The sequence below is a fragment of the Taurulus bubalis genome (assembly GCF_910589615.1).
Source record: "Taurulus bubalis genome assembly, chromosome: 12".
Classification (NCBI taxonomy): domain Eukaryota; kingdom Metazoa; phylum Chordata; class Actinopteri; order Perciformes; family Cottidae; genus Taurulus; species Taurulus bubalis.
In genome coordinates, this window is record NC_136600.1 from 20350075 (window position 1) to 20494253 (window position 144179).

General features: G+C 40.3%; 6 protein-coding genes across 6 annotated transcripts; 5 read left to right on the top strand and 1 right to left on the bottom strand.

Moving 5' to 3' along the window:
• Window positions 1–642: 642 nt before the first annotated feature.
• On the top strand, window positions 643–6200 carry LOC306745183 (sodium-dependent neutral amino acid transporter B(0)AT3-like; the record flags this gene model as incomplete). The annotated part of the gene is made up of 12 exons (XM_079227935.1): window positions 643–814; window positions 1839–1979; window positions 3219–3356; window positions 3464–3645; window positions 3720–3830; window positions 3914–4026; window positions 4191–4319; window positions 4629–4785; window positions 4878–5082; window positions 5508–5667; window positions 5751–5913; window positions 6006–6200. The coding sequence occupies 12 exons, from the start codon at window positions 643–645 to the stop codon at window positions 6198–6200; spliced, it is 1866 nt and encodes a 621-aa protein (XP_079084061.1).
• A 1698-nt stretch (window positions 6201–7898) lies between these two features.
• On the top strand, window positions 7899–12283 carry LOC306745073 (ferroportin; the record flags this gene model as incomplete). The annotated part of the gene is made up of 8 exons (XM_079227807.1): window positions 7899–8001; window positions 8093–8160; window positions 8324–8483; window positions 8784–8899; window positions 9084–9210; window positions 9395–9649; window positions 10733–11419; window positions 12024–12283. The coding sequence occupies 8 exons, from the start codon at window positions 7899–7901 to the stop codon at window positions 12281–12283; spliced, it is 1776 nt and encodes a 591-aa protein (XP_079083933.1).
• Window positions 12284–18322: 6039 nt separating this feature from the next.
• On the top strand, window positions 18323–37207 carry rapgef5b (Rap guanine nucleotide exchange factor (GEF) 5b; the record flags this gene model as incomplete). The annotated part of the gene is made up of 18 exons (XM_079227928.1): window positions 18323–18508; window positions 22300–22439; window positions 23133–23233; window positions 27139–27217; window positions 27511–27655; window positions 27729–27826; window positions 30371–30401; window positions 30599–30677; window positions 31700–31849; window positions 32501–32598; window positions 32820–32942; window positions 33050–33228; window positions 33445–33535; window positions 33625–33675; window positions 33963–34050; window positions 34173–34237; window positions 34335–34389; window positions 34919–37207. 18 exons carry the CDS (start codon window positions 18323–18325, stop codon window positions 35035–35037), a joined length of 1878 nt encoding a protein of 625 aa, XP_079084054.1. The 3' UTR covers window positions 35038–37207.
• A 2764-nt stretch (window positions 37208–39971) lies between these two features.
• LOC306745331 (dynein axonemal heavy chain 11) lies at window positions 39972–77359 on the bottom strand (the record flags this gene model as incomplete). Its single annotated transcript, XM_079228095.1, has 82 exons — window positions 39972–40219; window positions 40354–40494; window positions 40609–40721; window positions 40951–41066; window positions 41164–41346; window positions 41430–41672; window positions 42396–42524; window positions 43492–43683; window positions 44001–44228; window positions 44580–44707; window positions 44787–44935; window positions 45013–45206; window positions 45339–45461; window positions 45890–46060; window positions 46352–46492; window positions 46689–46853; window positions 46990–47194; window positions 49397–49519; window positions 49733–49968; window positions 50132–50305; window positions 51698–51832; window positions 51938–52039; window positions 52172–52354; window positions 53225–53368; window positions 53452–53565; window positions 53667–53813; window positions 53993–54226; window positions 56022–56183; window positions 57324–57466; window positions 57646–57769; window positions 58083–58245; window positions 58591–58784; window positions 58897–59058; window positions 59141–59380; window positions 60082–60184; window positions 60324–60489; window positions 60784–60988; window positions 61551–61724; window positions 62127–62258; window positions 62358–62508; window positions 62711–62859; window positions 63172–63299; window positions 63433–63565; window positions 63658–63735; window positions 63819–64013; window positions 64090–64182; window positions 64362–64500; window positions 64592–64708; window positions 64786–64931; window positions 65051–65207; window positions 65328–65488; window positions 66857–66988; window positions 67667–67900; window positions 67993–68145; window positions 68258–68384; window positions 68469–68560; window positions 68643–68867; window positions 69393–69515; window positions 69775–69897; window positions 70003–70161; window positions 70290–70373; window positions 70577–70735; window positions 70831–70917; window positions 71035–71151; window positions 71285–71507; window positions 71585–71754; window positions 71843–72097; window positions 72215–72547; window positions 73077–73472; window positions 73608–73712; window positions 73919–74114; window positions 74244–74359; window positions 74456–74593; window positions 74695–74811; window positions 74949–75116; window positions 75209–75430; window positions 75645–75856; window positions 76009–76108; window positions 76186–76375; window positions 76463–76656; window positions 76763–76906; window positions 77144–77359. The coding sequence occupies 82 exons, from the start codon at window positions 77357–77359 to the stop codon at window positions 39972–39974; spliced, it is 13386 nt and encodes a 4461-aa protein (XP_079084221.1).
• Window positions 77360–123148: 45789 nt separating this feature from the next.
• On the top strand, window positions 123149–124974 carry sp8b (sp8 transcription factor b; the record flags this gene model as incomplete). Its single annotated transcript, XM_079226996.1, has 2 exons — window positions 123149–123169; window positions 123637–124974. The coding sequence occupies 2 exons, from the start codon at window positions 123149–123151 to the stop codon at window positions 124972–124974; spliced, it is 1359 nt and encodes a 452-aa protein (XP_079083122.1).
• An 8292-nt stretch (window positions 124975–133266) lies between these two features.
• macc1 (MET transcriptional regulator MACC1) lies at window positions 133267–137375 on the top strand (the record flags this gene model as incomplete). The annotated part of the gene is made up of 4 exons (XM_079227863.1): window positions 133267–133396; window positions 133486–135515; window positions 135696–135884; window positions 136049–137375. 4 exons carry the CDS (start codon window positions 133267–133269, stop codon window positions 136250–136252), a joined length of 2553 nt encoding a protein of 850 aa, XP_079083989.1. The 3' UTR covers window positions 136253–137375.
• Window positions 137376–144179: the final 6804 nt, after the last annotated feature.

Genomic DNA, 144179 nt, shown 5'->3' on the forward strand with positions numbered 1-144179 from the left:
AAGGTACATCTATCTGTCCACCTAAGGTCACTATTGTGACATGTTTGAAAAGTGAATGAAATATTGATTGAATAAGCTCCACATTTATGACTATAATATGTCTTTGCCAGGGAGGAATAATGGATGTGACTGATTGTAGTCTGTATGAATATGATACATGTTCAGTACAGGGTATTTTGAATAATGTTTTTGCTGATAAAGTTTCATAAAGTACACAATACATGTTTTCTGGAGTATGTGATGGTTGGTAATTACCGTAGACTGAACTAACTCAAACTAAGTTCAAATAACAGGTATGTAAACTGTATCACGTAATGATTTAAACAACATCAAAGTGTTCTCCTGGGCTCCTTGTTTTTGCTGTGTTGTATTAAAATCAAGTGTTATCATCTCTGTTATCAACATCATATCGTGCCGCGTTACACAAGGGCTTTTTATTAAACAAACAAACCACATTGCTCCCAAAGTCTCAAGGGCCAACACGATGCATGAGGCTGATAAAGCCAATGACGCCCCTTCGTCCCCTGATGCAAACAGGTAACAAGTCTCCAGTTTCTTCTCTTCTCTTCAGACAAAGTGGACAAGTCAGACAAAAACATTTGCCTCATTAAATAAACAGCAATAACGAGGGACAAAGAAGTGATGGATGGAGAAACTGGAAGTGCTGAGCAGACGCAGGTTCATGGACCAAAAGAAATGACCGAAAGACCAAAATGGGACAATCAAGTTCAATATTTGCTCACCTGCATTGGTTTTGCTGTGGGACTTGGGAATGTGTGGAGATTTCCATATCTGTGTCAAACCTATGGTGGAGGTAAGAGCCTTTCGCTTAAAGTTTATGTTAACACAAGAAAGTAAAGGAGACAGTCTGGCTAATACCCGGCTTTCCATTTGTTTTTTAATGACCAGAAACATTTTAAAGTCAATAATCCAAACACTCGCTCGACAAAATGAGAAATTGTTTAAACTGCTCATTAATGCTATTAATGAAACACTTAATTTATCTTGTATTATATAAAATACATTTCCTTAAGTAATGAAAATACCCCCAAAACATGTATTTCTAATATATTCCCACTATACAAAAAGATAAAGAGAGACATATAAACATACAGACTTGAGACAACAGTTCTTCTTCAATGTGGCACGATAACACAATAGTCACACATAATTTAAATAACAAGTTGTTGTCCCTTTAGCATTTAAATGACCATTACTTACTCTCTATATTAGCATGCTTGGCATGACTGAGACATGGCTTCAGATATGATGGAGAAATTATTTTGCTCTGATTTTCATGCTTAATTTTCACGCCATTTCTGACTTTGATTATACAACTTTTCAAAATGTCTGACCAAAAGGATTATATTATGTTACTTGGATTTCCCCACTGATAAAGGGAGATGTATCACTGCAGTGACTGTAGCACCTCCCTCTTGTTTTTCCTTGCTGTGTTTGACCTAAGACTTTGATAGGTCACTAATATACAAAATGTATACTTTATCAACCCATTGAAAACAATAGAACATGTTTTCATAACTCCATACAGTGGTGTGCAAAGTATACACTAGAAGATCAAATGATGAGTGTGTCACACCTGACACACTATGTACGTCAGTTGTTAAGATCTATTGCTGGGAATGAGTGAGTGTGATAAAGCTTGTTGATAATAAAATGTCCAGTCATGAGAAACTGAATGACCTTCAACTATGAATGCAATGGCGATGTTTATTTTTAAGTCGAGCGCTTACTGAAAACCTAAGGTGTATTGTTTATTTGTCCGCTTGCACAATAATCTTTGGCTATTTTTATCCCTTATAAATGTGCGTTATTTCAAGGGGCGTTTCTGATTCCTTATGCCATTGCCTTGGTGTTTGAGGGACTTCCTCTGCTGCACATGGAACTGGCCATCGGACAACGGCTCCGCATGGGAAGTGTTGGGGTGTGGAATTCAATCTCCCCTTATATAGGAGGTTTAGGTGAGACGGTTTGGTATCAACAGTAATCAGATGCTCTACTTAAGTAAAAGTATGTATACCACATTGTTAACATACTTTGTTGCAAATAAAAGTCCTGCAAAATGCTATTCAAGTAAAAGTATTATCAGGAACAGTTACCTATCCCCCATCCTACCAACATATTCAACATAAGAGGACTACTAACTATAGTGTCTCTGGGGGTGACCCCAAGAAAAAGAATTGTAAGAAACAACCACCATGGGAAAAATATTTTTTATTTTCTACTCAAAACATTATTAGTTATGAAAGATAGATCATTCTTCATTTGAGAAAGTTACAGTTAATTTGCATTCTGTGTGAAAATAAAATAGACAGCACTTGGGGAAATCTATAAGACTGAATGAATTTTAAAAAGGACTGATAAAACAATACAATGATATGTAGTCATTATTAAGCAAATGATTAACAAAGTCATGAGTAATGACACTGGAGGGATAGAATAAAGCACCAGTGAGATATGACAAAAAATAATACTGCAGGATGAGGGTTAAAACAGTCATTCTCAAAAAATGGGTTGGAGCCCATTGGTGGGATGCAGGAGATTTCATTAGATCATTTGCAGAATTCCTTAATCTTATATTTAACATTATTCATCTGCAGTATACATTTGAGCCACTTGAGGGAGCCTGAATGTTGAGATTGCTCTGATAATTGTAGCATAGTTATAACATAGAGTCTAATATTGAAGGCTAGCATGCATTATTTTTGTTTTACTGATGTAATAAAAACAAATGCATTTATTTGGTATACTTTATAAAGCACTTAACATGTGTACATGATTTCAACAATGACATTGTGATTCATCATAAGTATCTCTTTGAAATGGTTGGTTTGCCAAAGTAAAGTAGCAGTAAAAAAAAATCCCAAATGTTAATTTAAGCACAAATTCAACAAATTATAGATAAGGCCTATTGTGAATTGGGTCACGATGGTCTTTTTTTTTTAAATGGGTCCCCAGAAAAAAGGTCTGGCAAACACTGGGTTCAAGTATTGCAAGGCCCTAGAAGTAAAGTACAAGTATCTCACATGTGTACTCAAGAGAGTACTTACATTAAATACACTTAGGTCCATTACACCACTGGATATCGATAGACTTTCCTCAGCAAAGCAAGATGCCAAAGAAGAAATGTATTTAAAAACATAAAGCTGAGTATGATTACCACACATTTCTTGGTGAATAATGTCAACGTGCTTGCACAGGTGTGGCTTCCATGGTAGTATCCTACCTGGTTGGTCTGTTCTACAACATGATCTTGGCCTGGGTCCTCTGGTACTTATTCCACTCCTTTCAAAGTCCACTTCCCTGGAGGGACTGCCCGTTAAACTTGAATCGTACTGGTAATGTTTACATCATAACAATATTAATGGACAATAAATGCTGAATAATGATCACAGTAAAAATGAAGTAAATCATTAATCAATCATGATGACTAATTTTGATACAGGCTATGTAAGTGAATGTGAGAAGAGCTCTCCAGTGAACTACTTTTGGTATCGAGAAACACTGAACATTACACCCAACATCGAGACCAGTGGGTCCCTGCAGTGGTGGCTCGTGCTGTGTCTGGCGTCTGCTTGGTGCCTCGTGTACATCTGCTTCATACGTGGGATTGAGACTATTGGAAAGGTAATAACAGAAATCTCAAAGTCTGTTTGATGTGAATATGAAATATTGTATCAAAATCCACACTCTTTCAACAGGCTATTTATGTCACAGCCACCTTTCCCTATCTTGTTCTGACCATCTTCTTGGTCAGATCCTTGACTCTGGCTGGGGCCGCAGATGGCTTAATATATCTTTTCACACCAAATGTAAGTTTGTCATTCACTTCATACTACAATTATTTCATGGCAAAATCTAATGAGTAAAGTATGATTTTTTTTTTTTATTACAGTGGGAAACCCTGAAAAATCCTAAGGTCTGGTTGGACGCCGCTACTCAGATCTTTTTCTCTTTGTCTTTGGCTTTTGGGGGACTTATTGCTTTTTCCAGCTATAATGTTCAGAAGTAAGAACTTTATGAATACATTTTTATTCATGAAAAGTATAATGCACAGACTATATATACAGTATATATATATATATATATATATATATATATATATATATATATATATATATATATATATATATACAGTACATGTTAAATAATACAGTATAACATCTTTGCAGGAATAATTGTGAGAGAGATGCCCTAATTGTCGGCTGCGTGAACAGTTTTACGTCGATATATGCATCGATTCCTATTTTTGCCATTCTTGGATTTAAGGCAAATGAAAACTACAATGACTGCCAAAATTGGTATGTACCATATAGGTCATTATAATCTGCTCTAGTAATGTATATTCAGCATGCTGATTGTTATGTATTATTATGAGACGTGCAACTGCCAATTATTCAATTACAATTAATTGCCAGACCCCAAAGCAAAGAGTCTGCTGTGACTATACTATATATATACATACACAATATATCACTTAAATATTAATCAATATTTAAGAAGAAAATTGGTTTGTGATTGTTACGACCCTCTCGCAGTGGGAGGGTTGTTTCAGTGATACAAACCTCATCCCACTTTCAACACTACCAACATATTTTGTTCTATTTTAGGAACATACTGAGATTGACCAATTCTTTCAACATTGGGGATGAAAACATAACTGTTGAAAACTATGACGACTGGTTAAACTATCTCAACGGAACTGATCCCTCAGAGGTCAAAAGCCTCGACCTAAAGACCTGTGACCTGCAGACTTTCCTGGACCAGGTACGCACATCTGTTACTATTCAAATAGTTGTTCACAGTTTTTTCTATCATGTTTTGTGAATATCTATAAGATCACGTATCATATCCCGTAGAGTGTCTCTGGAACTGGACTGGCCTTCATTGTGTTTACCGAGGCGGTGATAAAAATGCCAGGTGCTCAGGTGTGGGCAGTGCTCTTCTTCGTCATGCTCTTCAGCCTCGGCCTGTCCTCCATGTTTGGAAACCTAGAGGGGGTCCTTACCCCTCTGCTGGACCTGCACATGATCCCATCCTGGATGCCGAAGGAAATCTTCACAGGTAAACCAACTAACTTCATACGATGTTTGCAATCAAGGCATTTGGGGCACTGACAACACACATTTGTCTTGTAAGACAGAAAAATCAAAATAAATCAATACTTTCTATACTTACCATTGATAATGAAACTTACAGAACAGTCATTTGTGAAAACCCACCTGTATGTAAACAGTAAATAGTTTTGATAGGCACCCTGTCGTTTCCTAAGTCTTATGTAGATTTCCTTTTCATGTGAAATGATGTCTTCAAGTGTGAAATAAATATTGTCAGCTTATGTCAGAGTGCACATACTTTTCGTTCAGATACAAAGGCTTTTAAATTACACATAGACTGCCTAAAAGGGTTCTGTTCGATTTAATTTAGCATATCAATCATCATAGCACGAAAAAGAAAGATTTTTCTATATTTCCCTCTTCTGCTTAAAGGGTTAATGTGCCTCAGCTCCTTTGGTGTGGCCCTCCTCTTCACTTTGGGCTCTGGAAACTACTGGTTGGAGATTTTCAACAGCTATGTGGGATCCATGCCTCTGCTCATCATAGCCTTCTTTGAGATCATCGGTGTGGTGTACATCTATGGAATAAACAGGTGATATTGTAATAAATGTCATTGTACTTGCAATATGAAAACATATTCGAATGATCTGACAAAGGGTTTCCATTGGCCCACAGATTTAATGACGACATTGAATGGATGACCGGTCGGAGACCGAACCTCTACTGGCAGGTCACTTGGCGCTTCATAAGTCCTCTCATGCTGCTGGTGGTTTTTGTGGCATACGTTGTCATCGAGGCTGAAAAACGACCAACATATAACACCTGGAACCCAGATTACGTAAGAAAGATTTTACGCTAGTGGCACTATGTAGAATTTGTTGAATAAAAAAAAAGAAAAGACATTGACTTTCCACTCCATCACCCCTACAGGTGCACTTCCCCCTCGCTGATGTTCAGCACTATCCTGAATGGGTTTTTGCTATCTGCGTGCTCTTATCTGTCCTTCCTGTTGTATCAATTCCTCTCGTGGCGCTCTACAAATTCATGGGTTTCCTGAAGAAGTACATCATGAAAAGGCACAACCCAAACCCATATGCAAATGAATTATCTCATGGAGAATTGTAAATTACACTTTTAATGACTTTTGAACCGTTTTTTCTGATTTGTGGTCAGGACTACAAGTGGTACATATTTGAGATATGTCGTCATGTAATAACCTTGTGTATTTTCAATTGAAAACAAAAAGGCGAACAAAAAGTTTTTACTGATTATTTTCATGTTGTTGTTTTTTAATCTTTTGTATAGTATGGTATAACCAACTTATCACTAGAATAGTAGTAGCTACAATTTCAGAACATTATCGAAAATAAAACCTTTCTTTAAAGATCTACAGTGTATTTCTATTGGTGAAGGAAATGCAAACATTGTCTGCTAGATCAAATCAACGGAGGACAATATCCCAGGGGAAATATATTACCAACATAATACCAAAGGCTACAACTTAATATCGGTTTCAATATTTGATTAAAAGGAAGAAAACAGTTAAATTCCTGTGTTGATGTTTTGACAAAAGGGGAGTGATGGGTAACTTTTCTGAATGGTTTTTGATTAGGGCATTATCAATTATTACAATTAGTAGTTGTAGCAATGCTGTGTCACTGTATAATCTGCCAACATCATCATCATCATTATGTTAATATTATGCATCATCTTGTAAATCACATTTCTGTCTACTACACAGCGTTTAATAGGTGATATAATATAATAGTCTGCTTCTACCCTGCTGTTATCTGCAAGAGTGAGCTAGTGTTGCATGTGTCCTTTATGTCACTTTTTTGCATGTCAACAGTGCATGTGGGTGTATGAGACGAGTAGACCGGTTCTTGTGTGTGTGAGGGTGCATGCATGTGCTCACTGACCATGCGCATGTGTGTATTTTGAGCCATACGAGTTACGCAGTTGTCCTTTTTGTGGTGTGGGTGGACAGTGATATTGTCCCCCTGGTGTCACGTGCTTTGGAATATGCTGGCTGCCTTTGTTGTCCCTCTGCCCGTTCTGCTTTTCTGGCACTTTCATACAATGGTGCACTTGAACAGTGTGATGTTATTAAGCCTTTCAAACTACTACAGTATGAATTCCAGCTCTCAGGAAAGACTAGCATCCCAATGTAGGATACATGGCACAAGATAAAACATCGAGGAATAACAGCAAGGATTGAGAGCAACATCAGAAGAAAGGTGATGATTGACCCTGCATTGACTTATGAGCGCTTTAATTATTGTCTGTTGTATGAAGCTATGCATGATGTCACACTAATGCTACTGCAAAATCATATTGTTTGAAACACTTTTTCTGTTTGATCTTATTCACAATCTGACTTGTTGACCCATGGCAGCAATTATCTATGCCTTATTCAAAGTGTGACAGATGTGAATGAATTTATGTAGCGTATTTATTATTATTAATAATAATAATACAACTTAAGAGGTTACAACTGTTTACTGACAATTTACGGTTCAAAAGGACATGGGCATTCCCACTTCTGTAATGTTTCTGGGTAGGAAAAATACATTTTGTATTTAATAAGTGTTGATTTTTGGTCTTGTCTATAGCATTTCTTCCAAGTATGTTAATTAGTAAGCAACCAATAATCCTATAAGTGGTCTAAACATTCTTGTGATCATCAACAACAAAGTGGAGTAGGCGTCTTTCCAAACATCCAAGTGATGCAGTGATCTACAGCACTGAAACTGTTCTATCAACAATGTGACGAGAGTGCGACAAGTTCAACAGTTTTTTTGACCTCTGATCCTCCACTAGGAAATGTCCCAGCGAGCAGGTGCCTCCCAGTGTGGGGGGGTTGTGGTCGAGTTTGAGTCTGACGACATCAGGGATGCGAGAGCAAATAGAAATAGGAGTATACCAGGTGAACTTAACTTTAAATCAAACTAGAATTTGTGCGATGTATTTATAGCAAATATGTGTGCTTATATCATTTTCATGCAATTCTTTGAAAGGTTCAGCTCTTATCTACCTCAAGGGTCCCAAGTTTCTCATCTATGTCAGTGGAGCATTGTCAATGTGGGTAAGAATCATTTCCTGAAGAAACAGATTCCTGGAAAAATAGATAAAACATAGAAACTTAAATAAATGCAAGGTAGCCTACGTACTGTACATCTTGTGTCTGCATACATACAGCACCTTGCAAAACAATACATAATGATGCCCTTTTATGTTGTGTTAAACAGGGTGACCGCATGTGGCACTTTGCAATTTCTGTGTTCCTGATTGAGCTCTATGGCCGTAACCTGCTGTTGACTGCAGTGTTTGGGTTGGTAGTGGCTGGGTCGGTGCTCCTTCTAGGGGCTTTGATTGGAGACTGGGTGGATCGCAATCCCAGGAATAAAGGTATGCAACAATTTCCCATCCATTTGAATATTTTAACATGCCATATATCATAGAACTGTCAGTGATATAGATTTGTGGATCTCAATCTTGGATGCAGAAGTCAGCTGGATTCCTTTCCGCCCAGTTTGTAAATTGCATTCACCGGATGTCTGAAGTGTAAATCAGTCCCTGATTTGATAGCTAGACTTAAAACCAACTCAAGCACAATGCCCACTTCTGTCAAGGCTAGGATTCAGTTTTTACAGAATATACCATGTATGTCGTGAAAGTCTAAAACTGTTTTTTTGTCCCCTATTTTAGTTGCACATGCATCTCTTTTCATTCAGAACATCTCAGTGACAGTATGTAGCATTGTGCTCATGTTGGTGTTCTCATATAAGCAAAGGATTGAACAGATCTGGGATGGATGGCTTACTGTGAGTATAGACTCTACATGTTTGACTAATAATTACATTTCATAACTGGATACCATGATTATTACACGGAGGAGTTATTGCTGCTGTTGTTCCCTCTGTCCTGTGTCCCTGTTGTCTCTGCTTCTGAGCTCGTGGCTACTCTGTGCTGTCATAGTAACATGTTGCATCGCAAAACTTACACAAGGTGGTTTGTTATACGGTGGTGATCGTCCTGGCAGATGTGGCAAACCTTGCAAGCACAGCACTGACCATTGCCATTCAGAGGGACTGGATTGTGGTTATCACAGGCTACAACCGAGGTCACCTAGCTGGTGAGGGGATTCATTCTCTATTAGTGCACGTGTCTGTTTGCATTCCATGCTCGTCACACATCACTGTTTGTGCACGATAAATATTTGGATTACAGAGAATATCAGGTATTGTTCCGTTTCTGCTCCTGCTGACCGTCCTCTAGTGGAAGCGCATTAATCTCTGTGTCTTTGATCCTAACAAAAGGAATGAATGCAACCATGAGGCGGATAGATCAGGTGACTAACATCCTGGCCCCACTAGCAGTGGGACAGGTCATGACCCTGGCCTCCAATGTAGTTGGCTGTGGCTTCATCCTGGGCTGGAACCTTGTGTCTCTCATCGTGGAGTTCTTCTTCTTGTCCCGGGTGTACCGCATCGTCCCCGCTCTTTCGGTCAAACCACCAGTGGTGGAGGTGGATCAGGTGTATCTGCAGAGGGTGGAGAGGAGAATGTCACAAGGTTTGGACTATGTTGTTGTTGTATAGTTTTTTTTAAAGATTTTTGACTTCCGCAGTATTCACAGATTTAACTTTAGAATTCTATGAGATTTACTGAAAATGTGCATAAAGATCAGTGAGCATTGAGGTCCTACACCTTCTTGTAGATATACAAAATAAAAATGAAGTTGTCAAAATAAGATTTAGAGCTGTGCATTAGTTAAAAATAAGTTAACAATGCTTACTTGTAGTTGCCAATGTATAGACGACATACAGCGTATTCTATTGACTGCAGGTGATTATGCAGTATACTAGTATGTAGTATACTACAGTGTACATTAAAGTCACTTTCTCCTCAGCCTCTGTCACCTCTTACGATGCTTTTCCTTTTTGAAAGGTCAGGTGAAAGTGCTAAAAGTACTTTGAAATGTTAAAATGTTGAAAACAAGGCTTCTATATCAGGATTGAGCAGTAGACGTCATTAAGGGTACTGATGGAGTGAAATGTGTGGCCAATAAATGTTAAGGAAATGTAAAAAAAAGAATACAAATTACATTAGAAAATATATACCATTTTATTTTTTTGACATTACGGTTGTACTAAAAGCAAAGTAGTTTTTTAATTCTAAAGTGCTTAATTGAACCAAGCGTTGATTGAAGTCAATCCTCGGTTTATGTGCAGGACCCAACTTCCTCAGTCTACATGGTTTAAATGTATATGTAGATAAGTGAAATGGTCTGTATAAGGGATGCACCGATACCGGATATCTGGCCAATACTGACTCAAATAGCAGGATCGGAGTAAGGAAAATATGGAAAGCAATATTTAAGTAAAGCCTGACGAAATAATTATTTCAGTCACTTCCAAACGGTGAGGTATACAGCGTATTAATTAAATACTGTTATCGGATCAGTACTCCGTATCGGCCAATACCCAAGCCCAGGTAACAGTATAAGGACTAAAAAAGTAAGATTGGTGCATCACTCGTCTGTATTTGACAGATGATGTGGATTCTAGCATGACATAGAGCAGAAAGGGTGCAGAACACCAAATGGACCTTTGAAATTGAACAGAATTGATAGATGACGTTCCTTTCTCTTATCAGGGGAAGATAATGTTGCACGACCTCAATCTCAACCTCTGACCGAAGGTAACTGCAACACAAGCCTGCACATAAAAGAAATCACCAACCTGCCGCTGTGTTTCCGGAGGTTTCGCTGGTTGGTGAGCACCTGCAAGGACGGCTGGAGGGCCTACTATCGCCAGCCTGTCTTCTTGGCAGGGATGGGTCTGGCGTTCCTCTACACCACAGTGCTGGGTTTCGACTGCATCACCACTGGCTATGCCTACACTCAGGGCATAAGCGGCTCTCTCCTTAGTCTGCTGATGGGTGTATCAGCTATAACAGGGCTGATGGGCACTGTGATGTTCACCAGACTCAGGAAGTCCTATGGCCTGGTTAACACAGGCATCATCTCAAGCTGCCTCCACCTGGGGTGCTTGCTGCTGTGTGTGTGCTCTGTGTTTGCCCCTGGCAGTCCTATGGATCTTAGCTTGCTGATGCCCTACATTACCTCCAACTTCTCCACTGAGCTCGGAGGGATGACAAGCCAAAGGCAAAAACACACGTACTCTTTGAGGGGAAGCAACAATCAGCCACTGCTACCTGACCGCTCCTCCATCCACTGGACCAATAACACTGTGCTCTTTGACAACGTTCCCTCTGACACGGCGCCAGAATCCTACATCTCCATTATCCTTCTGTTCTTGGGTGTCATCACAGCACGCATTGGTGAGTAGAAGGACATCCAAAGCTGACTGGTTTCAATGGACACCACAACTTAAATTGGTTTATATATTACATTGAAATAAAATACACGGGAATACTGTCAACTGTAGAGCTTCACCCATGCATTGGCATACAGATACTATCAGCCAAGATGAGCACATCATGAATATACTGCTATTTATGTTGGGCAATAAATAAAAATAAATAAAATGACAAAGATATGATTACGGTAATTTAGATCATGTTGTCATTACATAGTCTATCCACCAGAGAGCATTGTCAAACAACTGTAAAATGTCATGCTCGTACATTGGCGACAATTACAGTATTTATTTTGCGTCATTTGATCTTTTTATTGATAGTCAACAGTAGAGCAATGTCACTATACGATATGCAACTTAACCACTGGGCCACAGGATGCCCCAAAAGATCCATTTGCAAATGTAAATGTCTGTTTCAATCAATTAAGTATGGGTAAGGCTCTAGTTAACTATTCCCATACATTCAATTATTGTGTGAAGAGCTGAATAAATGCAGAGCCATTTTGAATATTGGCTAATTGAATGGCCAGGGCAACTTTTAAAACCCAATGATATCTGTGTTTTAGGTCTCTGGTCCTTCGACCTGACAGTGACCCAGCTCCTGCAGGAGAACATCTGTGAGTCAGAGAGGGGTGTAGTAAACGGGGTGCAGAGCTCTATGAATTACCTGATGGATCTGCTTCACTTCATCATGGTGATCTCTGCTCCACAGCCACAGCACTTTGGCATCCTAGTTATCATTTCTGTATTATTCATCACCACTGGGCACACAATGTACTTCCTGTATGCACACAAAGCCAAGAGGAAACGCCGTCACGACACTTAAGGAGCAGCCATGGCCCACACATCAAGGCATGAGATGCTTTCCAGCACTGACTCCACTCCGGACCTGTGAAATGAATGTCTCCCTCCTGTTCCTTCAGCAATCTTATTGCAACAACCCACTCCCGACTCAGCCATTCATTTCAGCACAACACAGCGAGTGCCTGTCCCACCTCGGTTGCTTTCTTCCTGCAGGGCCATGCGCCATAGCAGCAAACAAGAACTCAGGTGAAATAGAGTGGGAGACACGCTCTCCCTTCGTGTACATACGTTGAGGTGGCTACAATAAATGCAGCAATGGTACCTCCAGGGGAAATGTCCTAATCTAATGTACAACAGGACACAAAGATAGCAGCGAAGGCAGTTGCCTTTGCAAACCCTGTAGGAATACTGCATAACTTTCATCAAACAAGCCTGTTCACTTACTTAGCTTTTTGGATGGAAAGGTTGGATGGATGGAGAGCTTTTTCTAACCTTCACTCAGTAAAGAACTGGTGTTGTAAGGAAAACTTATTAACAGCGATACATGAAAATGCAAACAAGACGAGACAGTACTTCTACAAGTGGCATCAATGTTACTGATCCGTCCACTTGGAAATATTCCAGGATGTCCAAAAAGGAACATAAAGGGAACTCAATGTGAGATTGTTTGATTAGAAGAAAAAATATCTGAAAGGCAGCCCCCCCCCGCCCCCCCTTTTAATGGACTGAAGTGAAAGGACAAAGTATTTCCTTTCCCTGGTTTGTTTCTCTGTGGATGAATCAAGCTAATATTTGCCTTTCTTTTGTGCAGGTAAACCTGGTTAATGCATTAGAACAACAAAAATGATCAAATCACGCCATGTACTTTCGTCAAACTTTGAATACAAACTATTTTATTCTAACTGCTTGTGTACTTAGATAAATAAAAAAGTAGTTTCCAAACTTTCCTTCCCATATAAAGAGTGATATTAATAGTCTTATAGAAATTCAAGAGGAAAGCAATCTTCATTTTGTGACATGAAATCAGTGATATGTCAATAGCAAATGTTGATCACTGCTATTGGCAGTGTTGTATTACACATTGCTTCATTCTTTTTTAGTTCGGATGAACTAAACATGACCTTACCTCAACTAAGAACAAGAACACTGTTGGGAATATGCCTTGGGAATTACTCTCAGCTACTGTATGTTTTCATATATCCTTCTTGTACAGTGGAAATAACATCAAAGTTTAACCTTTTGTCATACAACCAGCAACACATCTCAATATATTTGTATAATTTCACTGTGGAATTTTTGTATTGTATGTTGTCCTTATTTTTCAGACTGAGGATTATGATAATAAAGATGACTGAAGATGATCTTTGACCTCAAGTATTCTGATCAAATAATCCACAAATAAATATAGGTCCTGTGTAATGTAAAATAAAGTGCTGCACATGTTTCACTAGATGAAGTTCTCCTAATTCATGTCAATAAACTGCAAGAAATTACACCACCTTGTGTAGTCTACATATTTGATGTAGGCATATTCATATATATATATATATATATATACGTATATATATATATATATATATATATATATATATATATATATATATATATATATATATATACGTATATATATACATACATATATATATATATATATATATATATATATATATGTATTATACACACACACACACACACACACACATTTACAGAAGGGTATAAGAGATTTGGCTGACAACTACTAGAAAGCTTATATAACCTGAGATATAGTACCACATGAAGAATTAATTCATTATCAATCAGAATAACCTGTAACAACCACAAGGCTATGCACATAGGCAGAAATAAACAGGTAGACTGTAAGAAGGAGAACAAATCTAACATTGACAGATAAATAAGGACCAGGGAACGTACAGTAGCCATATGCAAATGTATGTAGGGTCTTTGTGTCCAGTAGAGGTCAATGTAACGTTAAATGGTCAGCATCATGCCAGTATACAAGTGCACCATTCCTGTAAAAATGAGACACAATACATACACAGTATGTTTACAACCTATCTTAACTCTCAAATTTTCAATAAATAGTCAGCATCATTTAAGAGTGATTCTAATATTGAAAACTATTATCCACAGGAGGACATATGAGGGTGGATAGAATAATGAAACGAGAGGGAGAGCATTCAGAATTGAAGGACATGGAAATCCAGTCTTTTTTTTTTGTCCAGTTTGACATCACCATGATGTAAACTCTTTTTAATTATAGATGAGCATAAACAGGAAAGAACTAAATGGTATCCTTCAATATTGCCACCATTGAAAGAGTTCTGATTTACTGGTTTACCGCAAGTACTGAATAGTATCAGCAGCAGAAGTCATGTAGTCTCGTAAAGGCATCTTGCCAGGAAGAACTGTTGTTGGAGTGGGAGGCTATTTTACTGGAAGCTGTACACAACATTGCAGGCCTGATGAATATCGTTCTGGAAAATGAATCGATTTCAACAGTCAATTATTACTATGCAAGAGTCTAGGTTTCGTGTTGTGCAGCTATGCCAAGTTCAGGTGACTACTTGACATCATTCAGGTTTAGATGCGTAAAGGCGATAACTCTCTAAGCCTTGCTAATTACATTTTTTTAATGTAATGACATACTGTGAAGTCAAATCTATGCCTACCCTATATAAATTATATTTTAAAGTTGAACCCACCTAGCAATATAATAGGGCTTTTATTATTTTAAATATCATTAAAATGGTGGAGGAAATCCCAAAAGCAACATTGATGATATCACCGTAACCTGCTAAACGGCTCCCCCTCTATGCTAGAATCAGGAACACACAACAGAAATACAAACCAGGGACTAAAAAGCAATACAAACAGTAAGTGTGTATTGTATTGTACCAAGCAGCACATATTTCACCAAATGTACGGGTCGTTTATGTGTTTGTTGCTGAGGTGTACTACATGGTGCTGCCATGTATTAAGCTAGCTAACAGTTGTAGCTCACGTAACGTTAACGCTAACGTGCTAAACACCGTTTTGAGATTTAACGTGATTCATGTTACCAGCTAACGCTAACTAACAACATCAGTCACAGGGCTAATGATTTTCTGAAGAGAACAACTTTGAAAATAAAGTTGTTTGACAAGACTTAGCAATGTTTTGAATGGATGAACCGGTTCTTTTATCCACGATACAAATGTTACGCGCAGACTTTCTGGGTACTTCAGTGTTCACTGTCTGTTTCTGTTGTGTTGTCTGTCAGTCTCCTTGTCTCTCGTTCCAGACTCCTCCCTCCTCGTGTGCCGCCCTCCTGTGTGATTGCAATCCCCGCCCTCATTGTTTCCACCTGTGTCTCGTTCCCCTGTGTATTTAGTCTGTGTCAACTCCCTGTCCTGGGCTAGTTTGTCTTTTGACGTCCGTGAGTGTTTACCTGTACTAAAGCTTTTTTTTTTTATTTGTATAAAAAAAAAAAAAAAAACTACCTCGCCTTGTGTCTGCTTGTGGGTCCTGCTCACCGTGGTCCTGTTCCGTAACAAAAAACAATTATCCGTGGGTTGAACCCATGTTTTCACCTAATTGCTACTCTTGTTCAGTCAAGATGGGAACCGGAAGTGACAGATCTTCCTCTTTGGGTTTAATTGGTGGTCGGCACAACTTACCGTAGGTGCATTTAAGTGAATGCTCTCCAATGCATCATAAAGTTACCGTTGTTGATGGTGTTGGGTCTATGTTTTGGATACATTGTCATTATTAAAATATTATACCTGCTTTAAGTTTCAACAAAAACACAACATTCATGAAATAGGATTTATTTTAAAATTGTTGTATTAGACTGCAGTAGTTTCAGGTATTTCCCAATATAAAACAACTCCCAATATATAGAAACTAGGTGTTAAAAAAAAACTGTTGTGGGTAGAAGATGGGATATTTTATATTCTAGCTGTAGAGAAACATCTTTGAAGAATCTAGAAACCCGCAGTGTTTTTAAAGTATTGACATATTACCAGAAACACATATTACATGACATGCTGTATGGTTCTTCAATTTTCCTTAATGTTTATCAAACTGTCCCCACCATGGTCTGCTAAAACTAGCCTCCATGTCTGATAGAACCCAACCAGGGATCACATTCATTTCCCTTGTGTCTAATGTTGATTTGTGCTACACAAATACAGTACGGTAATAATGCAGAAAACATGGGATAGATTCATTCAATAAGGTGATGTTATTGTTCCTGCTGTTAAATATCTTTAATTTTTACGAGATTGTGCAGCTGTTGAATTTCTGTAACTGGATCTAACTGGATATTATTTTAGAAAGGGTTTACTGCAACAAGCTCAGTAGAGTTTCATCACTGTTTTATTCTTTTACAGTGCCGCAGGCCTACAGTAACAGTGAAGGGCCCATGGTTGTCATGGTAGTCCCTGGATGAAGACAACGGTTTTAGAGCAAGCTTGCTAACAAGTCTGACTTTAGGCATTCTCACTTTGCAATTCATCTACTTGAGAAACTGGGTCAGTGGTAGCATATTAAAGCTATAGTTGTCCTCCTGGCTTTGTCTATACTAGTTCTCTCAGAAGGAGCAGGAAGGAAGACAAGGTTGTTTTTAGACATTCAGGGCCAACAATTTCCTGAGTTTAATATAGAACAGTATAGGATAACCTACTTAGAAACAACAGTAACATATAGTACAGTGGCAGTTAACTATATATACATATTTAAATCAAGGATAAGGTAAAATAAAAAAAGGCTGTTTTGTAGAACCAATAAGCTGAGGACAATTTTTAACAACACCTACTTTTTTTAATTAAAATGATAAGGAAGCTTTATCAGCGCGTTCTGAATATAGAGACCCAAGGTAGAATTAAGTCCCATTAAAGAGTTGAGGGATGAAATTATTTAACTGAAGTTATGCAGAAATAGGCTGATATACACTTTTAAATACATATATTGTATTATGAGGGCAATGGACATCTTCCCAATCATTTACTTTGAAAGAACAAAAGGGCATTGTGAAATTATGTATCAATATCACATGCAAGAGAAACACCACCAAGAGATGGGGACCTTTTCTCATTCTGCAGTTTGCTGTATCAGCAGTTTGGAAGAGCAGCACAATTGAATGGCTTTGCAAGGACCCAGTGAAGCATCACACTGCTGACAGAGGGGAAAAATATATAACACTAATAGATAAAGTGTTCATGGGAAGGATTAATGTCCTTGCTTTACCTTGCTCAATACATGCAGGATCACGCTGGTGCTTCTGTAACCACGTTACGCAGCAAACAAGCTCCATTTAATTAGCAAGTGTTTGACAAGTCGGTGATCTTTAATACAAACAGACACTTTGTGATGGTAGAAGACAAGATACAACTGTACGTGGACAGCGCAACAAAGCTTTGCTCCACAGCATTGTTAGGGCCACAAAGGGCTTTGTTATCGGTCACCAATGTACATGTGTATGCTTTTTCTCTAGGAGCTGCTTGTAGGTGACACTAGTTTACTGGATTGCATTCATTCAGACTGAAAACAGTTCAGAGTTGTTTTCTGAGCTTGTGTCAGATTTTCCACCACACACATAATGCATCTACACCCTCACAAGTGTTTGACCCTCCAGTGTAATGTACCCTGCCCAATCCTGAATCTACACTCCTGCTTTCGGGAGATTTCGAAACTTCCTTTTTGGGGCTGTCCGGCTCACCAGATGTTTCCTGAAGCCACCATGTTCCGAACTCACTCCCCTCCCCAGTGGTAAAAAGCAAGCAAAGGACAGAGAGAGGGAATCTGTTATTCACTCTCAGTAAAGCCAAGCACGCACAGATACCTGGAGTCCATTTGATGAAGTCTTTGTTCCTGCTACTACAGCTATAGATGTGTGGGGACTGGGATTTAGTTTGGCTGCAGTGACAGAAGACTCTCCAACTCACCTGGAATGAAACACACACTATACATACACTCTTTCTTTATTTTTGCATTCATACACTCCTCACCTGCTCTTCCACTTTTTTAAAAGAGTAGTCCTGCTGTTTTGCCTGGTGGACAGCCAGTTGTTTGTGAGTCTGCGATGTCGTGGGACTGTGGCCTGAGGTACATGTTCACCGTGTCCCCTGCGCTGCAGCCGGGGAGCATGAGGATACACATGCAAGGAGACAAGGAGGACCTGTCCAGACTGGAGGTGGTCCAGAGACTGGCCAAGGACGGCTGCCGCTTCCTGCAGAACCACAACAAGGGCTCAGAGAGAACAAGCGAGGTGAGATGCACAACAACACTGCTGCAGACGGAACGTTCACTTTTATAATATGCTGTACATATATATGTAACTTAAGAAAAACTATTTTCATAAATATGCGGAACCACAGCTTTAGTGTGAAATGCGGCACTCTTTGATGCAGTTCCCTGAACATCACAGTGAAAAAATCTGTCAAGCCGCTTATCAGATAGTCCTCTTTATGTCATTATGATCCTCAAAAATTCAGTGATTAGTCCATTTGACTCTTGACTGGGGTTTTATGCTGCTTTTCGGTGAGCATTGTGCCATCGTTTTTCACACTCTATGTGGTGGTCTGCTTTAAATTGGTTGTTTTGTTGGCCTCCATACATTCTTTAGTGTCTCTGCTTTTTCTGAAGATGAATGTTGTCATTTAAATTCTGTCCAGACTACAAATAGCGTCTTAAGATTCAATATACCAAAAAGTCTCGAGACGGCTGCCAAAGAGATGTAAGAATAGAACAGAATATTGTAGAATGCATTACAGTCATTTGCATAAAAATGTCTCTCAGTATGGAAGCGTCCTTGAAAATCTAAATACAGGTACTAAATGTTCAGTTCAGCCTGCACACCATTTAAAAACATTACATCACCTGCCAGTTGGCTGCGTAGGAGACGTCTGATTGGCTGACCTTATAGTGGGCTCAGCTTCTCCCTTCCTGCCAGCTGTTTTCTGTGTGCTGAAATGAACAACAATGACAGGAAAAGTTGTGTCAAGTGGCCGGACCACCATGCCAAGACATTGTATGGTTTTAGGGTGGATTCCAGTGCATTGAGTCTTAGACCTTTTCTGCGAACACAAGGCTAGATCTCTTTATCAATGTCGTTATTCAATATAATGACCTTTCGTCTGCACTAAACTACCAATCTGCGTATTGGTGCCGCATAATACAACAATATGTTTTACCTTTGTTGTTTTAGTGACATGCATTGTGTCAAGTTTCTCATATAGAAAAATAGTATACCAATGACTAGTGACATGTTTTATTTATATAATCCTAGTGGTAATGGCCAGATCAGATGATGTGATGCATTTAATGCTTGGCATTAAGTAGAAATATTAAGATTATGTGAGATTATCTGTCAGTGTTTCTAGATTATAGAATGGTTTAAAGTAATCCAATGATGCTACAATGCATACTGTGTTACATGTGACTTGTATAAATATCTAAGCCCAGACATATAAGAGCATAGAAATCAGCTAAATCCCAGCTGGCAGAAACAGGGATGCTTTATGGTAGACTGCAAGTCTGTGAACATGTATCAGATATTCTGGTGCAGGGACTATTCAATATCCATTTTAATGTAAAAGCTCATTAGGTTTAAATATAATAGTTTACCGTTTTAATTTTGGGAATCATATGTTCTTTTGTTCGATTGCATACTCACTATTTTTAATTATTCTGGGGTATCAAATACATTAGTTGTATGATCATCAATTGCATTTGACAGTTTTCTTATACCTTACATAACATTTCATCAATAATCTTTATTTTTCCTTTGCTCCGACCATATAAATAGAACATAGAGCTGCTGTGCATGAAGAATAAAAAAAGATTATGTGCAAATAGTATGCATAATTTGCACATACTATTGTTTACATCATATTATCAGAGCTTAACCCAGGAATTTCAGCTAATTACTATTTGGAGATAATGAAATGCGTCTGCATCAAAGGGTTCTTTGAAAACAACACTGATGTATAAATCTTTGGTCTTATTCTTCCTCATCTCCCCGTTCTGTTTGATCCACACTCCTCCTTGAGTCCAATCTGCACCCTGTCAGGGCGGACACCTTCCAGGTCTCTTTAAGTGTCCCATACCATGCGTACCAGAGCTGCTGCAGCAGCTCAGAGACATGCAGACAGAAAGTGTCCAACCCGAGCCAGCAGAATGCAACCGGAACCCTGAAAGAGAAACAGTACACTTTTGGCGGGACTTGTCTTTGTGCAGAGGCCTGATAAGTAGTGTTTACTCGCCTGCTGATGGTGTCCATGTTGGGAGGACTTCGGTGCTGACTGTGAGTCCGCCGAGGTCCCCTCCAGGCAAGGGGAGAAACTGTGGCCCCTGTACTCTGTCTCATTACGAACTTCCACTCGAGAGGCCTGATTGTGCTTTTTTTAGGATGACACTGGTAACCACAAAGCCCAGGGCACACTGAGAAGTGGCCTGAAGCCACAGAGGCAGGATCAATAATTCATAGTGAGGAGAGGTTTGTTTGCTGTTGGACCCGTAAACAGTACACTGAGACGTTCTGTTAATTACAGTCAAGGATTCAACTTGCTTTGCTGTTGGGCTTAGTCAGTCAAAAACAATGTGTTTTGATAAAGATAAGAGCACACAGTGTACGTCACGTCTTGATAGAAATGTAACTATCAATGTTTTTCCCCCTAAGAACCAGAAAGCTAATCAGTGCAGCCTTCCTTTTATGGAAATTCTCTAGGTCTTTGCTTTTTGTCCCGCCTCTAACATTACGTCATAGGTCCTGCAGGACAATACAGTCTGTTATTACACAGGACACACCCGTAACACCATGAAAACGATTATTATATACACATGCGTGTATGTATGATTACGACGAAGAAGGAAACAAATTCAGAAGTTGTCACTTTAACAGACATGTAAACTTTGCTTCGAGTCATAAATCACAGCACTGAAGGAACTGCCAGCAAACATTGCCATGAATGTTTTTTTTCTGAGGCTTTGAAAGCATCTCTGCTGTTTATAGATGTCACTGTTGAACTGTTAAATGTTATTGCTAAAATGTGGCCCGCCAAGTGGTGGACACAATTATGTGTCAGTGTTGTATGAGATATTGTGCACATTTGCATGTTACGTTGATGCATTCATCAGTGTATGTGTTGTGCATCTACAGCATGTCTATTTGTGTATGTTTGTCCACAGATAAGTGTTAATGTGCCAGGAAGTCATGTAAGTCTCTGCAAAAGAGGCAATCAGGGCAGAAAAACTGCAACCGCTTCCAGTCTGTCTGCCTGGCTAATTGCATTCGCAGAGAGGCTTGTGTTGGATTGACTGATGGCTGAGGACTGTGTGTGTGTGTGTGTGTGTGTGTGTGTGTGTGTGTGTGTGTGTGTGTGTGTGTGAGTGTGTGTGTGTGTGTGTGCACAGTAGCTGATGCAGGATGTGTGCACCATACAATGAACTCCTCATTAAGACTATCTCTGTTCCAGACCCTCCATTGTCAAGCAGCTACCAGCCATCCATAGACTTAAGATATTTATAATCAAACAATTTTAAATTGTATTGGTCTGTAAGTGGGATAGAGGAGATTTTTTTAGTTTTTCACGGAGGCTTTGATTGAAAACATTGTGTGTGTGTGTGAGAGAGAGAGAGAGAGAGAGAGAGAGAGAGAGAGAATGAGGATGAATTTTGCATTAAAGTACCTCATGGTGATCATAAAACAAGGGTTTACCATTTTAGATGCAAGTCTAAACTTTTGGTATGGTGCAGAGTTTAACCCTTTGACATCTTAAAAACAGATTGTCTCTAGACACCACCCAGAATTAAATAGGCTCTACATAGGATTTGGTAATTAAAATCTGAGCGAGTCTTCTATGTTAATCCCTGAATGGGCTCCACCGATAAGCACTGAATAATGATATATGGAAATTCTCTTTCATTTACAGTGCTTGCTTTGACCGAGCATTATGATGGAAATCAGTGGTGATTTATGTGAGTGGGAGAAAATACAGGGGAATCTCCTTGGTGATAACACACTGCCTCCCTCCCTCCCTCCCTCCTCTCTCTGTCCAGCCCCAAAGTGACGAAGCAGTCCGCCTGTGTCTGAGGGAGAGGGGCCACGATGTGCTGGTTCTCCAGAGAATATCATCAGAGCAGCCAGCCCTCTCTGCAACAGCGAGGGGAGGAGGGAGAGTGGAGGCGAGGAGCAGGAGGTAAGCCTCTCCAGTCCCCTCCTTCCTAGATTCCCTCCCTCTCTCTGTTTCTCTCCCTCAGCACTCTCCCTCTCATCATTCTCGCTCTCTGTCTCTCTGGATCGCTCACTCGCACAGGCATGCATACATCACAACTCCCTACACATAAATGACTACATTAAATACATATAAGTGAGCAGCATGGGACTGCGAGGCTGCTAGCTGGCTTCCCATTCAAGTAATTCAGGAGCTTTTTTCAGCCGTGAACATAAAGTACCGGGAGACCTCAGGGTGCTTGAGGGATAGACAGCTGTGGACTCCGGGCTGTAGCAGCTGCAGGTGGATGGATGGATGGATGGATTGGTAAAAGGGGCATGCAGAAGTAACCACGGCAACATCGCCGGTGTGAGGGCACAGGGACTCTGCAAGGATGGGATCTCAGCCACAGCCCCCGAACCTGCTGCAGGAGGAGGGCAGGCTGCTGCATGCTGCCTTGGTGGAGCAGGAGGAGGACGAGGACGAGGAGGAGGGCTCCGTGGACAGCAGCAACGACAGCACCAGCCGGGCAGAGCCGCTGACGATGCCCACCTTTGACGTCCCCTACTTTCGCTACATAGACGATGAGGGAGCGGAAGGAGAGGAGGAGTGGAGCAGCAGCCGCTCTCTGTCCTCGATGGAGGAGGACTCGTCCACTGACTCTGTTGTGTCCGACAGGTACGTGGTGGTATCGGGGACGCCAGAGAAGATCCTGGAGCACTTGCTGAACGACCTGACACTGGATGACGACCAGGGGACAACACCCAGCAAAGAGTCAGGTCAGCACAAGTACCTTAAAGTCCTAAAACACCTTTCTCATCCATGTTGTCCCTACTGGGTTAAAATACAAAATAGGAGAATATTGAGTTAGTAGATGGCACCTAGACAACTTTATGACTACATTGTTAAGATGGTGTGCTGCTGATGCAGGTCTACAGATGTGTATGTGTGTGTGTTTGTGAAAGATATAGAGAGCGAAAGACAGAAATAACTCCCTTACTTTCTGTTTCAGTCTCTCTCCTCACCATCCTTCTCTCTCTCAGAGGAGCTGAGACAACAACCTCCCTCTGGGCAACATTACTTGGATAATCATGTGCTATCATTCCCAGAATGCCTCTAAGTTTGAGCCATTTAGAAGCCGTCGACAGAGATAAATGTTGCTCATATCTTTTGATTAATGCCGTGCTATGCAGTTCAGCCTCACAGCGACGACAAATGAGCACATTTCCTCTCATCCCAGCAGGTACATGATAATGTGACACTGTTGCCAAGGCAGAGGAGACTCAGTTGACTGATCTGGAAAGATGTTTTGAGGGGAGATGACGATGGAGAGCAGTAGCACAGTCAGACAAGCAAAGGAAGAACGCAAGCGAGAAAAGGGGAAACAGAAGGGAAGAAAAAGGAGATTTTCCCTTGGAGATGGTCACAGATGATCTCTCATCGGGATGGAGGCTGGCTATCCCCGTACCAGAGATCATTACTCATTCTGATGACAAAGTGAATGCAATTGATCTCAATGTCCTCTGGGGAGAAGTGCCTGCAGATGGAAAATGCTGCATAAAACATGAATGGGAGAGTTATGTTTTATGTTTAATCACATATGTCATTGCTATTTTTGAGTATTTGTTAATATGTGAAACATGGAGCTGAATTAGCAGACAAATGGGTGTATTTACAACTAACCCAAACCGTTTTAGCGAATGCCATTTGGGTTCAGTAAGCAGTGTGTTGCTGATGAATCACTCACCAATAGCTCATCTTGCAATGAGTGTATTGAAGGGAAGCCTCCACAGGGAGCTGTGGACCAGAGCAGGATGCATGCTGAGCGATATCCCAGGGTCAAAAAGCCAGAGACCTGAGCAGGAGAAGGAATGAACTGAGTCCTGATCAGCAATTAATCCACACTCAGTGATTTTTTAATAGTTTAATAGTCAGACTTTGTCTGGCCTTCGCTCTCTCTGTGCCGAGTGTGCCTTTGGAGGTTCAGCTCACCAGAGGCACGATAGCACAGGATCCTTGAAAAAAAAGAGATTTATTTGAACATCCACCACGCGGCCGAGTTTGCTCTTCCTTTCAACAGGATGGCTCAGAGAGACAACTTGACTGATGGTTGCAGCAAGTTATTGATGCTGAGTTTATGACTTCCATGCTGTACTGCACATTAGAAAGCCAATTTGAACTCATCATGGTGGCACGCGCTTGCATCTATACTCAGGACACAACATTAAGAATGCAGAGGAGCTTACTGCAGAAGATGGCACTTTTCTGGTAAAATCAAACATGAACTACTGCAGTAGTCTAGTGGTTAGCTCTTTAATGCTAACCTTTCCTTCTGTGGGCGAGCATTCACAAGAGTTCAGTGTTGCCTTCTCCTTGTGCCCAATCTCAGTGCAGCTATTGATTCTTGCTCTCTACAAATTCTGCACACTTCCAGCTCTAAAAAACATATAATGCGACATTTGTGTTTGTAATGAGAGGATGTTTCAGCTCTTTCACTGATGCACCATGTGCGGAGATGTTGATGCTTATCTGTAGGGAAGAAAGCATCACATTAAATGAGCGGATATAAGATTAAAAATGTCTAATTACCGACTATCGGAGTAGTTTAAGTCTTTTACACAAAGGGGATGTCTTCTGGTGCTTACTGAGCCAATAAGTGACACATTAACACGCTTATTTCAAAGGCTGCAGCGATCAATTTTATGAGCTCTTATTGAAATGCAGAAGTAATTGGCAGGTGGATTGACAGTTTGATTGATTTCACAGGAGATGGACGAGGTGACTCATTGAATCCATTCTGCATTTCCTCTGAAAAGGAAACAAAATTAATTTTTGGCTGCCAGAAAGCAGGATTCTGAGTACTAAACAGCAGTTTAGAATACTGGAAGGTTCAGATTTCTCCTACATTCACTTGTATGTGATGTGTAGGAGTCACAAATCAGCCAAACAGTTAGTTAAACGTGATTTATACAGCACAGTTCATACACAACTGTTTGTGGGTCAACACATCTCCTGCAAACTGTTTGGATTAAATCTACACTGCAGGACATTCCCTGTTTTTTTGTGCTGTGTTACCAAAAAAAAAGACCTTGAGAATATGACTTTAGGTCGTAAAATTAAATATTTATTCTGTTTTTCCAACTTCAAAAACCTAGCAGAGTGTGCAGCCTGGGGAGTGATGTATAAGCTGTTGAAAAAGTGTAGTGAAGATAGCTTGGAGAAAATACATAACAGAATGAGTGAGTAGTGCTTCGTGAATGTGTGTGTGTGTCTGTGTATGTATGTGTGTGTGTGGAGGTACAGTACAGTATCTGGGTGTGTGGGTAATCTTGTGTGTGTTGTTTTTCTGGCTGTGCGTTAAGGTGCGTTACTGTATTCTTTATGGGAACTACACAAGTTTGAGTGTGTGTCCTCTCATAAGCAGTGAGTGACGCATCCACAGCTGCTCTGCACGGATTACCATAATGATGTCGGGGAGTCCTGTGGACCAGAACGCACACAAAGGCCCTGGGAAGCCAGTTTGAAATTAAAAGGGAGAATTTACAATTCTTGGTATGAGGCACACTTACAGAGGGGCTGAGACGACGTTGGCTCTAAGAGGATTTGTAAAGCTTTTTGCTTGTGGCCAGACATCATGTCTTGGACTTATTGTCTGTCCTTCTCTTTTCTTTTTACACCTCAGAAATTTATTTTAACGGCTTGAATGTCAATTTATGCATTTTTACAGCTTGCTGTAATGTCAGGACAATAATGACTTTCCCTTTAATAAGAGATTCTGGGAAGGGCCTCTGAGTGTGATTTTGAAAAGAACTGACTTCTTTAGTCTTAACGTGGTAAATAATAAAGTGTTGTGATGATGTAGCCTGTAAGCACATTGGATGATACCTGGACTTATCAAAGTGAGCTGGTGATCCATTTGCTTTGATTGAATCCATTTACAGAAACACTTACCCAAGTGTAACCTTGGGGAAAAAATCACACAAGGATCCAGTGGTTGCTTGTAAACATATTAGGATGATGGCTAAGCAACATCAGATGGCTTTTTTGCTGTGAGATATTCACAATGAAAGCATAGACTTCATCAAAGGTCAGAGAGAGTCAACAGACACATTATTGACTTATCTTTACTGATACAGCCGGCAAAAGCAAATGTGTGAGATTGAAGATAAAGTCATGGGCTTGTTTGAACTTGTTGGAGCAAAATGTTCTTCCGTGGTTTCAGTACAAGCAATTATCTGAGACTGACTATGAAGAATAATGTGCCATTGAAAGGTTTCTCACACTATGCTTGCCTCAGAGAAATGCCTCTACTTAGTGCTTGTTGACTGGTATTTGCTGCAAAGAATGAGCTGGTATTTTTAAGATGGAATAGGAAAAGATTGAAGTCAATTCTCGGCAATGCCTTCTCAATTAAGAATTCAGGATACTGTATGTGCAGCTCAGCAAACATGAATCATACAGTTGCCCTCCAGCATCCGTAATATAAACCTAATGAGGCGGTGTACGTAGGACTTATGTATTCGATGGTCTGCATAGAATTTCAACTTGTTTTAAGTTTTTCTCGTCTTGTACATCTTGTATATTTAATAAATCAATGGAACAAGTAACGGTTGGATTGTTTCTAAAGTTATAGAGAAACTATACTGTCTTTTATTCATTGTCAATCATGTGTTTGTCTTTGCAGATACACTTCTGGATGATGTTCTGCTGACCTACCCAGTGTTCATGTCAACCAGTGATTTATGCCAAGCTCTGCTGGGGCAATATCCTTCAACACAGGGCTTTTCACAGGACCATTATTGCAAAGATTCAAACAATACAACCTCATTTTTTTTGTGAACACTACAGGCAGACATAGATGTTTCATACAAAAACATGACTGCTTTATTGTGTCAAAGCTGCTCCACTTCACTCAACTGTGTTCATCCAACAGTCTCTAGCTGCCTGTCCTTAAATCAACATCACACACTCGCTGGCTTTATTCATGCTTCATGCACTTGATGTCGGCAAATAGATCTCGCTCTCCATCTGTGCTGAAGCCTTAACTGAAACCCACCTATTGCACCAAGCGACACAGAGGGAAAGAGGACAGGAAAGAGACTCTGGAGAGGAAACGGAAAGTCCTGCACCTGGTGTCACAGTGGATGGCCCTTTGCAAAGACTTTCTGAGGGAAGACGAGCACGTCAAACTGTTCATGAAGGTAGGGAATGTAATGCACTAGGAAAAGGGTGGAATTTAATAGGGGAGATATGAAAATTGACATTTCCTTCCAGACTTTGTATCGTTACGTGTTGGATGATCTCTATGAGCACCCACTGCTGGAGAAGGATGTGAGGGAACTGCAGAAACTGTACCAGCTGCATCGCAGACAGTGAGTGACCACATAACTTATACATAACACTGGGAGACTGATGTATTTATTGATATCGAGTCCGAGTGTGTACAAGAGTGAGTATGACTATGGCTGTTGGAGTGCTGAAATGAAGCCGAGACACTAGCTGGTCTCTGAGTGCAAAGAAAGAGCTGCTTCTCTGCTTGCCTTTATTTAGTCTCATCAATGAACGCATTCAGAGACTGAAGAGTAATTGCAGTGTTCTGGATTGTTATGCGCGGAAATACGAAGGTCAAAGAGCTCTTTATTGCGAATCTCCAAAATTGAGGAAATACAGGACTCTTTATAATTAATGACAGTATCAGAAATGTACAGAAGACCCGACAGGCAAGTGAGAAAACTAATTCTGATGCTTTTGGAAATGTGATATCATTTGTTTTCTCTCCTGTGTTTATAATTTATAAAACACTTTTGCCTTGCTCAGTTCCTTAAATGTTTTTCATCTGTGAAACAGTTGGCCGGTGTTTTTTTATCAGGATAATTTTGGTGTGTTTGTTGTTGTAATACTAATTCTGCCCACAAAAAAAAGGATATTGACAAAAAGTTAATTACGAAAACGTTTAGGTTTTTCACCACTTTTTCATAAAACCTTTGTTCCTAAATCAGAAACAGAGGAGAACAAAATATTTAGATCAGACTTCACCAGAATTTTGTTTTTCTCACTTGCCTCTCAGGGCTTCTGTAGAATTGTCACTTTCTATGAGAAGACATTATGCGACACTAATGGTTTATTGGACACAATTTAGTATAATCCCACATCCATGCAGCATACAGACTAATTTGGCTTCTTACTTGCAATTATTATTCATTGATAATCTAAAAGAAAAGACACACAGAATGCACTGATACACATTGGTATCAGCAGCGATACTGACCTTTATAAGCACGATGCTTATAACTCATAACTTGACAAATCCACAATAATAATAAAATCCACATTTCCACTATATTAGATTTATTCAATCATGACGGGTTAACTTAGTTTTTAGTGCCAGCAAAACTTGGCTTCCAGTTGGATCGATGCTTCACTAACAAGCGTACAGTATGACCACATGAGCATTTCAGTGAACACATTTTGGCACAAATTCTGTCTTTGCAAGATGCAAATTGTATCTAAGTGCTTACACAGCCACAACACAATGAATCAATGTCAAAAAGAGATAGAAGCAATCACCAAAAAGGTGTAGGCTGAAGCCTCACAGTATTACATCCCTTCTCTCGGTCCAAAAGTTAGAAAATAAATTATGTGGATTGACCATTGGACAAGGGTCTTAGACTTTTAAATGATTCATGTATAGACAAGTGCTTCTTGAACATTATGTGTGCATAATTGATGCACTGTGCGTCAAACATACGTCTAACTTTAAATCAAACTGATTTCTTAATTGACATCCGACTGAGTGTTGAATATTGGCTCTGTTTTACATGTTATTAAAGTAGAACCGTTACTTCGCTACAATTTCTCTGTTTAATAAAAGTAAGCATGAGATTTCTCTCCGACATTACAACATAAACATCCCCCAGTCCCCAGACACATGGCCACGCCCGTGTCCTCCTTCCCCTCCCTCAACCACTGCCTCCCATCAGATCTTCTCCCTGGGGACGCTCCAACCTGCCACCCATTAGAAACCAGTGCGGATAATTCAAGATGACTCTGCTGCCATTACCGGGGCCTGCTTTATTCATGTTTATATCCAGGGAGGGAGAGCCACAACACCCAAAACTGTGGACTTTGTGAGGGTGTTACTAACTGACATACTCTACTATTTATGAGCTTATCACAATCAGTCTCCCCCCGGGGGAGGACAAGGTTGACTGCTTTGTGGCAATCTGCTGCCGAGTGAGGAGCCTAAAAGTCTAATTTCTTATTGAAGGAATACTGAATTAGTTCTTTGCTCTCATCAACTTCCATCTGGCCACAAATCTCAAGTCACTTGTTTCTGAAAGGTTAAGAATCAAATACCACTTGTTCTGTTGCACTCTCTCATCTTGTGGCGTTATATATATATATATATATATATATATATATATATATATATATATATATATATAAAATTTTAGGAGCAAGAGAGTAAATTAAATCACAGGCTCTGTTTTGACAATACAGTGGTAATCAGGTTTTTCATTAGTGCAGGACCTCTGCTAGCCATGAAGGGATCCCTCAGGGCAGGCTTTGTGCCAACACGCCTATTGTGATGCAGAGCCCAGTAAAAGCTGAGGGATGATAATGGACACGGGGCAATCCATCATGCTAGCCAGAGGTAACTGATGTGAATAAGGTGATTAAATGAAGGGATCCCATTGGAAGGTTTAAAATCTACAAAGCACTCCAATTTCGCCTTGACGCTGACCTTAAATAATGGAGTGAACACTGCGGAGGAGTATATATGTACATTCACTTTACCTTGATCATATAGACTGGTGAAGTTGTTTTTGTACTTGATGTAGCTGGAAAGGAAAATCAGCAGAGCAGTTTTTCAGGACAAAGTACAGTTACTGATTTACATCTTCTTCCTTTTCCAGTGCGGTGGATGAATATTCCCCTCAAAGAAAGGTGAGAGAAGTTATCGTGTTTGTTCTCTTTACGGCACTAAGACGGGGAGGATCTTGTTGAACAAAGCTTGACGTATACGAGATTGGGTGTTGCAACTTAATGTCCTCATATTTCCTGCAAAAGACATTGTTCTGTTGTTCTAGCGAAATGCCCGCAGTGTTCCAAGGAAATATGAATGTGCATTTTCCTTCTTTCAGGGCAAAGCACTTGTCCGCCAATTGAGTTTGAAAGAGAACGGGCTCCAGTCCAGAGGTCCACAGAGGGAGACCAAGGAAGGTAAGTCGTAAAACGTGGCATCCTTCACACATTCCTCCCAACATATGTTATTTCCAAAGCTGTTGATGGGAAACATTTAGTCTGACCAGTAGGACAATGGGAGTCTTTCCAGGGAAGAAATGAGAAGGTTTGGAAATGCAAATTTCTGAGTCATAACTTGTCTCAATATATTCAGTTTCTGCTGATTTTAAAGGGCGGGTTCACTTAACTTAAGCAAACAGTTACCTTTCATGCTATCTGGCCATAGACAGTCTTGACTTTATCTGCTGAGATTTGAAGATATCCACCGTCCTAAAAAAATGTCCCCACTGACTCTTTAACTTAATCAAGACAAATCTATTCAGTATATCCAACAGTAATGCCGTACTACACAGTTACACTAGACCGGTTTCGAGTCAGTTGCTTTCCCCAAGGTCACCTTTTCACTAAGAAGCAGCCCTGCTATACACTGTATTCTTTCACTCCTGCAGTTTGAGAAGTGGCATGAGGTGACCTGATTAATTGCTTTCTTCCTGACTGAAGGTGGTTGCTAAATGGTTAAATTCTCTGCTCGAGTCTGCGTCTGGAACGAAAACCTACATCAACATTTTACACCAGCTCTCAAAGCAAAACGGCAACTCCCAAGACTCCTATAAGGGCCTCAAAATCATAAAATTTGGATTATCTGAAAATGTTCAAAAAAATTTGCACCAATAAAACACAATATCTTTTAAGGCGGTTCCTGCATTATGAGCTATAAAATCTAGTTTCAATTTAGAAAACATGGCGCCATGTATGATGTATTACTTCAGCAACTGACAACTGACTTGTCTCTTGTTATATAATGCAACTTAGTCTGCTGTGTGCACTGGAAGCTTGCAGCTGGAGGGGTACGTACACTACGCACAGAGGGATTTGGGTCGAGATGTTTCTGCCAGGGCTCCATAACTCATAAATACGGCCATGGGCAGGGCTGCACTTCATGTACGCACTATGAATTCTACATTTAATCTTACTGAAATAATATTTTCTCTCCGTTACAGTGCTGTGTCACGTGTATATTACCATGGACTCGTTCCTGAGTATGAGGGCCCATGCCGGGATCGTAGCCCAGGAGCTGCTGCAGGCAGTGGCAGAGAGGATGGAAGTCCCACTGGGGAAACTGGTGCTAGTGGCTGTCACTTATAATGGAGGTCATTACCATTCTAACTAACCAGCTAGAGTACATATCAACAGCACTATACTACAGCACAATGGCAGCAACCTGAACAGAATACATATACATATGTAAAAGCATAAACAAGTGTGTATTTTCCTGGTGTTTGTAGATCTTGGGGGATTGAGAGACTTGTACTCAATGTGCCAACATTGTTTTTGATATTTATAGCCTCTATGACTTTCTGTTCAACACCATAATTCAGTACATAATAGATCAGAACATGCGATTCTGAAGTCTAAGAGGTTATAATATATATAGTATGCAGTCAACACTAGAAATTGAAAGTCAATATTTTTCATGAAAAACTCAACATTCTTTCATTTCTCACAATATTTCATACTTGAAGTTGTTTTTCCTGTATTGAGTTATGTATTGAGCACAGGCCTGAATGCAAGATTGTAATCAACACAGCTGACCCATATATCTCCCCAGTGACAACAGCTAAAGAGAGAAGCATTTACAGTCCAGTAATGTGAATCAGGGTCTGTTATCAGTGACTGAAGTGACACCTCAGAGTGGAGCCTGGCACAGCGAGTCTTATCTCGTGCTACTGATGGCTGCTTCGGTGCCTGGCAGATTTTTTTAATGGTATTCTGCTATTTGTGATGTGTCTTCTCCCCTGCAGGTAGGCTCCTCCTGCAGCCTCACGACCGAGTCTTCTCTGAGTCTTTACGACCAGTTGGGAGACTGCATGTGTGCAGGAAGGATTTGGGAGAAGTCCTGGTAAGAACATCACAAGCAATATGCCACTCCCACTTAATTAAACATACTGTACAAAACATACTTATGTCATACATCAGCTCAGAAGCAACGAATAAGACAACACGCAGCATTGCTATGTTGCGTTACATTTCTTCAAAACTCCACTGTCGGTATAAAATAACTTAAGGAGTCCATGATGTTGTCGTGTGTTTGATATAGATTTTCTTGTTTCACCTCTTCAGAACCCGTTCACAGACAACACAGAGCTGCAACAGGGAACGGTTCGCATGCTCAGTTTAGACACATGGGACGTGGCTGTTGCTCTCACCAACTTCGACTGGGCCATCTTTGAGTCAATTCACGAGGTTTATACCCCAGTGCTTTATACCACTAAAAAAAGGCTCAGGGTCAGACGTGACGCGTGTCCTGCTCTGCTAAACAAGAATGTCTTTTTTTTCTTCTTTTTCTACAGCAAGAACTCATCTATTTCACCTTCAGCCGCCACAGCAGCAGCAGCCACACTGTGGCCTTGGAGCTGCTGCTGCAGCGCTGCAATGAAGTGCAGCTGTGGGTGATGACCGAGGTGCTGCTGTGCCCAACGCTCTGCAAAAGAGTCCAGCTCATCAAGAAGTTCATCAAGATCGCTGCCCAGTTAGTAGCTTCACGCGCGCCATTTTTCATTTTGGTTAGAGATCTAATGATTGTGGTCGAGAATTTTTGCTCCATATTGAGGAGGAAATGTTCAGACTGTAGCGTGGGGATGCTGCCCCCTCCAGTGGCAGATCAATACAAATGCATCTGCTTTCACGCTGTTGCGCTGCGGCCCCTGCAACAGACTGAACCGTGTGCTCCCTTGATCTTTTATAGCTGTAAAGCACAGAGGAATCTCAACTGCTTCTTTGCCATTATAATGGGCCTGAACACTGCAGCTGTTAGCCGCCTCGGTCAGACATGGGAGGTAAGGATGTGCTTTTATCAGTACTCTACTCCTTTCATCTGTGCTACCTTTTTATATGGAAGCATATAGTATCTGTTTTGTTTCTGCAGAAAGTACCTGGGAAATTCAAAAGGCTGTTTTCAGAGCTGGAGACTGTTACAGTAAGTAGTTATTCCCAGGCACAGGGAGTGCATACTATACTGTATATATATGTCTTGAAATAATAATACAAATCAATGAAATGAATCAGCTGCAACAGGGAATACAAACATGTGCTTAGGCGCGTACGAAGTGAAACAAACAGATGTTTTTTCATTTCGAAACAGGTGTTTTAGTTGATCATTAGTCTCTTATGATGCCATAATTCCACGGACAAATCATGCATGCACAGGCACACACGTTCATCCCGAGAGGATTACACTCATTCGTTTTGAAAATGTCTTCACAGGATCCCTCGCTGAACCACAAGGCCTACAGGGACTCCTTCAAGAAGATGAAGACGCCAAAGATCCCCTTCCCCCCTCTGCTACTGAAAGGTGCATTCATTATTCTGTCATTTCAATACCACACACCTCCGACTATGGCAGGAGAGCACTGGGAACTATTTGACCTCTAATACTTGTTGTTGAAAACTAACAAAACGTTAAATCCGTTTTAGATATTACTTTTATTCACGAAGGCAACAAGACATTTCACGACAACCTGGTCAATTTCGAAAAGCTGGTGAGTCCATGGACCCATTATGCTTCTTCATGGAAACACATACAGTATTGCTGAATGTGTAATGTTTAGTGACGCATGTGTCCATCTATATCTCCAGCACATGATAGCGGACACGGTGCGTCTCATCCGGCAGTGTCAGAAAGATCACATGGGTCAGTACTCACTCTTTCCTCATTTCATGAGATAAAAAGTTGACTTTGTAATTCTACTCATAAGCATACGTCTTTGCAGGGAAAATAAACAAATATGTCGACAAAATCAGTTAACACTGTCTTCATATAGTTTCAATTAAATTAAATTACCTTTCCATGATGTCCAGAATCATAAACTTAAACTTTAAACTTACACTTAAAGTTTAAAGTTAACTCCACCGTCTTCACATAGTATAAATTAAATTACCTTTCCATGATGTCCACAATCCTTTCACTTTTTGTTATAAAAATGATTATGGCTCGGTTTATCCTCCACAAAATACAGGCATGTCCTATGTAGAAAGAAAAGTTTGTTTGAATGGCCATCCACAGGATTTGATATGATATTTTTCACCAGGTAATTAACAACATGATATGAATATGTTGAAAATGTACAGTGTACATTCATTTATGTGCATAGTACAGATACAGTAGTTGTGCTGGATGCTGCTGCCTTAGCTTAGAGGTAAACTATGTTCTTCCCCTGCAGGTAACAGCATCACCCAGAAGAGCAGCTTAGAAGTGCGAGCCTACATTGATTACCTGCATATCATCGACAATCAGCAGACTCTGTTTGAACTGTCACACCGGCTGGAGCCTCGTGCTTAGAGTGCAGCTCTCACTGCACTTCCCACTGTGTCAGCCATACTGTTGGCTTGCCAAGAAACAATCTATCGCTGTCTCATCTATCTCTCAGGACCCACTCAGCAATCAGAGGACGGTGCGTGATCCTGGCCGACCACAGGAGGGAGCCGCTCAATCAGGAAACTCTCACCATGGATGGGAATAAGCAGGAAAAAAGGTCAAATGCATAAATGTGTGTGTAGATCCACAACAGTGTCACTGATCCCTGTGCTGACTGGTGGTAAGAAAAAAATACAAGGATGTCTAGATCCGCAGGTCCCAATCTGCTGCTGCTACTACTATACTGTTCAACACATGGCAGAGGTTGGCAGGTGCAGAGCTGTTCCAATAACACAACAGCTCCCCCTTGTGGAGAATTTGTGGAGAGTTTGTTTGCAGGTGAAGTGCTTCCCACCTGATATAAAGCTACAGAAAATGATTGTTCTGGGCATGGAAGTTCATTCCCGACCTTGACAGCAGTATGTTTGAAATGAAAGTGCACCGACTAGCCTTTCCAGAGCTTTTGACCACATACATCACATCAGATGAAGTGATTGAGATGCAGATTAACTCATGATATTGTACAACTTTTTTTGTATGTGTGGTGTTTAAAGATCTGGCAGCTGGGGTTGTTTCATCAGAGTTAACCAAAGAGTACATCGGTCCTATATATTGTAAACACACTTCTGTTTTCTTCAGAGTGCGACCCCGATGTAAGACATGCACACATACTAAAACAGAACAGTGTATGCACAACAGCTGAATCACATGACAGAGAAGGTGAACATTATTGTTAAATATCTAACATTGTCACATTATTTTTTCATTTTCTATTTTTACATTGCAGAATTCTCCTATACCGTCCAGTTTTCTATTGTTTAACCATGAAGTCTGTTAGAAGAGGCGATCCATTAGAGCGGGACATGAAGTGAGAATAGAAGTATGCTGTATTTCTGTGGTGTGTGGCAACAGTGTTGTGTTTACGTGATTGTGTTTAAAATCACGTATGTTGGTGCCAAATATCATGAAAAGGAAACGTCCATTCAAACTGCTAATTGTTCATCTTTTTAAAAGCATATGGATCTCCATCTAGTTGAGCTGTGGACAATCAGTTGAAAGGAAGCAGAAGATAGTAGTGACACATCTGGATGGGTCTAAAGTTCAGGTTGAAATACAGTGCATTTTGCCAGACTGTTTCATGAGTTGAGGTTTGGAGATATTGGTTTTAACGGTGTGGTACTCACCAGAAATTAGCGTTTGAAAAAATGGGCAACTCAAAGACATAGTGACTCACAACAACCCACAATGCTACCGAGCTACAGCGCAACTATTTTATCCTTATTAAGTAAATGTATGGATAGATATTGAAGAGTTAAATTAAGTTTCATTGTGTTTTTGGGTGAACTGTCCCAAAAAGTAAAGAGCAATAGAAAAAACTAGTATTACAGCACCTTCTAGACAGAAAAAGTAGAGAAAGAAAAATAGAGCCATTTGCTTATGTACAGTGTGTATTAACAATACTGTATACAACTGTATAGTTTGTAGTTATAGAAGATACCGTACAATATTTATTCTCTAGATTTGTCAACTGAAAATAACCTTTGTCCTGAGGTTAGGCGTGAAGTCTTGTCAATGGAATTTTGCATTATGTTCTTGAAATTGTATTTCTATATTTTTGATTGAGAAAAATGCTTTAACAGTACGTATCTTATTTTAATTTTATTTGTATCAACAACAATGTACGGTTGATTCTATTTATACTATATTCAATATAAATTCAGGTTACGGATATTAATTTATTTCAGAATTATTTATTTGTTCTACAGATATTACTTTTATTTGTTTGATTTCATGTTTTTTTGTACGCACCATTGTCTGGTCTGCATGAAATGGCAAACCGTGGATTGACCAGCAGTGTCAACTGTGCATGCAATAAAAATATTTTTCATCGTCACAAGTTGGTTATTGTAAAACATATATTTACATGTCTGTGGTGGTGACATTAAAAATGTATTTAAACAGGCAAATTCAATGTAAACTCTTACACCTGACATTATAGCAAACATCAAAATTATAGCAGTACTGCTATCACACATCAGGAGTGTACCGTCCATGTGTGGTTTGTGGTTAGTACACAGTCGTGTACATCTAGGAAACACAACTGATTTAGTAGTAACACAAATGAAAAAGGGCCATTGAATGCAGAAGAGTGACAGTTTAAAATGCTCAATATGTGCAGAACCAGAACATAAAGTCTGCATCGCTACGTGTTTCAAGCCGTCAAGCATAATAAATGTTCTTACTTTTCTGCATTTAAGGGGTCCAATCTTCTTTTTTTTGTCAGAAAATAATATTCATAATCACCTTTCAACATTAAATGAGTGCATCTGCCCTATAATTAAATATCAGACACCTCGGCCCCCGAAGCTTCACTGCCTCTCTGTGGCGGCATGAGTATGACACCGTTTTTGTTAACCATTGAAATGTCTTTAATTATTTTGGTTTGTATTGTGCTTACATGGCATATTCTACGAAATAATATTGTGCTAAATCAAGTTACTGAGAAACAACTAATACATTCACCACGCATAACGTGTGGGGGCCATGAGGTGGTCGGTCCACAGCGCCCCCTAGTGGCCCAATCAGGCCCTGACAATCTAAAAGTGTCTTTCAGAAGAAAAAAAACACTTTTAAAATTGCAAACTGATTTTGGCTATAATTTCAATTAATTTATAGTATTGTCGGCAACTAGACTAGGTATTATATTCTCCTGTATTCAAAATGTGACAGCTGCTGGCCTGTACTGCCACTGCACAGTGTTCCCTTGATGAGAACCTGCTTCTCACATAATCAGGGGTTTACAAATGCTAAAAATGTGGGACCTCTGTCAAATATTTCGGATAACAAAACCATCGGTACACAATGTCGTTCTTGGATACTGCGAGTGTGAGGCGGAGGTACGACCCAGATGCCCTCCCTGACTTTAACCAGGTGTCCTGCTTGGCCTTTAACATGACTATCTGTGGCACGACTCCTGCTGCGCCGGGCCCTGTACCCTGCCATTTCCTCCCAAACACTGCCAGCACTGTATCATTTCCCTGTCACCAAATGACTGGCTGGCTGCTGTAGCGCGCTAATGAGAGGAAGAGAAGGCAGATGAAGAGAAACTACAGGAAGACTGGTTCTTCATTTCCCCCCGTGCGATACAATACACAGAATCAATCCTCCATCCTACATGACTGTCTGCAGCCACTTTGGCTGCAGGAAGAAATTAAGAGCAACACAGCAGCTATTAGCGTTGGAGAAAATCTCATTTGAGAAGATAAGAGTGCTGATTTCTATCCAAAAAGAAACACACAAAAACACAGAATGGCTGTAATTTGTACATCATATGTCACTTGTTTATCTTAGCAGATATATTGCACCTGCCTCGTCTCTTCCTGGGCAAATTTCCGCTAATATCCAAAGATCCCTGCTCTGACACATTGTGTTTACTGAGGTTAAGAATAATGAACACTCCAATGCAAAAAGAAGAAGCTTGTTTTGAATGAATAAATGTTAAATACAGGTTGTTATATCTCCTTTTTATAACGACACCAAATTCTCTCCAAGCGCCTTTTCTTTGATTTACTTTGCTTCCCCGTGTTGTTCTGTGTGATCCCAGCGTTTACGCTGGAGCTCCCCCAATATTTTACCATAGCTGTGACACACAAGGGACTTAACAGCACATGAATTATGCACAACTCCTTCAGTATACATACATTATCAGTCAAACTTTAATCTGAACATCTTCTCAGTTTCCATTAACCTCAATTGAATCTGTTAAAAAGAGATACCATTTTAGATAAAAACGACTGTGTTTCTTTCGACTCATTCAAAGTTAAAGGTTTTATTTGGTTTGTATCAAGTCAATCAGATGCTAACAGAGAGCGCGGACAGATAAAGGATGGGTCCTCTAATGTGTTGCTTTCTCATAGAAAGCTATCAGTGTCTTTGAATAGGTTTCTTCAACCGGCCCGGCTGAATGAATTACACTCGTCTGTTAGTATTCTGCCTCTGCCGTACAAAAGGTCAATGTCAAATGCACCTCATTTAAAAGTCAATAGCAAGCATGCACATCATCTCCTGGGAATTCTGTCCGGGAACCCTCCAGACGGCATTGTGTATCATTCAGTTAGAAGAGGGCAGCCAGAGAGCTTTTTTAATCTTGACCTTCCAATAAAATATGCTCCCTATCCAGAATTACATGGTCTAAAATAGAGACATAAGCTCCCAACAAATCATGACCAGACTGAAGCATCTCGAGGGAGAGGGAGGCTCAACAGTGTCAGACACAGACAACAGGTTCAGCACTGGCTGAACATGCATCTCCACTTCCTTATTTCCATTATCTCGATATCTAAAACACACACATTCATACACTACAATGTCAGTATTGTCACGTATGACCCAAATTAGATGCAGCAACATTACAACTGAATAATTTGGTCTGTTGTATTAGTAATAATAAGAAAAACATGATTAAAAAGCTAAATTAAAGTGATACATGATTAAATAATATCTCAATGGGAAAATACACATCCTCTAAAAAGGTTTTTTAACACTGTTTGCATAATACTTTCAGTAGATATTAGGGGTGTCGCCAAATACAGGTATTGACGATAACAGTGATATTAACACAATTATATATTATATATTGATATGTTAACAACACCGTATGATAATACAAATGATTAATTCACTTCTAAAGCACAATAAACAAAACATTTCGCTGATAGCGTTATTATAAATATCTCAAAATGTGTCCGTCGACATAGCAATACTATTGTTATTGTGAATTATTTTGGCCACGACAATAGTGTAGTGAAAATCGTCCCGAGTAGATATTACAAATACTTAACTCCTGCTCCTCCAATGTCTCACACAGACAGCAACAGTGCAACTCCAGCTACAATCCACTTGGCAGGAGGCTGTTTGGTTCGGAGGTGGAGGGTCCGAACATATGTGGACCCGCGCTGCTTAGTGCAGTACACCGGACACTCGTAAGTATTCTTGAGCTCCTGCTCATCAGCGGGCACGGCTCTCACATACAGCACCGGCATGGCGGGAGTCAGATCCCTCAAAACCGCCTCGGAGATCACTCCTGCCTGGGTGTCCCACCGTGCTCCTAAGAGACAACGGGTGGGTTTCATTGTCGATACTTATAGAGACGCATATTTTACCAACAAGGATTTCAAAGTACTGTCAAAAAATGTGTTAAACTTAAGTACAGCATTGGAGGTTAGATTAAATTATTCTGACCTTCCATGAAAAGTCCGTGAATATAGGCCCCCTCACGCGGTGGGTGTCCAAAGTCGTCTTTTGTCTTCTTTGTTACGTCCACAGTCAGAGTCATCTTATCCAGGGGCCACTGGTTCCTGCGAGCAATGCTCTGCATAACAGCTGGGGAGGGGAAAGTCAGCATGTTAATATATCTGCTGGCTCTGGTGCACATTAATGTTTCTGCACACGTCACCTAAATCATCTGTCTGTTTGGTTGAAGGCTTGTGATCTCACCAGTGAGGAAAGACTGTGGGTAGAAGAGTCCCGAGAGCCAAACTACTGCAGGAAGAACCAAGTCTTGAGTCCAGGTGTCCAACTCTCGACAGCTACACATTATATCATTAAACCTTGATAAAACAAATATTACACAATTAACAACAAGGTATGACATTACTTGAAGCCTTTACAATGAGTCTGCAAGGCTCATCCTTATATTGGCTTCATGTTTGAAAACATTTTTACAAATGGATTCACATCCTTTTTGCTCCAATATGACGGGGAAACCCGATAAGCATAATAAAAAGGAGATATTAAATTCCAAGTTGAGTCAAAGTACAATTAGAAAGGAGTAGTTACCATTGGGCCAGTGTTTTAGTTGAGGGATAAGCCAGTCTGACCCAGGAATCTGGAACGGAGTCATTGAACAGGGCTGACTGCAGAGTCTCCATACTGGAGGAAATAGTGAGTTCTCCCTGTGGGCAAAGAAACCCTTGTTAATTTTATAGGATCTTACTGTTGATAAAAAAAAGTCTGTTTTATTGATTTAGTATACATCATGGTAGACTGCACCTTCAGGCCAAGATCCAGCACATTAAGGGACTTCCTTATTTCTGCTAGCAGAAGATTCATGCGTTCACACTCCTGGAAACAGACTGAAATGTAGGGGCTTCGCTCCGTTGTCTTTGTGGCTATCTCTGCCATGTTGTACTCCTCAGGAAGCTTGTCAAGGATATCTTGAATGACAGACTTGACCTGACAAATATAATATACATAGTCAGGTTATTTATGTTGGTAGGTCAGTGTATTCCCAGTAATGATTCGTCCTGCCTCCACACCTTCTCCTCTGTGCTCTGAGCGGCCCCTTCCCCTCTGGAGGAGTCCTGTGGCTGCAGTTCCAGCAGAGTCCTGAAGAGGTTGTCTGACGTGACAGTGAGGCACTCAAGCTCTGCATTTAGATGTAGACCGTACAGAGTGGGGTTCTCCGATGGGACATGTTGGTCAATATAACTGTGGTAACCACTGTAGTCCATGAAAGGAGGCGATAGGAACCCAGGACACAGAAAGAGCTCCCCTTCAAACTATGAAATGAAATATTGGGAAAACAAAAGATAAGAATACATACAGCACACAATTTAAAACTAGTGACGACGACAAATACTAAACTTAAACGACCCTCACCCAATCTTGCAAGAAAAACTTAGCCTGTGTTTGAGTTTACAATATGATGGACAGTAACACATGCCTTTTGCTGCACCAACAGTGAAACACATTGACTGAAGTCTGATTGCCCAAATTTAATTTTGTAACAGTAGCTGTTAGTTTGGGAGTACAAGTTAACTGGCAGAGGGATGATCAGTCCTATTGGAGAGATAAACAAATACATTTGGATTGAAGAATATATCAATAACACATGCTGAAGGCTAAATACTTAATAATGCGTATATGCAGCAGCTGGCAGACACATATGCCACACAGAAAGATTACATCACCAAAGCGAGGAAATCCACAATACCAAACACTTTCAGTGCAATGCTGCAGTTTATGTTTACATCCCAAGAGGGCCCCCTTTACCTGAACAACACAGCTAATTCAAAACAAAAGTCTGTAGGTTTTCTTTACTATTTGACACAGTAAAATATAATGCAACCAGTAGTTGAGTGTACAGTATGCAACTTGACAAGTGGGGATTTTTCTGATCTTGAAAATTAAACAATGAAACCAGTTAAAATATTACTATCTACACAAAAAAAAAAGCAAAATGAATAGATTGCTCTTACATGGCCATATGAACACTGACTTACCATTTTTGGATGCATGAACTCTTGTAGATACGTCTTACACAGCCTTCTATCCCAGCCATCTGTAATGTGTCCTCCATACAGGATCTCCCCAAAAAGATAACACAGGTCCTCCCAGGGCACCTGCATGGACTAAAATAAACATATGCTGTAGACTGATATGACGATGCAAATATAAGAACAATGTAGTATTTAAATAATTAGGAGCATATATACTTTAAAGATTAATTATGTTAAATGTATTAGTTCTGTTATTTCATTCCTCTTTTGGAACTTCAAGCAACAACTATATGATCTCCTCCCAAATGAGCTCTATTATAATGATAACAGTTGGGAAATGTAACAAAAAAAATCATGTTTCTTTACACACACTGATCTCATGTATGACAGTAGAATTTTTTTCTCAGCAGGAGATTATGATCGCGAGGGTGAAGGAGGAAGAAAAGGACCTGTGATTCATAACAAATTACAAAAGCTGGAGGTTTACAATCATTTGTACCTGTATTGTTTTGCAAATTGCTTCCTTCATCAGCTCTAATTGCAGTGATCACTTATGTAGCGTTGTGAACTGTCACATTGGCTGCATGTAATTACATTTAGGATAACGCTTCATTGCCCTCCTAATGAATTCTCTGTATACGCACATACAGGTTACTGTTTGGTTAACATAATGAAGGACATTCGTTTTTGGAGGACAGAATACCTAGGAGACATAATTGGTTGTGACCGGAGTAATAGGAGTTCTAAGAGAAATGCATTAGGAGTTGTGAGCGGTGCAGCACCTCAACAATGGATTTTTTTGTCTTTGTGAAATAAAGCTAAATTATAGGTTGCGTGTTCATAGTTATAAGAGAAGAAATGTGAAAAAATAAGACTGAACATCTTTCACAAATAACATTGAAACAATGGATGACCTGTAATTCAACCTCGCAGTCATTAACATTAATGCCATCGCAAACCCCATAGTCATTATACATTTACACAGCTTAAGAAAGTAGTTTTTAAAACAAATAAAAAGTTGTACTTATAATATTATCAATATGAATCAAATATAAATAGAACATGTTGAAGTATCTTTCAAAATAGTGGTACAAATTACTTTAGTGTTGGCCTCTAAGTAGTTGTACAAGACACTGGCTGAGATGACGAGGTCTCCAGTGCTGAAGGGGTAGTTATGGTTCCACCCTTGGGGACCAAATTTCCGGCGCTCCGTAACACAAGCATGAAAGAAGCAGACGGAGAAGAACATCGAGTTGAACTCCTGTTCTCTGGAGCACATATCCAGAGTGTCCTGGAAAGAGAGAGAAAGAAAAAACACTTAATAACACTTCAATCACTTTAACTGGTGCAATATAAATACATTTTAAATACTTTTTATTCCTTCTGTATATATAATATTGCGATTGTGGATTATTTTTCTTCTTTACTGTTCATTTATATTACTTGTTTTTCTTATTACTATGTGTCGCTGGTGCAATTTCCCCACTGCGGGACTAATAAAGGATTATCTTATCTTAAGAAATACTGATTACAGTGAATGCTACATTCATTTTTTCTTTCAATCAAATATTACACATTTTGAGAAATTATTTGAAATATTCAACACACTTGAGTGAAGTTGTTGAGGGCTGCATGCAGACTGGCATTCATGCCAGTGGGGGGCTCATTGGTGATTTTGATGGCGTTCTCCAGCATGCCTCTGGGGATGACGTGCTGCTCGGGGCTTGGTGCTGGTTCCCCAGTGATGAACACCCTGTAGTTTAGGTGACTGTCAACCGCTGCCGTCTCGAGAAGAGCATCAAGACGGGGCAGCCATCGAGCCACCAGGTGTACATTCTAAACAATGACAATTTCATAAAGATTAGGCCGATTATGTCGTACATTGATACCTTTTAAATGTATAATTATATTTGTGTTCATTAGTGAAAGCTCCATGCTCAAAAAATGTCTTGCTATGTTCTGAATTAGTAAGAAAACCTCCAGTGACTCACTTGGCTGCAGGCTTCTTCCTTTAAAATGAGGCATTTATGGAACTGATTTAGCCAATTATGTTTTTTATTGAACCAAATTGAGTTCATTTCCTCGCTCAAGGGGTGAGATAATATCATTAGGTGCATTACAGGCTTGCTGGAAAAGCAGCCTGCAGGGACTACATGTACCTAGTCACTGAATAGTACTGCTTCCTACCTGCAGAATGACCCAATGTCCAAGCTTAGAGGCGTTACTCAGAACCCTTTCCGCTACTTCCTCCTGCCCCTGTCCCAGCGAGATGTTGTGTAAAGTGCCCTGCTCAATGGAGAATCCCAGCTTCAATCCTGCACAGAAAGACCATTTAGAATAATTATCCCGACCAAGTGATCAACATGTACAAATAACCAACAATATACACAGTACCTAGTTTTTCTACATCTTTCAGTGGATCCACTCCAGGTGAGAGGATGAAGAATACAGGGGTAGAGGGGCCACTATCCTCATACAACTGATTAAATTCCAGCCTGGCAGCGTCCACATATTTTGCTCCCATGCTCTCCTCCACAAAGTTCCTGCCAGGAAACATAGTCGAAAGTCTCAGTGATGTACAGCACTTAGAAATACAAATGTTCTTTGGTCATCGACTTACCTTAATGTATAGGTCATCCTATCAGGGCGAAGTGCTTTAAAGATAATAAGCTTCTGTAAAGAACTTTTATTCTTCCAGTCCTGGGGAAGTATTTCCTTTTCAGGACAACTGGACTCAACGATCTTTCTCCAGCGCTTTGGTGAGCTCTCCATGTCTTTGTCCAGTCCATTGAAGTTCTCCATTGTAGAAATGGTCTAGATCCAAATAACAAAGCTCATAAGACCTCTCTAAGTGGTGGAATATTGTGTGTAGTGATAGTCTGATGGTTAACAATAATCAATATATAACTCTTTAACATGTTGTATCACATATGTTGACAGCCTTACCTTAATGGATCCCCAGGCCTGCAGGGAGAGGAAGGACACAGGACTAACTTTGGAAGCTTCCACATGGAAACGCAGAAGGAAGTCAAATTCCTGAGCATCAATCAGGCCCCGCTTGAGCAGAATCTGAGGGGAAGGACCAGGAGCAGTTTGTAATGATCCATCTTGTATTGATCTGGTTTAAATAATTTCCACAAAAACAGAAAACTGCAAAAGAAAAACTCTGGCAAAAAGGATTGTGTAAACTCACAGGCTGAATAAGTGCTTCTCAATGTAAAATAGCCACATGAAGGACAGCCTTCAGAGCAGCACAATTTCTAAGATGAAAACAGTTGGCGCAATGAATGATAATTGCATTATGCCATCAGAACCAACCCCCTTGTCAGAACCAACTGTCTGAACAGCAGCCATGGAACATGGTGTGAGAGGTAATCAATAGCAGCGTATGGTCCTGCTGACTGCTTTTAATTGAAGTTAATGTGGGGGCAGAAAAGTACTTTGATTGATGAGGATGACAGGAGGCCCCACCTTTGAGGCGGCCCTGAGTCCCTCACCTGGAAGGCAGTATGTGACAAGAAGGTTAACTTGTCTCTCTCAAACAGGCCCTGGCTGCTGTACAGGAATACAGAATAGGTGATGGCCTCAGTGAGGGTGTGCACTCTGGTCCTCACATCCTCGTTCCATTCTGCACGCTCCATTGCTTTGTTAAACACAGAGTTAAAGGTCTGGAATACAACAAAAGGGAGGACAGTGATCTGATAAGTAATACATACATAGAGACAGGACCCGAAGCTCTGCATCTGATTGACAGCTTAACGCAATAAAAGGCTGAACATTTGCTATAGAAGCACAGGTTTAAGGTGACTGCGTTTAAAATATTAATTACCAAAAGAAACATTACAAGCTGCTCAAAAAAATAATAATAATCCAGCATATCATTGTTCAAATAGGACTCTGAGTATTGTTCATCCCTTGATGGGTGTCCCCCGAGAGTAATTTAGAGGTAACGGTTTCACCTTGAGAGAAAACTGGTACATGGGGTTAATCTTGCTGAGGTCATTGATGATGAAGAAGAGGAGTGACGCTCTCTCAGCTGCTGGGCGGTAAAGTTCTCGAGCCTCGTTGATCTCTGTCTCGTTCTCTCTGGCCTCCACCACCTGTGTGTTCCAATTGCACAAAATGAGCTATTAGGCTCTCAGTCATGCTCCAAAACCATCTCATTACAAATATTCCTAACTACACATCATTTGCAAAAACAAAAAAAGCAATAAAATGAGGTGCTGCCTGTTGTGTGAAAAATACTTGGATGGCAAAAAGACACGTGCACAACTGATAGGACCCTATAACCTTCACCTTGCACTGAATGTGAGCGGCTGTGCTCTTGGTGTTCTCCAGTTGCTCCACTAGAGAGATGTCACCCAGAAAATGACCATGGGCTGCAGAGAGGCGACTCAACAAGTCGTCCTCCAACCTCTTCAGCTCAATCTTGAAGTGGTTCTGCTGTGTGGTCAGCTCCATCTTGGGAAACGTCCACAAAACAATTCAGAATTTTCTATTTTAGTATTACGGACTGTTGTTTTGCATGGACAAATCATCAATAAAAATGCTTCACTGTAGTTTTAACGGGCTACGTTTCATGAAATTCCTAATTCACCTTTAGGGCCTCCAGGTCCGGCCTTTCTCGGGACACTACCTGTCCCAGCAGCTGCTCCTCCAGGCCCACTGGAGTCACTGTGAAGTTGATGAGGGTGGTCTGGGCCTGGAGCTCAGGAGGGAAATGGGGATTTGCCAACTTGGTGTGGAGGAGGAGTTGAAAGTTACTGTTGTATTCACACTCTTTGTCCCCAATTCGAATATACCTTGATAAAAAGAGAGTGTAAAACAAGTATTTACTGCACAGTATATCTATTTGACAAAACAATTCAAACTCAGGATCCACTTATTAGCTGTATGAATGTATTTGTGCCTAACCGAGCTGCATGGACAGGAGGTCCTTCAAGTATTAAGGAGAAAATCCCAACAGCTACTGAGCTTGTATTTCTACAGATCCATCTCCATGACCACTGAGTAAACCACTAAGCTTCAGAAAAAGTTAGCCAATAGGATTTGAGTTTGCATTGTTTTATCAAACTACTACTTAAAAAAGGTCAAGAGTGAACTTTTTTCCCCAAAATCACACACCACTTTGCTGAAAACATAGTCGTAAAAGTCTTTATCTCTGTCTGTCAAGAGCAAAACAAATCTAATTGCAAAAAAAAACGGCTGCTGAATGGGATTTGCTCTTGTTGGCTTTATCTTCCCATCAATACACTTTCACAGAGAGAAAGGGAAACATTAATGATGATTGGAAGTGGACTCTAGATTAGAAATATCACCAGTGCAGGTGATTTAGCTTATGATTGAATGATGATGTTCCTCTAGAGTACTTGAACTTGAATCTTGAAAGCTATTGTTGTCCTTCTGCATCTGAGCTCATCGACTTCTCACTTTCATGCATTTCAACCTCAACAGAGGAAAGAACTTCACGCCGGCTCCAAATGTCACTCATACTGCCGACAATCTAAAAAAATTATGAAAGATTATCACCACATCAGCCAGTATTTATCTGTTCCTGCATTTCAATTAAATTAGCGATGGCTTGACGAACCTGGTGGCTTTTCATTTTTCTCTAATTACCCCTAGGATGTCAGGCAAGGCCCCAATTTTTACGGCACAGGTTCCTCATGGCCTGGGTCTGGTTCAACTCTATATCTTCACAAGCCAGAATTAATGTACTATTGATAGAACCATTACTCCACCAAATTAAAGTCCTTGCTGATGGATTGGCTTGTAGTCTTCCGTCAGCCATGAAAGGAATAATTAGTATTCATTACTTCACACTCTACAACATTCCAATTATTAATGAACTTCAGCTGTGGATCCCCACCAAATCCATCATGGCTGCCCCAGCAGGTTGTATTAATCATCGACAGAAACAAGTGTGTGGGTCATCTACAAGGGATAAACTTATAATCAGATTTACTATGATGAATTGTTACGTTTGAACAGACAGGATTTCAGAGGAAGTTCAATGAACATGTGTTAAGATATTCAATATTCATGTTCATACATAGAGCAGAGCAAGGAAGATGTAGACATTTTTGAGAGGGAAGTCAAAGCAGAAAGTCAATATCAGGTATTTTCTATTTATACTGTCATGTTTGAAAAACAGTTTTGGCATCGGATAGATTCACTAAATGCAGGGTGTTTAAAACAAGTAAAACATGTTTAAGTCAAGTAGCATGAGTGTAAAGCCTGGTTCATAATTAAATTATACAAAATATCCTCATACGACCTCATGTTGCGATTTTAAATCATCAAGATGCAATGTTCCATCATAGAGAGTGTAAAGTTGATTCAGTAATGTTATTATTCTGTTTCCCAAAGAATGAATGCAGACAAATTCCAGCAAATCACAGATCAGCTTTGTGAAATGATTCACTTATTATTGGAGCTGAATCGGTTTGCTATAATAATGGAGGACCACAGAATTTAGTGTGATACAGGCCATCTCTTTATGCATAACCATGAATGGCCTTAATTCAGCTTTTACACTGAGGTTTGGCTGGTCAATATTCATCCCACCTCAAGAATATGAACACACGAATATACATCTATCACCCGTCTTGAGGGGCCAATCAATATGTTGGCCTCAGGGATTCAGAACACGTGCTGCAAATTCATTTATAATCTAAAGAGCGGGCAATAATAATGCATTCAGTCATGTCTTACTGGTGTTTCAATGCTCAGTGAGATTCAACCACCTGGCAAATCTGCTCCTATTTTCTAACACCACAGACCCACTAGGACACGTTGTGGGAATATCGACTTGTGTATCAGCAGGGATACAAAAACTGTACATTGATTAAAATGTTTTTGGTGTGCAACAGTCCCATGGTAAATAGATCCAACAAAACAAAGCATTTACTGTTGGAGAGCTGGTTTAATGCTTTGTATGTGTATTTGTTTGATCCTTAATCGTTCTAAGTACAACCCTGTTAATGTAATGTTTCAGGACTGACCTTCCTCTCTTAGTTGTGTTTCTACTCAGCAGAGGCTCCAAGACTGGGTCGACCTTTTCCGGCAGATTCTCTATCAGAACGGTTTCACCACAAACAAGGGCTTGTTCGATCACATCTAGATACCTATGGAATAAAAAAAGGAAACTGAATAAAACAGGTGAAACAAATTCCCATGTGTATGTATGCTACCATATCTTAGCAGTCCCTAATGGATGTTGGTAAAGGGAAAGGTTTCTGTCTCAGAAACGATACGGATTAACATAAACAACAACATACAATACAAACTAATTTATTAAAAGGCGATTTAACTGCAATCAGAATACAGCCTCTTCTCACCCTTTCTGTCCCAGCTGCACCACCCTCAGCTCTGGCCCTAGCCGGTTTCTGATCCACTTGATGCCCTGCTGCTGTGGGTCGACGATGAGCGGCCAACGCTCACTGGTGGTCAGGATGGAAGCATTCTCGGTGGACATCCTATCATTTGGCAGGCCCTGGTTATGCCAGGCAGCCACAGTGGCATCATCTGTAAGCATGAGGATTGGATCCAGGCCTTCTGTCAAGGGCACAGAGACCTGGAACAGAAACAGAGGAATGATGTCACTATAGTTGAAGCACCGGAGGCCGTTTGATGAGCTCCAGTTCACAGACGCTGTGGATGTTTGTAGAGAGAAAGGATTTGACTTTCTAAACAACTGCAGTTTAAACTACGCAAAACTGTTGCAACACTGGCCTTACCTTCTGAGACTGAAGGAACGGTATCCATGCATTGTGAAGGAGCTCCACACGATACTGTCTGGTAAAGTAACCCATGTAAGAGACGAATGCTGAGGTGATGAGGACATCACCACACAGGGTTTTCTGTTGCTTTTCATACTCAACAATTGCCCGGGACCAACGCTTCTTCTCCGACTGCAAGACAAAAGACTCATCTTTAATATCATTTTAAAAATACACAGGAAACACACAACAAACTCATCATTTTAGCCCATCTGAAGATGATTGCAATCTGAGAACTGAGGAAGAAATCTACACTGCAGGGACATGTCCATAGTGGGCAACTTCCCACTACATGTATTGTACAAATTAAGAAGATGTAGGCAGTAAAGCATACAACGACAATTCCCCTTAAAGTAGCTTTGAATGTTTGGCTGTAGATTCACTCTGCATCAATTTAGCATTCATTTAAACCTTCAATACTATGACTGTGACAGCACTACAACAATAAATCATGCATGGCATTTTCTTACAAGGGGCTGTGGATCTCGAATATGTCACATAATAAATTCTCAGACAGTAAAAAATCACTATAATTTTACTCTAATGCATTATGGATTGCCTGTAATATCACTCAGGCTGGGGTGAGACATTGTTAATTTTCAACAGCTGTTGAGGCTTTGAGGTAAGTTAATGATTAAATATAGACGGCCTGATTTATTAGTCTGAACACTATTGCTTCCAGGTCAATGCCATAAAGACAAAACATTTATCTTGATATGCTTAAAAGCCAAGCTGTTCCATGTAAACCACATTTATTTTCTGTAATAAGAAAACTTACAAAATGCCCACTGAAATGGCCATCTTTTATTCCATATTAGCATCCATAAAGATAACAGATACTGTAGCCTGGAAAAGTCATGCACAGGAGTGCTAAATAGTTGTATATCTATTCAACAAATTATATAAATATGCAACATTCAATATTTATATATTCCATATATTAATATTCCATAACTTCCCCTTACTTTTTCAATTTGTAAAAAAACCTGAGAATTAATTATTATTTCACTACAAACTAGAAATTGTGCAAGAACATGAGTACAGAAATACACACACACACACACACACACACACACACACACACACACACACACACACACACACACACACCACATGTATATAACCTACTTATACACTAAACACACACATACTGTACACACAACCTCTCTACTGCAACGCCTGAGAGCAGAATTCTTGCCATCTCTCTTCCTTTCTCTATTTGGATACCATTCAGCCCGCCAGTTGCCAAGTTCAGCCATGCGTTTTCTGTGGTCCAGCCCTCTCTACCTGTCTCACAAGTCCCTAGTATGCTGCTGGGCCAGGCTGGAAAAAATCTCCCTTTGCCTGATCTACTCACACAACTGTCAGGCTCGCTAGCCAGGACATAACAACTTTGAGTCCAGATTACTGATGCAATTCGATTACCAGCGCCTCTCCATGCATGCCTCCCGCAAATTGACAATTTACTCAATGCCAGGTCAGCCCCAATGATACCAACAAACCCCTTTATCTCTCTACGTTTACCTCTAAGCCCTTGACCAGTCGGTTGGCCAGCTCGATGGTCTGGTTGGTACGCATCACTTCCTCCTGACAACTGATTTTCTCAATTGTAGCCCTTTCAACCTGAGTTGTTAGAATCTGTAGGGTTGCATCAAGATCCTTGAGAAACAATTAAAAGGAAGTGTGGGAAATTAGACACCATTAAAAAAATCTAGCTTTTAGACAAAGTGACTTAATTAAGTATAATAATAAGTATGCACTCACTGCCAATTTCTTTTGAACCGCTAACATTTTGGCTGTTGCTGTGTCAAGATCTGCATTAGCTTGAGTGAGTGCATGCCTCTTTGGAATGACCTCACAATAAATCTGAAAAGAAAAGGAGGCATACTATGAAACAAAAGCTCCAGAGTAAAGAACAAACCTTCTAGTACAAAAAATGCAGAAAAACTTGTGTTAACATTTATCAAAACAACAACGTATCTGAAGGAATTGCCTGACCTCATAGTATCTGACAATGTTAATAGTCCAGGCACAGAGACCCGCTGCAGCTGTAGATTTGGTCCGGACTAGATCAGGGTGGAACTCTGGGTTTCTCAGATACTCTTGTTTTACCACAGTCAAACAGACCTCAGGGACATGCTCCTTGTCATATGACACCAGGGCTTGTAGGAAAGCATCCACCTGACAGAAGTAAACAAAGATAAGAAAATGAGACTGACAGAACACACAAATCAAAAGCGCTTAATGGTAATGTTTACAAGAGACAGTCCCCCACAACAAGACTTCTAATACAAATGATATAATATCTGGTGTTTTGTGAAATGTATGAATAGAATTGGTATGAACAATACTGGTTTAATCGTTGGCAATGATACTGGAAGAACTCTTAATTTTCATAATGAATGGATGAACTTATCTGAATGCATTTAGATTTGCATGAAAGATACATTTTGTACTTTTCATGCAAATCTAAATGCATTCAGATTTGCATGAAAAATACAAAATACAGATCATCTTGAATGTAAAGGGGTTTAAAAAAAAAAATCTTTAAAATCATTGTCATTTTCTACACTGAATGGCACTGGCCTTTCTTTTTTCACATGTCACCCCCCTACACCTAACATTAAGGGTCCCAGAGAAAAATAACAGTTTGAGCCTGATGTTGTTCTTTATATTGTTTTGTTTGAATAATCTATTAAAAATAGGATGTATCAGATGCATATACATTTTTTACACCTATTAAGATTAACCAATAAAAATACCTACAAGGTGCTTTTGGAAAAGAAAGAATAAACCTTCATTTCATGCTAAATTCCACAGGCGTTTTAAAAACCAAATACATCTTTTTATGGCCACACTTGCATTAATAGCGGCGAGAGGTTGAGAAGCAGGTTGACACATTTGCACCCCTACTGAGTGAGCATATTCATAGAGCCATCCAGATGTAATGTGAGCATTGGAGAGATGCTGGCCAGGGCCAGGGTCAAGGCCCACACACAAATTAGATTGGCATTAATCAGGCAGATGTGTTTGACATGATGACAGCTTAACCTTGCCCATGAAGGCTCGCGCCGCCTTCCAACTCCGATCCTTAGGCACGCGACCACGGGGTGCTAGCAGAACCATCACAGCTGCTGCTACGTTGATCACTGCCACTGGAGGGTTTGGAAAGGCCTTCAGCTCAGTAAGATTCATCTAAAAGAAAGAATAATAAACATCATATTGTCTTTAGAATGAGCTAAAGATTTAATAGTGTCTTGTTTGATAAAATGGAGCACTTTGTTGAGGGTGTCCAGTGCCGCTGTAGCAGCTGTCAGTGATGGCTCTGCCTTATCTAGGTCACGTTCACAGTCCTTCTGTTTGACAAAAACTTCTGCCTGGATGACGGCAACCTGCACAAAAGCAACAATAATGAAATAAATCACAAAAAAGTGCATCTAGTGAATGGTGTGATATGAGTGAATAAAAACCAAAATGTGATGGGACAGCTCACCTTTTGTGCTTCGACATCTGCAGCCTCTCTCTTGCTGCTAACCCTCTCAGTCTGCATTCCAGTCTTTGTGATTAAAGCCTCAATATTCTGATTTTTAAAGGTCAACTCAGCTTCTTGGGATGCCAATTTTGCTTTTAGATCTTCAACCTAAAATAGAGAAAAAAAATTACACATACTTCAAAGTGTAATATACTTACCGGTAATGTGAGGGGAAAACCCCACACTGTTTAAATTAAAGACTAGTGCTATTCCTAATTTTACTACCTAAACCTTATACCTCAAACCCTAATTCAAACCCTCACAGTATATAATAAAGACGTACCTACCTGAACGGCAGTGGTTTGGAGTTTTTGAAGGCCGCTGTCAAGCCGGTTCATCTTGTGCTGGAGCTGAGCCCGGCTCTTCTCCAGAAGGTTCCCGTACAGGGTGATTTGCTGGAGAAAGCTCTTGGGGGTGGTGTAATTGTACCTCTTCTCATTGCGCCGGTATTTTTCACTTGCCTGGTTGACACTGGTGTGAACGTAGGCCATGAAAAGACTGATGGATTCCTGGACGGCAGGCTGTAAAAATAAGCAGACAAGGGGGGAGAGGGGAGAACAGGGGGAGCTGAATTGAGTAGAGTTTAACATCCCCAACCTGATGGGGACTGAAATATTATCTTCATAAATTTTGAATTCATCTACAAGTTTTGCCATTTTACTTGGCCGGCCTTGACTTACTCAATCTGAAATTTAGGTGCAGCTAGCAGGAATGATTAGGCTTTGAAACCTCTGTGAAAATAATGTGTTTAGACTACTGACATGCAGCTTGGAAAACATGCACACTGTTTACATTATCTATGATGTCCTCCAACTTTCTAAACTGTCTACAGAGGCTGTTGTACTACATTATAGGTATTCATCATATGATGCGCAATGACACAGAGCCTCTATTAATCAAACAGTTAGCGATCAATTAAAGCAAAAACAAATGAGCAGACAATACAAGGATCAAACCTAACCATAACTCACAAAAAGCCATTGTTAATGATCATGGAGTCAGGAGGGAAAAAAAAATCATTATTAATTAAGATTTGACATAATGCTTTTTGACAAATCTTAGCATGCTATGTTCAGTTGAGATGCGAGAGAAGTTCTCATTGATTGGCCGTGGGTTGTACATTTTTTACTTTAAATAAATGATGATTTCTTGTTTCCCAGCCTCCAAGAAGATAAACAATCATTAATGACTAAAAATATACAGTAATGTGTGACATGTTGTTTTGTTTTAACTTTTCAAAATATTGTATTATTAATGCCCATGAACTGAAAGTTATTTTTGAATCCACAAAAAAAGGAAATGATTAACTGCTGAATAGCATTCTATTACTACAACTCCACCACTACCAGGGATGCAACTAATGATTATTTTCTTTATGGATTCATCTGCTGATTATTGTCTCGATTAATCGCTTAGTCTAACATGTCAGAAAATTGTGCAAAGAGTCGTTTCTTCATACATCTTATCTTGGTCTGTCTTTACAATCATAGATGAAAGCGAATGCATTTTTGCTTTAAAAATTACAAACGCAATTATTTGATTATTACAAATAGTTGCATTTTAATTTTCTCTCAATCGACTACTCGTTGCAGTTCTAATTACGATCCCCATGTTGGAATACTGGTCTACTACAGCTGCTGCTACAACCATTACTCAACTCCACCTCCTACCTCTAATAATATTAGTGCTGAAGTTGCCTCCACAACTCTTACTGAAGTACTAATACGCTAATAATACCACAGCAGTACTACACCCACACACCATCCACACGTGGTAAAATGTACACACAAAAACAGTGGAAAGTAATATTCTGGCACATGTTCACACATGTGATGACACTTCCTGGTTGTGACAGCTGTGCCTCCTTAGAGGGTCATTATGTGCTTAATCACTCTTATCTCATTAACATAAATGATCCTGGGTTGTGATCGTTGCACTGCTATGATGGAAAACAATGATATGCCTGCACTCACTGTGAGTCTCCAGGCATGTGTTCAGCAATTTGTCACTACCTCAACAGAGAACTAACGATGAGGGATCTATGGAAAAGTTAATCCAGCTGCACTGTAGTAATTAGAGGGTGTTCCTTAAAATCTAACTCAGTTTGATATAAGGGGGCACAAAGCAAACCTACCTAGGAAGATACTGTATGGCACACCTATGGATGCATCTCTGACAGCTGACACTGTTATTTGGTTAAAGTTTGCACATGTGTGGTGGAAAAGCAGAGAGCCACAAAATAACCATTTCATTCAGAATTTCAAAACTAGAATGAGAGACATAGTGAGATAAAGCAATTGGGTTCAAAGGCCTGACCTCAATGTCTTGAATCTCTTGGATGAACCTGAAGCTGACCGACTGCAGAGCTTCTGAGGTCCAAGGATGGAACCAGTCCACAGTGGTGCATTGTACGAGAGCGGGGAATCGACGGGCACGAACACGAAGAGTACTGCCTACGGGAGACAAGCACAGTACCACCTACAAAGAAGGCAGCGGGGAGACAAAGAGTCACCCACGCAGACATACACAAACAGGTCTGTACAAACATGCCTCCTCATACTTAAGCATGATTACTAGCCAAGTGCACATAGGAAAATCAACACATAACTAGCAGCCTTCTGTGCCCCCACTTTCATCGCCTCGGCATGTTGACAGGCAGCCACATTCCCAGTTGGCTGGAGCAGACGGTGGCACTACCAGAGGCCCTGGCGCAAAGATTCGCTGGATGGCATACATGTGTTCCGAGACAAGAATTTCCTTCCTTTTAACCCCCCAGTTTGTCTGGCTCTGTTAATAACGCCTGTCAAACATATTTAATAACACTTCACAGCAGCTGTGCTTTTAATTTTGTGGCTCAAATAATATACAGATTATGTGTAAGATTTTCTCATTCATTTCTGGTTGTGCATATTGGCAATGAAGGCACATTCAAGTACTATCAAAATCCTCTTGGACAACATTAATCTGATTTGTGTTTCCAAATTGTATTAGTCATGTTCTGTGTCCTCCACTTCTTTAGCAAACAGACAATTATTCTTGGTTAGTAGTTCTAGGCTAGTAAAATACATAGCAGCCAACAGGTTGGCTGTGTTAAGGATAGCTAGATGTTGCTCCAATACGTATATAAAAACACATTATATTATTCACTTAGTATATGTAATATTCATGTAAATTCAAAAAGTATCATATCTTTAATTAAGAGGTCCACCAAATAGGGGGTCTACGGCAGGCTATAGAAGTAACATGTAATAGTTATATATAAATTAACTGTGTGGACTCAGAAACCCGTGTAAGTCCACTTTAGCCAAACTCCATAATGACAATGATCAAACTGAAGAGAACTATTGTTTTTTATAAAACTGAGACATTTTGTAGCTGCAAGGTTCTTTCCTAAAAGTGACAGCATCTCCAGAAGAAACAATAAGATGTTAACAGAAGGCAACTCCCGTAGACATCATCCCAAAACAGTGGTGACACATAATCAAAGACATTGTCAAGAAAAAATCTGCCTAAGTGAAATAGCAATTATACATCATTAAATATCATTCTTTAGACCAATAAGTCCAGAAGCACTGGTGAATAATAATTTCTTTAGATGGAATATTTGAAAAACTAGACCGTGAGCTGTAGTCGAACTCGGTCAGTGAAGAATCTCCAGCAGTTCTCCCTGTTGTCCAGCAGTCCGAGGGCTCGGACATCAGCTCTCACTCCAGACACAATACCTTCAATCTCCTCCTCACTGAAGAGCTCGGGAATTTCTCCTAGAGGGAAAGGCACAATCATAGTCACAGTCTGACAAGCTGTCGTGATCAATATTCACTCATCATAAGTTATAATGTCAGAATGATTTCGAAGACCGAACAAGTTTGATAATTGATGACGTTCTCTCACGCAGAAAAAGGTAAAACACCGAATGATTACTGTATAGTTTAGGTCTAACCTGATGCCAGTAAATCATTAATAATGACCAGAAATCGCTCATCAGGTATCTGTGAATCAGTCAGGAGCAGAGCCACACGCTGGTTCTTCACTCCAGTCTTTAGGAACAAGTCGGCCAGATCCATCTAAATAAAACAACACATGTCATGAATGGACGGCAGCTATACTGTATATAATTCACTTATATATGTAGAGTCCACTAGAGAAATTAAAATCAACAATATTCAATGAAATAACACAAGTCCCATGATTCCGCCTTGATTCTTTAAGAGGTTATTAAAAGATTAAATTGACAAACTTGCTTCAATGATGAGATAGAAAAACATTTCTCAGTGGTAATAAATAGTAACCTCACTCACTTAAAAAATACACATTTTCATAAACGCAAATTTAATGAAGTGATACTGCACTTGATGTTCTGTTTGGCTCAATATTTACCTTGAGGTCCTGGATGCCATAACCCTTACTCAGAGTGATTTGGAAGACTTCCACAGAGGATATGTAGGCGGCCAGACGAGTCAGGCTCTGCTTCCCGCTGCCCCCGACCCCAACCAGTAAGCCGTGAGCCCTTGGAGACTCCAGGATACGACTGATGCGACAGCTGGTAACAACACAATCTTTGTTATGCCATTAAACACCTCTATCCAACCAAATATCTGGACAAACTGTCCTAATATGTTATCTCCACATCCGCTGCATGGATGTTTTTAACATATAATAACACATTATATTAGCTTCCCTTTCTGCATTAAACAGCCAAGTTGCTTATGTCCTTTTACTACTTCCTTTATGTTGTTTATAAGATTCTCTCTTCCTTTAGTTGATGTGTGTTTTGTGTCTAAGGTGTAATTTTGGGGGCAAAACATTCCAATAACATTTTCAAAGGATATCATTTAATTAAGTTCAATATGATCATTGTAATAACATGCAAACTAGCTATACTTACACATGTTGCATGGCATCTTCAAACAGTACCAGATTCATGGCTGCATTGAGCTCATTGTAGCTCTCCAGGGCATCTTTGAGGACGGACCTGAGCACAGCCCAGTCTGTGACTGGAGCATAGGAGGCTTCATTGCCCATTTTGGCAAAGTGGCAATAGAGGAGCGGCAGTCTTGTCACCTTTTTTTCCTCCAGTTCCTGGAAGAGGACAAGTATATTAAATCATTGATGTACGTTTGTATCTGAAGGGGAAGAACAGCAATTTATACTATGCGTTTTTTATTTTGTTTGATCAGAATCTGCATTGCACCTCAAAGCATTCATGCACAGTCTCCATCTGGAGCTTCCGGAAGAGCTGCAGGTCCTTGACATCTACCAGCCTGTCTGAGTACACTCTGCAGGACTCGTGGAGCCACAACAGTGCCAGGTCAGTGCTGTCTTCTACACTGTCAGGCCCAGCGAACAGAATGCCCTGAATAACACACATACTTGTATGAATATTTCACTTTTCTTTTAAATGTCCAATTGCAAACAATGCTCACTATCAGTACTACCTGAAAGACGTTAGACAAATCTCGTAGATTAAATATGTAGTGAAATTTGATGGCCGTGGGCAGAAAGCTGTGAACCATCTTGTGATGAAGAGTTATGGCAGCTTGAACAACAGCTACAGCACTCCTCTGAACCAGTGGACTGAAAAGCTGCTGCTTCAGGTGGCCACAAAGGATCTGACTGAAGATTGACATCTGAGCCTCAGACGAAGGAAAGTTCACCGCGAACACTGAGAAATGTCTCTGTGGAGTAAAATGCAGAAAATGTAGAACAGGTCATCATTTTGATTATTAAAAGATGCTAGTTTAGGAATGACTTCAGGCTCACCCCAAAATTGTACAGTATATAATTGGTAAGCCTTTTTAATTCTAATTAATTTATCTAGAAATATGTTTTCAAAGTACAGGTTACAGCATTCATTGTATGTAGTAGCAGTATTAATAACAGCAGTAGTAGAAGTAGTAGTAATAGTAGCAGTAGCATGCGTAGTTAAATACATCCTCACTATGCTGCCACTTGATTATAAAAAAGTAGATAAATATGTTTTGTTTATGGTCCAAACCACACACCAGATTTAAGAAGAGTTTTTCCTCGTGGCATTGTAATTGCTGCTCATTTTCCATGCTAATCCTTTTCTCCACAAACAAGTAACTGAAATGGATTTCTGAGAACTTTCTGCAGATTAAGATCTACCATAACATCACATTGACTCAAGACTATTGACAACAATTTGAAAGGATAAACTGTGCTTCTGTCAAAGGGAGCTTTAAAATAACAATTTGTATACGAATTCAAACAGGCATTAATCAATCCTTACTGAAAACTACACTGTACCTAAAATGTTGAACATTTGTATTGAAGAATACATTATGCTTGTACAATATGCTTCTTTTAATCCAACATCAGAAAATAAGATTGAAGGCCATATAAATTGGAAACGTACTTGTAGTCTGGGGTTGATGGTGAAGCTCCCAGCAGTTGGATTCATACAGGCAACATACTGGGTATTGTGTATTTCTTTTAGGCTCAGTTTCTGCCTGTCATACCTATAGAGAGCAAGAAAAGATGGCTTGGGGTAATAAACAGAACACACCATAGTAAAATATAAATATAAATAAATATATTTCATGTGGTGGCATCACACACAACTAAAAGATTGGCACAAAGTGTAAGAGTTCTTCTCACCAGTGCCCATAATCCAGATGCTGACGTATAAGTGTGTGTGGTTGCACTGTTCCATAACTGTCGACAGCGGGCATGTTGATGTCATCTATGAAGTAGAGCATCCTTCTGTTGCCTACAGGGGAGTAGCTTCTGCCTGCTCTTTTCTCTAGTTGTTGCTCAAGAATCCCTACAAGAGAAAGCAAAGTGATTTGTCACAAATCTACAGCAACAAAAAAAACTAAACTGCAGTTTATACAACACAAACAATATTGTTTTAAAGAGCTAGAATAATCTTACACTTGTCAAACCAACTTTAGAAATGTGAGGATGTCATATGACTAGTAATGATTGCACAAATTACCTGAGTGTGAAGTTTTTGCCCCCTCCACAGTTTTTGAATCTGAGCATTACCAGCAGATGGTGCCACAGTTTACTTGAAGTTCTAGTCAGTACTTAGGAACAATCAGAAAGCCTCACTCACCCTGCAGCATGAGGGAGGTAGTGTAGTAGTTGAAGGGTACTTTTGTTGTCATGGAGCTCTCTGGCAGACAGTCAAACTTGTTCTTGACAAGTGCAGTCTTTCCCACTCCAGCATTCCCTACAAGCATTACTGGCTGTCTCCTCTCCAGCAACAAGTCCATGAAGTACCGAAGACGCACAGTCTCTGCTGTGTGTACCAGAACAGCCTGCAATCATAGAAACAGCAGGAGACAGAGCAGAAACATACATAGTTATTATGGCTTTCTTTGAGTGTGATTTATTGACAGACATGTGTTCAGTGAATTGTATGTGATTTATAATGTCTTGTATTTCCCTAGTACACCACAACTATTCTGTCATAATAGCATCATTTGTTCAGAACAAAACCCCACTAATTATGGCTCAGCAAGAGCCTTTGGAGCATTCACAGCTGTACGCAGGAGCATAAAGAAAGATAATAGAGTGTGGGTGATAGCTCAAGCCTTGTTGCTCATGCCTTCACCCCCACACAGTCTGGTATGGGGTGTAGTACATGGTAATCAGACACAGTGGAAAGCCTACCATCCATTCGAGCCCCCCTGCCATAACCTTATGATTGGACTTTACCCTCTCTTATTATGTTCATTGAGGCAGACATGCATTTTTAATATGCCTGTATTGTTCATTTTTGGTTAATTTCTTTTAAGAAGGCTGCTTGTGAAAGTCTCGTTATAGTTACATGAAGGTTGCTAATCTCCCCTTTTTTAATATAATCATATATGTTCTTACCTGTAATGGTGTATACGTTTCCATTTCAAAAGGAGGCACAGTGTCGCTCCAGGGCAGGAACCGTTTGGTTTGAGGGTCAAGGTAGTAGTCAAACACTGTTCCCTGTGCTGGCAGCTTCACTGTCTTCATTTCTTTGGTCCACCATTGACTGAACTCCACCCGGTAATCATAGAGCTGGACAAATCATTGAAGATATAATATCATGCATTAATTCATATAATTTCAATGAAAACCCCCACCATTAGTTTAAATTGTTGACAGTTAAGCTTATATTATTCTTGGTCACTTGTCTGTCAGAAAGAGGCACTTTGTTGCACATCACCCTATATTTATACCTTCCAAACAGAAGTATAAAGACAAATTAAGGAGTAAATACAGTGAAACATGTTCTATGAAAAATGCATCATTTCTGTCGAGGGACAACTGTTGAGTTTTGAGCACCAATGAAAAAAACAAAGCTTTCTTAGCTTTATGAGGACAATTATTGTCATATAGTTGCTGCATGCAAGTAATTACCAAGTTAAAAGGAAAATACTATGTATAATGTCATCCACTTGAATTAAATGAAAGTAATACCTGATCTTGAAATAGGGCCCCACCAAAAGCCCAGATGCAAGCAAAGGTGAAGTATGTCTCATAGAGCTCACGTGGAGAGTCAGATGGAATACTTTCTGGTGTTAGAAGGCAGTCGAGCAAAGTGCAGAGGGTCTAAATAAGAAAAAATAATATATTTCACTCTGATTTGCTGGCTGTTTAGGCATACAAAGGAAGTAATACATTCACTGCATGTGCTTGTGTATTGTGTACCTGCACCATAGAGTTTTCTGGGATAGGAGTGATGGTCTTGAAGCTGTTTCTCATCTGTTCTAGACAACGAGGAACATATTTTTCAAACATTATGGTGAGATGGGCCTTTTCTGTCTGGCGTTCTCGTTGGTCAATCCAGCTGGCAACGTACCTGAGCAGGAAGGAATCATTTTATATTGATGAGCTGATTTGATCGGGATCTAAATGAGTGTCCTTAGTCTTTGGAATATAATAGATTTACATGACATAGTCACTTTGGTGCAACAAGCACAACACATGAAACAGAAGGTAATACAAAAACAGCATTACAATGAAAACCTTTGATATTATGTGAATACAAAACTATCACTCACGGGTTCCAGCCCAGGTCCTGTTGGTTAACGTAAAGAATTCCTGCTCTAGACACAGTAGCAGGAGTGGCCGTCCTGAGGTGACTGATTTCAAACACCAGTCTCATGGACGAAGTGAGTGGCACGCGTTCATTACTGGCCAGAGTCAGAACCTGAAATACGTTACGAAGCATTACGGTTTCCTCATATCATAATATTTGCATGGTCAATATGACGGACAAGACTCTACCCAAACGATAAGGAAAACACCTTCATATCTCATCAGGTGTGATGGAGATGCTTTAGAATATTTCAAAGCAAGATCACTGTGACTGTGATTCATTGCTCTGGAAAAAGACTTCCATGTACTCACACTCCAGGAAGTGATTGCTGAAGGAGGGGGAAAGAAGCATTTTTTTTCTATCTATACCACCTTGGTTGCTATGTGTTGTACAATAGCAAATGAGTGAACAGGAGGGAGGTACCTTGTTGTCATCCATCACTGTGTTGAGTGATTCAATCCACATCGGATCAATGTCTCCATCCAACACAATCCACTTAGGTCCTATGTGGGAGATGTTTGCTTGCTCTCGCATCAGTGATGAAAGCAAACCTTACAGAGATGAAGAACACAAACCACAGCTGAGATTACAAGGCATTAGCACTGTAAGATAGATCTAGAACGACTTAGCACTGGTTCACGTCTTTTACATTTTGTTATCTCATCTAAAACCAGCTTTGTTTACCGTCTTTCCATTCCCGAGTTGCGTGGTGGATGAAGCCAAACAATTCATCTCTGTCTACTGCCTTTGGATTGAGGTCATTCCATACAGGCTTCCTCTTCAAGTTTACATAGGTTTGATGGAGAACTCTCAATATCTATTGAAAAGATAAACACCTGATATTTCATGTGCACTACCAAAATAAATTAAGCATTTACTTTCACAATCTGTAATGCAATACAATATAACCTGGCTTTTCCCAGTCCCAGCATTTCCAACAACAAAGACAGAATGACGCACTGCCATGAGTTCCTCCAACTGCACCACCTGACAAAATAAATGTAGAAATAGATTATTTCATTATTTTGTATAGCATTGACCAGCTAGCTATACACCATATCATCTCAAACCTTAAGGATGAATGTCTCCTCAGGCTGGAGCCGGAGCTCCAGCGTGGTCTTTCGGATAGCCTTTTCAAATTCACAGTCTCTCTCTCGCTCCACCTCCAAGCCTGGGAACAGATCTCCCAGCAGTCCCAAGAAGATAGTCACATCTTCAGTGACAATTTTAGGCATGTTGAAGTCCCTCAGCGCACGCATCAGCACCTGGGAAGTAAAATGCACTTATAGATTATAGACTCTTCCTCTTGTCTCAGTGAAATGACATGCACATGTAAGTCACCTGGTCCTCTGGTCTACTCTTGTCTCTTCTTCTCAATGCCCCTGCCACAACCAGAACAGACTTGACAGCACGCAAACCCCAATCATAGTGGTCCTAAAAGACAAATGAGAATAGACAGTGAAGATGTGTACTTGCCATAAATCATATCATACAAAGCACAACGATGGTTTCATGTGGTCCTAATGTATAGCTGAACATGTTTATTATTGCTGCTCTCTGTTCTAATCCAACATTATGAAATATAACAGTGCTATTAAGTAATTTTCTCCTACCTGCTTAGAGAGCAGTTCCTTGCAGAGAGTGTACAGAGTGATGAACTTCCTGGCTAAAAGCTTAGCACCCCGGAAACCTTCAGCAACCAGCATTATCTCACAAATAAGCTCAGTGTCCGGCACCACCATGGCACAGGGTCTGCAGAAGCAGGACACAGACCATGCAGACAATAAACTGAGTAATGCTGAGTAAAGACACACTATAAACAACGTGACTGTATCATTCTCACCTGAAAAGAGCCTTGAGGTTCTCGGGTAGCTCAGTCCTGCCTGCGTAGCCAGGGTTCATGGTGATGAAAATCCCCACAGAGGGCTTTAAGACAATGTCTTTATCTAAGAACAGGAACCTATGAGGTTGCATAAAGGGTTAACTGACTGACTCTTACAGTGTAAAGGCTTCATGCATTCAGCTTCAGCTGGTTACCTTTTCTTTTTTGAGCGGATGGCGTCATGTATAGTTTTGACCTGCACTGCGACAACTGACAGAACATCCACAGCGATGCGATTGAACTCATCAAAGCAGCCCCATGCTCCAGTCTGGGCCAGACCCTTGTAGATATTACCAATTGACTGAAAATGATGTAAGAAAAAAGAAAAAAGTTGCATTAATCATACATTACTGAAACATTTAATCAAAATATGAACGGACCAACGGTAATAATTATGAATTGTCTGCTTAATGGCTTCACCTTGTAGTCCATTTGCTCAGAACAGTTGAAGATGTACACCATGACGCCCATGGCTCTGCCAAGGTCCTTAGTGGTCTCAGTCTTCCCTGTTCCAGCGGGGCCAGCTGGGGCTCCGCTCATGGACAGGTGCAGTGACTGAGTTAAGGTGATGTAGCACCTGAACATGGCAACAGCACACAGGGAAACACAAACATGTTTTTGGGAAATGCTGATTGTAGCGAATGTATGTATTGAAACGTTACATGATAGACTGAAAACTAAAAGGCAGCAGAGTTACCGGTCTGTGAGGGGAGTGATGACTAGACGTGGCGTATTTCCAAGATACTCATATGAGTAAAGGAACTGGGCATCACAGATCTTGACAAAACAGTGACGCTGCTCCTCATACCAGCAATGCCGGAGCTGGGAAAGCCACTGGAAGGCCTGAGAGGTGGTGACCTGTGAACGCATGTGGCTGCTATTAAACTATGTCAAAGAGATCATATGTCACAAGAGGTAAGGACAGCAGGTAATATGATAAGCATAACTAGTTCAAAAAAAGTGTTTTGTTTTAGTTTAGGCCAGGGGTCGGCAACCCGCGGCTCTTCAGCCTGCGGCTCCCTGACAATCTTTCAAAGGGAACACCTCTTATCTTGAAATATGAGGTTATATTGTGTCAGTGAAAATAAAAATAATATTTTTTAACTAACATGTGCATCAGATCCTATTACGCTGTCAAACACCTTTCCCTGCAGGTGGCTAATCATGATTTTCAGACCTCCGCCCTCGGCAAATTATGAATGGATGAATCTAAAATTAGAAAAGTCATGGAGAAAAATAGAGTTTATTTCTGTGTGGACGTATTCATTTGCTTTCACTGCCAACGATGCTGGTTTACCTGTATGCTTGATATGTGGCAAGAAATGTAATGTTGAAAGACACTTCCAGAACAAGCACACCGTATTTGCTGAAAAGTATCAAGCTGCAGATGAGCGAAGAAGAGCGATTTCTCAACTGCCGCAGCAAACTGAGCAAAATAAATATACAAACAACTACTGCTGCTAGTTCTGTGGCAGCTCGTGATATACGGGCATCCTTTAGTAAAACGTATATAAAATATAAATGCGTTTTAAAATGGAAACGTAGTGTGGACATGGCCTTTATTTCTAAATTATTTTCCACCAATATTGGGAGGACTCAAGACCCTCAAAGTTCTGTGTTTAATTGAATTCAATGTAGCCGACACATAACAGTGTATTTTATTTCTCCTAATTTTTCACAAGTGTTAGAGGTAAAATAGATATACAATGTGCAGATTTGTCTTTATTTTTGTTCCATAATTTCATAAGTAGAACAAACTATAGTTTTTGTACAAATACTATGACTATATATACAACTTTATAAGCTGTGATATCAAATATCTTCAGACAAATTATATTTGGTGGAATAGGGATAGTAAAGGTTGCCGAACCCTGGTTTAGGCCAATAGTTTATAATATAGTCTAAACATTTGGTGAAATGAAGGCTGTGTTTATCTCATTCCATAAAAATTTACAAAATCAAAAACTGTACTATTCCTATTCAGTTTTGTCATGTAATTTTTACCTCAAATTTTATAAAAGCTTTTTGTTTTTACTGCATATAGGTTGCAAATGACTGCTACCATATGGATTGTGATCTTCAGCAAACTATAATCTCACTTTAGAAAAGCTAAACACTGTAATATGGTCTTTTACACAACTTTATGATGAGAATGACATGTATAATGCCAAAGTCAGCTTAATCAGAATAAAAATAATTATTATGGGATGATTCCATTGTGATTACCTTTTTGGCAATGAGGCTGGCAACAATGTCTCTAGCATGAACATCAATAGTGCACAAAGTCATGACCTTCTGTCTGTCGCCTGAGCTCAGCTCTCCCAGCAGCATGCCGATCAACAAGTTCAGCTGAGAAATCTGGAGGGGGGAAGAAAAGCATATTCAAAGCAATGCTAGACTGATAATAGAAGTTACGGTCAGTGTGCCGATATAAATGTGCACCTGTATTGTTAAGTATTCAACAGTAAGTCATTCAAACTTAAATCATGCAGAATAACAAACAGTCGGTATAAAATGTGTATCATATGGATAATTTTAGAGAAAACATCTTTGATGTCTTGCATTTCTAACTGGTCTTGTGCGACAGCAGATCCAATCAGTCCAGTGTGTTGAAGGGAGGGAGAGATTATTCAAACGGAAACCAAGGACATGGTAACCTTAAATATTGCTGATGAAACTGACAAGAGTGATAATACTGTGTGAGCGTAGCCAATACAAGGCCTCACACACCCATCTCAGGTCACTGACCGAAGTAATTATGACGGCATTATGGAAAACGTGTCCAACGTCTTTAGCAGTTGCCACGTCACTCAGAGATGACTATTTCTAAACTGTCAATTACATGAACTGATGTTGTAACAAAATGTATAATAATGCAAATAGATGTTGATTCATTTGAGTTTTTGAGGCCATGATTTGTGGTGGTGTTTTACTGAATCATAGTTTTTTAAGCAGTTTTTCGCTGTTCAAAATATTGTGTTCACCTTACAAGGTAATACTTTTAATGGTGGTGTGTTTCCTCATGATACAATGTACCTGTTTCTTGTTATATTCTTTTAGTGCAGTCTCAAATCCTTCCTCCAGTCTTTTAAACACAAGCTCCATATCATTGCTCCACCAGATCTGGGATCCAATGAGAGCCACTTGGGCAGGAAAGTCCAGAATCCACTGCTCTCTGGGCTTGTCCTCGTACACAGACACAGCCTCAGACAAGTGACCCCTCACACATTCCTTCATAGACTCTTCCAGACAAGAAAGCCATGCCTCCACCTAATGTAAAGTGTTTGTACCATTAGTTTAGTTCTTTATCTGATGAAATGCAATAGCTAAATCAGATTATTTGATACTGAACATAATCTTACCGGCCCGAAACAGCAACATTCTGTCTGGAATGGGACATATTCTCTCTCTTTGCTGTACATGCCCAATGCAAGTTTAGGATTATCCAACTGTTCGTTTTTGGCAAACTCAAGATCTGAGATGTTGTCAAATAATTTTGAGAGGTGAACAGTTACCTGCAAAAGACATTGAGTCATTCAACTTTTCATTATAGACACAGAAGTGAAGTAGTGACACTCGACAAATACTAAGAAAAAACAAAACAAGGGAAATGTCACATAAATATACCTCTCTGGGCCGACTCCCTTTGGAAAGGATGTCCAACAAGTCTGCAGATGAAATAAAGTAGAATCGTGGAAAGGCAAGTCTCTTTGTCTCCAGGTATTCGGCAAGAGCTTTTTCACACAATGTCAGCCTGTTAAAAGAGAGAGTATGGGAGTAGTGGACACATCAAAACAGACTGAGTAGTATAATGAAAGTGTAATGAAATGAAAGTTACCTTATTTGAAGATCCTCTAACTTCTCAAACAGATGAGGTTTGTTGGTGGCCTCAATGACATTTATAGTCTTAGCACTGTCCAACATTAACTCCTGAAAGAACCAAAATTACCATGTTTAGAATGATGAAAAACAGCATAACTATATGATATATATTAGACACATATGTGCAGACCTGGAATTCTGCATCGATAGCTTGAAACCTGTGAGCATCTGCAGGAAGCTGTTCAGAGATGTCGTCACAGCTTTTGAAGATGCTTTTCAGGTATGCCCATGTCCTTTGGACCTCAATCCAGACCATCAGCACAGAGTCAGCTACAGTCAGCTGTTTCTGTAGTTCAACTACCTGGGACAGGAAGTGATGCAGATGCTTGCTCTGAAAGATGCCCTGGAGTTGAACCTTGAGAATGAAGACAAGGGGACATGTGTATAGCCTACAAAAATGATTGGATCCAATGTATAACTCAAATACATCACACTACTGAAGTACTAGCCTCATAACCTTAACCTCATAACATGAGTCAGTTTAATTACAATGCATATTCAACCTAATTTGCATACCATGCCATAAAAAATGGGGGAGGGAAACAGTCTGTTTCCACAAAGATCTAGGCATTCAAGTGGCAAGCCTTCTAATTGCTGGCTATAACCCCCCCAATACATCTGGTGGACATGTACAAAGACCGCCACAGTGCAACAATGTCCTGTGTTCTACAGCAGCTATAAATCTAAGGACTCAATAGGGACCTCTCCACTCTCAGCTGTGCTGTTAGACAGTCAGACAGGGCGGCCCCTTTCTGCACTCTCATCTCTATTCAGCACTTAACTATCAGTGCCTCTCACAGACAACTGGTCTTAAGAACTTTCAGAGCAATAAAGTCACACATAAAATCTTAGTAACAATATCAGAAGCTTATATATTTACCTGATGATCCTCAAGAGTTTCAATAAGTTCCTCATCACATTTAAGTAGTGGCACTGAGGTTTGGTAATGATCTTCATATGAAAGCTCCATTGATTCCCAAGTTTTACCTATTTCTGTCACAACCTGAAATAAAAAAATAGTGGCAATAGTGTTAATGATAACACCTAAAGCAAATATGGTAACTAAAGCTGCCCATTGAAGACCATGTATATATGATTTTATTTTGATTTACTTAAAATGAAGTGTTTATTTATTACTTAAGAAAAAGATAATTCTTCTTCAGCTAAAAAAAAAAAACATTCAAAGAAAATCTATTGGATTATCTGAAAAACACACACAAAGTCACAAAGCTGAAACCAGACTCATGAAGAATGTTTTGAACCTTCTCTATGGCCATTTCTTTGACTGCCTTATCCACAATGTCGCGAACTTCATCTTCCAACAAATGGAGCTGCAGAGCCAAGAGGTCTTCCAAGGTGGTACTGTCAGTCACAGTGAAGTCCATCTAAATTAAAAATAATTATTGTCATGAGGCAACGTTTCAGATTCCTATCATGCAGGAAATAAATACTGCCCTATAGTATGAGTTCTGCTGTGGGTATTTATGCACCTGTTTTGTTCTAATTAGCTTCACCCAGTGGCGCTCTCGTATTGCAGGGTTCTGTAGCTGACTCACGGCCTGAAGTGACGTCAACAGGTTCTTTACATAAAGGTCTAACCCAGAATACACATCCCACACGCGAGCCTCTTTGTCGAGCTTCCGTATGTCCTACCCAAACAGAAGGTAGGTAAACATAATTAGTTATTACAGGCATCTGTTACAAATAGCAATGGTGCATGACAGCAAGACAGCAGGAGAGATATGCTGGTGTGATGTAGCACTGTTGGTGACCTCACCTTGGCAAACCTCCTCAATTCTGCATCCATCTGGTCCACGTTTATCTGCCTCCATTTGGTCATTGTCCAGTTTTCCACACTGCTCTGTATAGATAAAGACACATGTAGAGGGGTCAATGGGTTAAGGGTACTTAATGGGGACATTTAGAGGCTAAGGGGTGTTCAAAGAATAAATGACAGCCTCCAAGAGGAAAGGCTGGTCAAGTTATTGAGTTATTGGGGCATTGTAGTGTGGCGATGAGGCATTCAGCTGTATTTCCCTTGACACTATGTAATAAGCTTCTTACCTGCACATATACAACAATGTCCCACAGTTCTTTGAGGACAGTGGTCTCTCGTCTGCAGAGCTTGATGTCTCTGTAGTCAGGAATAGTAACATCAAAAAGATTTGTTGACTCCTGTAGCTCTGCTACTTCTTTCTCCATGTCTCGCACAGATTTTTCAGACTAGAAAACAACACACAACACATGGTGATTGTTATCCAAAGTGTACAGGATAATACACTGTTATTTAAATGATATAGCAATGGTTAAACTCATACTTTCTCCAGACTGATGTATGGACACACTGCATTGTAATTAAAGGGAGTTGTCGCTCTGAACATCTCTCTGAATTTGCTTTGCTTCTCCTGAAAAAGGAGAAATACCACTTTAATAGCCTTCACTTTGGTTCAAAACACAATTTCTTCAACACTTTATATATAAAATATATCTGTAAATAATAAGAGCTTAAAGCGACTTGTCACCTCAAAAGTCATGCATCGTCTCCGTATAACCATCACTTCTGCATTCTGCATGGGTGCCACATCATGCCTCACTTTGAGGGACAATTTCTTAGCCCCACTCCATTTCTCTGGAAGTTCCTGTCACGAGAATTTGTTTGATTTCTCAAAGGTTGAATGGCAACAGAATGCATTTGTGAATTCATTATAATTTGTTTGTATATCATCTTATTTAGTACTTGAAAGTGGCCATGAAATATGTTCCTTTCCTTACCTCCAGCTGGGAATAGACCTGGTCTGGTATGGTCACTCCATACTGTTCCAGTAGGATTATTGTTTCCCTGAAAGGCTCAAACATCTTGTCTGTGGCTGCTTGTCTATCCCTGACAGCCAACAAGTGACTCATCACTTCCACCAAGCCACGGTGGTTTCCTTTAGCCACAGGCTGGCCTAGCCCTTGAACAGTGGCTCTTACGAACTTCTGCAGCTCATCAAGACTGAGTGGGAAAGCATGCACAGTGAGAAGTGATGTTACAGTTTGGTCTGCTTTTAATAACTATGCAGACATTTTTACCTGTTTGTGACGTATGTCAAGAGGTGTTCTTTAAAAAGCCAGCTCCACTTCTTTATAGTGTTCAGGAGGCTCACTTTAAAGAACTTGATATCCACTCGAAACCATCCATTGAACACTGTGAAGTCTTCAAGCTTGGAAATTTCAGCATACAGATCCTCATAATAATCTATCTGTAAAAATGACACCAAATCAGCGATTGCAATTTAGACACCTGTCATGTATTGGAAATGTGATTCATGATTTAAAAAAGCATTTGACCTGTTCTTTGAAGTTATCGATTGTGGGCGGGCTCTCAAGGAGTGCATTTGCTCCACAAGCCTCCATCTCTTCAGGCGCGAGTACACTTCCATACAGAAGAAACTGGCTGAGAAACTCAGTCCTGTCATCTTGCCAGAGATGAGTGTAGCAGTCAAACTTTCTCTGGTAATGTATTGCTTTCTTGAGAACGTTCTCCACTCGCTCCATTATTTCTTGTCTCAGGTCCAACAAATCTAGCATTTCATCCATTACATCCTGTAAGCGTAAGAGTTATATTACATGACATATAACATGAGGATAATCTACTATAGACTACTTTAGAAAGACAGAGTGGACTTTTTCTGCTTTACATTGAAATCTACAGCATAGTACCTGGTAACTCTCGATGCTAAGATGAGCAGCCACTCTGTTGATATTCACTGAAGTCTTGAATATGTCTCCAACCAGTCCTTCTATGAGCTCATAGAGTCCGTCCGCTGCATCTTGCTCCAATGAGGGGAGGTTAACCATTCCTGAGCTACTCAGCATTAACTGAGCCTCAAACAGAGGTGTCTGGTTTGGCCATGATTCCATGTTGTCCGCAAGGAACTGAAGAGAGTGGCGGATGTAGCAAAAGAGCCCCTCCACCACCATCTCATCCACATACTCAAGGTAGGACTGCCATGCTCGCGACCCAGCGTCAGCGTGGAAAAGGGCCATATTCTCCTGATGAAATTGTTACAACATTGGAGAGGTGGTGAGCACAAAAATGTTTGGTTCTGTACTTGTATCACTTCTGATATCGGGGCATGGTGCAGGTTGACACATTCGATTTGAGGGGTTTGATCTATTTCAGAATAACTAGCGCATGTACATTTGTGTAAAACCTATCAGGTAAAAACATTTTTCAGTCTAGTCAGTCAAATTTGACCAGAATCAAACCGCATCAAAAGCCTTAGGACTGTTAATGGTACAAGACAGATTATGGCTAGATTTGTATTTCTTAGAATATTTGTATTATTTTACTGTAAGAAACTGACTGCAAAGCCAAATATAAGTACAAATTATGAAAATTAATAAAGAATTATGGTTTTAATTCATCTGTGAACATTTCACAATCTTGACATAACACTAAAAGGTTTTGGACCCATGCCAAGAATGTAATGTTGTTTTACTGTTTATTGTTTAATTACAGTAGAGAAATACATCTATAATGTACAAAAATGAATATTATCATACATTTAGCCACACACACCTGTACCAGCTTATGTATAGAGTCTCCATCCTTCTTCACGGAGCTGTACTTCTTGTTGACACGGTCTCCCCTGTCTTCCAGCTGTATTAGCGAGCCTCTCTTGTTGTCCTTTCTGCTAAACATGGGCTTTTTGCTCCATCCCGTCATTATCGACTGGATGGCTTCGCAGTTTTCTTTGGCTCTACTGACTCGACATACAAGGTCGTGGACCAGGTCTTTGGTGGTGCTGATGAAGCTCCAGCTGTCCGGATTCTGCCATGTCAGGTCAGACTCTGCTCTTGTCAACAGCACATCTATGGACTCCTGCTCAACTCTGATGAGAGGAAGTTCCACCTCTAGCACTGTCTGCTTTAGCTTGTTGTACCATTGTACTAATAGCTGCAGACTGCTGACATACTGGAAAATGCAAGTGTGGAGAAAAGATATATTCTGAGGTACAGACTATGTAAAGAACAATAGGAAATACATAATGCGTATTGCAGGTGTACATGTGTGTAAGTGAGCCCATGAAGTAACAGGTTTGTTTCTTACCTTTGTAAACATGTCCCGCTTCTCAAAAACTGTCATTGCAGCTGCAGGGATCTTGATCTGACTGAGAGACTGAATATACTTCACATCTTTCAAGACTTCAGTCAGCTGAGGAGTGACATGAAATTAAGTATTATACATAGTCACAGTGGGTAGATGGTGAAATGTTTAGTCTCAACAAACAGAAACCTTTGGAGAATATAAATAAGTCAAATTAAATGACTGTAAAAATAATTGATAATTGACCCAAATTAATTGGTGCTCTGCATCTGTGCAGTGTGCAGTCTAGTTTGCGGGGACAATACACCAAATACCTTTGGATTGAAGTTGAGTGAGATCAGGTCAGATGAGGTATTTCGGAAGATAAGGGGCTGGTTCAGGTTGATCAGGCAGACCTGTTCCAAACCGCTACACCAGTCAGAGTAAATGTCCTTCTCATATTGGTCCAGGAGACACAACATCTCCTTGTACATGTGGTATTCCTTCATCATCTCTACACCTCCTGCAGGCCTGAAAATATTGCACATTTGTCATATGAAAAATGGTCATCTCCTAGATGTACTGTACCTATAAATCTGTCTGACTAGCTATTGTTTGTAACTAATAGATTCACTGAAAATAGTTGGTGTTTCTACTAACATATTCAACAGTAATCTGATTTTTTCCCATGGCGTTTGAATACGTTGTCTGAGCATTTTTGCCCACTTCAAAGCTCCAGATGTGTGAGCCATGTTCTTAGTCAGACCACTTTCCATCTGTAAACAAATGAAGAATTGAACAAAGTTGTTGCAAGGACAATACCTATTGTGCCTTGAATGCATATTGCTAATTTTCCTTTTTGCTTCCGTTACCTGAGTGAGCTGGGACCTAAACAGATATTTACATCTCTCCAGCTCTTCTCTCAAATGTTGCTGTAGTAGAAAGAAGTTGGGACTGAATATCTGTCTGATTTGTCTTCTCTCCAGGAAAGGTCCAACAATAGTCAGCAGCTAAACACAAAAATACAAAAACGTTGGTGTCCCACTTGTCGCTCTCTATTCACTTTATCAATACTGTCATCAGTATCATCTTAACATCCAGTCTTGCTTACTTTTAATGCAGATTCCAGACCTGAGCAATCCTTGAAGGCCAAGCATAGAAGACTGGCAAGGCGGCACTCAAAGTCCACAATCCTCACTTTCAAATCATTATACTCATTTTCAAAACCCTGATGAGTTGATAAAAGTTAACAATTCAAAAGCAATTAATGATGGACGCCACTGTAAAACAGTGCATTACGAATATGCTGGAGCTGTTCATGGAAATCTGAATTAGCAATATATATGGCAATAAACTTAATTTCACCTGAGAGCTGAAATCAAGTGGGCTGTTTTCACTGTGCTTAAACACTTGGCAGTGGTTAGTGAACTCTTTGTACATCGCACATGCATGCTCACTGTAGAGTTTGCCATTAAGTCCACCAAACTCCAGTTTTTCCATCCTCTGAAAGTCCAGCATCACCTCAAACAAGTCCTGCAAAGATCAAATAAGATAGTAGGAAATAAAACCACATAGAAATATTACCTTGCTGTGACACCTGAGTACAAACAAAAAATCTGTCTCACCTCCAGCTGTAGCATTCGGTTAAGGAAATGATTGAAACGTGCAAAAATCATGGCAGATGGGAAATCCCAGGGTGCATGTTCCACATGGTTGGCCAACCTCTCCCTCTGGGTCTGGTAACTGTCTCTGAAACATCTAAAGACTTTTATCACCGTCTTTACCATTTGTTGACTTTCCTCTGGATCCTCTCGGAGCAGCAGATCCACAGAGAGGTATGCAGAAGCCTGAAGAGGGTAAGATTTGACATCTGTGAATTTGTTCACACAGACAGCCAATAGCTGAAGTCAGAGTAATAGCACCAGCCTAGACTAGCATCAGCAAAGCATCATTTAAAAAAAAAACCTGTACATTGTGTTTAACTATATTCCCAACAATTTCACATGTATGTGTCACTCAATGTATTCCATCAATACAGCTGTTTGAAATGAAGATTTCTACCTGCTCAATGAACAGATTGCATAGCTCCTGCAGTAACACCACGATGCGTGCTGGTCTTTGATAAGATTGGCAGTTGCTCCAGATAAGGAAAAGTGTGTGTAATAGAGCAGGGATGAATGTTTCAAAGTGAGGAAATCCTCCCTTTTCCAGTTGAGACAGTTGTGCGTGCAGTGGCTGTAGATGGATGTCAATATCCTTGGCTTCTTGAAGTGCTTTTGATTGAGAAAAATAGGATTTGAATTAAAACATCATAATCAAAGATAACACATTTTGTAAATAGCATTATGCTGTGCATCACACATTTGACAAGGTATAAACTAAAGCATGTCTCCTTGGGTTTTAAAAAGGGGCCAACTAATCTTACCATCAAATACATTTCCAATCAGAGTCATGATTGTTGGATGATAGCTGCTATCCATCATCTCCAACATCTTTGCCATCTTCTGAACAATGGCACTCTGAAGCTACAAGGGAAAGTACCATACATGTGTCAGGAGATGATATTTATTTTAGTGAAGATCAGGAGAAAAGGGCAGCATACCTGGTGATAAATGTTCTCTATATTGCTCTTCCTGGAAGCCCAAAACGTCAGCTCTGCATTGGGCCCTGGATTGCAGCCTGTCATAAGTAGGTCTGATGAATCCTCCTTTAAAATGTTCTGGATCAGATTGGTCCAGTTGATGACCTGGGTCTCTATGGCATGGGCCAGTGCCCTGTCATAGTTATTGTACCTGAGTGTGAAATACATGTTGAGCGTTTCATTTTTTTTAAATGAAGATCCTAGGCTCAGAAGCAAAACAAGATGTGTGTTTTCTTACATTTTGACGGTGCTGTATGAATTTTCAATCCAATCTATCTCCGTTGGAATAGGGAGGACGCTTTTCCCTAAAATCTGTCCCCTGACAACGGATGTCTTACTGCACATGTTCTCAACATGTAGAATCATGTCTTCAGACATCAGATTTGGCCACATTTGATGGTTTTTGTTGTTTGACAGCAGTGGAACACATACCTTTCAAAAAGACAGAAATAATTTACACAGTACTAATAACGGCACAGCACATACAACAAAATGTGTGTTTATGAGACTGGTGTAAAATGGAGAGTATGACAATCACCTGCTCAACTGTACTTGATAGCTGTAACAGTGGTGATGGAGACTGGAGGCCAAAAAGCAGAAGTTCCCTGTAGTTTTCCGAGGTGACGGGAACTACTCTCTTCTTGAGGATGTAGATTTGCTTATGTTGAGTCACAGGTGGGACCTACATTTGCAATAATATCCCAAGAGTTGACTACACACTGAAATGACACTTCCAAGTAATTCAATAAAATATGTCGCACTAAATTCACCCATTGCAATATATTGTAAATGCCCTAATCTTAGCTGGCTTGCTAGTCAGGTGTATACAGGCCAACTAAGCTAGCTGACGTTATAGTCATCAACCACAGTGACGTAGCTTACTAGCTCAACGCTGCTGAAGAAGCATGAAGTTAGTTACCTCTTTAGAAGCAACCAGACAGGATTTTTTTGATGAAGAGAAAAATATAACAGACTCTTTTTCGAAGAAGTTGTTCAAAGCCGTGTGAAATTCTTCGGTGACAGCACTCCTGTCCCATGTCTGGCGGTGCAGGCGCAGGAGCCCACACACTTTTCCCTCGACAAACTTTACTCGGTCGTCTTCGAGGAAACACGGCGCACTTTCTTCGTCGGACATGACTGCTCTACGACCGGGACATGACTGCTCTACAACCGGGACATGACTGCTCTACGACGGGAACGTCCTGCTCTACGACCGCATCCCGTTGCTTAGAAACGGCCAGTGCCGTCAATCACTGCCAGAAGACTCTTTGGCAATTAAGAAACAATCTCTTCTGTTGACATTTTTTCCCAATTAAATACGTGATGTAACAATGGCGTATTTATTTTAGTAGCCAATTATATCTCCTAAACTATCATTTGACCTTATTTCTAGCATGAGGGTATAAAAAAATAAAAAAAATGCACAGTTGAAAATAAGTGCTCTAATTTGTATCCCACAACTCATTTTTACTTTTAATTTAACACAAGAGACATGAATGTATTTGAAGGTCCATGTACATATGTGACCTACAGTCATTTCATGAATACAGTAGTCTGTATCGTACAGTCATTCAACATTCCTGGTTTAAACACATGCAAATCTGTGGCCCCTTTTATGACACATATGTGACAGCACTTAGAATGAAGGAGCCTATACGTGTATGAGACACAGACTGTAAAATATAGGCTTTTGTGATATATATACATGTGAGTTTGAGACTAGTTTGGCTGTTGTCTTAGCAGCCCAGCAACCGCCATTTACAAGGCGCTTTACTGCACCTCATTCCAGAGCAGCCTCTGGGTCTGACTGCCATAAATCAATAACAAAATACTTTTTTAGGAGTAGGTTAAAGATTCAAGTGGTACTCTGATCTACTGCTTAAAGTTCAGTTTGTTTCAAACAAACATATTGAAGAAAGGGATGCGATGCAGGATTTTGCCAAAGAATTATTGTTACAAATTCTTAATACTTATTTTTCCTACTTGTTTCACATTGAGAAACTGATCCTCATGGAAAAGGAGGGGAGCGTGAGACCAACTCCTCATGTTTACAGGTGGCACGGCCGTTTTGGACCTCATCACTAACAATGACAAGACCACCTACGGGGAAGAGATTGCCTGCCAGTTGCCATGGTGCTAATAACAAGTTGGAGGCCATGCAATCAAACAGTTTAGCTGAAGATAGCTCATGAAAATGAGCATGTGGATTAGTCAGTGCAGATATTAACATGGTTGAGAACATGAGTCATTCAATTAGCTAAAAACCAGAAAACACTTACAGCATCAAATGGGGTGAGATCATTATAGAACTATCACCACAATATATGATGAAAAGAAAAGGCCAACGTCTCGCAATCCTCTCCGTGTACAATTACAGCTCTGCATGTATCTTTCTGTTCCTTCATCTGAGTTTGGCCTTCCTCTGCAATAAAAGGAAAAAAATAAAGAAGATAAATTTTCTGCCAGCTGTTTCAGATCCCGGACTGCAACATCACTAAAGTGTGCAAGACAGATTCCACCTCCCAAGCAATCAAAAACTGTTTCTTAGGAAACAATGCTGTGCGAAGCTGGCACTATACCTACCGCCTCAACCATTTTCCTGCCAAGGCTTGTTTCACTGCTGAGCTAGTCTTCCTAATACCTGCATCGCTGCTTGTTGTGCACTATGACATCACAAATAATGTGCTGCAATCTGACTGAAAATATTTAAGTTCATTAATCACTTGCAGTCATTGGTATTCAAAGAAGTGTTCTGTTATAATGCATGGCTTGGCTTAATGCAGTTTAGACAGTTTAGAGTAGGTTGAAAGTGTGTATGTATAACGGTCTGTATTATTGTTCATGGTGCACTTTATCTTTGGGCCTTCAAAATGCCACATAGCTACATTTGTAATCTGAAGCAGCTCATCAATGACTGGCAGTGTCAACAGACTGTTGTTGATGATGCTGTATTGATTCCCAAACTGAATCACAAAACAGCACTCCATCATGACAGCCCAGTCAATCCAACAAGCTGCGGCAAGCAAGCAAATGTCCTATTTGAGATTAAAATCTGTTATGCTTGTCTCTAATCCTGAACCAAGCTGTCTCTGTATACTGAAACCATAAAGATGAACGGTGTATAAATGTCTGTGCCTTACAAGCTGAGTGATCTTCCCCTGTGTTGTTTCTAATTATAAGAGAGGTAAGATAAGGTTTTTGTTTAATTATTGCTATATGTCTATCTTTATCAGCAGGCAAGCAATTAGGTTCCACTCCACAATTACACGATTATTACATTTAAGAACAACACACCGGTTTTCCTAACTTACTTTGGAAGTTGATAGAGATACATACTTAATTGATCCCAATTGAGAAATGTGTGGTGACACAACAGTGATCATGTGCACCTGCTTCAACTAAGGGCATCATACAGAAACAACATTAAGAATTCAAAATTCATGATTTTATTGGTAAACCTTATTTTAGCTATTTACTACCCCAATGTTTATATATATTTTTGACATTTGAAAATATCAATGACATCAAGTATTTATTTTTTTCATTAAAGAAATATAGTAATACAACTGACAAAATAAAAAGGATTCAAATGAAATCTGTAGTTTACATCAGGAATCATCAAGTCAGTCAGACTCATTAACTAAATCACATCAAACTTCATCCAGAGTAGTTTCACAGGGAGCCGTTTCAGCAATGACGTATTTCACAATTATATTAAAGGCATTGATGTGATCCAATCCTGTGGTAGCATATATACCACCTATATAGGGTCAATTTAAGTAGTTACAGCAGCAGCCACCTGCTCTGTGCATATATATAACATCTCTGACCACAGGTAGATGGAAAGTACACGACAAGGTCGCCCTCTACAGGACAAGGTTGAGCTGGGGCTATTCTCAATATAGATCATAATCTCTCAAAAAGGAGGGGCAGTTTTATTTATACAGCACATAATCACAGATTCTTGTCAGATGGCTTTACAGCATGAACAACATAAGTACATCTGTCCTCAGATGCTGATATGGAAGGGCATATCATGATTTGCTTTCCAAATTTGTACTCTTCCTCTGCTGTTTGATAAAGATTCAATCAACTTTGAAGTTTTGAGTATGCTAAAGTCATTGGATTAAGACTTGGGAAAAAGTGGTTTAAGTGAAATTATAATGTAGACTGTGCGTCTCTTAATGTGCGCACCGTCACCGTCAGTGGAGCCCTGCAGAGGGCACTGGCTTTTCTCTTTTGACAGATCCTCATGCTGCTCCAGGGGACACGGAGGTCCAGCGAGGAAGCGAGATAGTTTGAGGCGAAATGAATCAAGTTGAACCCGCTGTTTATTTCATAAAACAGAGAGAGAGAGAGAGAGAGAGAGAGAGAGAGAGAGAGAGAGAGAGAGAGAGAGAGAGAGAGAGACAGCAGCTGATTTAAAAGTCCCCCAAAAAATCAATTTATAAGCCATATTTAAAAACACAGACACGTCCGGAAGAGGAGCACATGCGCGCTGCGTGCGTCTGTTTCGGGACCTCCCGTCCGTACACTAGTTGATCACACTGACTACAAAAATGATCTATTGTCAATTATTCCGTCAAGTGATTGCGCCACATGTCTCAGCATAAATTATACAGGATACACATCTGATACACGCGATGAGCTAGTTTCGCTGCGTTGATGGCAAATAATAGCCCCTACATGTGGGAGATTTGACCCCTCAGTGAATTAACGCCCCTGTAATGAAATATTTAAAAAAACAAAACACAGGACTGCTGCATGTGCCCTCAACCTGACAGTGAGATCTCTGTTGGCAGATCACAAAGACTCCGACCAGATAGTGCTAAAGCTCTTGGGGTGTTATGTAAGCCCCAGGTTGAACAAATTTGTTAGCTAAACACCCGAGGGTATCTGGTGATGGATATGTGGTCCTGGGGGACCGGGGAAGGCGCAGTACAACAGCCGGCCGCTTATCTTGAAAGGCTTGTTTTAAGTGCTCCTCTGCTGAGAAACAAAAGCTTTAAGGGCACCTATTACCCTACAATTGTTGTACAATTCCCATTGTTTAGTTAGTTCACACACATAGGTATTAAGGCATATGCCATGCATTAGGCTTATATTTAAACCTGGTTTAAGTGTTTTCTGTGGATGGAATAATGAGAGTATAAATAGCCAGATGAATCTGAGCTTCTGGTGTGAGACTCTAGAAATGTGTAGCTTTGACGCCTAAAGTGCATTTAATTAATTGCCACATCATTTAATGGCACATAAAGTCATCTTACATTTTTGTGGTGACTGTGTCTGTGAGTGTCTACAAGGCTGGGGGGTGAGTACGTTGGAAGCTGGGTCCAGGCGGTTAGGTCGGACTCCCCTGAGGACAGCCAGGCCACTTGTGTCTGAGGGGCTGGTTTATCCCACTTAATCAGCATCCTGAGAGAGAGACTGGCACTGCCCCCATGGCCATAATGCCTGGGGTCACTGCAGGCTCCTCAAAATAAAGAGAAGCCCCACCAGACAATGCTGCTGTCAATCAGCCTTAACCTGAGCTGGGCCCTTTATTCCTCATATAGTGTACTTGTGTAATCATTCACTCCATAAATGCAAATTATCTCATCATTGTTTTGACTAACACAGGGCACACATAGAGAATGCTTTTGCATTTCAAATACTTGGATTTCTCACAGTACAGTTTCCCTTTCCGGAGACTTCAAAATGGATTATACAGAAGGGCAAATCATGGATGTCCTCGAGCCAACACAGACACCTGCTAAAATGAGAGTAGCCTCTTTTTATATGACAAGCCAATACATATCCAGATTCTCTCAAATATATTTGCATATATCGTGTGAAGTAAATTCTGCTGGTCTCTCTGCTTAAGAAATTACTTTTCTCAGGCTGATCATCGCAGCAGATGCTGCTGGAAATACATTTATCTAAAAAACTAACAAGATAATGAAGACACAGAAAAACGCTTCCTGCAATTTGCAGTAGCTTTTCCGCTTTGTTTAGACCATAATTTACTTGTTGGGATGACACATGCAGTCAGTGGTTTGGGGTTAGTAGCAGTAATGTCCCAAGGGCTTCTGTCAGTCCGGCAGCGTTATAAATGACAGAGCTGAGTGAGCCTCCTTGGCTGTTTCTCAACATGTTGGCTTCCTTGGGGCCTTGTGTAGCATTTGCAGAGCGTGTGCCCTTTTGATTTCCTAATCCCAGCACGAGCAGTGGAATGCTGGCTCTCCATGAGATATTCCCCTCACAAGCCGTGATTTATGTTCCTGTGGTGCGAGGCTCAATGGGGAGAGGATCGCAGGTGTTGTGGAGCCTCAGTAAAAACTTTTAATATGCACGCCTCGTGGTCTCTGGCAGGGCCCTGCACAAGGATTACTGCCAGTCAAGGGGGGGATGGTTCAATAATGTTTAAAATTCATCTGAGGCCTTACAGTCTGATAGCTATTATACAAACATCCATGTATGTTTTATTCCAGCAGAGGTACAGTATTACACTGGTACATGCTATGTTATCTGATTTACTTTAGTTTTGTCAGTTTCAATTAAACAGATAAAAAGGGAAATTGTTGGATTTAAATTGAGACATGTTTTTCTGGTTTCATAATATTCACTATTTATAAAATACAGAAAAGGAAATATTATATTGAGTGCATATTTAAAATAAACCAGCAAAGGATTTGGCAGCAGTTACACTGGCTGTTAATTACTGCATTGTGGACTGTGCAGTTAAGTTAATGCCCACTTTAAAGTGAAGAGGTCGACCTTTGCCCATGTCACAGTAAAAGTCTCAGCATTAAATTAGAAGGGCAAACATTCAAAGCTCAAGTGTTTGTCCTCTAGTTGCCACATCATTGTGTATCTTCTTGATATTTTAATTAAATAGTTGTGGAGATAATTCTTTTATCATGCAAAGTGCATTGAAATCAAGGGTTGTATTTAAGTTACTATTCCATAATTTTTAGAAATAAAAATAAATAAAACTGATTTACTCCCCACTGGCTTTGCTGTCAGACTAATGATTGTGTGACTGAATGTAACAATTTGCTCTGCAGTGGTCCAGATATGCTACATTTCATTCATATGTGTCTTTGATATTTTTGTCATGTGTTTTGAAAATAAACTTACAATCAGTGCCACTCTCCATATAGGCTCAGGCAACGATAATTTGACTATAACTATAATCTAGCATTTCTCTGAATAAGGTTATAATGCTGACAAGAAAAACAGACGTAGTTCATCATTAAATGTGATGACACTAATTATACTGCATCTTCCCATCAAAAATGTTTCCATTCAGAGATTTATATATCTTTCTGCCAGTGAGCCAGATTGTGTCATGACATGTCACAGACAACTTCACATGCACTAACAACCTTCCTGCATGATTTAATAACAGTGATCTGTGTTAATCACCTTCCCTCCCTTTTCCGCTTTCCATACTTTGCCAGAGGGTTGCTGTAAACTGCACCAACTTACCTGCATGCAACTATCTTGTCTTCTAATGGCTGCATTCGACCCCATCCCGCCTTTCTTTGGTTTGTTATCTAGGCGCAGAGGTCAGAAAGGCCTTTCAGTCATGTAGCCGGGTGTGCTGGAGGAGGAGGGACCTTTTCAACTCTCTTTTCTGTGAATCCCTGAAGCTGTTGTGGTTTGGGCCGTCTTGGTTTTCATACAGTATGTTGGATAATACTTTTGTTAAGATGGAAGGGACTGAGCATTCAAGTGAGTCATATGTATTCCAATTGGTGTTACAGACCGAAATTATAGGATTTCTCAATTTAATAATGTTTAGACTCTTTATGAGAAATATACAGACTTTGGTGTTGATGTATCACTCATTCGCGCTTGTCTAATTATGGGGAAGAAAAGATATTTGTTACAAAATCGAAATTACATTGAAATGGTGGCTACTTTGAATATCGTAAATATTAATAAAATGTAAATTCTGATGATGAATGTCAGTATTTTGTGGGTAAGTTACCCACATTATTACATCAACTCATTTGCCATAGCTTAGTAGATCAATGCAAATGTATAGAATATATGCAAGTCTGTGTTTTTTCTGTTGCCTTTTGATATTACTAACTAAACGTGTCCTTGTCATTTTGGCTTGTTAAACTGCTGCTAATATCTCAGCCTCTGAAATTTTGTGACACTGTCAGAATTTCACCTCTGAATATATGCTAAAATTGTGCCTCCCCAAGGTTACATAGCAGATTCATTTAGTTCTTACTGTGCCCACCCCCTCCCCCTCTTACCTCTTTCCCTCCTTCCCGTCCTCCTCCTCCTCTTCTTTCTTTCCCATGTCCATTAGACCTTGCAGACTAATCGAGCAGCACCAATTGCTCCCGTGGTGAGATCATTAAGTAAATTATTTTAAGATCAAACGGTCAGCAGCCACAATGAAGTCCTGTGTAATGGTAAAAGCCTCAGAAGCTGCCACCCACCCCTCTCTCAAATTAAGCCCAGTGGGGAGAGCTCTGCACCTCTCAGGTGGATGCCCCCACCATTAGGCCTTTTAGCTGCAGGCTAAGGTCGGACCCACTAATTGGCCCTTTGAACAAAACTAACCCACTGACAGGATCTGACTTGTATGCAGTTTAAGAGTGCAAAATTGTTCCAAAGACGGCAGTTTTAAACCACTGTAATAGTCTATAGAGAGCGTTATTATGTACAACATAATGTGTGATCATATTAAGAGAGATTTATAAAGGGGAGAGACTTTTCTTCCCGCTTGGTTCTTTTATTTGTCAATAATTGCAACAAGAACTCATATTGTAAGAATAGCAAGGACCTGTAGCGATGATTTCTGTAAAACCAATATTACGTAAGCCTCTGTGGAAATGGTACGACAGCGCGCTCAGGTAAGCTTGCTAGTTTAAAAATCTACATTTCAAGCCAAGTAAAATAATACAAAAATGCACATCGAGTGTCCCAACTAGATGGTTTTAAGTTGGAAAATTAGAAACTACAAAATATAGTACACAAAAGACAATAATATTGGATCAGCTAACTAACTGCAGAAATAGATAGGTCATATTACAGTATAAGTATCTCCATCGCTATATATTTAGATGTTTAACCAAATGTATTTATATATTTTTTAATATTATGCAGCATAAATCTGTGTATTTTCAACATGTGGAAAGAACCCACTAACCTTTCTTTTCATCTAATTAACATCAAAGACACTTCTGGTTGATTATTTACTGGGTCTTCATTTTGTCAGTTAGATTTGTACCAAGGTTGCTTTTGTTCATCTATGTAGGACAAAAAAAAGCAAAAGCAAAACTCTGATCAGGAAATAAGACACGTTGAACAGATCCAAACCTTCAGAAATGTGTGTGTAAGTAAATCCATGTAGGTTTGTGAATCATACACGGACTCAGTATAAAAGCCATTAGACGGTGATTACTCACAAAGTGCTGTCCCTGGATGGATAGGTTGACGGCTTCCCTTTTAATAGGTCAAAGTTCCACACAGCTAAACATAATGAAGAGCATGTACTGTGCGCTCAAATTCATATACATTAGATCCATGCACTGATGTTGGCCTTCACCAGTGACATTGTTTCCTCAAATTATTTCACATATGTGCCTAAGAAGCTAGAGTCTTAAAGACATAATGCACAACAAAACATTATAAACAAACCACAGCAACACAGCCGTGTTCTTGCAGTTGTTTATTCTCCTCAGCTGAGGAAGTGTTGAACTTACAGTAGCTTATGGTGTGGACACAGGAACCAATGCAGCAAAGTGACTGTGAGAGTGATTTATCCTCCTTTGGCATGAAGCGTCAGTGTCATCAATCACATGGTTTTAATTAGTGATGGCTTCCCTTTGTGGCTGAGAAATGTGCATGTAATTCAATTTGGGACTCACTGCTGCCTCAAGAACCCCACACAGAGATTTGTCAATCCACTGTAAGTTCAGGCCTGGAACAGTTGATACTGGTGAAGCTGGACACACAGATCCCAAATGATACTTCGCATCTGAAAAAAAAAAAAAAAAAAAAAAAAAAAAATTATATATTAAAACAAAACATTTAAAAACTCACCCATTCTAGTTTCTTTTTTTTATTACGGATTTTTTGATGGGTCAAATTTATTTGAACACCGTTACATTGTGAAAGAGTCATCGATGTCCAAGAGGAAGTTAAAGACATCATATTTTAAAAGGACATGACCATTTTCTACTGAGCAAAGTGATTGTACTCAACCACAAGAAAACGTGGACCGACAACGTCGTCATGTGAATTGACTGTATGAACCTTTGTTGTATAACCAAACATTTTGAAGTAAGACGAGAATGGAATGCACTCAAAAAAACGAGAAACAAAGTTATTTTGAATGGTTGTCCAAAAGGTCAATAAAGAAAATACTTTTTACCAATGATTCATATGTCTTTGTCTTAAATTTCCTTGAATGAAAAAAACAACACAGGCATTATCAAGTGTCAATCAACAAGGGACAGATAACAGTTATGCATAAACAAATGAAGATAGACAAGTCGTTTTATGTGAAAACAATATTCATTAGCTGCACAATAAGTGCTGTCACTATTACTTTGTTTTCCCTTGAAGCAATTCATTGAAATGGCAATACAGTGTTGCAAGATAAAAACACAGCTCCTCTCGGCACACAGAGGCCTCTTATCCTTCCTTTAAATGTTGGTTTCTTCATGATTTCCTTTTCAATGGGACACTTAACTGATACCAGCAGCAAAGGCCTGAGCCTTAAATAAAAACAATGACAGCTTTGAGAGTTAAGGTGGCCATTGAAATGCTAAAATATCAATAGCAGTTATTTAGTTCTCTAAAGACACTTGAAAGTCTCTTATCTGACACATGGTAATGCAAGTCACTGATGTTTATTTCACAGCAGTCATTCACTTTATTGTGAAATCAAAGACTGTTTTGCATCTGAAATCTCATGTCTTATTGTGAATTCAACCCTTGACCTCATCACAGTCAAAAAAGACAAGATTTTTGTTAATTGCGCTATTGATTTTTATGAATAAATTAGAATAAAAATATTATACGTTTGGTTTGAGAAAAAGCAAATTTACTGAAATAAATGACATGTAAAAAAATGTCTAGCTACGGAAATATATGGAATTCAGGGTTTATTATACGGAGACGTGGTGATGGCAACACATGCCAACGGCCACCTCATTACGGTTTCTACAGCCTTAGAAAATCACCGGTCTTTACCCTTCACATGACAGCCTAATTTGACCTGTTATCAAAATACATTTTGAACAGTCTGACACTGCTGAATGTATTATTCACGATTATATTATAGCTATGTAAAAAATGGGAAATGTGTGGCATGAGTTTCTTTGACTGATTTTTATGTTTTCAGCAACATTTGAAACCGTAATAATAACAGCAACCTTTTCGCGATACAAAGCCGTGTAATTATCTCACTTTTCCTTTCTGTTACCATGTTTTCAGCAAGCTTGCTGAGTTGAATGTGACTGAATTCCCTGTCGGCACTTGGCATAATCAAATGTGAATATGAACTTATCAATGTTTCAAATTCATACAATGATCCTCTGAATTGTTGCCTGATTGTGCTGCGCCACCAAATGTTTTTTGGGGCTGATTTGTTCTTGGGATATATTAGCTCCCTTACAACATCTTCTCCAATCAATTTCTTTGACTCTGGTGTTCTGTTTAACTTTTAGAGGTGCTGATTATATTCGGCCTTTCTCCTCTCTTTATCCCCTTTAACAACACCAAATCATCATCCCAATTCCACATGAACATGCCACTCACAATCAAGTTGTCATCTGGTCTCTGAAAATGTGGCTGTGCCATTAGCTGACGTGCCGAGGGGAGACATTCCAGACCTCTGTCTGTGTGGTTGTTTTGAAGGAAATGTTGGTTTCACCCCCTGCTGATTGACTCTAATCAGCCACACCATGCCAACATCACTCTGTCCTGAAGCCCATGTACACTGGTTGCTGATTAGGTGGGAAGACCAGGGAATTGAAAAAATACATAAATATTTAGCATCCCTTGATGCGCTATAAACACGAGGAAGGTTGTTTTGATGCATACGTGTGACAGTCATGTGTCGTCTGTCGGGACCATAGAGGCTTCCATTTAAGCAGTGCTTTGAATTATTTCCACTCTGTCACCAACACTTGATAATACAGCATAAACAGTCGGATGTTGGCGAAAGCAGCAGTGACTGGTGCTGTTGTCAAAAAGCTTGTAGTCCAAAAAAAGAAAAGAAAAAAAGAGCTTCCCGTCAAGTATTGGCTTGTGTTTCCATGTGCTGAACAGGTCTGACAAAGAAAACCTTGCTGACGCCAGGCTTACGCTGTGCTGTCTGGGCCCACAACAGGTTAAAACACCTCAGTGCCACAGCTGCAGGCTATTCTCATGCTTTATATTTTAACCCATTGGGGATTGTGAAATCCCATAGTCTTCTTTAATAAAGTTAGTCAAGGCACGTAGAAAGCATCATGTATATGCAGAAGGGTCTTGTACGTTAAAACATAAGTGCAACATTACACAAGCTGAGTTCAGGAGCAATGTCCAGGGGCTATGAGTGACAGGTACTTCCTATATCCTGTGGTTGATGGTGAGGGGCCTCACCTGGGCTGTAATCTGGGGGGACTGATCACAAAGAACCAGAGTGAAGTGAATTCCGCCTGTCCTACTTCAAACGCAGGAGGACAGTAAATCAGACGGTTAGACGACACTTGGCGGCTCACTTATGCCTTTTCTTCACTGCTTCTGTCTCTAGGGCACAGGAAACAAGTATGCCAACAATGTCACCTGACAACACCGTGGAGCCATTGCACTACAAAACTCATTTTACAGGGTTGCTGTAAAGGATGGGTGTTGAGTTATGTGCCTAAACAGAGTGAAATAATCCAAAACACACTGAAGGTTCCATTTTCAGACAAAAGATGCATGAGAAAAGGTCAAATCTGCATGAGACAGAATATGTAAATTTGTTAAGTTAATGTGCATTTCTCGTTACTATTCTACCTAGCATTTACTGGAAATGATACTTGGAAATTGTGATTAAGTTGTCAGCACTGGTAACTTCAGGTGAGGGATTTAGTTAATATTGTGTTTTTAAGATATTTACATATTTGCCACCAATATCTTAACATCAGTAAACAACTATAGATCTCATAATTCTGGTCTAACTTGGTCATCTTTAAACATGTTTGTACTATAAAAGACCTGCATTATCATTCATATCAGCAAACGTCAGCCGAGTCAATGTAGGATTCATTTTCAGATGATTGAAGAATAACGCAAATGCTCCAGTGAATAATAATTTCTTGGCCTTTCTAAAACATCCAGGTGAATAAAGATATTTCATAACAACAAAAAAACACTGGCTATATGCTGTGTGTAAAGCTTTAAATTATGTTATGTTATTCCATTAGGAATCACTGAATAAAAATCGGATTAATATTGTGTTTTCACTTCAACATAGTTGTGTTTTTGTGCAGAACAAATGCATTTCTAATTCTATATTTACGTAACACAGTAATACATTTTACTTATTTGTTTAAACAAGACAAAATAATATTGTGATACTGCACATCAACTTCATGGTATTTCCTTGCTGAATTATATTTCAAAAAATTACGGGAAGAGTTACAATGCAAGTATATCAGTCGGATGTCTAACTATTGAGAAATCCCATCTGACGATATAGCGTGTCAGGGAAAAATGAATCATAAAGGACCGCCAAGGTCAGTGTGATATTTCAAGGCTTCTACTTTACATGGCGGCATAGTAAATGAAGGCCTTCAATCAAGTCAGATTGGGTGGATGTACTATAGGTGCAACAACACACCGCACTGAGAGTAATGACAAAGGAATAAATCCATCAAATAAAAAAAAAAACTTTCAAGGTCAATACAATACTTTTTTCTAGAAAGACAATATAATACTGTGTGGCCAGTGAAACAAATATGCATGTCTTTGTTTCCAAACATCTCCCATTTAAAACACTTAAAGAGTTCCAGTATACGGTTACATTGTGTTACATATATGCATCTTTGTATAGACTCAAATGGCTACAATTAAAACTAAATAAGCAATAAATCCCTATTTGAACTAAGTGCTGCCGTGCACATACTTTCCCATTATTTCTCAGTAGATGCCTCACCCTAAATATCTTTCCTCACTTTTCTTGCATGTGCCTGGTCACGGATACATATCTGAGTAATAATGCCATATATTACCACCTTGTCATTAACTGCTATACACACTGTGTGTATAGCTCTTTTCTTTATGTAATCTATTTGAATTTACACAGAGGGGATTTTACAAATTACATGTATTAAGACCCCTGATGCCTCATATATTTCCTGCCAAAATGGAATATATCCAGGATATTAATAATATATGGGTTGATCCATCTCTCGAGAACCATTTATCTAAAGTTTGTGCTATCTAAATATGAGAAACCCAATGCACCAGTGCTTTAACGATCAATACATTATCTTATGTGCAAAGTCTAAATGTTGAGAGATTTTTTTCCCACAGTGTGTGGAACAAATTAAAAGCTCTGGCCAGTCAGTAAAAGACCAATTCATAAAGGTGAAAAAGTGAGGCTGCGGCTGTGACGGGGAGGACCAGTGAAAAATCTCTGCTGACCCTCTCATCCCTCTGCTCATCTATCTCTCACTACTGTCCACTGATAGATTTCCCCTCGCTGATTTATGGGAGAAAAAAAATGTCACAGTGGAATAGGCTTTTGATAAAATTGTTCAAGAGATTCTAGGCAATAAATCCTGATCTGTACATTCAAGTTGCTAGCTACTTTCACATTCTTGTGCCATCAATAAGAGCCGCCAAACATGACAACGAATCAATAACTTTACAATATTCGGGGCAGTTTGGGAAAACAGTAACATTTATATTTAACAGAAAAGAGCAAGTCACTCTTTTATACTCAACAAACTATGGATAACAGGAGCTTGACTGTAACTTAGGCTGAAAATAAGTCACAGTGTTTGCACCGCCTGTTTGAGAGAAATAGTTGTCCTTCAGAATAACTTAAATCTCCCTAAACCAACCAGAAATGCACAGATAAGCTATCCAGTTTTTCCGTGTGCATTTAAATTATGTGCACAGATCCACCAACTCCTGACAATCTGTTACATTCCCATTTACCAAAAAATATTCAATAAATAGATAAATCATTTGTATTTTGCCACATAACCCATTGAGTAATGAAAAAAATGGTAATTCCGCAATCATCAATCAAAGCGACGTTATATTGTAATGGCTCCCAAAGATGAGCTTATGTTCACTTTGTAGCACAACAGCATAATGTAATGGTACTAACAAGTTACAGGATCTCTAGTCCGACATCAGTGATGATGGAGTGTTTCTGACAGGAACTCTTCAGTCAGCCGAGTGGCGCCAGGAAGGATGAGTGATTCAGCAAACCTGCCCGGTGTTGTCTCGCCTGCTCGTTCAGTCTTTACGAAGCAACTGTGAAGAAAACAATGAGCCTGTTGCTCAGTACAGGTGTTTCTCAGAGGAGATGACTTGTAAAAACAGGTAGATTCCCACTGCAACGCAAATTGACTCACATAAAAGGTTTCTGCTGCAGCAATAACTCACAACTGAGTTCTGGCTGTCTGCCCAGAGACGCTGAAATCACAGCAGTGTTTAATTTGCTCAAATATCCTCACAGGAGGGAGTATAAAAAAAAAGTCCCTGTTTGACTGAAGGCATCTGACAATGTTTGTGGTAATGTAATCCATTGTTGACCGGGAGATAAACATCAGCACCGAAACCTCTGATTGACAAAGAGACAAACAGTGGGCCACTTAAAAGAACATATTTTAGAGGACCTTTGCTCACTAAATAAAGGGCAAGAAATACTGGAACATGAACTTAAGTAGCTCTTAAGACAAGGTTGTCACAAGAGATGTGAGAGGGAGAAGCCGAGAGACAAATAGAAAGCGGGGGAGCTGACTTTGTCTTTCAGATTAAAGCCGGAGCAACAAGCAGCAACAAAGACATCTCGACAGGAAGAGGAAATGAAATGTTTACAGTAAGGGGGCTGATAAGTGAAGCCAGATGAGCATTCGAGAGCACTTGTTTGGACTGTCACTTTTTGCTACAGATGAGGAGCGGCCATTCTTAAAACAGGTGTCATTACAAAGCAGTGAAAAATGGCAAGTTGTGCGCTCCCCCGTTTAATGTACCCCATCTGTATGTCAACCAGCCCCCTGCAATTTCAATTGAATACAGCACTCAGATCAGCAATTTGTTTTGTCTTTGCGATGAAATTGAAATACTTTCCAACAGCAGGCCAATGACTCTTTTCCCCACTACTAAAAGATTGGAAATACATTTGCTTTGCTCTAGAAATAACAAATGTATATACTGATTTAACTGGAGCCACATAAGATGCTGTATTGCCTCTATCATGCAAAGCTTCAAAACCTGACCGGGCAGAGGACTTTTGAATTATTTACATCAGTTGTCACAGAGACTGGCGTGATTTCAAGAGAACAAGCTCCCAGGGGCCCATTATCCTGCTCTTGTTTGCAGGGGGTGATGAGACATTTTCTCAGTGGTAGGCTGCTTTTCCTGATTCCTGCGGGGAGAAAAACACCATGTTAATATAATGTGTCCTGGCCCAAGGCGATACACCAGCAAAAGATACTTGTTCTTATCTTTGTAATCACATCGGCAGGAGCAAAGGGCACATGTCCCCCGTGCCTCATTTCAGGACTAGTCTTTCATTTCATAGCCCATCTCTCCATATCAAACAACACAAATGGCTCAATTTGCATGACAGGATTTGTAACATGGCGAATCAGGTGTCAGACTCGATTAAACATTACACCGGCACACTATCATAATCAGCCGTCTAATGAGTGTAGCCGCTGGTGTGAGAGGCTTGGATGGATCAGGGAGAGGGGCTTCTTCACGCTGCCCAGCGGGGGGTGCGTAGCTGAGGGATTAAATCTAGGTGCGGTCCCCCTGGCCCTGACAGAGGGGCCCCTCTGGGTGGCAAGCCTCGAGCCCTGTGATGCTGACGAGACAAGGCGACACAGGCCACACACACACACACACACACACACATCAGGAGGAGTGGAGGGGAGAGCTGCTCTTATGGCTGAAACACACAGACAGAAGCAAGAGGCAGCATCTGACGACTGCTTACTCCTGTGTATCCTCAGCTTTGAATACTAATGTGTGGGGCCATTACAGAGGATGGAAGCCCCGGCAGAGTGACCCCTCACATCAGGCTATCACCGAAATGAGGCAACGGCATCATTAAGATGCAACTGGACCAGACATCATTTGCGTTAGAGGGAGCTTTGACAATGCTTTCAGAAGGTGTATTTTTTTCTTCTTTTCAGTATACATTTACATGCAAATTGTCAGCTCATTACACTGGACTGTTTTGGAACGATTACTTTAATACAAACACGAAACAAAGCAAAAATGACACCTTTAGAGTACGAATATTTAAATAGTGACAGGGTTTGTACAAATTATTCTTTAGTGGTTGTTTCTACAGCATCTTGGAAGGAGCCTGAGTCGTAATTAAACTGACAATATTGGTTGTGCTTTTTTTTGGGTGTAAACATCAAATCCCAAGATGTGTTGACGTCCCGTAGCCTCTGCAGAGCCGCCCCCTCCTTGTGTACAGCTTGCCCCTCCCATTGTCCGGCCCATATTGTTATCTGCTGAATATACACTGATGCTAATTCTACTGTTGGCTGTGTTGATGTGCAGCTTTTGGTCTCCGGTCCACAGAGACTTCCCTATTGCCACCATCCTACCACCCTCTGCATCAAGGTCCCCCTCCCCCCTCACTCCTCCCCCCCACCCTCTGCCCTGCTCCCCATTTGGGGTGACCCGGGTGCTGTTCTGTGGGTTCCTCACACCCCAGAAGCTGTCAGTGGCCCCCTTCCTTCCCATGAGCGGTACACACAATAGAGAAAGGGCTCCGGCTGAGAGGTTCAGTAGCCATTAACCCCTACCAGCTGTTCCTGCCGAGGGTATTCTGTGCCACAATACGTGCCCCCGAGGGGGCCCTCACGTCCACTAATCTAGCCATTGTTGGCCAGGAATGCTGACAGAAGAAAAGAAATTTTTCTTGTGTCCATGCAAGCGTGTGTATCCATGTGTGAGAGCCGAGAAACGTAGGGCTAATTTCTATAGTTGCCCGTGAAGAAGGGAGACCATGAAGAATACCCTATTTAGCTGCTTGACAAAATTCTTTTGCTTAAAAATAGAAAAACAATGGCAATTGTTTTCAAGTGGACTCCTTTACACTGTCCAAGTCTCTGAATTTAAATAGAAATAAATTCTATTAATGTCGGCTGTGCGCAAAAAGTTAAAATAACTTTGTGAGACTCACATTATTTTGTTATCTGTGATTCATTTTTAATGCACGGCCAGACAAACATTCTGAAATCGCGATCAGTTCCAAAGCCATTTCTAAATGGATTACATTTTGGGAAAATTATTCCGTTTTGGTACTTTGCGCTCAGAATATATTAACAATTAGTCCATTTCAATTAACATGGAAATTAAAACGGCATTTTCCAGTCAATTTAACCTCGATGCAGCCATTAGGGGCTTCTGGTGTGCTGAGCATGTTTGTTACTCCGGTCTCAGTCTATAAATGAAACAAAAAGAGAGAGAGAGAGAGAAAGAGAGAGAGAGAGAGAGAGCTTCCTGCTGCATATTAGGAAAGCATTTTGATATTCCAGTAGAAGCACATGTTAGTTCTTTCATCCTTTACACAAAACATTACTACAATATCCAAATGTTCACACAATTTGATGCAAAATTGGGTCTGTACCGACAAATAACATTGTCTTATTCTATTCAAATACACTGTAATCTGGGTTGAATTAAATGCTAAAGAAAATGCTAGGATTTCTTAAAGTAGAGGTGGAGCACTCGACACACCCAAAAACAAGTTGTGATATCTGTTTTTCTCTTCCCACTGAGTAAAGTCAATAGACGGTGATATCAACAGTGTTGACAGCAACAGGAAGCTGTGCTCCATCGCTGTCGGCAAGCTGTGGGATGCAACATTTGCATGAAGGAAGTAAACACAACAGCACCTAAAGACAGGGGGAAGGGCTCCAATGTAAACTGTTAGGTGAGTTTCTGAAGAGGAAAGGTGTTTTTTCTGTATGTGCTCTGGTCTCACAGCCTGTGTTGTGTTGTGACAGGCGGGGGATCTGCATCAGTCAATTATATGTCCCAACAGACTTTTGTGCTAATGAGCTGGTCCAACCATCGGCAGACTTCCCCTGTCGTCCAGAAAAGATCACTTTCATTGCTTGCAGAACTAATTCAGGGCACAAAAGTGGGAGCTTCACCATTGCAGCCTCTTTTACTGCTCCTTTTGTGGAGGCTTTAGAAGTGCGCTGAAGAGAGGGCCTAGCGCTCAGGCCTCTTCATCTCCAGTCCATTGCCTGTCATTAACATACATATCCATATGAAAAGTGGGGTAAGGCCGGAACAGCTGTCCAGTTAAGAGGCAGTGATTCCCTCTCCCAAATGCTGACAGAAGCCTTTAGCCTTCCTTGGGCAATAATAAACCAAACCATTTAAACAGTCTTTCAGAGAGTGAGAAAGAGATTGGGCCATAATGCTACATTCACAGGCATCGGTGGCCCTCATTGGCTTGCAACAGTCTCTTGTAGATTCACAAAAGTGTAAGGGAAAAACCAGGGGAAGATTCACAAAACTAAGATAATGCCAGTTTTATAAAATGACCACAGCAATAGATTATCTTCTTGTTGCGAGAGTAAAAGACACACATTAACTTCAAAACATTGGTTCAGAAGTAAAAAAAAAAATTTGCCATATTTTTTTAAGTGGTTAAGAAGGATTAGAAGCAGCAATCGCTCCACACAAATGCTGCAATTGCAGCAGGGTTGTTTACATTAGCTTTAGATGTGACCTCTAAGTGTTGTCAAAGGTTGGAAATTACAATAAAAATGGTATAAATGTTTACTCTGAGAGCTCTGTGTTGAGGGCTTTTCACCCTGAGCAAAATGATTTGGTCTAAGGGGACTTGAGAAGTGTATGGGGATGGAACTGAGCAATCCTCTTGTTTAAACTTGGGTGGTGGGCATGAAGACAGAGGTTAAGTGACTTGCCCCAGGTCACATGGGAAGTCGTTTACTTAGGGTGGATTTTCTCATAAACCCTCATCCACTTAGGCCAAAAGAGTTTCTATAACATTCATTTAAATAGATCACATATTGAATTCTTACTTTGGTTCACATGCTTTTATCTAAAAGTGGATGTGTGGATGTAGAAAATAACAAAATAACATTTTGATGTTTTAAAAAAACATATCTTTTGGATAATTATGGGGATAATTATTGGCACCACTTTGGGATAACTTGGATTTGATTCACCTTAAACATGTGTAAACACTTATGGGACAGTAAACATAAAAAACATCAGGAGAAAAGGGTGACTATACTTGCTGCATGTATGCTGTATAAGCAGCTTGCAGAGTGAATTTAAATAAATATATATATATATATATATTTAAATTCTGAAGATACCCAATACTAAATTATGATGATGGAGAAGATTGTATGGTGGCAGTTGCCCAAGTGTTAGTGGAAGAGCTTACACAAAATATCTTCTAGATTAATGTTATTTTAAACACAACAGATTGATTTTTTTGAATGTCGAATGTTGGTCAAAATCTTTACAACAGAAAAGGGATTGAAAGCAAAACCATAATGAACAGGTTGTTTTCTGAAATATATTTTGTATAAAAGCTTTTTTACTACAGTGACAATTTATTTCTAAACACGAATGCCCAATTTGTGTAATTTATGTTATGAACAACAAGATGTTCACTGATTCAAAATAAAAACAATATTATTATAATAAACTTCAGTCCAGCTATCTTTTAGAATTGTGTTTCCTTCCACTGAGTGGTTTTCTATGCTTGAGATGCCTCGTTCTCTCGAGAGGGAGAAGCCAGAATCCGGATCTAATGAATAAGAAAAGCCTTTGGTTAAAAGGGGACTGGTTTGTCTCTTCATGGGTTGCTTTTTATTCAGCCATAGAAAGACGAGGAGTCCTGATTGATAAATCCCCTCCCTTGCCCCCCTGGCGCCTGTGACCCCGGAGTCATAAAGTACAATGCACGGCACCTTAAGTTTCTAAATATGCAATTGAAAAATAGAAGGAGCGAATTTGTGTCCATTGAGGGAGCTTTGACGTGCTTTTACAGAGATGATTATTCCGAGGCTGCGTGCCCAGCGGGCTACCAGCAGCTAGCTGCATGCAGGGTTTATTTTCCATCTGATCCTCTTACCCCCCACCTCCTGTGCATCAGCAGCATCCAACAACTACTGTAATGGGACTTGTTGCAGGCGCTTAAATCCAGCGGAAGTGCTATTTTCATAGATAACCAGCCAACACCTCAGGCCCTTACCTATCACACTCCCCCTTTGGTCTAGCCTTTGTTTATCACGGGTTGTGCTGTTTGTTGTCTCTGTAAAGTTCCACAATTCATTAAAAAAGGGAAAAGGGGGTGGGGAGCCGAAGAGAGCGACAGAGTATGGAGAAGTAAAGCTGGGGCTGTTGTGAGGGAGCAGGGGGTAAAGGGGAGGGATTAGGATGACTTCTTGAACACATTTTCTCCCTTTTGCTGCAATTAAACAAAGTAGGCCTGTGATTAGTGCAGCGCAGGGAGCAGAGAAAAAGACACCCTTGAATCCCAATGGAGGGACCTGACTGAGCATTATTGCCTGACAATGCCTGAGTTTATTGCTGAAACCTGCTTACCCTCCTGCATGGCAAACCATGGGAACTCCAGTCAGGTGGAAACTTTTTCTCCTTTTCTTTTTCCCGCTCCTTGTTTGTCTCCCCCCTCCGACCACGGAAGCCCTCCAGGAGCTCACAGTGTGGTTGAAGCCACACAACTCCCCCCTGTAACTGAGATGTTTAGGATAAGCTCTGCCTGGGTTTTGTGCATGAGCTCACACTTGTCTGCTGTTGTTCGAACACAGTTAATGATGAGCTTCCTCTGTTTTTTCCACACCCCTTCCCTCTCTCCTGTCCTCCTCCTCCACCTCCTCTCTACGCTCCTTTTCTCCTTTCTTATTTGAAGCTAAGCGGCTGTTTAAGTGGAGTGCCTCCTCCCTCTGGCTCTTGGGAATGCTCTCAAGGGGCCCTTGCCTGGCACTGTGTGCATGACACATAATGAAAACAATTTTACGCTGCAGAGGGAAGTATGAGGCAATTACGGATGTGACAGCCACCTGCAGACTCACCCCCCTACAGTCTCCAACTGCACACTTCTAACCACTGCACCATTGCCACACCGTCGTATAGTGTCACCGCACTGGTAACCCCCCAGCCACCCACCCATCCCTCGCAAACACACACTCCACCAACTCGCAGCTTCATGAATATGTGATGGCTTGATGATGTTGTGAATGGCTGGGGCAGGTGAGGAGGGGGTGAGAAAGACCGGGTCTGTAATAAGTTGCCCAGCTGGAGGTAGTGTTGTGGCCCTGTCTCCCTGTGGCAGTCCATAGAGGCATCTCTCCACGAGCACTGACCCTGGGATCGGCCTCCTGAGGGGAGCCAAGAGATGACGTGACAGGGGCGTGCAAAGCGCTCCCCCAAATCTCTTGTTGGCCAATTTTACACATGAAGCCAGGTCCAAAAGCCCAAGTGGCAGGCCTAACAGAGCCCTGATTTAATTTGATAACCTGCTTAGTGAATGTGAATTAAATGAGTATTTCACATACAAATTATCTCCTTTCACCACTCAGAATTACTCCTTTGGTTTAGAAAACACAGATGTCTCTGAACCTCTTGGGCATTTCTGAATTTGCTTTGTTTAACACGTCCAGATAAATCTGGTCAAGTTAGTCTTGCTCCTCTCAAGTGTTGTCAAGAGAGATATGAAACTCATAGCAAACACTACACATTGTCTGTCCACAAGGTCTTGTCTTTAAAAAAAAAAAAAAACACGGCCTGTAAAATGAAAAAGTGACCCACACATATGATGTGTGACTGTTTACGTCTTCAATCTGTCAGGTTTCTGTCCTAAAGCACTTGTATGGAAGCCCCCAGCTATACACAAAGCCCGTCTGACCTGAAGATTATTCAGAGTGAGGCCAAAGGCTGTATTTTATGCCTGCAAGTCCCCAAGAGCTGCCTCCTGATAGCTTAATGTGTCCTTAATGGCCCCACTGAACAGCAGAGACAGTGGGGTGATGAGTGGATCCTCAGCAACAACTGACACATTAGAGACCAGCTGATAAAAGTACTGCGTAGGTACGCGCACACACACACACACACACACACACACACACACACACACACACACACACACACACACGCTGCTCACGCATGCAGACAATGATGTCCTACATGACACAAAGCACAAGGGTATAAACAAAGACACCAACCGGTTATGTGAGCATGAAGCGAATCGTGAGCACTGATCAAATGAAATATAGGAGGGCACATGGTGAAAAATGGCCCACTGAAAGTTGATATTATGCAATGGTTTCTGTAACCATCAATCTAATAAGGCCATGAGGACTACATTCTCTCAGTGCTCGGAAGAAGTGTAATATAATAGATGAGAAGATCAAGGTGAAACAGGAATGAATAAGTGAAAACAGCATATCTAAGCATGAAAAATATCACAGGAGACATAGCAGACAGTAAACTGAGCAGCTAAGAGATGAGAAGTAGTAAATTAATCTTCCTGCAATATCTTGCAGAAGAGAAAAGTGCACCATTCTTTATTTCTTATAACAACTCAAGACAAATGACCACAGCCGGTACATTAGTTCTGATAAGGGACATGCAAGAAAGACAATGGCTTTCAATTCCTGATTTAATCAACCTCTGGCATGATGTACATCTGAAAATAACAAAATAGATTAATCAGGAATCAAGACACGGAGTGGGTGCAAGGGCAAGTGTCTGATTCCTCTGCATGAAATATACATAGTATAATAAAGGGCCTGAAGCTGCCAGCAAAGGCTGCCACGACGAGGCACCTGTGAGATTGAAGCTGTGGACACAACATTACTAAGATACCTGACTGCACAGAATTAATGAGAGCAAAGCTTGAGTGTGTCCACATCCAGCCCGATCTGGGGAGTCTTAATTTATTTTCTCTTTCCGACTCATCCTTTACAAAAATGACAGTGTCTTCTTATCGATTTTACACTCAGAGATCAATCAGCGTTGACCTGACTCAGAGAAAACGTACAGCCCCCTCCCCAACCTCCACATTCAGTGAGCTCTGATCTGCTAAAATGGCAGGAGGGGGATATATGACCCCCCTGTCCTCTCACTCACACACACACTAAACCCATCCTCTGTCTGTCTAAAAGCCTGACTGCAGTTAAAATAAGCTAATCTACAAGAAAGGAGAAGACCGCTTCCTTATTCAGACTGATTTGAGTCCTCTATCTCATCCCCCCCTGCCTGTACTATACTCCCTCACCTCAGGCAAAGACATGAGCACAAAAGAACTGAGGATGAGAGCTGTTTATATACGAGAGCGACATACACAGAGCTGCCATGACTGGACGAAAGTAAAGCCTGTCATAGCCTCAAAAGTGCTCGTTTTCTGTTTTAGATGATTGACTATAATAACTCAAAGACCCGTAAGAGTAGAATCAATCTGAGAAAAAAAAAAAGACAAACTGTTTGGCTTCATATACACAATGTTTTATAAGAGTGGGACGATACCTCTTGGACCAAATGAAGCGGGGAAAAAGTAATGTTCATGTGCTCCTAAAGGATGTTTTCCCATGTTTGTCAAAACGGAGACAAGGCCAGAGAGCAGCGCTCCGTATGATCCTAGCGGAAATGCATGGCTGAGTATTATCCCTGCCTGGCAGTGGCTCTCGGACGGCCAGCTGTACAGAGATGGCCATGCTGTTGTACTGCCCCTCAGATGGAGCAAACTGTGCCAGCGAGAGTCAATGGTACCTGGCATTGGGCACACACAGCCATTAGTTGAGGCCATTACTTTGCACTCTGGCCTGGAGGGTTAATCCAGGGTTAATTCTATTGGCCTGCCTGGCAGAGGAGATGTGAGCAGACTGACTGCACTTCAGTACGTTCAATACAGGAATACCAAGTTCGTCTGGGGATGAAGGCACTTTCCTATCATCATCATGCTTTTCAGACAGCAATGAATGAAAATGGGGTTTTGGAGCTGACCACTGGACGGATGAAAGATGTGTTGATTACAGCAGAATAAAAATGGATTTCTCAGTATTCAGAAGATGATGAAGGTCCTGAATGAGGCAGTGACTTTTCCTGGACAGTGTTTTCTAAACCATCAGATTGCATGGGTAGAAATAATTAGTGTGAGTTAAGGAACAGCATTAGGAACCCTAGGTGAAATTATGTTTGTTGTCAAATGTTATGAAGCTCCACAGCCGATATTTCCCAAAACCGCCACACATGTTCAAATCTAAATGGCCACATCCAAAGCTTTATAAAGCCTAAGCAGTAGGTAGATGCTCATGATTGATAGTGTGACCAAATATTTCTATATTTAACAAGTCTCTCACATGGACAATGTTATTATAGGCTTATTACTGTCACACATTGACAGGGTATAACTAAAACAGTCCATCATTTTAGCAGTGCTTTCTACGAAAAAAAAAGAAGCACGCTCAACAACATCATATCAAACCAACGACACTTTATTCCCTGAAACCAGAAAGTTAATTTACAAAGGACTAGCTGTTGCAATCACAGCTCTAATGTAGTAGTGACGAGAAAAAAGGGTAATTGGTTTGGTAAAGATTGTTTTCCGTCGCACCATAAAGCACTACACAATAGGAAAGGTCGTCAATTAAGCAATCATGAATACCAAGTACCATAGCTGATGAAAATAGGCTAGTGGTTTAAATAGATTTGCAAGCAATTTACCTTTTCACAATGTTGGCAATCTGATGCAATTTGCTTGCAATTTTGTCTGCTTTCAGTAGCACTCTGAGCTGACACTACATGGTGCAAATGGCAAAGAGGACCACATAGAAAATGTAAAACTATCTTGGCCACATCAAGGTATCAGAATGGAGCTTCATCAGGAAAATTACAACAATTAGCATAAGTGCTCCAAAATCAACACTTTAAATGTCAGCGCCAAAGGTTGGGCCACAGATGAGCAAAGGGTGCGCAATGTCCTCCAGGATGGACTTGCCATGGAACGCAAAGCAATCACCCATCATCTCTTGCCAGTGATGGCCCCACAATTGCTGTGACATTCTCTCAGGCCTGTCATTCTTGGTCACAGACTTGTTTTTCCTCTCTGCCTTGATTTGCTCGCTGCACAAATGTGACAGCCTCGCGTCTATACTTTAGGGACTAATTTGTTTTCCTTTAACTTTTTTCCTCATCATCTTTCCACCCGCTCTGTGGACGACTATTATGTATCTCAGGGTCAAGTCTAGGTTTAGATGATGTTTTTCTTCTTCTATTTCACTTCATGTGGGTTCACTGATTTCCCACATGAAATGGTGTGAAACTGAAATAAAGAATTGTTGGGAGCAACATACAGTGCTCGACATGAAAAAAAATAAATAATAAAAACAGATTTTTCTATCAGTGTATAGTATACACTCATTATAGATGATTCTAAATTCACTTCGTAGAAATATATCTGGTGCATTCAGTTAAAAAAAACATGAAAATATTATTAATATTATGAATACATTTTGGGAAACATGAATTACTTACTAAGAAAACATATTCAAAAGAAACTTTAGCATATCAACTATATACTGTCAATGTAAAGGCGTATGACCCACGAAATTAAAACAAACCTGTTTCACAGGTTTCCTGTATTTCATCTTTTCCATGCGGCTCCAATACAATGTAGACAGAACATGATCCACATCGGGTTCGTCAATCGACAAATTGTCTGTAAGTTTGAGTATAAGTATTTAAAATCTGCGAGAACAACTCAAACATATCTTTATGTCTTATCTGCCGCTTTAAGCACCGCTCACACAAAACTTCTCCTTTCTTCTCGTCTGGTATGCTCTCCGGTTGAACTTGTCAGAGATTGCCGAAGGGGACAGATGTGTATGCTGTCTGACTATGTCATGACGGAGCAAGAGCCAGACTGAGGGGTTGAAAATGGAAATAAAGTTTTATTGTGTCAGCTTTTTGAACAGATGTAAGAGTTTACTGGAAGGTTGCATACTAGGGATTCCTCTCTTTCACGCATTTGACTGATCCGCAGTCAAAAACAGCAAGACTAAATCTTGAACTCTGCTACTGAAGCCATACTTTTCTTGTTTAACATGAAGCAAAGTGTTGACATTGATTTAACGAAGATGACAACATCAAAGTGTTCCTGCAAAACACCTGATTTATGAAAGACTACTTCCAAATTCTATTCAGTTTTAACTTAAGATGTGCTTACTTCATTTTACAATTAAATGTTTTGTAAAAGATTTGAGATATTTTGGAGAAATTGTGTCTGTTTATGCCTTTTAACTTGATATTGTGACTATTTCGTAGCATGTGACAATCCTCTTGTTATATGCATTGATTGTTGTAACAATCTCTGCCAGCTCTCTCTTGAAAAATATATTTAGAATTCAAGACCCTTATACTGTTTAATAAAGAAAACATGCAAATTAAAATAATAAATAATTAAGACTCAGTTAATTTGGTGAGTAAAATACAGAAAGGAAGAAAAAGTGCTGGCCCTCGCTGTGTTTTTTCATTGGCAAACAAGAACTATTGATTAGCTGCTAAAATGAATTACCTGACAGATATTGTGATGACCAGTACTTGAGTTGACCTATAGAAATGGCATATTGTGTACACAGTAATGAAAGCAATGCAACTGATACAGTTTAGAAGGTCACTGAGATGTTAAAAAGGAAGTAAATCTTATATATTTGTATACATTATGCTAAAAGTAATCAATTAGAGATTAAAGAAGCTGAATTTGATACTGAAATCCTAGAGACATATGGTTTTAAAACAACAAGCCACAAAGTGTGTGAATGAAAACACCATCAGTTGTGAGTGTCTCTTTGAGGCTCTTGTGTTTGTTAATTTGTCTCTATAGATTTCAGCTCATTCCATCCCTCTAATGCTGCATTTTGTCAATAGCTGGTCACAGTGTTGTCTGTTGCTCACTGTGGTGTATTTAATATTTACCAGCATCTGAGCCTTATTAAAGCAAGATGAATTAGCCCGGTCGCGATAGATTTTCTTTCAGCGAAGAGTGAAAGAGAGCAAAGTGGAAAAAGAAAGATAAAGGCATGGAGGCAGAGGAAGAAAGTTTGTGTGCTCAGATGATCAGCATGCGGGGGCCCCGGCTCGGGAGCGGCCCCCAGCGTTGGAGGAGTTGTGAGCTCTCTGATGATGGGGTTGCACAGATGGGCTCGAGCCTGGCTCCCAGCTCGCTCCTTTGTATAGACCTTGCTCTCTAATTACAGCTGATGAGTGTGTGTATGTGTGTGTGTGAGAGAGAGGGAGAGTAAGGGGAAGAGGGGGAGGGAAAGGGGAACTAGAGGAGGGGAGGTGGGGGACACACAAGCAGGTGACAGTACGAGGAGAGGAACCTGTGGCAGATCCTCGGCACCATCAGGCACAACGTAGCTGCAGCCTGACAGCTAATTAGAAACGACACGGATTTCTCCCAATGTAACAGATGTTGCCTAATCAGTCCAGCTCGGGAGAACCCTGCGCCAGCAACATTTCATGCACAATTTAACCATCTAAAAGGGATGAAATACTTAATGCATTGTAAGGCCAGCACAGCTGTTTCTCTCGTCAGAAAATTTCCCAGTCAAAAATATGCATGTTTTATGTAACTCTAACCGAGTGTTTATAATGCTATAATAGCTGACAAAAAAAAATGCTGCCACACATCTGCCAAAGATTTCAGCTCTATTGGTTACCATAACATCAGTAAGACCAAATGTAGATTTGACTTTTCTGAGTCGTGAGTAGGTTGTCTCCCCCTGACAAAAAAACAACTAATTAACCTTTCATACAACATACATATCATGTATTTCATACATATCTTCTTTGCAATAAATCAGAAATTTCTATTTTAAATATATTTTAAAATGTTGTGTGGATAAAGGAACATTTGATATATTGTTGCTTCTTTACAATTGAACAATAATAAAACAGATACAATCATTGAATAGAAAAGTGTTTTAAACTTAACAGTTTCATAGTATTTTGTATTTTAGGAGCAGTAGAAATTGAAGCAGAACCAACAAGCCAATTCAGACATGTTTTTTCCCCCCTGCAAAATGTAAAATGATATGCATATATAGCATGTACACCATTAAAACTACATAATATAAATCACAAATCTCGATGCCAAGAGGAAATCGTCTGTGATTGCGCTAGTAATAATATGTTCTATTTGTCTCACTATCAGATAAATGTAAATTTGTGTCCTCGCTGCTCCTTTCACATCTAACATTCTGCATCCAGATCTTTCTCTTCCTATCTGCTCCAGTATTGGCAATATCTCTTCAACTCTGCATTTATATCTGATTCACTGGATGACAGGTAATCTAGCTGAAAGTTCCAACAATTGCACACAAAGAAAAAAAAAGCCCTGGCTGATGAAATCTGAGCAGTTATCACACTAACCATTACCTGTCAAGCCCTCCGCTTCAATCTAAGGGTGCATCAATTTTCTGAAGAGGAAATCAAGGGCGAGGAAGAAAAGCAGTCCAGATAAACAGTGACAAAGGCCTCTTTTCTGCTGCTTTTATTTATGATGGGATGTTGCTGTGCGGGGACCAGGGCACGGGCTTTATCAGACCAACTGATACATCTTTGATAGCCAGGGAGTCTTCACCCTTGATGAAGTGTTGCACTTGCCAAAGAAGATTTCAAACTGACTTTCCCCTTCGAAAATCCTGTGGAGATAGGGGAGTCTCTAAACGGCCACACACGGCTGAGTGAAATGACAGACTGGACAAACAAAGACACAAGCCTGTGTGCGTGTGTGTGTGTGTGTGTGTGTGTGTGTGTGTGTGTGTGTGTGTGTGTGTGTGTGTGTGTGTGTAGTCTTCTTTTTCGTACGTGTGGGAAAAGCGTAGAAATAATAAATACTCCTTGAACATGGGGCACTGATGCGTATGTGTCATGTAGGTGCCAAGGTATTCTGCATTTGAGGGGAATTCTGCACTACCCACTGCACTATGTCTCCATATAAAGGACCATACTGTTGATTTCCTCCTTTTGTTTGTAAAGAGTCTTGATGAGAACCTTTTCTCTTTTGCATTATAGACATGTGCACAGAAATACTATCGTCTGTTTTATGTTTGATCAAAGACTCAAACGTTTGCACTGTTGAATAAGACTGATTCACTGATGATGAATATTTAGAGCTGATGATGCAGAATAACCCTTTGGAGGACACAACACAAGTACATAAATGCATATACATAAAATAAAAAACAACGGTTTTACTGTATGTGTATGTGTAGTATATCTACACCAATTTAAAAAAACTCCTCAAATCCACTTTTTAGTTTACTTAAAAAAAAAATCTGATTCAGATTCAACTTTATTGTCAAGTACTAAGCCAACGAAATGCAGTTTTATCAGTAGTGTTCAATATCTCTATGCTCTGATGTGTAATGTTTCCTAAAGAGAGACATTTTATCAGTCAAAAATAATTTGCATATTATCTATATGGAGATAGATACTCCACCTCAAGGCCTCTGTTTAGTAGAGTTGTTAAATCCATAGGCTCACAGCATCCTGTGTTGTGTCTATCCAAACACAACATGACCCCAGCCTGCAGTAAATTAATCTTTAGAGCGTTGGTGATGTGTAAATAGGGTTGGTTCCAGATCGCACTCTGGATCAACACATCATGTTGTTGGTTCCGTTACAGTGAAACATGAAAACATAAATAATGGATCAGATTAAATGCTCCATATAAGTCTCTCTAGCTGATACTCAGAAGTATCAGTAAGAAATACAGCTCAGTGAAGGACAACTTAAGTGTAATTCCTCCAAACAAATCAGTACCCATGAATGACTGAGATGTATCATAAGCCATCATAGCTGCTCCTGCTTTAGCTTTATGATGTGAAGGAAAAGGTGGGACTCTAAGCCAACTGTCTTAATGTTGTGATACCGCTGCGTGTTTCCGTGTGTGAGCACATACTGGACATACAGACTGAGGGCTCCCATGCCGACAGTTAACTGAGTAGACAGAGAGGAACCATAATTAGATTCATCTACTGGTATTGACAGACGCGACAAGACTCCAGTCTGATCAATACACACACTCACCATATTGTCCCAAATACCAATAACCGTGAATATCCATCTTAACCGCATTAGTTACAGTCAAATAATTAAATGTGCCCTTTTAAACATGGATGATCCTAACCGTCAGATGTTAATAAATAGATCTATGTTTGGTACGCATAAAGCAAAGATCCTCATATCTGGAAAAAGAATATACTTTTTTATTGTTCATGTGCCACGATAAACAATCTAATCAAAACATTCATCAGCAACGTTTTCAGCTGAGCCCATTTTCATCACGCTAATTAAATTCACCGCCTAAGGAAGAAAAATAAAATCCCAAAGTGATTCAAGTGCAACAACCAGAGACTTGTAAAGTAAACAGGTGATTGTGTCTTAGTTCAGGAACCCTTAGAGTGTACTTGATGGTGGACATTTTGAAACATCGAAATCCCAATCTTAAAAAAGTAAACAGCATAGTTAATTTAGTAAAGAAACAGGAAAAAGCTCATATTTTCCTTTTTTCGTCACCGAATTTCACAGAGGGAAGAAAGCCGGCACATCCTCAATCTTAATCACGTGTTTGGTCTGCTTTATCAGTATGTACATGATATAGTGTTCTTGCATGGATGACTTTGGCCCACCACATCCCGCCCACAAAAAGCTTTTCCCTGTGAAAATCCCCCCCTCAAACAGAGAATCCATTATTGACAATACCAAACACTCTCCGACTCCCTGCCATTGACGTTTGACCCCCTTAGTACTTTTTTCTTATTCAGAATCACTGATAGCTTTTTGTTTGCCATAACTGCCCCACTTATATTTCCACAAGTGTAGTCCCGCATTGACTGACTGCCTGGGAGCGATGCATATAGCCAAGCAGTATATAGCACATAATCGCCACCATCGTTTAGCCTTAACAATGCTGTTAAAATCAGCTCAATGGGGACATCTCAGCAGCTGTCAAGGACATCAATATGTATTTTTGTGCATCTTAAGCTAAGACACGTGATAATTGATACCAATTAACCAACGATAAGCATTGTCCTTACAAACCACATGTTGGAAATGCTATTTTATGCTCTGTGATTATTTCTGCCTTAACTAATGACTGAGATGTGTATCGCCTCTCTCTCTTTCATTAACTGAGCCACTCTTACTTGCAACTGTCAAACAACAAGGCATTTGAAAACTATTAATACTTCTCAAAAGAAATATACAGTCTGCCATATAACATGCGAAATGATCATAAACAAAGAATGCGCTTAATTGCGAGGAAATAAAAGATTGGAAGATCAGTGAGAAGGAAACTGAAGACGTTAAGTTAGTGAATTTGGTCATCGCTGACAAACTTGGAGCTTGATGGTTAGCGAGTAGTGACAGGTAATTACTCACCCGGAGACGCCACTGAGAACAGGAGAGACGCTCATATTTGATGAATGATTCACGTGTATTTTAATTACGCCTGTCCTTTGACCTCCAGGGCAGGCTAATGTCTTTAAGGTCACCCCCTGCACACCCACAGACAGACACTTTCTCTTTCGTTCCCTCTCTGAAACACACACACACTTGCACACACACGCACACACACACACACACACACACACACACACACACACACACACACACACACACACACACACACACACACACACACACACTGGGAGAGAGGGCTACAGGAGTCCCAGTTAATGGGATTACCCCAGCAGTCCTGAGCCATCCCTAACCTCACCTCCAGGTCCCACTGTGGCAATCAGTGGCATCAGCATCCTTAACGCATCATGGAGAGTGCTTGTGATACCACGCTGTGGGGACCTCTGCTCTCTAACCTCTTAACACAGCAGCACTTTAACTGAAGTGACCTCTGCTGCTTTAAAGAGCTGCCCCAGAGGAGACCTAAACGCAGCATCCACCGGGTCACAGTATAAGACACCATTAACCCGAAACCTCCAAGCTGGACTTGGTGTGTTTAAAAAATCTCTCCTCCGGCAATCACAGCAGCATCAACACCTTATAGGTTGACCCTGTCACACAGCAGTCCAGATAGTTGATCTTTAATGCGAGGGTCACATCTCTAATGGATCTGTACTCGTGCGCCTGTGATATGTGTAGCTGACAATAAAAAGACATGCTAATTTTTATGCTGCTTTGATACTGAAAACACAGGAACGGGTACACATTCCTTCCTATCCACACTCCCAACACGATTACTTAGAAATGAAGCGGAAAATGGAAGCGATTTATTAACGAGACATTAGAGGCAGTTTTAATAACCTTCCCATCCTGCTCAGCAGGGAGCTGGGGATTACACCACACAGGTTTCGGTGACACCAGAAAGGAAGTCCCCCGCCGGGTGTGTGAAGAGCGCAAAGGGACACAATACCCAGCCTGGGGTTCTCACATCCCGCTTTGGGCCCTCACCCCAGGGGGAAGGACAATGGGTTAAAAAGGCATGAATGTCCTGCCTATCCAGGATATAATGTAGGTGGCTGCCACTGGGTCTGAATGGCCTGACAGAGCAGCGGAGGGAGAGGCACAAAGAGCCCATAATAAAAGGGATTCCTCGGGTCAGTAAAGCATTGCATTCACTTTGGCCTCCACAGCTCACGGCCTCTCCTCTCACATTCACCTTTAGTCTAAACTGCAACAGCTATTGGATATATTTAAAACAGAAAATATATCTGTGAAGTGCAAGTGTTGTTCTATTGTGTCGAAATAGACCTAGGTAAAATAATCAACATTTAAAAACGTTCTAAGCCTTCATCACTTTTTAAAAATGTATATATGTTTATAAACTGTGAATATTATAGCTAGTACTTTTGTATTCTTACTATTATAAGCAGCAGTAGTAGAAGTTGTCCTGGGACAAACTGTCCATGATATTTAAGAGTAAGCGTTAGGCATTCATTGGAGCTTGTTTGAGTGCACTTAAGAAAAAATGGATCCAGTTTAAAAGGAAAAGTGTCACTCCCACTAAAGGTAAGGGAGGATTAGAGGAATTCCACAGTATCAGGTGACATATGTTCGTGCAGAAGTGTGAGAAATCAACAGCTTGATTACGTCCTTTTAAATTGTCCGCTCCAATAATTTGTCTCGTGTCTAGTATTGGCAATATGCTCAGGGTAACTTAAAATACGTATTATAATAGTCAGAAAGTGCATAGATTGATCTTTTATGCAGCACAAAAAAAAAGGAAAAGAAAAAACACTTATCTAATACATGCAAGTGTGTCCATTGACTGCATGGAGAGAACAATCATTACAATGCGTAACCATTGTCCAATTCACTGGCTGGGACAATCAGATAATGCAAGGAGACAGGGGATGATGCCCACACAGACACATGCCTTTACTGCACCCTTAATCTAATTAAAGCAAATAAACTTATAACCGATCTCCTCGGTGACAAAACACTGCTGCGGAAGCTAATTTGCTTCCTTGTTGTGGTTCCAAAAACAGATAATACTGTTTTATTACACAAAGGTCACCAGGGAAATTAACTTCTGGGCTAGCAAATAAAAGAAAAGGCCCGGCACTCAGAATAACAAGTACATACTGATTACATTCAATCATGAGAGTCCCAGTTGGATAGGACGCTGACCTTTCTGTCGTCTTGTCAGGGAATAAGATATGTAAGCGCAGGATGGGCCACTTACACGGGACCGTCTCTATGTTGCATTGTGGAGACAATCTAGCGAGGCAGCCACTACAAGGGAGATTGCGCAAGTTGTCCGTTTGAAAGAAGTTTCATTTTAACAGTTGAATAGAAATTCATGGCTTTTTTCATACTCGAAGAGCACTAGATTGGATTAAGAGCACGCCACTGAATTCACAATGAGTGAACGGAAAAAGTTTCAGTGTCTTTGTTTCCTATTTATTACAGCCAAAGACTCAGGGTATTATTAGTCACCCTCCATTAAACTGATAAGACAATTTAAGTTTTTCTCCTCAGGTGAGACAATTTACCATATATCGACAACAAGCAATCATTTGATGATTATCTAGCTCCGTTTGTGGTTTTATTTATTTCCGTTTCTCCTACCAACACCAACCTGGATGTTACTTTTATTGTAAACTTTCATTTCATTTTGTCCCTTTTGCTGGTGCAGTTATTCACTGTCTCCCTCTTTCTCAATGATTGATGTTTACAGGTCATAGCAATACTCTTAACTCATTAGTTAGAAAGGGAAAGATGGGATTTGCTGGAGTGAGATATTGCAGAGGAACAGAGGGAGCTATTTCAATGTGGAGACAGAGAAACTTAGCGTCAGTGTGATAATAGCCCCTGAACTATTGCATGTTTCAATCAATGGAGACAGAAGTAAATAAAAACCAGAGGGGAAGATTCACCATCATCGATCCCAGCTCAACACAGACCTTGCTGACAATCTATGGTCTGGGCCAGTAATGCTCCCAGTCATCCACAAAATCAATGAAACTCATCCTTTCAATAGCATCCAATTATTAGCACAAAGTAAAGGCAGCCTTCCACAATAAATCAGAAAACTTTATTGAAAAGCGACGCAGACAAAGATGAATGCTAATTGGAACGTGATTAAGTGCAATACAAAAAAAACAACACTATTGAAACAGTCAACTGCGTTTGCAAGTTTTAAAAACACGATGAAATAAGTAAAAGTGTACTTAAGTCAAGGTATAGAAGTATTCACCTTTATGGACCAAGATTAACAGTACTTGCGATGCAGAATGTCCCCCGTCAGTGTTATATGATGATATTATTGGATAATTATCATTGACGTATTCATATGTACGCAGCACTTTATAACTGCTTCATATACTGTTGGATACTTTAATTTGTAATAATGCATTATATCTTATAAACTGTAAAGTAAGAATTAACTTGAGCTGCTAAATACATTCTGTGGAGTTAAAAAACATCATTTATCTTTGAAATGTAGTAGAGAAGTAAAGTAGCATTAAATGAAACCACTCAAGCACAGTCACCTCAAAATTATACTTTGATACTTGAAGAAATGCACTTTGTACAAAATGTACTTTCCACCACTGCTCTGATGATAATTTACCTCTGTAATCATGTCACATGGAAAGAAAAACTGGAAAAACAAACGCCCTTTTGTATTTATTTGCCCAGGTTTTGAGATATCTGCCTCCAATCAAATACCAAGCCAGTTTAATTAAATGTGTGGTGGTCATAACAAAGAATATTTAAAAAGACAGAAACAAAAATATTCCCCTGTCAAAATACTCCCCTCCCTTTTTCAATCCTCGGCAGTGGTCTGTGGGTTATTTGGAGTAAGAGGGCATTGTTTTGGGGAAAGAGAGGTTCCTGATAATTATGTACCAATATTCTTTTTATATTGTGAGAACCACAAATTAAATTCCATTCACCACCATCATGTTGGGCTGGCTGCCAAAATCTCACAAGAATATCTCATAATTTGGACAAATAAAAACTGCATGAAAAGAAACTGCTAGTGGTGAATTTAGGTGCACTGGTTCTTTAATAATAAATCCCTGCGTGTTGTAAAACTGCAAACACTACATGTGTGATCCAATAATCTATGGGTTTTCTTTGTCATTTGTATCGCAGCTTACAAATTGAGATGAATATTGTAATAAATCTATAGCACTAAGTAATCATCACGACCAGCTGCATGTGAACCTCTCAGGACAGTCTGGGTTTTTTCACAATTGCTGTGTGGTTTACATTAGGTGAGGGAGTATCCAATGTTCCCCTCTGCTGGCCCCCAAGTAATAACCATTAATTTCCCATTATAGTTTGTGTTAATTAAAAAAGCTGCAGGTTTAATTGCCGTTAAATGTAATGATGTTAGATCTCATGTTCATGTGTTCAGCTCCACCCATCACCAGCTCGTTACTCAGACTTGCTGGATTTAATCAGATAGAGAAGGAAGACTTGTCTGTAATTATCTGCTCTGCTTCATCATTTAATCTTACTAAAACAGCTCCTTGCATGTGCTGCAGCCTCAACTTATAATATGTCTTGCTGAGATGAGTGTTGATGATGAAACACTGACATAAAGTGTTGTGTATACATATGTATATCTTCCCTTGAGACCCGATGGCCCAAGAAGCCTCGCTGCTCTTCTAGACTTCATGATAACAACTGTTTGATGGAACTACATTTTCGTCAACTCAATAACTCAAAACCAGAAATCATATTATGTAGGTCCCCCAAACCCAATCAGTCCCATTGAAAGTGCCCTTGTCTTCCTGTCTCTTAACATAAAGTCCACTGCCAGAAACTAAGGATTACTATCATACGATTCAGATTTAAGCTTCAAACCACACATTTTGTCCAGTCCTGTTTCCTTCAAATTAGACTTATCTCCAAAATCTCAGCCTGACCTGGAAAAGTAATTCATGCATTCATCTTTTCAAGGTATGACTACTGTCACTCCCTCCTCATGGCATCACTAGTTCAGAACGCAGCAGCTCGGCTTCTCACTGGTTTGCAGAACACATCACGTCACCCAATGTCTTCACTGGCTCCCTGTTTGTTTTAGAATTGATTTTAAGATTTTATTGATCACTTTTAAAGCACGTATGGGTCTGGCCCCAAAATATATAACGGAAATATTGACCCCTTATGAGCCAGCTTGCAGCCTTATCCTCAGGTCAACTTCTTGTTGTTCCAAAGTTGAGGCTGAAAACTAAAGGTGCTTTTGCCATCAGGGCCCTTTGGCTTTGAAAAGACCTGCCTGAGGAGATAAGGCTCGCAGAATCAGTAAACTCTTTTAAATCACTTCAACACTTTTTTACAGACTGGTTTTCATGTGATGTTGTTGCTTTACTGCTTTATTTTATTGTGGATTTTCCTAATTATTTTCCTAAATTATTGGATGTATCTTATTTTATTTATTTCTTTGTTTATTTTGTATCGATTGGTTTTATTGTTTCATCTATTGTACTGTTTTATCAGGGTTTAACTGGTTTGTTGTTGGACCTCACTGTTGAGCTTTCTGTTGTAATTATTGCCTTTTTGCTTTGTCTGTAAAAGCACTATATATGCATATATATATATATATATATATATATATATATATATATATATATATATATATATATATATACATATGCAATGTGTGGTGGAAAAAGCATCATTGAATTAGCTTAGCATAAAACATGATTTGTGTGTCAACATAAAACCAGCTACACTTGGGGCGCAGACAGAACAATATCTTGTAAAAGGAGTGAGTGCTCGATTGAATTTTAGGAGATGGATTCACATAAACAAAGTAGTACCCTCAGTGGTTCAGCTCAATTACATATTTTTATGTAGAGAGTATGGCATCCCTCCAATCGTCACTTGTTTCCATAGGATGTGTACGCTTGTTTCACAGTAAACAACACCATGATTGGGGATTACAGAAAGGTGTCCCATTAACAGAGCTACCACAAGTCATTTTGCTGTAGCACCTTTGTTAAATGAGCCATACAGTGTGTTGTGGCTTTGATACTGACCCACACTCATAAAGTATTACAGGTATTAAAAAACAATTATCTGCCATTCTTCTAAAATGGCCTCTCCCAGTGCAATGCTTTGCATTGTAATGTAGTTGGCGCCGCTGCAGAGTGCAAATCCAGCTGTTGTGCACTGGCACACTGAACGGGACGGTTCCTGTAGCGAGTGTGGGAGGATCATGGGTATTACCGCGCTAATTTATGAGCCTTTCCCAAATGCCATAAATCTGCTCCTGTTCAAGAACACAGTACCTGGTAACTGTGCAAACAATATCAATCAACTCCTCCTCAGACAAAAATACTTTTGGGGGGATGTTACTATTTATACCAGAAAGCTATCAGAAGCTATCAGATGTCAAGAGTTATGTTATCATTAACTGTGACATTATAATACTTGCTTCAAACGTCAAATTCCTATATGAATGAATAAATGATGCCTAAAAAGGCTCAAACCCCACATCCTAAATAACCCCCATAACTAAAATGCATGTCTAGTGCGTGTCTTTAGTGGCAACTAAACATGTCAGTTCTGCAGTATTTGAGGCATAACAGACGTCTAGATTACCAACCACCGCCAGCCCACTCAAGAATCTCATATCAAGAGCCTCTTTGTTGGAAGAGGTGCTGCTAGAGCCCACTTGCTTGCAGTATGGTGGGGTAGAAAATCTGATTAAACAATTAGTGTCAATTAGCCCCGACCAAATCATTCTACAAACAATTGGTCTCTAGTGCCCGGCTTAATTACAAGCGACTTTCAGCTCCTTATCATGAGCCATGTCGCCCGTGATTCATGTCCGACTCACGCCTGTCCCTCAAGCACCATCAATTATCCACCAGTAAACAAATCCACCAGGCAAAAAAATAAAAAAAATAAGAAAAAGAAATCCCAGCTCCAGGTCCCAGGCCTGATTAGCATACCTCTATGTATGCTCGTCAGCTGCTGTGATCAAAGCAGCGGTGTGGGATGAAGATGATGAAAAGAACGCTAAAGGATAAGAAGAGATAATGATCAGGATGTCTGGTTTTTGGTAAAATCACAACATGTTGGCAAGAAAGTGCACTGATACTGCAAGAGTTCCCCTCCAGGCTGGTGCTTGATTGAATACTGCCACATGAATTAAAACGTATCACGCCATGTGTCTATTATGCCCTATATGCAACATTAAGTGGTCCATTTGATGCCCGTCTCTGGAGAGGCATGCTGTGTGGTTTACCGTGATAAAAGGAGGGATTTGGACGTGTTGGTCATGCAAACACAAAGGCTTACGGGCACAATCACATCTGAAAATGTGAGGTCAGAGTTCTCGATTTCAATGCACAAACGCTCACATATATACAGCGAACATACACAATGCACAGAATGTGTGAAGGGGAGCAGACAGCAGGCGCGATGACATGTTAAATTACCCTGGTGATGTATAGCTTAATGAACCCCTTGTGTTGATCACGCTCCACATTAATCAACAGCCATGAACAGATTCCCTTATTTTCTCAATGCTGCCTTGATAAACTGCAATTTCATTTAACCTTGGACAGCAACTTTAATAGCTTTCACAGGACAACTGTCAATACTTCCCTGGGTATACAGTGATTAAATTGCAAGGCGAGAAGTGTGTCCCTGCTTCCTTCCTCTTCCTCATCCTGTGGCTCCCCTCCCCCCTTTCACTTCACTTCAAATCACAATTTGTACTTTCACACTTCACACAGTCCGCACTTAAAAACCAAAGTCGAAACAAACATTGTTGGACTCCACCCTGCAATCACTGGGATTATCTGTTGCTGTGTGTTGTGGTTTTTGTTTTGACTCGTAAATTAATTTGTCATTGTAGCGACTCACTTTTACATGATATATCTTCTTTTCTTCTTTTTTTTTACCAGGAGAATAACCTATCGATTCTTTTGGTGTGTCGGACTTTATTACTTCACATTGTAGAAGCTGATCTCTTTTGCAGTTGTAATGTTCTGTCTGTTTTTTTTTCACTTAGATAATGAACACATCCCTTCATTTTAAACTACCCTATCATTTCAATGGCTATTGCAACTATGTGCAAAAAACTTTCGCGGGATGAGTAAAACGCATGCTAAATTATTACGCTGAAGACGTGGGTGAGCCAAGCTTATTTCCATCTCACTTATTTCTGATTTTTTGTGTTGTCCCTGAGCTCAGTGGACAGGATAAAACAAGATGGTGACAGGCAGTGACCTGAGCCCTGTCATAATGATTTTCTGTGATATCCTCCACCCTTGTCAATTTAGCATAAATTATCAGCATGAAAGGCCTGCTGGCTGATTAAAACCAATTGTCTGGGTAGAGAAGGACAAGGCAACCTCTTTATTATATGATAAACTAAGTTAATGGAAGAAGACAATCTCCCCTCTGGGAAATCGGACTGACTCTTAATTAAAGCATTGTGCTTTCTCTGTTTGTTCCAACATGCACTTGAATGAAACTTTAAGGATAATCTGATAAATAAACTGACGCTACACATCAGGAGTTTAAAAAAAAAACATACTTATTCATACCTGTGTGAATATCTGACAAGAGATGGAGAAAAAAGATCACATATCTGTGCAGCTTGCAAATGTAATCAACGCCAATCAGGTGATACTCGCCGTCAGGAAAAGAATGCAACAGTGCTTTAACAGATTTGTTTATCAAAAACACACGCCTGACACTTGGTAATTACACTTGATCTGAGAACACATTATCACCTTTGGAGAACATGTTTCATTATCACATCTGCAGCTGAAGAGATTCCAAGTTGTGTGTGTCACATGTTGAGCAGAAGTAGATCAGTGTGTGCTTCATCTCCGCTCAGGGAGAACAATACGCGTTGGCCTCACTCTTGTGCTCCGCCGATGACATAACAGAAAAGCAAACATATTCTCTGTGCTGCGCCTCTCGTTGGTTTCCTCCACCCACACTTGAGAGGTGACAGGCGTACACATGGACTTCCATTATTATCCAACACAGCAAGAATGCCTCCAGGAGGATAATTACTGAAACTTGAAGAGCCAGGGCTAATCCTAAGTACTTCACTTTGTATGACTGCCTCGCCCGCCTGTCTCTTAGCCTGCCGCTCACACTGACAAAGTGCAATGTTGGGCTCAGTGAAAGTCAATACGAAGGCTTCGTGGCTCACGGATATAGCATTCAAGCCAAATGGCGGCAAAATACACTGTTATTTCTGTTTATCATAAACAGCCTGCGTTTGAAACACTCTCATCCATCGCCTCAGATGGGCAAACAAGTGGCCGGGGAAACACACATCATAGCATCCAACAAGGCTATCCAACAAATGCCTAAATTAATTATTCAACTCATTTTATTTTGATAATGAGTAGACAGACTTTCAGTGAGAGGAGATAGATTGTGGTGGGCTTTAGGAGGGCAGCACTGGCAGCAGTATAAGGTGAACTATAAAGTCTTGGCCCCAGTATTTCCCTGCTGCTGCCGTCAGGCGTGCTCTGACTGATAGGACGGATCATTAGCAGCCTGTCTTGACATATTTGCGTGACAAGATCCATCGTATGGTACCCACTGCAAATCTGAGGATGTTAGTTATTTAACATACAATTATCTTAATATAGGGAGGCAAATTGCGCCCATCCAAATTACCATTCACATGGTTTCCATGTAAACCAACAACACGGCAACTGTGAACAAAGAAGCCAGTGCCGGGGGTTGTTAAAAATAACAAGCAACTTTAAATGAAAGCTTTCAAACCGCCTGAGGAGCCCGACGTGCTCGTTTTATGATTTCATTTTATGTGGATGTAATAAATATATAAAGTTTTGACCCAAAGGAGGTGATGACCAGGCTTCTTGTTTTGATTTTTGCTCCCGTCAGACGCAACTTAAAAAGCAGAAGAAAGTTTTTTTGGGCGTCTCTCTCCATTCATCCCAGGAGGAACCAGATGCTCCCCTCCTGCCAGACAAAGCCGGGAACAGCTGCCTGATCGATACCCGACAAAGGCTCAGAGGTTAGAGCAGTCAAAAGATTGTTAACTAGCCATTTTATTTGCCAGACATTTATATCATTGTTTATGGTTCAGTGCACCCCTTCAGTACAGGCCATGCGGCACACCTGTGCTTGGAACGCTTTCAGGGGCCCACATTGCATGACCCCAAAGGAAAAATGGCACACCGTCTCCAAGCCAAGATACTGATACATAAATTTAGCTATATTTACATCATTAAATATCACCACATTTTGCATCATTGTCAGCAGCCCATTTGGAAGATAAAAAATATATACATAATATATAACTGGCCATCAATATGAAGACTATAGAAGAAAACATAAAAGTGTATGGCTGAGTGCAATGAGTGTGCATTGATGCCAATGGAGGAGTATTGGCCTGTATTTGCACATTCCTGCATATATGCATGTGTATTTATGTTTGTGTTGAATATGAGTGTTGGTGTACCATGCACCCCCAGCCGGCAACACATGGCTTTGCTGCCACCGCTCTGGCTCGTGTTGAGAGTGTCCATGCAGGCTGGCAGAGAGGGGAGACCCTCTCTGTGGCTCACCCAGGCGTAGAGGGGCTTCCTGCACATCTTTTGTCACACCATTTGGGCCCTTGTGTCTGTGGCTGCCCCGCTCCGGACCCACTTGGCAGCTCTCAGTGTAGACGGACATCTGCTCTTTCCAACCTCCTGGTGAACAGAGAAAACAACAACCAACAGACCTTGCTCTCTTACTCTCTGCTCGGCATACTTTACATTAACCCAGAGTCTGTGTGGACAGTAGCAATGTTTTGATGCAGAAACAAGAAAAGTCACATTAGGTTGGAACTAATAGGACCAGCAGGGGGTACTCAGTTTCTTAATTGTTATGAGTTTTAACAATGTACCCTATATATTTCTATTTTTTTAGATAATTGTGCATAAAAAACTAGTGAGTAGGATATATATATATATATATATATATATATATATATATATATATATATATATATATATATATATATATATCCTAAGCAATCTTCTAAATGTTTGTGAATGCCACAAAGTGATTACCTCAGGTTTTTTTCGAGAACAAAAAATACTTAAAAAGAAAAGCCTTTAGATTGCCGGGTTGCTATGTAAATGTCCACATTAAAGTATATTTCTGCATCTCATGGCTTGACTCCTTTCTCCCGGTTCTCTAAGCGGAGTGATTCTGCAGCACGCAATATTGAACCCACTTTGTTCGTGCTCAGCGGCCCAGAATAACTCGGTCATTATGGTGGCGAAAGGGACAGGTTTTGAGTTTGATTTCATGATGGTAATATAGCCCATGTGTGGAGGAGAAGAAAGCCTTCAATGGGGACATCTGTTCAATGCGGCTTACAGTTACAGCCGTGCAATAAGAACAACCTGTGCACACCATACGAACCAGGACCGACCTTGTCGCTGCTGAACGCAACAGGCAACAAAAGAGTGAGGTTTTTTTTTTAGAGGTAGAGCGCTAAGAATTAATTAGACACTCACATTTCGATGTGCACGCGGATTAAATATCTCTTGTACCCCTGGAGCTCCTGCAGCGAGACGTTTCCTGTCGAACAGTTATCACACTGACCTCTGACATCAGTCTTGCTGCGATGATCGCTGGGTAATTTGTCACCAGAGGCCAACATGTCCCCTAGCTGTAGCCCTTTATACCTTGCTCTCCAAATGCGTAAAATCACTATTGCGCACAATATTGTGAATGAGCATTCCATTCTGGGAGGAAGAGGAAAGGGGAAAACCAGTTTAATCACAGGTGTTTAATTGTGTATGCTGAAATATAAACTCGAATTACATGAACGTATAATATGTGTATCTTTATATGCATAGCAGCTTGGGTGAGTGTGGTGGAAACAGGGCTCGGCGGGTATTTCCCAAGTTATTCCTAATTGAATTGCCAGTGTAACATTTATCTGGCATGGTCCAGTCACACCGGCAGCAGGAGATGTTGTGTTTTACTCTGCTAAGAGCAAACGTCGAGGGTCAATCAATGCACTGGGGAGCGGAGGAGCACGGTATGTGGGTTTTATTCTCCTCATTACTTTGTCACATTTTTTATTCGCATTTAAACGCTGTTACATAATGTTCACAGCTTGCTATGATTTTCGATAGTTCGTGTGATTGGGTAGTTTGACGGAAATAAAATAATGAATGAGCAGAAAACAGATCGATACGTGTTCTTTCTTATCTCCAACGCCAATAAGCCACGTGAATGTGTTTGTGTTTTTTTATCCCGTATATCTAAAATCTGTCCTTCCTTTCATATAAATGTAAAGCTTTTCGTGATTCCTCTTTTTCTTTTAACAAATCAAATTGACACTTTGCGCGTTAGTTTGAGAGCAAGCGCGTGTACATTGCAAGACTAATTTCAAATAAATATGTATATTGTATGGCCGATTTAAATAAATGTCATACAATTGTTTAAATGTTCTCTAAACATTGAGGAATAGCACAAGTGCTGTAATAATAATCATTATCAAGATAACTGCACGTGCAATGTTGCTGCATCTGTTTTTTTCTGTGCAACCGTATGAATAATTTTGTCTGTTTTAGTTTTAGCTCCTTCATTTTTTCTTTTTACACAAGAAGGTAAAGCGGTGTAAATTAATCCAAAAAGCTGTTGTCCAATCCTAGAAACACATGAATTAATCAGATAGTCCATCTATCACGCTGTGTAATAAAGGAAGCGACATGGGTTAGGCAGATGATGTGATGAATAATCCCTGGTCGTTTTAATTAACTTTTCCCTGTCCTGTAATGACCAAGCTGGTCAACAGACCCGGTCAATAAGCATGTTAATATCAAACAAATAAAACTGCGGATGATTAAAAACCTCCTGCGTTATTAAATTTGAAATTCAAATGAAATTTATGCTCCCGGTGCGCACTGCATGCTAATAGCGCCCACATAGAGTCCCGGGGCTCAACGCACGTTTTGCCTACAAGTTCTTATTATGTAACAGAAGCTTCCTCCGTCCGTTTAACTAAATGTCAGAGAAGTGATGGACCTGTTCAATGTAAGCAGCGTTTCATTTTATTTGCAGTCGGACACAGAGTGCAATCACTTACTTTAATACACAATCTCAGTTAACCTGGGGGCAAATAAACCAGCTCGAGAAATGTAACTTTTTTGTATGTTGTCATTTTGAGGCTGAGAATGCTCCAAAGTCATCGACCCTCCCTTTCATCATCTTCTTCTTCATTTGTTTCAGACTAATATGGAGCATAATAAATATGTATAATCCTCCAGCGGAATGCGCCATCTACCATTTTTAATCAAAACAGTTCAGATAATTGAACGCAATTACAGTAATGTGAAAGTTTGAGACGGTGTAATATAGGTCTACAAACGGAACAATGCAGCCTTTATATCGCGTGTAATAGTTTGTGTATATTAATTCTTAAGAAGTTAAAACGTGCAAAAATCTTACGGGGTGATTTATAAGTTTCTAATATGAGAAAGATGGGGGGAAAACACAAAGAAGCTTTATAAAATAAGACACCTGCATGCAGCAGCTTTAAAGGATAAAGTTATGCGCGGAAGGAAATACACACATGTGCGCAGGATAAAGTGGAGTTGACCCACTTAAAGTTTCATCAATGTTTACATCTGAGGAAATGAGTTTACATAAAACTCTTTGAGCTGAGATGATCTCAGTAAGGGACACCGAAGAGCAGCCTGATTTGAAAATGGAAAAATGAACTTAAAACAAGTTTGTAGTTGCATTGCGCATTGATCTGAACCTTTTTGATGGTGTCGTCATAGTTTGCCAACATTTCCCATAAATACCGCCATGCAGCTCCATCCCAAAGCACATCTCATCACCCTGCTTTCTTGAAATTTATGGAACGTGATGTTCTGTAAAAAATTTCAGTAAGTGGCCCCCTAATTCCTCCTTCCTAATTCACTCTCATTTAACTTTACCTTCCTTCCGCTGTCTTTTATTATGGAGGGGGCGGTGGGGGTGGAGGAGGCTGGAGAGCTTGTCTGAAGGCGCTCTATTGATGACCTCACGGTGCTGTGTGGCAGTGCGGCGGGACGGAGCCGCTGATTGGTCGCCCGTGTCACAGCGGCACTTCAAAGCTGGAGAGGAGCCTACAATTGTGGAAGAATGGGCGGAACACATCATTGTATTGCACACCTCTAAAAAAAACAGTGCTCTGATTCATAAATATAAAAAGATCCTCTGAGGAGGGCAGTGTTTTTGTGTGATGGCAACTTCACTTCTAGGGGTGAGTCGAAAGGACTTTCTTACTGGTTTAATTAGTTCTTGTCATTGTCCGGCGGAGGGGGATTAAACTTACAGCGGCCGCAAAGTAGCGGCAAAGGCAGTGCGTCGGTTTTACTTTCAGCAAGCGCTTCGTTTGAGAAAAGCTGAGATAGGAGTTTGACCCGGTGCTCAAAACACGCATGTTCTCCCTCGCTGTCCGCTTTGGCATGCATTTGTAAGCGCTGTGTGTCGCGTTTCAGTTGTCTACTTTCTGTTCGTCCAGGTAGGAACTGATGCAAAGCAACTCTGCTGCGTTGATTTCTTTAAAACTCATATTCACCGACGCTTTATTTATTAGTCCTCTGCTCAAACTGTGCGCTAGCTTGCTCTTCTTATTTCCAGCATGAAATGCCGCATAGACATGTCTGCAATTAACCAGTTCAACGTGTCAGACTGACCAGTCACTCACAGCTTTTCTTCTTCTTTCAGGAGGAGCCGAGATTAGGATCGACTCCTTTAGCCATGTTAGCTGCAACATGTAATAAAATAGGGAGTCCGAGCCCTTCACCGTCTACAATTTCGGATAATTCCTCCTCCTTTGGGAAAGGCTTCCACCCGTGGAAAAGAGCCGCCGCGAGCAGCTGCAGCCTCGGGTCCGGCCTGTCCGGCTTCGGGGTGTCCCGCAATGGATCCGGCATCTCGGACTCTTTCGGCTCCAACACCTCCACGGGATCCAGCGCCTTTTCCCTCACGTCTGGCGCCTCACCCGGCTCGCACTTTGGAAACGATTATTCTGTTTTCCAAGCGTCCGTTTCGGGAGGCTCTCAAGAAGCCAGCCACCAGCCGGTTTTCATCTCGAAGGTGCACACCTCAGTGGACAGTTTGCAGGGCATATATCCGAGGATGAGCGTTGCACATCCCTACGAGTCCTGGTTCAAATCGTCCCATCCCGGTATCCCCACAGGAGAGGTTGGAACCGCCGCAGCCTCTGCGTGGTGGGATGTGGGAGCGGGATGGATTGATGTGCAGAACCCTAATGGAGCAGCACTACAGACGTCCTTGCATTCCGGTGGACTCCAGAGCTCCTTGCACTCTCCTCTGGGCGGATATAATTCTGATTACTCGACTTTAAGTCACTCTGCTTTCAGTGCAAGTCCCTCTCCACACCTGTTGACAACCAGCCAGCACCTGATGGACGGTTTCAAGCCGGTGTTATCCTCTTATCCGGACACGAGCCCCTCTCCATTAGCCGGGGCGGGGGGCACCATGCTCTCCGGGGGTCCGCCTGCGTCTTTAGCGGGGTCTCCGAGGTCATCTGCCCGGCGGTACTCAGGCAGAGCCACCTGCGACTGTCCAAACTGCCAGGAAGCGGAGAGACTGGGACCGGCTGGCGCCAGCCTCCGGAGAAAAGGTCTCCACAGCTGTCACATCCCCGGCTGCGGGAAGGTTTACGGGAAAACGTCGCACCTAAAGGCGCATTTGCGGTGGCACACCGGCGAGAGGCCGTTTGTGTGCAACTGGCTCTTTTGCGGTAAGAGGTTCACGCGCTCCGACGAGCTCCAGCGACATTTACGCACACACACCGGGGAGAAAAGATTCGCCTGTCCGGTGTGCAACAAGAGATTTATGCGGAGCGATCACCTGAGTAAACACGTAAAAACTCACAGCGCCGGAGGATCTGCCGGATCTGGCTCCGGGGGCAGCGGAGGGAAGAGAGGGAGCGATACCGACAGCGAGCACAGCGCGCCGGGGAGCCCTCCGTGCCATTCCCCCGACCTGTTGCACCAACCGGAGTCCACCCAGGGAGGAGGCATGAACGGCCTCTAAGACTCCCCTCAGTGAAGGAAAAACTGTAAAACAACTGAGTGTTGTGATGGAATTGTCCTCGAGGACACGGAAGTGGACATGCTTTGGCGTATGCGTAATGCTTCACGATGAATGTTGTCATTTAATGAGAAAATAGGCCTCTACGTTTTCTTTGACTTTTTTTCCCCAAGTGTTTAAGACTACTAATTACTTACTTAGCTGTGCCATCAGAACCTTCTCATTAATATACATCCGCGGTGTGACAGTGTAATCAAGTTATTGTGGGCACACTGGAACAAGGGCACAACTGAAACTTTCTTTTTTTTTCCCCGATCCGATACTGAATTCTACCTTTGGTGTTTTTATTTCCCAGCATATGAGAAACAAATTATATAAAACGCTGATGTGAAACATGTAGGCCTGCAAAAGTTGTGCTACTAATGTCATGTTGTTCAAAACCAAACTCTGGCACTTTATTATCGAGCAGAATAAATTGTTCATTTGTGTCCCTGATGGACTGCTCGGTAGGAACAAATACCTGTAGAGTGTGCTGAGATACGGGATGGGGTAGCTTCCTTTTATCTGTCCGATCCTATCCAGCGTTTGATAATGGAGGAGCAGTTGTAGGTTTATATCACATATTGCTATTCAACAGCCTACAGTATGTGCGTCACGTTTGTAAGTATAGGCCAGTTGAGGTTGCTTACACTTCGCTGCAAAATGTGTTGTACATATGAGAAATGTAGTTTAGAATAATTACAGCCCAATGTAAAGGTGAGTAATGTATTTGTCCAGGAGACGATTTTGTATAGGTATTTCTAGTTGTATATGGACTCTAGTAAATATTTGAAAATATACGGAAATGTACTTGGATTTTTCTTTGACATGATATGAAATGTATTGTGGGGAGTTATATTTAACCACGAGTTTTCTTGTATTTAGGGGTCTATCAATAGGCGCACTTTGAATTTATTTGTGAGGTTTTTGAAATAATTTACTGTTTACCCACTCATTTAATTTAAGTAAGCATGTTGTAAAGTGATTTTAATTTTACAATGATATTTTTTTTTTCCCCTCCGAGAATGGCTTTTTATGTAAGCCACTCAATAAAGTCGGTATGAATTCAGAAGCAGTGGATCGACTCCGTTTGTGTGAGTGTTGAGTCGATACAGACAACTGTTTGAATGGCAGACGAGGAAGATTGCACAATATTATATTGTTCAGAATGTATTATTTTATATTATAACAGTATGTGATTTGTATTAAATAACACCGATGTTGCGTTTTATGACCTGGTGGTTTTAACACGTGTTTCTGGTCAGGGTGGGGAAAAGGCCTGCAGCACTGTGAGGCCTCACACATAAATTAATTTACTTTTCAATCATGCAATTGAACAATTCAATGCTTCAAACAAATGCAAAGTCAGTTTTGTACGAATTTAAATTCAGGCACAATTCCCAAGTGTTTCTGTAGAAATGGAAATTATCATGTTGACCCACCTATATTTATCTTACAACTATTATCCCAAAATGTAGCCTGCACTCCTGCTTCTTCATTTGTTTTTTAAAATTGAAAAACATTATTCAGAAGCTTTATTTCTCTCTTTGTAAATCCAACTTGCTTGGTCAAGACACGCACCTTCTGTTGATTCTAAACTGTGTTGATAAATGCGTCAAAAATATTTGAATGTTGACCGATGCATATTTACACAACGGACAGTAGTCTGTAAATATTTAAATAGTGTAATGCAATTTAACAAAAGTAAATTCTGTGGCGAGCAGTCTTGTGTTGAGGTTGGCCTTCATCTCAAATGAGACTAAATCAGTTGCCAATAACTACAATTCAAAAGGATCAGTGCAAGCTTTCAGAAACTCAATAATTTCATTTATTTATTAACAATATATTCATCTTGCCTCGCTATATTGTATGTCTTAAACAATGTCTATTTTCATTTAAACACTAAAGCCAAACACCGTTTTTCCAATTAAGGAAGTAGCTTGTTATACTTTCTCTCGGTTACAACTGATAACATAACCCCATTTTCTATATATATATATATATATATATATATTTTATTTTTAATCGTTTCTGGTGTTCTGACGCGTATAACCACACCTAAAACCACGTTATGGTGCGCGCGCTGACTTTCAGATCATTCCTTAAACTGTGTTCCATCAATGATAAGCATGGACAATACCAGCCAGTCTAATTATCCCAATCATCTTGTTTCGATCTCTTATCGTTGAAGAGTAAACTAAAGCGAGTATCTTTCAAACTTCTGTTTGACTGTTTTCTCTGCACAGCTCTGTAGCGCCATCTAGGGCCTCGAGGTTCAACCGACATCCATTATAGTCCAACAGCAGATTATGGTTCTTATTTAAGTCATCTCTCTCCCAGGGTGGCTGCAGCAGACCAGCTTTACAACTGTAACCGTTTGCACAGTAATCTAACTACACGTTTTTATTTCAACAAATGAAATTGAACATTTGGGACTTTCGATAGGAGACGTGTGCATTGATGAGGACGATCAATTGATCAGTTCACCCACCTTGAGAGTCAGCCAGTCAGGGATTAATCACAATATGGTGATAGAAGCTCCTTAGCCAAGTGTCTCTATGCTTTCAAAATGTTTCAAAATGAAAGACATGAAGTACTTACAGGTCTTGCTCTTCAATAAGCCTCATTTCACGTTGCAGTATGGCTTCAGCAGTGCAATAGATGTCTTCTGTTTCCATCACTCACATACTCTGTTAGCTGCCCGTTTCTTTTTATTTCTCAATTTTACCTTCATGCTAAAATGCACAGGTGCGCACACACACACACACACACACACACACACACACACACACACACACACACACACACACACACACACACACACACACACACACACACACACACATTGTTATCCTCTTCCCTAGCCCCCAATAAACTGAAATAGTGCAGATTGGCTTTAACTGAGGAGATTCAGCCTTTGTTGGGTCACTGACGCACTATGGGTTATGGTGATAGTTAAACTATACTAAATCCCTTGAATTACTTCTAATCTTCACAAAATGATAAGTAATTACAGACAGAGATTGTCAGCTGCCACGTGAATTCAGGCCGAGGTTTTTTAGTTTGTTTCTGTAAAGTCAGAGACACAAGAAAAAGTCTGTTCACTACTCAAAGCAATACACATGTTAACATACCAATGGCCATGGGGAGAGCATGAATACAAGGTTATGTGAAGTCAAGTTGGACATATTAGGTTTTTTGTTTATTTCAGTCTGTACTCTTTAAGATATAGTCTAAAAGAAAACAACACTTACAACAGTTTCAGGTAAGACTGCACTTTTGGGTAGTTTTTAAATTTGAACAGAAAACACACTTTTCTCTGCCTCAACAGATGACTAAAATATAAAGTGTCAAAAAGTAATCATTAAATATGACGGAGTACTTTAAGCTTAATGTCTCAGAGTGCAATGTGTCGCCATGTCATTATCCCCTTCACAGACTGTTGTGGCCTCCTGGTCCCCTTACGGAGGGCCACACATGCCCTGATGAAGAGGATGAGCTGCCAATGGATGAAGGCCACAATAACAGGTTTGGTCAGCGCACACCGTAGTCAGCGTGTTGGCAGCCAAACAGCTTTGATCCAGTCACCTAGAAAGTACAAAAGGGAAATTAAATGTGGACGTATCAGTGATTTTGAGGTTGTATTCCACTTAATAAAAGTCTAACTGAATCACAGTCGGAGGTTTCATTTCAGCTGCTATTGGCATGATGAGATATATTGGGTTTTCTAGCTCGACCAGCAAATCACAGTGTTGTGCTAACACCTCTGCACCGATGATGCATCCGTGGCCAATTTTGTGGTTAAACCACCAACCCCACTGTCATTGTCATCAAACCAACCGATTTCCTGTGAAAGGCAATTTGACGAGGCTAAGAGGTGAGTCAAAATAATTAACAGTAATTGCTGCAACACTGACAGCGGTGCCTTTAGACAATGCTTTCGGCAATTTATATTAATTTCCATCGCAGGTGATGTTTCACCTGTCTGACCGCTGAGTGGATTAGCTGCAGACTGAACCTCAGCTCTGTTGCTGATTTTCGAGAGTCCAATTTACTTCATCACATCAGTGTGTATAGAATAAATACTCATCACGGGTTCAAAGTGAACTACTTTTCTACCTAAAAATAAATGTTTGAGGGAACACCGTCGGTGAAATAGAGACAAAGACGTGTATTTTCTCTTGTGATATAAGGGTGAACCACCTCGGACACTCACGTAAACCAGAGTAATGAGATTAAAAGACACAATCACATTAAATAGCCATAGTTCTCTTTGACACTAACCACTATAATTAGGCCATTTTAAAATAATCAGTCATGATTGGCACAACATTTTTCTGAATCCCTGCTCCTGCTTTAGTGTTAGCAGACAGTTCTTTACTTGTTGGGTTGGTGAAAATATATTTTAAAAAAAAACAGATAAGATAGTCAGTCGCTCTCTAGTTTTAGAATTTAAAAAAAACAGCAGTCTGACCAGAGGAACGATGGCGAAGCAGCTCCACCAAGTGGCAAAACATGTCAACTTTACATTTACAAAATTTGAGCCTTGTTTGGGCTTGTATTAAAAACACCATACTTAATAATGTTCATACTCCAATAAAATGATTTGTTTACTTTGAACACAACAATTCATATTTACAGGCAACATGAATGCAAGTTTAAAAGTTACTCCTACATGTTCAAGCATGGGCCGGCCAATGGAGAAAATATAGACAGAAAATGTAAAGAGAATTCAGCTAAAGAATTTTCAATAATAAGCACCTCATAATGTGCCAATGGCACCAACAGCAGACATTTTGACCCGGCATTGTAGGGAAAGAAGGTCAAACTAAAGATGTCTGACCACGACAGTGTGACACAATACCAGGACCCTGGCACTGAGGCAGCTAAATGGATTCAGCCATCACTCGTTTCTATTGTTTACACCTTTTTCAAATTTGTTGAAAGTAAAAAGAAAGAAAACAAAAAATAGAGCATGCCACCAGCATTATTTCACATGTATTTTTTCAACTGAATGCTGCATGCATCAGTACACTTTGTAAGGTCAGCTGTATGTATGAAATCCAGTAAAAATAAAAAGTGTGTGTGATTTGGAACACAGCTAATAATCTGGCTCAGTGCTGATAATGAAATGATTGCCACAGTGTTCGGATGAAATGTGCCAGTGTTCGTCTGTTTTGTTTCATATTCAGGCAGTTAACACCAACATGCACAACTCAGGAGCTTAATGCATGTTGCAAAACAGGAGACTGCAGCTATAAAACATTTATGGACACATTCCAACATTCAATTTGATGTTCAATCACATATAACATACTTTTACTTGTGTAGGAGGGGGATGCTAATCAGTCATGCTAAAGTCCAGGCTGCAGCCGCCACTTTTTCTACATGAAAATTCATAATCTACTCAAGAGTGCTTAGTTGCATTCCTTGTGAACGTGGATGCCAGGGCCTACATCCAAAGACCACAACATCTCGAACAGAACATTTCAACTTAAGGTTATTCATCAGCGAAGATAACAGATACAAAACAAACAGTACGTTTCTCCCAAATCGGTATTAAAAGTTATTACCGTTCATACACTTTGGCATGCATCTGCATAGCATAAGCAGCTGAAATAGTGGTGTCCTGTTGGATTATTTATCTAACGATTATAAATGCTACAACAGTCTCAAATAGTGATCTATTTATTCATGGCATTCGTCACAGTACCTGTTTAGTGAGATAACCTGACTTGTGTCCTTGATGAGATTAACTTTGATCTGCAGTCACTCAAAACAAGAGTGCTTATAACACACAGTAAAATCAATAAAACTATCTTCTAAAATAAGTCTCAAATGAATGACCAAGATACAATTATGTTCTTATACTTTTGGTATACTATTAACACAATATTATTATATTTATAATGTGCGAATAGTATACCACAAGTATAACTTTTGGTATACTATTGGTATATACTATTCTATAATCTCGATTTTTTTTCTTCTATTTTTCTATTTTCTTCCCCAACAATTTTTTGTTGATGATCAAGGTCTAGTTTTATCATCTCTAGACCCGGCAGATTAATTGTTTTATTCTTTTTTTAAGAAATAATTTTCTTAAGAAATAAACTTTTTTTAAGAAATAATTTTATTATTATATTTATAATGTGCTAATAGGATACCACAAGTATAACTTTTGGTATACTATTAGCACATTATAAATATATTAATATTGTAATGTTTACATATTTGTAAAATACATGTAAAATAGACTTAAAACACAAAACAAGTATAATTTAAGTGTGCTATCGGCATGTATATAAGCACATCCACAGTAATATACTTAAGTATACTTTAAGTTGTTCCAATTTAGCAAAAATGAATAAATATTAAATACACTTCAAGTTGTACTTAAATACTATTCAAGCACTTTAAGTATACTTATGATTAGTAGGGCTTCAAGTATACTAAAGTATACTCAAGTTAAGTATGTTAAGATTAAATATACTTAGTATATATATTTCGCCTGGGTTAACAAGCGCATAAAGCGCCTGGCAATTGTTTTTCCAGCCAGATCCCTGCAATGCTGTGGGGATTTCCCTGTATGCGTGTGAATATATTTACTGGTAACTAAATGCCAACTGGGAGGATTGGTCTTGTTTGTTGTGTCTCCTGGTCGATGACGTCACCTCCAACCTGCGCGAGCGCGTTTTTGCCGCGTCGTTCGGACGCTTATCACTCTACTCGGACTCCAGCCGAAACCACAGAGGTATCGCTCAGTTTCAGGTGTTGCAAGTCTCGTGCGTAAACAGACAGGTGCATTTTGGGTATTGTAGTCCCAAACTCGTAAAAAGGCCACTCCTCCGCCGGAGTTCCTGCGCTACTCTAAACTCTCAGTCCCAAAATGCTCTTTGCCGGAGAGCAAACAGTAACGAGCCGTAACGCGAGGAGGTGAACATCATAGATACGCCCTGGGAGAAAAAAAAAGTGTGTAATGCCAGAGGATCGGCCTCTTCTCCTGCCAACGCTCCGAAGCAAATCTCCAGCCATCTCATGCCGACGGTGAGATCAAACTTTGTTTTTGTCTGGTCTCTCGTTTGATGGGTTTTACTCTCTCGTTTCCTCAATAGGAAGTGTCCTGTAAGGGATAGACTTAGTAGTGTGTAACCATGAGTATATATATAGCTGCATACACACATATATATATGTATACATATATACACCTGCTGCCACTGGCAGACTACATGTCAGTGGGACTATTGCTGCTTTGGCTCGTGAATCTGGAGCTTTAATGTCTGAGTCTGGATTATTAAAGAATGTCAGATTTGTTTGAGAATATAAAATCTGGTTGAACAAAAGGGAAACATGCACACGTTTGGAAACATAGTAGTGTATGTATTATTTAGTAGGGCTACAGTACATGAATATCAGTGCAGTGCATCGTAAATAACCCAGTCATGTAGTATTTAATCAGAATATACATTCACACTGTCAGTAGTACAGTGTACTGCACTTTGATCACAGCAAGAAGCGTTGAGAGCGCTGACTACTATGTCATAGGCTTGACAAGAACAACCTGTTTTTGTGCACTGGTGTAAGAAACCACATTATTAATGAATGACTCACTGTGACAAGTCATGAATAGGTCGTGTCCTTTTACACAGACAGTGACAGGCCGAAGAGTTGAGGCTTTATTCCGTGCTTGGAAGAGTTTTCCTGCAACAGACTGCAAAGAGCTCGAGGCGCTCTGTGCTGAAGGAACACTGTCACAGCTGAGACAGCAATGACTTTACTCTCATGTCTTCTCTTGTGTAGGTGTCGGTTTGTGTCATGTGTCACAGCACCTCGGAATATATGTCTGCTTATGTTTGTGCCCGCAACTAAAGATTTATTGTATCTTTTATCTTTTGTAAAATGTAGACAGAAAGGAATAAAACATGCACTTCACCGATTAAAGAATCCAATTAAAACACGTTCAAATCCAAAAGACTTTCAGTTTGCTATGATAGAAGAAAAACAGCAAATATTCATACTTCACAAGCGGACAGTAAAATGTTGTCATTTGTGCTAAAATAATGACTTATGGGTTGAAGGAATTCAATAATATTGTTGATGATTTACCAACTAATCAATGAATTGATTCAGGCTCATGAGTTACATTAACTCAGGTGACTACTTCAGAATCCCTGGAAGTGTCTTTAAGAAATAAAGTAAAGTTGTTTACGAGTAAAAGCTGCAGGTTCATTGAGAAATTAAAACAATATTGTTTTTATGTTTACAGATGATATGGCAGCTGGAAGAGTAAGGTCCTTCCGTCGGGTTGGGAGTCTCATGCGGAGCAAATCTGAGGGGACACTGATTGATCTGGATGACAAAGTCTCAACCAGTGACAACCGGAATGGTAAAATGTTTACTATGAAGCAGAGGCAATGTGAAAACCTTAAGCTAATGTTAACCAACGTCCTAACACGAGTCCTAATATGTCCACAGGTGTGTTTGCGACGCAGAACTCTGAGTGGCCAGAAGACTTACGCTCATCTCACTCGAAAAATCCCTTTTGGAACAAACTATCTGGATCAAATCCTTTCTTAGATGACATTGTGCACAGCAGCGCAGACAGACACATTTCCAACACTTTTCATGTGAAACAAAATAATAAAAATCCTTTGGACGCGAATAACGATGACGTCATTAGCACATCTTCGGATGAAGGCAACGTGGGGAGCTATTTGGAGAGCAAACACAATGCCATCGACCGATCTGGGAGATGCAGAAGTGCCTCGGACATTCTGGATGATCTGGAGAGAAAAGAGCCAAAACAGGAGCACAGCTTCAAACCACCTGGGCCGGTGCTTCAACCGGATTTCGAGTGGCTTAAGAACGACAGAGAGGCCTACAAGATGGCCTGGCTGAGCCACAGGCAGCTAACCCGCTCGTGTCTGGATTTAAATCTGATGAGCCAGAGTCCGGGGTGGGCTCAGACACAGGCCACTGACTTTCAGGTCATCTGCAAGATCGGCCACACTGGAGGCTCAGCGCAGTTGCCGGAATCGGAAATTAGCATCCATATCCCAGAAGGCCATGTTCCTCCAGGAGAAGTGCAGGAAGTTACACTGAAAGCAATGCTCGACCCTCCTCCTGGACTCAATAACAACTACATGACCACCATGAGTCCGCTTCTAGAGGTGGTCCTCAGCAACATCAACATAAAGGAGTGCATCTCTCTGGAGATGAAACTGGCCGGAGAGGTAAAGAGCGACGCATTGAGTCAGGTGATGACGTCTGTGGTCGGCCTGGTGTCCAACAAAAGAGAGGGGCCTTATATTAAAGTGAAGGACTGTTACATTTACGGGAGCATGATGCAAATGAAGCTGCAGGACCTTAAGACACATGTGTATGTGATTGCAGTCGCAGAGGCCTCTGCAATCCAGCCTCCTGCTACATCAGTGTGGGATTACCTTGATCGACAAATCACGGTCGCAGTTTATGGCCCCAGGTATATCCATCCATCGTTCAAGGTCGTAGTAGTAGTTTGCGGTCATGAGAACGTTCCGCCAAGGCTTCCGTTTTCAGACATCTGCAGGGGAAACAAGAATACGCCTCCACTTGTGCTGCAGCTTTGGGGGAAACACGGGTTTAAACCAGACACACTGAACAACCTGCATGTCGGAATTAGCCTCACAGGCTCAATGTTTAAAGTGAAACCTGAGGACGAACTGAAAGAAGTGAGACAAAGTCGGCTCAAAATAGGGACGGTTTTTCATCTGCCAGTTGCGTTATCTTGTGCTAGTAATACAGAAATGACTCCTTTTAAATTAGATCTGCAGGTGAAAGACTCAAACGCTGCGATTGTTGCCGATTTCCAGGTGCCTTCCCCTCCCGCGGCACCCATCCGATCAGAGAAGCGAGTGCCGAGGCAGATAGAAAAGCGGCTTGAAATGACAAGAAGCTTGCCGATCCCTGAAGAAAGTGTTCCAGATTTCCCCAAATTCACAGACAGACCTGTGAACCTCCAGTGCTACGGTGTGGCCTTAAAGTCAGTCCTCCGTCAGCCCCGTGTAGACTACCTTCTGGAGTACTTCAAGGGGGAAACTCTAGCTCTTCTATCCAGAGAGACCGTCAAGTCAGTGGGAAACTCAAAAGTAAAGGAGTGGTATATCGGATTCCTCCGAGGCCGGACCGGTTTGGTCCACTGCAAGAACATCAAGCTCATAACCGCAGACCAAGTGATCGACTTCACCGGCATTCAAATCACCACAGAGGTCCTCCTGAACAACATGACGCTGCCCTTCAAGAAGCTTACGTACATGTACTCTGCCATCCAGACTCTGGTCACTGAACACATAACCAGCTGGAGAGAGTTGGCGGATGCTTTAGGGTACGGCAAGCTGACCCTGGACACGATCACGCGGACGCACGCCGAAACTCCGGCTGATAAAGTGGCCTGCGTGCTAGAAAAGCTGAAGGAAGACTGCCACGCTGAGAAGAGCAAGAAGAAGTTTCTGCACGAGCTCATGGTGGTAAGTAGAGGAAAACGATCAACTAAATAGTTGTACTAAATATGTCAATCTTTGTGTGGACTACATACAAGGAAAATAACCAATCTTGTGAAAACGCTGCAATTTCACAGCCCGTATGCTCAGATGTGTTGTGCTTCCCATGGTTTTAGTGACAGTTTATCTCTGTGTTTGTCACCACAGGGTCTGTTGAAGATGGACTCTGTGAACCTTGTGGCCCAGCTGATTCAGAACACAGTCATTTTGTCCACAGCTGTGGAGCTGGGAGCTCGATGGCGGGAGCTCGCGGAGAAGATGGGCAAACTGTCCAGCGCTCAGATAGCGGACTATGAGGCGCCGCACCGAGGGAAGAGCAGGGATGTCGGTACCCAGGTCAGTTTAACAGCACACACACACACACACACACACACACACACACACACACACACACACACACTGACACAGCAGGCAATGGATACAGAGTAGATAACGCTGATTTCATGGCATTTCTGCAGCGATATATGATGAATGATGATTCCTGTATTTTCTTGTTTAAGTCCATGTGGAAGCCCGCCTATGACTTCCTGTACTCCTGGAGTCTGCGGTATGGAGACAGCTACAGGGACATGATCCAGGATCTGCACCTGGTCCTGGACAAAATAAAAAACCCTCCCACCAGACAGTGGAGACAGCTGACTGGTGCCCTCATCACAGCGAACTGTCTCGATATCTTTCGAGCCTCAGCATACCCAAATTCCTAAACTTTCCGCAAGCGCACTCTAAGTGATGACAGCAACTTCCACGCACTTGGGGAATAACAGAGAGATTTTGTTCCACAGCAATAAGGCTTTGTTGTTGTTGTTGTTGTTTTTTAATGTTACTTTGCTTTTTTTTGGGGTCGTTGTATAGTTTTGCTCATTTTTACACAAAGCTTTAGAAGCTACTTTATTGAAATTCAATCCGGTACTTGCACTAAATGTTTGGATCTCACTTGGTGAATGTGAAATATGTTCTCACATTTTTGAGCAGAGGAGGAATGTCCTTTCATCTTACAAAGAGAAGAACATGCAGTGTAGTTTGTCACTGTTCTCGATGTCTCTCTGTACGCAAATGAGACGAAGCGGAGATCATTTTCTGTCAAATGTTTATGAGATCAGTCGGGAACGACTGATATCAATTGTCCTTGGGTATCAATCTCGACGGGTGTTTTTATCTATTATTCTTTTGCCTGTTAATAGTAGGCTAATATTACCCCATCTGCAAATGTGCATTACCGAAAGACCAGGTAAATTAGTATTTATGAATCTAATTTGATTTCTTCTAGTACTTAACTTACTGACTGTATTCAGTTTGTTTTTTAAGGATCCACAGTATTAGGATCCAGATCACCTTCATGGATCCTGTGAAATGTTGTATCAATGGGATAGTTTTTTGTAAAACACTGTAGGTAGTTAATAATAATAATAATAATAATGTGAACACTGCTGCAAACTAACAACCTCAAATGTTGCAGCACTGCCAGGACAATAAATAGAGTTATATATAGTTCTACCAAAGTGACATTTTCCTGGTGCCAGTAAACAAACCATAAATATGCTACTTTACAGGTGTCATAAACTCTTGTTTCTGAATAGGAGTATGCTATTTTTATACTGTAATGAAATGTTTTCGATATGTACAAAGCAGATCATTTCATAAGATAGACATTGTAATCGTTGTGTTTGTATGATCATGTTTTCGTTGCCAAGTGGAAACCTCACTGTTGAGAGTGGTGCCATGTACTGTATGTACAGTACGCAGAGTCTTCAGTCACTGAAATGTTCAACGATTCATATCTTTGATACTAAAATGAAGATGTGTTGCATGAGATATGAATAAATATTAACTGCAATAAAGTATCCGATCTGTTTTCTAATTCATGCAGAAGTTCAACTAAGAGCTAAAATAGCAAGGAGCTATACAACTACTACTGATTCAAATCATATTTCAACTTAACTTATGTGACATTTTGTCATTTTTCCTGTTGAGTTGTGTTAAATCACGCCTTAAAATCAAATGACGTTTCCCTGAAGTGTTTTCGACTGATTTTCTCAGACTGTTTGCTTTTCCTGCCGCTGTTTGTTTAAGCTAGTTTCAGCTCAGAGCATTGTGTGCTGGTTCTCTATCAAACAGTGAGCGCCGAACTGACTTTACTTTGCCTCACTGAATGCAGCCCAGTAAAGGTAAACCGAAGAGGGAAACTGATTCAATCTCCCAGTCGAGAGTGGTTGTCAGATTGTATTTCATCTGAAAGGGCTGATAGCAAACAGAATTTAGACGGAGCATCGAGGACAAACTGGGGAAATGAAACACTGGAGTTGATGTAAAACAAGAAATAATTTCACTCTCTTACTCTCTTACTAAAATAAATAACTTTGGATACACATCCATCCCTCTTGCTTTCATTAGCCTTTAGCCTGAAATATCAGGGAAACTGCACCTTGTAATTCAATGTGAGGGCATACGTTCCTGATCATGACACAACACTTTAAGATGACGTAGACAATTACATTTATTCTAAAACATAAATGGAATTCAGACGTTTTAAACAGTCATATACTGTTAGTTTTAAGCATGTAATAGCGGACTGCCTCAAACCCAGAGGACAAGATTCACAGTGAGAGTCGAACATGAGTGAGTTCAGACGAAGAATTCACTTTATCTAACACATCAGAGATAAATAGTTGACAATAAGTTATAGAAGCAAAATGAATGATTAAATATCAATACTGGTATTGTTGCTATAGCTGTGAATATCTTAAATACATATGATTATGACTATAGCGTCATCAGCTCAGCTACAGTGTAAAATATTAGAAATTACCAAAAAGTAAGATAACAATGTTTCTAAGCATAGGTGTACTATAAAAATATATGTATGAATGTGTAGTGTACTTAGTGAAACAGTTACAAAAGAGCTACACAGAATAAGGAACCTAATGGCTTAACATTTCTTTTAAATGATCTAACTGTTGGGTTGTTATTTTACACATTATGAAGGTTGTATTACAGCAAAATCAGGGACACAGATGGAAAACCTTTGAGGCATCCAATTTAAAAATAGACACTGCCTTTTTAGGCCTCCATTTCTCAGAGGCAGTGAGGCGTTAAACTTTGTGACTGATGAAATGTGACCACTTTTGTTTTTGGGGGGCTTTTACAGCAGCAGTGCCGATAGCAGTTCATCATTATGAATATTACTGGCTGTCTGAGGGTCTATATTTGTGTGAGAAAATATGTAACCTCGCCATTCATGTTATTGTAATTGTGCATTGCTGTGCAGAATGTGTGAAAAGATAAAGCAACACTGTTAATAAACATATATTTGACCTTTAGATGTCTTTGTCTTCTAGATAGTCATGATATCGGAGACTGGTTGACATTCACAGCGTTCACTGGGCTGCAAGCTACTACTAAACAGCAAAGGAAGTGTTTTATTTGACAACAAAGTTGATAACAAATGTTTTTTGATACGCTAAATATTTATTGGGGGACCTAAAAGAATCAGCGGAAAAATCCAGCCTCCCACAAGTCATATTTCATGAGGGGAAATGATCCCATTCTGACTAAGTGTCTCATGGGTTCAACAGGAAACACGTTTCCTGGTATTACTGAAAATACCACAGTCTATAAGAGACACGTTTAGATACATCATCTCTGATCAAATGAAAGAAATAGAAACATTTTCTGGAAACTGGAAACAAAAACTGTCCATATTTGTCAGATAAACCTTGACAGATCTTGACAGATAAACCTCTGTGTGTGAAAATGATCAACTGAAAAGGAGAAGGAAAGAAATCATGTCACGCATCCTACTGTTTGACATGTATGGGAATAGTACTAGAATATTGTACTCAAGTAAAAGTACTCTGTGTAAAAATGCACTGAGATAAAAGAAAGAAAAGCAGACTATTCAAAATGTACTCTGAGAAAAAGTTACTGAAACTCTTCAGCGTTGTCTGTATCCAGAGAGCATGACCCTGTCACTCAAGATCCTCTGCAGAGCTCGTTGTGAGCAGTTTCAAGTCTCACTACCAAATACCAACGCTTGCACAGTGGCCACGGTGCCTTGATACCGACGCACAATGCACACTTTAGCATCTGTGTGAGACGCACTGGTCTGTAAACCCATCAGCATCATCATTAGACGCTGGGGGCAAGGGATGTCATGTATATATATATATATATATATGTGCAGAGGTAGAAGTCTAACTTAGGACCTTTACTCAGGAGACCGGTGTTCGAGTCCCTCGTGAAACTTAAAGTTGAGTGATTTTGTTATTGACAAATGATGTTGTTTTTGTAACCCTTACTAGGTGGTTTTGTTTCCTAAACCCTATTAGCAAGTGTTACGCAACATTTACCACACGCAAACCCTCACTCAGCTTTATTCCCAAGGGGCAAAATATAACAAGCGCGGATGAGATCACATTGTTCCAGGGAGTCCGCTATGTTGCACCGACACGTTTCTACAGAAGCCCAGAACAGACGACACGAACTCCGGCTCGAGATGGGACCACTCACGCTGTTGCATCAGCCACCGAATCTGCTCTCCACTTGGCACGCAGGACTACTTTCACTTGGTTGCAATCTGCAACCTGGCCACTAGATGCCGCCAAATACTCCACATTGACACCAACTTGGTTGAGTAAAGGTATTTTTTCACTTTTATCCCTGTTTCTTTTAGTTATAGATTGGGCATCCAAATTAAATGTTTTGCAAATGTAATATTACAATACCTTCAGCTTACAGTGAAGTCATTGTCATTCATTTACAATGAGAAAACATCAGTATATATGTCATTATTATACAATAATCTTGATCAGTTGTTTTGATGTTTGTGAAGTAAAATTGCTTTAAGCAGAACGGTTTGTTTTTCCACCATTAAGTGAGACTTAGTTTGCCATTATTATGTGCTTTGTTACTGAATGATTCAATAATTGGGTTTCCTGGCATTAACCCAGTCTGTGGAGCAGGAAATATACTCCAGTAAACAGGAACTCTATACCACAACAGAGCCACCACAGCACTTTGCCTTATGCAACCGTCTTTTTTTGACATACCACAGTTACTCATCCACTTCTTAGTAGACCGCTGTCTGCAATATTTTTACCACTTCACTCACAAAAGATTTTTTTGAGGTTTTTTTGTTGCAAGAAGGGCTGACTATCATCTCTCCTTTTAACTTGGGAAAGGCTGTTCTCAGTGAAACTGTATGATAAAAAAACATAACATATCAGTCATTATAGAGTATGTGTTGATGTCCACAGCTTCTTCCAGACTGCTGCTGTGTTTCACTCAGAGCTTCCTGCTGTTCTTCATAACACATCAAAGAATTAACACATCAAGTCCTTGTCACTGACACTCCCGCCAAACCTTCGCCAACACAGAGTCCTTCCCTTCAGTGTGAGAATATTTGACTGTATGAAGAAAAATACAGATTCTGTCTCCTGTGCAATCCTTGCAGAATGAAATGTGACTCTGAAAATGTTTTTGCACTCTAAAGTGCATCTGTTTACTGCAGCATTTCTAAAATAGGCACACAGCTAAAAATGCTGAGGGTTTGTTTCTGATATGCACATTAGGTTTGCTCAGCATACTTTGTTATATTTCATTGTATTTTTCCTGGTTTCTTCATTCAAGGCAAATACTCACCAGGGATTTGTTTCAAGAAGTGTCCCAGACGGACCCTATTCTTCATCGGGACAAGGTGAGACCTCACGATCTCAGCTGCTCAGTCTGCTCTGGTGATCCAGGCAGGATTAAGGAGAAGTTGGCAGGATATTATTTTCTTTAAAGGAGAACAAAAAAAAAAAATGAAATTGCTGTTTCATCTGGCACTTGTCCCGGCTAACCCCTGAGACATGAGTCCATTAGTGCATTTTTTTCACAGAACTTTGATATATTAACTGAGATGTTGACTATTCTTCATATTACGACAAATAATTGTATATCCTATCCTCAAATGGTTTGATGTTTTCTCCAGTAAAACAACTATCTAAACTATTCTAGCCTGTATTCAGTTATTAAAACTTGGTTTCACGCTTATTGAGGTGGATATATAAAATAAACCTCAGTATACAAAAGCTTGCATGGTATACAGTATCTGCAATACAGTACTATGTGTTTTTATGGTAAACCCAAAACACCGTGAAGCGTCAGACCCTGGTGGTTTCAGCCCAGTGGGGGGCGCCATTGTATCGATCTTGAGAGTTTCCATGATTGTCCACAGTTTCTCATTTGTGTTATGTCTCATGTGTTATTGCTAACAACACCTATTTATTGAATATGAAAACATAGCAATGGGATCATCATGTATTTTTTTGGATATGTAAATGATCTCATGACAACAACACAATTAATTCCCTGAACTTCTCAGCATGGCATGTCATAAATTACTTCAATACTTTAACTTTATGATCAAAAACAGCAACAAATTGCAGTTGTACAGAAAACGTAATGGTTCTGAATTATATTTGAAAAAGGAGAAGGATGAATACAGAAATGACAGGATTTCTTTTGGTATTTTTTTCCTAACAATCTGATATCTGATACACATAACCATGCTGCTATAAGTAAACATGCACGAGTCCAAACCGTTTGACTCAGACTTCTGAAGCCAGCAGCCATGGGGGTCATCCACAAATCACCGTAATGAACAGAAGCATTCCTCTGTCCTCTGGGGTATATAAGGCTTCATTTGGTTTGCCTCCGTGATATATGTGGAGGGCAAGAAGTCATTTAGCTTTCAATTTATTAGCCTGGTGATTTATGCATGCTGCAAAAGGTAGTGCTGGTGTCTCCTACCCCACCACCCTTTCCTCCTTCCTTTTCTCATTGCGCTGTAATAATTTGCTAATAGATGATGTGTAAGGAGAGAAAGTTCAGCAATTAGAAAAGTCAGACAGAAAGAACAAGGGCTTCCAGTTTCAATGGTTGCACTTCATTTATCACTGATATTTAAGTCACTAAGTAAAGTAGTGAGATGACAGCAACCTGCACTATGTTGGAGTCAATACATTAGGAAGAGGAAACCCTCCACAAGACAACGACTACAGCAGATACTTGCTGAAATTATAAAATGTGAAAACATAAATTGCATTTATTGGGTATACTGATGCACAATATGCCTGAAAACAGTATTTTTTTTGAACAATATAACAAGGGATTTTAATTTGTCATATCATAAAGAATGAAGACAGTTAATGTTTAGTAAACCTGCATGGTCGGTGCGTTTTGGAAATGTTTGTGGTGCATGTTACAAGGTGTTGGTCGTTGCCCAGAGCTCAATGCCTTTCTGCTGACTAACAGGCTGCTTGGAGCCTCTTCCCATGACCACCGCTGGGAAGGAGGAAGCTTCGTTACCAAATGACTCACAGGGAGAAAAAACAACCTGAAGTGTTTGGCAGTGTTCAGAGTGGCTTTGTGAGTAATAACCATCTACTTTCTAGGACACCTCATTCTGCTTGAACTCAATCTCACTTTTTCCATTAACTAACCTAACAGAAACCAAGTTTCGTCATGGTAGAAAGGCACTGTGATAAAGATTAAGCAAAATTACAAGACACAAATAAATAAGCCCAGATATTCTTGATAAACATCCGAGAAAAGCGTCTGCAAATCCCTGATCTACTGAGATTACATACCCGTCAGTGGAATAATAGCATAGTTATTCTACAGTTCCCCCCGGTAGAAGGCTAGTTTATTTTTGTTGATGATCACATCCTATCTTGCAGAGAGAGGTTTTGTCAGGTGTACAACGATAGTTTGGGGGAGGTGCAAAGAGCGCGTCTGCTGACAGACCTGATGTACCAACCGTGACACTCCCAGTTCGTCAATAATCTAAAACACAGATGGAGGGAGGCTGGGAATGAGACTTGGGAATGTTAAGGATTGCAGCATAACATTTTGATGATGAGCACTTCACCACTCAACTGTTTTCTTCTACAAAAGTGCATAAATCTAACACCACAACCTCTATTAACAGACTGCCTTCCACTCTCAAATCTCAGGCCTGTATGAACAATTATTATAAACTACTGGGTTGTGTATAAAGTATTACTATGGATACATTTAGGGTAGAGGAAGAAGTATTCACATCCTTGGAAAAGGTACCAATAAGAATACTCCAATAACAGGTAGGTTAAGCATAGGCTATTGACCTTAAATTACATGATTCCTCGCTTTATTTAAAATAAAATCACTCATTAAACATAACAAAAGCAGTCAATCTAAAGCACCCATAAAATGCAGTTCCAACCATACCAATTCAAGCATGATTTGCCTCAGAGTCTATTGCTATAGGCCTACACACTTCCATAGAAGCCCACCGTATGTCTTCAAATGCAAAGCCAGTTGTATTCATTGCTTGTTAACAAGATGTATTGTACAGTGGCCCCGAGAGCTCAGCGCACTCAGAAAACACATGCAAACAGACAAAACCCAAGTGAATTGCAGATACATCTTCACCAATTTGGCAACACGAAGCTGCAAGAGAGAAAGCACAACGTAATACGCAAACTTGCTGCAAGTAAGTAGCACACACGAAAAAAAAAAAATTCCAGGGGACAATAAAAAGTGATGCGCACGGCTAACACTTTGCTGCACATCTTTTGCTTATAATTAACCCGTCAATTCAAATAATGACGA